Source organism: Apodemus sylvaticus, chromosome 1 (assembly GCF_947179515.1).
Source record: "Apodemus sylvaticus chromosome 1, mApoSyl1.1, whole genome shotgun sequence".
In the NCBI taxonomy this organism is placed as follows: domain Eukaryota; kingdom Metazoa; phylum Chordata; class Mammalia; order Rodentia; family Muridae; genus Apodemus; species Apodemus sylvaticus.
This window is the reverse complement of record NC_067472.1, coordinates 17,031,099-17,173,120: the sequence shown is the minus strand read 5'-3', so window position 1 is coordinate 17,173,120 and position 142,022 is coordinate 17,031,099. Positions and strand designations below refer to the sequence as shown.

General features: G+C 47.3%; 4 protein-coding genes across 5 annotated transcripts; 2 read left to right on the top strand and 2 right to left on the bottom strand.

The window, feature by feature from the left end:
- The first annotated feature begins 9,288 nt into the window (after positions 1–9,288).
- Wnt8b (Wnt family member 8B) lies at positions 9,289–27,736 on the top strand. The gene is made up of 6 exons (XM_052185180.1): positions 9,289–9,417; positions 24,122–24,155; positions 24,823–24,961; positions 25,858–25,983; positions 26,665–26,807; positions 26,973–27,736. The coding sequence occupies exons 1-6, from the start codon at positions 9,299–9,301 to the stop codon at positions 27,516–27,518; spliced, it is 1,107 nt and encodes a 368-aa protein (XP_052041140.1). The 5' UTR covers positions 9,289–9,298; the 3' UTR covers positions 27,519–27,736.
- Positions 27,737–31,256: 3,520 nt separating this feature from the next.
- Sec31b (SEC31 homolog B, COPII coat complex component) lies at positions 31,257–58,775 on the bottom strand. Of its 2 annotated transcripts, XM_052185160.1 has the most exons (26): positions 58,555–58,775; positions 56,565–56,688; positions 56,139–56,262; positions 50,352–50,547; positions 50,061–50,156; positions 48,969–49,112; positions 48,513–48,655; positions 46,981–47,080; positions 46,711–46,872; positions 46,072–46,161; positions 43,641–43,871; positions 42,041–42,115; positions 41,750–41,848; positions 41,380–41,479; positions 40,620–40,798; positions 40,286–40,412; positions 39,636–39,781; positions 38,844–39,017; positions 38,190–38,351; positions 35,420–35,594; positions 34,351–34,665; positions 34,061–34,113; positions 33,675–33,821; positions 33,302–33,418; positions 32,799–32,870; positions 31,257–32,624 (listed from the first exon to the last, which is right to left on the bottom strand). In XM_052185160.1, exons 2-26 carry the CDS (start codon positions 56,641–56,643, stop codon positions 32,445–32,447), a joined length of 3,486 nt encoding a protein of 1,161 aa, XP_052041120.1. In that variant the 5' UTR covers positions 56,644–56,688; positions 58,555–58,775; the 3' UTR covers positions 31,257–32,444. The 2 variants fall into 2 exon arrangements, with proteins under 2 accessions (XP_052041120.1, XP_052041129.1); XM_052185169.1 differs by lacking the exons at positions 56,139–56,262; positions 56,565–56,688; positions 58,555–58,775 and adding an exon at positions 52,228–52,305 and having other exon boundaries at positions 50,352–50,425.
- Positions 58,776–62,991: 4,216 nt separating this feature from the next.
- Positions 62,992–68,199, bottom strand: Ndufb8 (NADH:ubiquinone oxidoreductase subunit B8). Its single transcript, XM_052185149.1, has 5 exons — positions 68,080–68,199; positions 67,691–67,817; positions 66,201–66,300; positions 65,233–65,388; positions 62,992–63,181 (listed from the first exon to the last, which is right to left on the bottom strand). The coding sequence occupies exons 1-5, from the start codon at positions 68,162–68,164 to the stop codon at positions 63,089–63,091; spliced, it is 561 nt and encodes a 186-aa protein (XP_052041109.1). The 5' UTR covers positions 68,165–68,199; the 3' UTR covers positions 62,992–63,088.
- Positions 68,200–74,951: 6,752 nt separating this feature from the next.
- Hif1an (hypoxia inducible factor 1 subunit alpha inhibitor) lies at positions 74,952–89,072 on the top strand. The gene is made up of 8 exons (XM_052185138.1): positions 74,952–75,157; positions 75,385–75,635; positions 77,989–78,137; positions 80,640–80,785; positions 81,690–81,796; positions 82,182–82,245; positions 82,493–82,603; positions 83,919–89,072. Exons 1-8 carry the CDS (start codon positions 74,981–74,983, stop codon positions 83,961–83,963), a joined length of 1,050 nt encoding a protein of 349 aa, XP_052041098.1. The 5' UTR covers positions 74,952–74,980; the 3' UTR covers positions 83,964–89,072.
- The last annotated feature ends 52,950 nt before the right edge of the window (positions 89,073–142,022 follow it).

Sequence of the window (142,022 nt, the reverse complement as noted above, 5' to 3'; positions counted from 1 at the left end):
GCTGTGTGTAAGCTTTTATATTTCATGCACATGTATCTGTCAGTGTTGCTATTATTTTCTGTGAACACCAAACCCCTTTCAAAAAGCCCTTGCATATGTCTCGGGAAGCCTGTATTTCCCTCTAGCAGTTTCTGAGATACAGGTTTTTGATCCATTTTGAACTGATTTTTGTGCAGGGTGAAAGGTAAGAGTTCAGTTTTATTCTTTTTCACATGCCTACCCAGTCTTCCCAGTATCATTTGATAAAGAGAGACTGTATTGTCTCACATGTGTAATGTTGATACCTTTGTCGAGGGGTCAGTCACAGCTATGTGGGCTTGATTCTGGGTCCTTTGTCCTAGTCCATTGATCTGCCTGCCTGGCTTTTGTCTTTTTAGTTGTTTGCTTTGGGTTCTGGTTTTTTTTGTTGGTTAGTTTTTGTTTGTTTGTTTGTCAGTATCATGCCTTTGATGCTGTTGAATAATTTGAGGCCAGGTATTGTGACACATCGAGATTTGTTCTTTCAGGTTAGGATTGCTTTGGCTGTTCTAGTCTTTGATGCTACCATATGGGTCTTAGGATTGTTTTTGCTGCTTATGTGGAAAATGTCATTGAAATAAAATGTTCGTGGGGACTGTGTTGAATCTATAGATCAGTTTCTTCTGTGATGTAGTCGGTTTTACAATATTAATTCTGCCAATCCATGGCCATGGGAGACTTTCCCTGTACAGTGTCTTTCTCCATCTCTCTTTTTTTTTTCAGTGTATAAATTTGGAGATCTTTTCACAGGCACACAGTAGACATTCAGAACACCCAAACACAAAGGCAGCAGGTGGGGATGAGGGAGAGCTAGCACATAGAATGATAGAGTCTTAAAAATTTAGAGAGTTAAGGACTGGTAAGATGGTCCAGTGGGTAGAGACCCTTGAGCACAGGCCTTGATGATGTAAATTGTTTTTAATTCCAGTTAACACTTGTTTTAACACTGGAAAGAGTCCAATATAATTCATTGATTTACATATTAGAGAGATAATATACTCCATGAGTAAACTGAATAAAAGAAAAAATTAATTCATTTTTTAAAAAAATTTAACTTTTTAAATCATTTTTTAAGATTTATTTATTTACTTTATGTATGTGAGTACACTGTAGCTGTACAGATGATTGGGAGCCACCATGTGGTTGCTGGGAATTGAACTCAGGACCTCTGTTTGCTCCAGCCCAAAGGTTTATTTTATTATTATATCTAAGTACCCTGTAGCACACCAGAATAGGGCATCAGATCTCATTATGGATGGTTGTGAGCCACCATGTGGTTGCTGGGATTTGAACTCAGGACCTTCAGAAGAGCAGTCAGTGCTCTTAACTGCTGAGTCATTTCTCCAGTCCCTTAAATCGTTTTATTTTATGTATATGGCTTTTTTTGCTTTTTATGCTTTTTCTGTGTGTAGGTCTGTTCCTCCAGGCTGCAAGAAATCCCCTGGATCTGGAGTTTCAGGTGCTTGTGACCCATCACCTTGGTGCTGGGAATTGAACCCAGGTCCTCTGCAAAAGCAAGTGCTTTCAATCACTGGACTATCTCTCCAGCCCCAATTCATTAAGAGATGTTTCTTGTAATGCTAGGCTTAGATGTGAACATCTTGACTCTGATCTGCAAACCTCCCTGTATTAATTATCCTCCGGTACATAACGAATTACGCTGAAACTTAATGGAGTAACTCAGTGATAAAGATCTGTGTTCTGCCCCAGTTTTTATGGCATGGGGTTAGGACAGCCTAGGGTGGCCTTAGCTCAGAGGTTCTCATGGAATCACAGTGATCAAAATGCCAGCCAATATTGCAGTCACCTGAAGGCATGGCTGAGGCTAGCCCCAAGGTGACTTCTGTTTGGTGCTAGCACATTGATGCTATTATAAGGCATTCTACCTTCCAGTCAAAGTCCCACGGCCCTCTCTCACGGTCCCCTCTCCCTTGAAGGGACGACTTCAGATTCAGTATACACTAAAGAAACATACAAATGAGTGCAGATAGGGAAGCAAGAATTTTCATACAACCCGGGAGAAAATAAACTACAATAATAAAATAAAAAAATAAATAAACTCTGGTAAAATATTCAGCTAAACCTGGTAAAGCTAAAGAGTACATTTTAGACAACGAATTCCATCTGCAAATATCTATTCTATAGAAACCCTGAAGCTTGAGCTCTGGAGACAAGATTATTTGAGTAAAAGAAAACCAAATAGTAGCCAAAGGATAATAGATTATACACAGTGCATTATACACATAAAAGAAATGCAACGAAGAAGTCTAAAAAAAAAAAAAAAATGGAGCTGGGGCTAGAGAGGGGGCTGAGCAGTTGAGAATATTTCCTGTTTTTTCAGAGTTCAGTTCCCAGAACCCACATCAGGCTGTTCAAAGTTCCACGTGATCTGACACCCTCTTCTGGCCTCTGTGGTTAACACACACACACACACACACACACACAGAGAGAGAGAGACAGACAGACAGACAGACAGACAGACAGTGACAGACAGAGACAGTGAAATACACAGAAGCACACACAGTCACACACAGAGACAGAGAAACACACACAGAAGCACAAACACATACAGACAAACACACACATACACACAGATTAAAATCAGAAAAATATTTAAATAAAAAAACTGGGATATAATGTGAGAAACTGAAGAAATGGGGTTAGACAGAAATATGACTATACACATTTCTGAAACAGACAGTGCCGTGCATTGGTCATTAGTACATACATAAACATGGACCATGCTTGGGAATTACAGGCATCAAGCTCAAGGTGGCAACACGTCTGGGGAACAGATGACAGGAAGAGAACAGAGAGGGGAAATGGCTGGGACTTCAGGTAAGCCTGGGATGTCTATTTAGTTTTTAGATAAGCAGAAAACATACAAGTGCTAGGATTTAATGGAGTGTATAAAAGTACAAGCATTTTTATGTCAAAGTTCTAAATGCATTATACTTTAAAATACTTAATACTGTGTAGAACATCTGGAAAGGCCGATAGAGAAGGACTGTCAAGGTAGTGAAAACTCTTCCCCTCCCAACAGTGGCACCTGACCCAGATAACTTCACGAGAGACATCTCCAAGCACAGGCGTAGAGGTCAGAGGACAGCTCTGTGGAGCTGGTTCTTCCAGTGTTTGAACTCAGGTCTCCAGGTCTACACAGCAAGCACCTTTATCCACCGAGCCATGTTGCTGGCCCGTCATAGTGGGTTTTAATAGCTCTTTGTAACTGACATTTCTTTTTAACACAATAGATTGAAAACGGTCCCATTTCTATTAGTCTTTGACTTGGTTTGTAAGAAGGGGTTTTTGAAGTCGGGTGGTGATGGCGCACGCCTTTAATCCCAGCACTTGGGAGGCAGAGGCAAGCAGGTTTCTGAGTTTGGGGCCAGTCTGGTCTACAGAGTGAGTTCCATGACAGTCAGGGCTACATAGAGAAACCCTGTCTCGGAAAAGAAAAGGGGGGGGGTGTTTCACGGAGAGTTTTAGGGTCTGATTAAATTTTATCTTTATTTTAATATTTTCTTGGAAAATTAAAAGAGGTAAACATACCATCGTGGTACAGCTCAGGTAATTCTATTGTTTTTTAATTGTTCCTTTGAGAGTTTCACATCATGCACTGCAATCCCAGTCATCTTCCTGTCCTTCTGTATCTGCCCTCTGCTCGTGAAACCTCCCCACAAAAAGGAAAAAACTAAAACTAAAACTAAAAAGCAATAAACATCTCATGATGGCTAAAGGCCTCTGGCATCCGCTACACCAGCAATACTGGATCGTCAATAGGACTCCGCTGGGACATGCTGTTGTGGTCCTGAGTTGTGGAAATCCTGTAGCTTTGGATCTGCAGGAGGAGCCCCTTCCTGTGCTCCAGCAGCTCGAGGTAGATGTTGGGGTCCAACTCAAAGGCCTGGATCTGGGCCTGCGTGGTAGCTGAGTTGGTCAGCTCTCTAGCTCTTCCACATCCACGCCACCAGGGTGCGCTCTCCAGCATCGCCCTGGCTAGAACACCCAATGCCACAGCAGCGAGGGGCGTGATCGGCTCTTCCACTCTCATGCCCTGGGCCAGCTCACCCGTGCCCACACCGCCGGAACCAGCTCTACTGTGGGGCCCACTCTCACGAGTGCTGCAGCCAGAGGGGCTGGACCAATTCTCCCAGGCTCACGCCCTCCGGGTCAGCTCACCCAGAGTCCCTGAAGCTAGGGCCAGCTCTCTGGTGCTGCCCGCGAGCTCTGCACAGCCCATGGACATCAACGTAGTCCCAGGCAGCAGCCCAGACAGGGATGTCCGCATGGTCTTTAGTGTAAGACATCGACACGGACCACTGCTGCTGCGTGGTGATGGCCCCAGGCGTGCTGGGATGTGGCCGGGCTGGCTTGTCACAACAGGCTGTTCCTCTCTACCTTCTAGCGTCCAGGTCCACCTCTCTTCATAAAGCTCAGACGGTTCTGCTTCTCTTTCTCTCCCATCTGTTCGCCACATACTTGCACGGAGTAGTGGCTCCCGCGGTCTCTTGGCAATGTTGCTGGCTGTCCTCTGGTGTCTACCGTGTGTGGCAGTGGGCTGGTGTCTTGGTCGCCTAGTTAAAATTTAAATGATGCTTTTACTAAAATGTCAAGTAGTCCCCAGGCTTAGCAGCCTTTGTTGTCTTAGTGAGTGACCTAAATGTGGGGCTTTCTGTTTACTATCACACTCCAGTCTTTTCCTACCTGGATCTCTGAAATTGGGCTAAATTGTCTCGGCCTCTGGCTCCACCCTGCCCTGTGTGTCTTTCATGGTTGCTGAAAGAGAAGCCACTTTCCCCAAAAATTGTATGTTGCTTAAAAACGTCAGTGGGAGCTGAGGAATGGTTCAGAGGCTAAGAACACTTCCTGCTCATCCACAGGTCCAGGCTGGTTTCCAGAAATTCCATGTCGTGGCTGATAACCACCTGTAATCCCAATTTGGGAGATCTGACTCCCTCTTCTGGTCTTGGCTAGCATGTGCAAAGACATCCTCATGCATACAAATAATATGAATAAATAATAAAATTAAAATTTGTGTGTGTGCATGCGCACACATGTGTGGGAGAGTGTTCATGTGCATGCATATGTGTGCATGTGTGTACATGTGTATATGTATTTCCCCTGATTTCTGGTTGTCTCAGTGATGAACTCCAAATGCAGCACAGGGTCCTTCTGCACTTGCACCCTACCTAATGTTCCAGCCTATTCCTACGCTACACAAATTTCAGTCACAGTGACTCATACAGCTGACCCAAAGAGCACTATTGTGTCACCAAGTTTATCCCCTTTTGCTTTGTCACTGTCATTGAGATCATATTCAATTTTTTTTTCTTTTAGACTCATTCAGACCTTTATATCTTCTAAGCAGACATTCTGCCCCGCCCCTCTGTTCCTCCCGGTAATCCTTCCTTTGGCTTTTTGCTTGTTTCTTTTTGTTTTTGAGAAGGACTCTGCACTGGCCAAGCTGACCTTGAATTTGAGCTTCCCTGCCTCAGCTCTGGGAATGCCCCATCAAAGCCGGCATGCCCCTGCCTCAGCACCCTGACTGCTCCTTGGTTAGGAGAGCTTGCTGAACAATCAGGAAGGCCAGAGTTTAGATCCCAGAAACCACATACAAGCCTGCAAATACCTGTAGCTCCAGCTCCAAGGGCATGTTATCCTCTTTGAGCGTGCGAGCGCGTGCGCGCAGACACACACACACACACAAGAATAAATAAAATAACTCTGAGCACAAAAGGAGAAGCAGGCATGAAGCATACCTTTAATCCTGGCGCTCAGGAGGCAGAGGGAGTTTGAAGGCACCCTGGTCTAGATAGTGAGTTCCAGGCCAGCCAAAACTACACAGCAAGACCCTGTCTAAAAAGGAGGAACCAGTGCTGGAGAGATGGCTCAGTGGTTAAAAGAGCACTGACTGCTCTTTCTGAGGTCCTGAGTTCAAATCCCAGCACCCACATGGTGGCTCACAACTATCAGTGTCTGAAGACAGCTACAATGTATTTACATATAATAAATAAATAAATCTTAAGAAAAACAGAAACTAAACAATGTAGCACAGTGTCAAATATTAGTAATTTAAAAGCATGATGTCACTAGATGAGGTTAGTATTTTGCTTTATGGTTGTCTACCTTAATTGTCATATGTTTAGGTCTAAATAATTTGAAGAAAATATCTAAGGAAAGTAAACTGAAATAGGCCAATATTGAGAAAGCTGGTTATGGAAAGGGCAGTGGGAGAGAATCTGGTACAGTGCCCATTATATGTGTATGTGAATGTCAAGACAAATCCCATTATAGACAACTAATCTACAGTAATCACAATACCTAAGTAAAAAATTGGATAGTAAAGTGTCTTAATGGATCAACTTCTGGTATATCCCAAGAAATTAAAGAACATCTATGTTCTGAGCCAGACTTGGGGAGTCAGAGGCAGGCAGATGCCCGTGAGTTTGAGGCCAGCTTGGTTGATAGAGTTCCAGGACAGTCAGGGCTATACAGAGAAACTCTATCAATACAATACAAATACAATACAAGAAACTCAGAACAATACAATACAAAACAAAACATAACCCAGAAACAACCAAAAAGCGAATATCTAATGTTAAAATTTCTATAATAGTGAAAACAACTAAATAAGATCTTTGCCTGTGAATTATATAAATGATCGCATGAGGTCTCTGATTTGAAGCAGCTGGAAGAAGCTCCAGCTCCAGGACCAGGACCAGGAATGAGGAGAGAAAATGTATGGGGTTATAAAGTTGGAACAAAAGTGCAGCGAGTCTCATACCTTTGTTGATAATCTATTATATCTGATAGATACAATATCATACCTTTGTTGATAATCTAGTGTATTCCTATCCACTGAGATAGGATTTTTTGCTTTTTTCGAGACAGGCTTTCTCTGTATAGCCTTGGCTGTCCTAGAACTCACTCGGTAGACCAGGCTGGCCTCGAACTCAGAAATCCGCCTGCCTCTGCCTCCCAGAGTGCTGGGATTACAGGCATGCGCCACCACCGCCCATCTCCACTGAGATAGGAATTCTATCTCAATAGATTGGTATCTATCTTGTATACGCCCATGCCAAACTGATTGAGGTAGCAACGCTTTAAACTGAAATGAATTTAAAAGTGTACCACGTCCTTTATGAAATGAAAACAAGCCAAAATATTCAGCAAAATTAGATTGCCTACACATGATGTTATCTGTGCATTCAACTGTCTCAGTCTTAAAACACAAACATATAGACACTGACCTCAAATACTCAGCAAAATAAGATTATTTGCCTGGTATGGTGGCTTGGAGCTGTATCCAGTGCAGAGGGGGCTGAGATAGGAGGGTTCTGTGAGTTCAAGGTATCCTGAGCTACAATGGGAGATACTAGAGACTATCTCAAAAAAAAGAAAGAAAGAAAGAAAGAAAGAAAGAAAGAAAGAAAGAAAAGAAAGAAAGCAAAGGAAGGAAGGAAGGAAGGAAAGAAAGAAAGAAAGAAAGAAAGAAAGAAAGAAAGAAAGAAAGAAAGAAAGAAAGAAAGAAAAAAACAACCTAGGATTACTTGTAAACTTAGCAAATTTATATTATCCCAGTATTAAAAAATAAGTCGAGGCTGGTGAGATGGCTCAGCAGTTAAGAGCACTGACTACTTCTCCAAAGGTCCTGAGTTCAAATCCCAGCAACCACATGGTGGCTCACAACCATCTGTAATGAGATCTGACAGCCCTCTTCTGGTGTGTCTGAAGACAACTATAATGTACTTACATATAATAATAAATAAATCTTAAAAAAATAGGTCAACACAAAAAAGAGACAGATATTAACCCCTAGTAAGTCTGTGGCTGCCTTCCTGGATGGGGACAGATGGACAGAGGCAAAGTTGTTAAGGTGCCTGCGCTCACTGTGATGTCAAGTGTAGACCTGGTCTGAAAGTTTGTAAGTGGTCAAGAAATGTATTAGAACACCTGGCCTGAGCAATAGAGAACAATTCAGCTCGGTAATTCTTTGGTTTGTGGGGATCAATGTGGTCAGAGAGCTCAGAGGCAAGAGGAACAGTAATAAAAGAGGAGCGGAGAGTCTGGGGGCCAGAGTGGCGGGATCACTCAGTGAACCCTCTGAGGAGCACCACACTAACACTGAGGTGACTCTTCCTCCCCAGGGGAACACTCAGAGCAGTGTGAGCCAGAGGACCCTCTTGATCCCAAGGGAGCACTCAGAGCAGTGTGAGCCAGAGGACCCTCCTGATCCCAAGGGAGCACTCAGAGCAGTGTGAGCCAGAGGACCCTCCTGATCCCAAGGGAGCACTCAGAGCAGTGTGAGCCAGAGGACCCTCCTGATCCCAAGGGAACACTCAGAGCAGTGTGAGCCAGCACCTGGGTTGAGAGGCTGGGAAAGCTGGGCTCACTTTCACTTACTTGTTGAAATCTCTTCTCTTATTTGAAACCTATATTTTATGTTCTTCAAAAAACTTTCCTGGGTGATTTACAAGCAGTCTGGCTGTGGCTTTCTTCACGCACACATAGCCTTTTATTATCGCAGTACTATGCATAAACATATTTTAGGTGGAAATCGTGTGTATGTTTGTGTGAGTGAGTGAGTGTGTGTGTGTATATGTGTGCATATGTAATTTTCAAGGTGTCCAGTACTAGGCTGAGAATGTGGCAGGTACTCAGTAAGTTATTTAACAGAAGAGCTATCCAAACACAGATGTTCCAAAGTTTCCAAATGTTCTTTCCAGCATACAAATATACACAGCCAGCAACCCCCAGATCAGAGGGCCCATGGCTCCCCAGGACAAGAGGAAAGCTATCCCAAATGCAAATCCAGTCTCAAAGTGCTACAAAGGCGAAATCAGGAAAGCACGACCCCCCTCTAAATCCCTCTTGGGGATCAGGCTCTCCCTGTGTGGATGTGTCTGTGTATACGTGTGCTCGGGAAGGGGGTTGGTTGTGAGCCGGTGGGCAGAGAAAAGCAAGAGAGAGAGGCCACTCCACGCAGAGATTCTGTGGAGGGGATTTGCTATGTCTCTTTCTCCCCCTCCCTCCTTTGTCCCCATTCTCCTGTCCCCTTCTGCGTTTGACCGTCCGGGAGGACCCTGGAGTGTTCTTTTGATCAGCTCAATCTTTCTCTGGCACTTGAGTTCTGATTGGCTGAAGGACTTAGAGGGAAAAACTTTAATTAAGTAGATAATCTCTTCTTTGGATCTGAGGTAGCTCCATTTCACCACCCCTTAACACTGTTTGGGATCGCTTACACACCAAGGTAGCCATCCCTTTGCCTCTGAGAAGAATGCTTCCCATCTCTCAGTGTTTGAGACGGTCTCCCTGCGTTTCTCAGAAGACTATGTTTCTCATGAAGCCCGTGTGCGTTCTTCTAGTCACTTGTGTCCTTCACCGCAGCCACGCCTGGTAAGTAACCTGCTTGGATGTGGGATGTGCTGGAGGGAGCGAGGAGGCCTGGAGATCCGTCTTAGGAAAAGCCATTCTGTGCAATAGAGCTGCCCCTAAGTGTACGCCTGGCTTCAGAGAATCTTTAGGATTCTGGCCAACAAAAGATTGGACCTAAAAGGGAGGGGCTTTGTATATTTTTATAAATGATCATACTACAAATTTTAAGTGATCTAGGGGAGAAACAGACAGTAGCCTGGAGCATTGGCTCCTGACCCTGCTGTGGCCAGAGCGGTGCTTTGGGGCTCCCTGAGCTCACGCTGCTGGAGACAGGATGGGCAGGACCTGGTTCTACACTTTCTGACTTTTCTTCAGAATTCTCTAAGAAACGACTCATATTAGCACGCACGCCCTGGACCTTGTAAGTGCACTGGAGCTCTTGGCATCGGGTTAAACGAACAGGTTTGAAAGCAAATCTTCTAGCTTTTGCTTCAAGTTGTTCAATGTACAGAAATTCCTCAATTTCTCTGAAAAACCAGATAACATGTAAAGGTGATTTGCAAACTCTCAGACAAATGCTAGGTGGTATTTTCCTTGTTCTTAGGAACTGTGGGAGCATCTGCACATGCAAGCGTTAATAAGCAAGAATATGAAACTATAGGGCCTGGCCCGAGGAACACACACTGATAGGAAATTTGGAGTTTCTCCTCAGTTCGGATGCTATCTCAATCAACACCCCAACAGCCCCCCTTAAGTTTTCACTTTGATTCTCTACGTAAGATACAAATCCACCTGCTTCACAACCTATCCAGGAAGCCAGAATAGAAAAGTCCTTGCAGGAGCCTGCTTTTTGTGCTAATTGAGACTCTTCTTGTCATGAGTGAGCCTGGCGGTCAGTACTAAAGTGTTGATTTCAAAGTTCACCAACTTAGCACAACTACTCGTAACTAAACGTAACGAGTTGCAACTTCCCCAATTATGAGCAAAACCGCCAAATAATTGGTCAGTTTTAATTGGCCTTTTAATTGAATATTTCAACATAAAAAGAGGAGAGGGGGGAAAAAGCCATCTCTGCCTCACTGAGAACAAAACGACAAAAGGCCCAGGAGACGATGGCAGGACATTTCTACTGGTATCCGTCCTGTTCATCAGCTGATTCAATATCAGCAAAAGAGAAACACGAGATGCCTCTCCCTAGTCACCAGGGCAGGGCGATGAATTGTCCTATTAGAAAATACCTTTACTGTGTGTCTCCCTCCCTGCTGAAGGGGGTCATGTGCACTTCATTCCGACACTGACACAGCCACACTGAAGGGTGGCTGGGTTGCTTGTCTGTCCAAATTCAAGTGTCTGGATTCAAAAAGAAAACAAGAGAAAAGAGATGTGAAAGTTCGTCCTAATTTAAACACGGGACTTAAGAACTCCTCCTTGCCTGGCCCGGCGTGAGTGGGAAATACCCAATGCTCCAGTGTAACGCACTCAGACTTTAATTGCTTCTCCTTAAAAGTCTTGATTTGAATTTTTTTAAAACGTATACTCTGCTAAGATTCTGCTTTTGGGTAATGTTTGAAAAGTGATCTTTAAAATTTAACATTAAATATGGATTATTGCCTCTGGTGAGACACTGAGGGTTTTGTATAAGGTTGTCACCCCCCATTGTCCCATGGAGAAATTTGACCAACCACAGCCTTTGACATGTTTCTCTTAATACTTCATTATCAACCTTTTATGTAAGACCTCAAAAGCGTTTAACAAACAGAGAAGCGCAATGTCTGCTTGGCTGTTCAGTTGTAGGGCCGCCTGAAATCACTGTCTAAGGGAGTCCAGCAACAAACATTCCTGGGCTTGAAAAGAGATAATAGTGACTTTCACCTACACGGGAGCTTTACTGGGACGAGGACACAGCAGAAGAGGAATTTTTTAAAAGAGGACTTGTCACTATCCCGCAGTGGTGGACCGTTTGGGGGTGGGTGGGTTATTCCTCAGTAACTTGAGAAGCGTTTTCTTTTGGTTTTTCCTAATCTTTATGGCTCCTTAAAAAGGAGAAGAGGGATTCGTGAAGTAGAGACAATGCCAAGGAGAGAGATAATGCCGGGCACGGTGGGACCTGATGAACTAACTGGTCCTGATACACCTTCTCATCAGGAGGAAATGGGCATAAGATGCTTTTCCTTAACTGTTCTTCCAATTGCACTCCAACTAATGTCCCATAACAGCAATGGGTGCTCACGTCCCCTGCCCCACACCTTAACCACATCTCCACATCCTTTACCTGCTCTCCCAGGGTCTGCATACACACACACACACACACACACACACACACACATGCAAAATTTATATGAAATTATTGAATTGTAAGACAAAGACAAACACATTACCCCTTGGGTCTCAGTATTTGGGTTTTTATAGTAATGTTTTTATGGATATTGAAATTGTATCTGATGCTAAGGTGCTAGAGCCCCTGACCAAGAAATGTCTCAATTTGGGCTTTTGCTTTTGGTGATACTAGAGATTAAATCCAGAGTCTCCTTGTGCTTGGTGGCGAGATTCCACCACTAAGGTAGGACAGTGCAAGAGTCAGCTATTGTCAGAGAATCTTTACATGGATAGTGTCAACAAACATTGTATGTATATGGCTAACATTATTTGTCTTTAACTGTCATCATTTTTATTTTGTTTGTTTGCTTGTTTTTTGTTTTTTGTTTTTTGGAGACAGGGTTTCCCTGTATAGCCCTGGCTATCCTGGAACTCACTCTGTAGATCAGGGTGGCCTCGAACTCAAAAATCCACCTGCCTCAGCCTCCCAGAGTGCTGGGATTACAGGCATGCGCCACCACCGCCCAGCTGTCATCATTTTTAAATGGATGCTGTAGAAAGTAAAATACAAATTTATTCTAGGTGTAATGGCCCATGCCTTTAATCCCAGCACTCAGGAGTCAGAAGCTAGTGGATCTGTGAGTCTGAGCCCAGCATGTTCTACATAGTAAGTTCTAGGACAGCCAGGGCAACATAAAGAGACCCAGTCTGAAGAAAAAAATAAGAACAAAAAAATTACAAGCTTATTTAAAGTTATTGAACTCTCGATGGTTTCTTTGTTGTGTTACGCATTTATCACGGTGAGTTTTCCCACTACCAGACGTGAAAAGAGGAAGTTCAGTCAAAGGCAGGTCCAGCGGGTCACGTCAGTGAGTTATGCCCTTTCTCGGAGAGCTTGAAGGTCTCTCAAATCACAGAAAGAAGCAGTGTGGGGAGCTGCTTTGGAATCTAGAAAATAGATTGCTAATGTGAAACATGCCCTCACTAGTAGCTCCCTAGCCTGTCAACAAGTATATGGTTTAAAACTGTCTGGGAAGCTGGAGTAACCAGGAGATAGTCTAGCTGAGTAGCTTCATGACAGGGAGCCTGGCTAGACACAGGACCAGCAAAGGTCAGCTTCCACTTACCCCTCGTTTCCTTCACACTGGGAGCCCCGTGGCTTCTTTTACAATCTTTATTTCTCCTATCATGAATGACAACAGTGATATTACTATTACAATAATTGCAACAAAACTCATGAGGTCCTGAGAAAAGACAGGACTATTATTTTCCTTGTATTGAGGAGGCTGCTCTGAGGTACATGGTGTGTGTGTGCACGTGTGTATGTGTGTGTATGTTTGTGTGTGTGTGTGTGTCTTTGTGTATAAAAAGGAGCAGAAACAAAGGCCTTTTCATCCAAGTCTGCTCTTCCATGGGAAAAGACTGTTGTTTCTTTCCTCTGGCTGGACAGCTGGTTCGATTCTGCTCTCTGTCTGTTGATGCTTTCTCTCTTAGGATGATTATTAATAAAGTTCCTTCTCTTAGGCTTTAATGACTCTTTCTTGTTTTCATCAGAAGACAGAGAGAGAATTCATATGGCCAAGAGAGTGAGGTCCAGGCAATAATTTTTAGGATAAAAATTTAGGATAAAATTTAGTAATTTTAGGATAAAAATTAGTAATAATTTTTCTTTTTCCTGAAAGCAGATTTTTCTTACTAAGCAAAACCCTAGGCTTGGTTAATAGTTTGGGGGGGTGGGTGCTTTGTGTTCAGTTTCCATTAATACAGTGCCTATTGCTCCCATCTGAAGTATGCCTAGACCCTGAAGTCTCTCAAAAGAAATGAGCATTCACTGTGGTCAGACTCAGAGCCTCGTTACGAGCCAAACTTTTATGTTTGTTTTTCCTTAATCTTTTCTGCGAGCCCCTGGTATTGATCTTGTCATCTCTTTCTATGCTTCTAGGTTAGAGTTTTCTCTCAGCCACAAAATCAATCAATCAGTCAGTCAATCAAACAATCAATCAATCAACCAACCAATCAGTCCATGAGGGGGCCTTTAAATTCACCACTATCTAACCTCTCCCAACTCATTGTTTTGACCAGTTTGTATGTCCACTGACCCCAGTAAGACTCCATAAAAAAAGGCAGATGTTAATCTTTCTGTCAGACTCTGGAATGACAGTCTTCTTTGGGCCGGACTTCAACTATTCCACAGAAGGAAGAATTTCCCTCCATTCAGTATCTTGATCACCTTCTGCTGTACTAAATCCCAGTCTTCTCCTTCTTCTTCCTCCTCCTCCTCTTCCTTCTCTTCCTCTTCTTTCTCCTTCCCTTCCTCCTTCTCTTTCTCCTCCTTATCCTCCTTATCCTCCTCTTCCTCCTCCTTCTGCTCTCCTTCCTCCTCCTCCTCTTCTTCCTCCTCCTCTCCTTCCTCTTCCTTCTCCTCCTCATCTTCCTTCTTCCCTTCCTCCTCTTCTTCATCCTCCTCTTCCTCCTCCCCCTCTTCCTCCTCTTCCCCTTCCTCTTCCCCTTCCTCTTCCTCCTCCTCTTCCTTCCTCTGCTCCTCCTTCTTCTTTTCCTCCTCCTCCTCCCCCTCCTCCTCCTTCTCTTCCTCCTCACACTCAGACTCCCTGGTTCCCTGTCAGACTCTGAGTTCCTTACCCTGCTAATTCATGCCAACAGCAAATCAACAGGCTGTTCTCACTGTGCTGTCGGGAGAATGAACTCAGCTTCATCAGGGTGTTTGCAGAGCTTAGACTCCATAGTTGTTATTTCAGGGGAGCTCTGCTTAATTGTAGGTTAATTACAGACTTTTCCTCCTCCTCATCTTCCTCCTTGGTAAAAGCAGAGTGAGCAGCTAGGAAGAAACCGCTATAATTCAGCTTCAGCCAAGGTCGACTCCAGGCCACGTTGTTCCGACTACACTTTCTATAGCATTTCCAGATACATATGTTTCTCGGACTCTGAATCTTCTAAAACAGTTCAAAACAGAAACGGGGGGGGGGGGACAGAAGGACTGCCCTATCTTACATCTGAGAGATCTAGAGCCAGCAGGTAGAATGAATTGTGGGGACAGCACACAATTATGGTTGCCGTTGGGAGAGAGCGATCCAGAGTACAGGTGTGTCATTCAGATACAGGCTTGTGTTGAGCAGCAAAGGCAACAAAATGAGTGCTTGGAGCAGACTAGACAGGGTGTGTGTGTGTGTGTGTGTGTGTGTGTGTTTCACTGTCCACTTGAATTTAGTTCCATTAGTTAGGGGTCTTAAGGTGCCTGTTGGTTCTGCTGTCTTGAGCCGCTCAGCTGCTGGTTTAGGGAGTGGGGAGTCATTCCTACGGTTACAGGAGACTTCTGAGGTAGGTTTGTGTCCATCTATGCAATGGCCAGGAATCATTTTAAGTCTACTTCACAGAGACCTAGGTGACTAAATCAGGAAACATAAGCCGCCTGAACAGCGACTGGGAAAGAAGCTGCTGCAGGTGCTAGGCTCCTGGACTCCCTCAGAGGCCCCAGGAGGAGGCAGCCGCTGGCTCCCTTCCCTCATTTAAATGCCAAGTGCTGAGGGCTTTCCTGCGGCATGGCTTTCTCTGTGGAGCTTGCTGTAATGCACAAAGAAGAGTGGAAATGGGGAGAGGACTGCCCTGGCTTTGTAAGCTCTCCTGGACTAACAATGCCTCCCTTGGCAGGGAAAAGACTTCCCTGCAAACTGGTGACTTCCTCCGGGGTGGGGTGGAGTGAGGGGTGGGAAGCTTGCTTAGCAGGGCTTCCTGGCTTGATGTTGTCCCAAAGCTGACCATTGGCCTCTGCCAATAATTATTTGGGAAGGGCTGGATTTGAACTGATGTGGCGTTTTTAGGAATATTTAATGTAAGGATGAGCACTAAAATGAACACAGCTACTTAACATTTTGTTTTAGTCAAGTGGTTTGTAAGACTAACTTTCCCATACAAATATGTTTCAGTATCATATAGAAGATTTACATATTCGTTAAAAATATTTTTTGACTTATTTGTTGGGGCAGATGTGTATTTTAAGAGCATTTTAAGCCATGAAGTAGTTACAAGAACATGACCTAAAGCTATGAGCTCCTGAGTTTCACCTTTAAACTCATCTTGAAAACAACAAAATTACAACCAACCCTTCTTCTAGTCACAATTCGGTCTCCTGTCTCTCATCTGTTCTGGTAAGTTACTGCTCCCTGGAGTCCACACTTGCTGCTCAGAATCCAGGCTCTTTACCCCTGAACACGATCTTGTGATCTTGTCGATCTTGTCGCTATAAACTCTCCCTTATCCCTGCATCCCCTGCCCAGTGAAGGGGCTGGAACCTAGGGCTTATACACTAGGCAAATTCTCCACCGTTGAGCTATAGCCCCAGCCTCTTAAGCTTTTTTTTTTTTTTTAATTTCTTCTTGCCACATTTGAAAATAGGAGGAAATTAAATCTTTGAAATCTACTTCCTTTCTTCCTTCTAAGAGTTCAGATGTTTGTGCCTTCTTTCTACTCCCTTCTCCGGACTATAATAGGGTCAGTTTCTGTGATTTATAAAGCTTAAGAATTAGTGCATAAGAATTAGTCACCCAATTGGTCTGTGAAAAGCTTTTACTTTTTCAGCTCCTCATGCAGTAGAAGGCTCCTGGGTTGAATATCCTCGGGGCATTGTCAGAGGGCAGTGAAAGAAACTTCTGGAACTCTTGGGTCCAGTTTCACAGTTATCAGTGAGACTGTTGCTGTGTAATTGTGTGAGCTTGTATTTGTGTGCTCACACGTGTTGTGGAACACAGAGAATCATTAGGAAAATCCGGAAAGGAATTGACTCAGCTCTCCCCAGCCCCCTCAGGCAAGAGATGAACTCCATTCAGAAAGTTGCAAATGAGGCCCTTCTGGCTGGAGCCCCAGGCGGCTTCCTGCTCTGAAGCCTCTTAGCGGTTTCTCTGAAACACCTCTGTGTGTCTGTAAGATCTGTGATTAACACTCACTGTCATGCCCCCTTCCCCTAGCCTGCTAACGCAGCTTTAATGTCAGAGTCAGAACCAAGAGAGACCAATGGGATGGGAGCCTCATGACCTCCAGACTTTTTCCGTGGCTGTTATGAGACACAATTGAAAGCCGGGCAGTGATGACGCATGCTTTTAATCCCAGCACTTGGGAGACAGAGGCAGGCAGATTTCTGAGTTTCGGGGTCAGTCTGGTCTACTGAGTGAGTTCCAGGACAGCCAGGACTACACAGAGAAACCCTGTCCCAAGAAAAAAAAGAAAAAAGAAGAAAAGAAAGAAACAAAGAAAGAAAGGCAGACGTAAAAGGAACCAGAAATGAGGGCGTCAAAAGCCTGCCAGGACAGTGGAGGAACAGGATCAAAGTGAGGCGGGCAGCATCAGTAGGACAGAGCAAAGGGGATCCGGTCTAAGCTGCTTCAACCATCAGGGACACACCTGTGTGGAGCTCACTGAATGAGCTGGAGTGGCCTCCTGGGTAGGTGCATAGGCAGGAAAGGCAGGCACCTGGAATTCGCTCAGTTACAAGGCCTTAGCCAGGCTAAGAGATGAATGCACACAGAGTCTGTGCTTGAACAGGTCTGGTCCAGATCTGTCAGTGCCACAGTGAGGCAGTGTTCAGACCATGGCTGAGAACCTGTCGACCACAACACGATGCTGTTATATGCAGTACCTTGTATACTCTGCCAAGTGTGAAGGAATCATCCTCGGACTGAGGCTGAGGGGGTAGTGGCCAGAAGCTCTGCCCAGAAGCTCTGATCAGCAGAGACAAGAGTTTGCAGTTACCTCGTAACTCTAGAGGTTAGAAAAATAATGCAAGCTTCTTCAAAAAGTGTCAGGTAGTGAAGGGCTTTCAGTGTGTGTGTGTGTGTGTGTGTGTGTGTGTGTGTGTGTGTGTGTGTGTAATAAATATTAGGGGAGGAAAGATATATTCTGAGGAAAAACAACTTGGAGACTTTCCAGGCACTGCCAGAGCAGCAGAGGTATTGACCTGCTCTGGAGCCCTTCCTTTCCTATTCTACCTCCTTGAGAAAAACTTCCCACTGGGAACAGGCTTACTGTGGACTAGAGGGTCCAGTGGGTGAACCAAGTTTCAAGTGTGGTGCTATAGATAAAAGCCTCAAGAACCGAGAGTAGACTTGACTACTGTCTAGTCTCTGAGGTTGCTCCAAGCGAGAAGGTCCCTGAGTGGAGAATCAGTGGAAAGGAAGGTAAACTCACCTGGGCTCTGCTGTGAAGGTCACCCACATGGCCTCAAGTGAGGCACTCAGCCAGGGCATGGAGCTGCATCCCAGATGGCCCTTAAATGACGGGAAAGATAGCACGAGGAGCACTGTGAAGATTTAGAGGAAAAAGCCCTCTTCCTCAGAGGCTGTGACAGGGGTGCCATAGCTGAAGGTGGTGAAGTCAAGAGCAAGGACCAAGCTAAGTCACAGGGCTTGGGAGCCTGAGCCAGCACAGTGAGTGCTGTTCTGTGAGAACTGTGGAGAACAGGGTAGGGAGAGCTGCTTGCTGCCCCTGATTCTAGCTGTAAATTAACTTGTAAGAACAAGGTGGCGGCAGACAAGCATATAAACAGTGAAAAAGCAAATGTCGGGTTAAAAGCTCACCCCAGGAAAGCTCACTGGAGTGCAGACAGAGTCTGAGGACATAACTGAAGAGCTGCTGTGTTTGCAGACATCCAGAAGCAGAGGCAGTGAGTGGAGACCAGAAGAGGGACACGCCTTGGCCAGACTTAGACTCCTTAGTGGCGTGGTCCACCTCTGCAGACATTTTGTTGTGCTTTGGGGAAGAAAGAGGGCCATGATATGAGGACGCCACTTGAGTGCTATGAGAGAGAGGAGCCAGGAACGGGAGCCAGGCTGGCGTCTAGTCCTCAGTCAGGCATGTCAGCCTCCCAGCAGCCTGTGGGAACTGGTGAAGAGCACTGTCTGCTCGCCCCTCCCACCCTGGGGTGCGGTGAAACCACATGGCTATCTGGGAAAGATGCTGTCATCAGAGCCAGCTCAGGCACCTTCCTGAGTGACAACAGAGCTAGAATCTCCTGAGGAATTATCATATTAATCTGAGAGGTATCCATGATGAACTTTGAAGTCAATGGATAAGCCAAGGCGATAACAAGCCAGAGTCTTCTCTGGTCAGGCAGTCTTGGGTGCTTCTCCAGTGTCTCTGCATCCTTAGAGGTGTAAAATTCACCCTTAGAGGAGTGAATCCACATACTGTGCAACCCTCTACACCATTCATTTCTGATTTTTATCAATCCTGAAAGAAACCCCCTCTCCTCTAGCAGTCATGGCCCAGTGTTCTCCCCTGTTCCCCTGACAACTGACAATCTAACTTCAGTTTCTATAGAATAGTCTTTTCTATGGGCTGGAGAGATGGCTCACAGTTAATAGTACTGGCTTCTCGTTCAGAGGACCCAGGTTCGAATCCAGTACCCACAACTGTCTGTAGCTCCAATCCCAGGGAACTTGGTACCCTCACCGACTTACATACCGGCAAAACACCAATGCACATAAAAAATTTAAATCTTAAAAAAAAAAGGGTCTTTTCTGGCGCTTCTTGTAAAATCAACAGCAAGAAGCTGTATAGTTCTTGGGCTTTTGTGTCTGGGTTCTTTCTCTTAGAGAGGGATACCCATCTGTGTTGGCGCGTGCTCAGTACTTCATTTACGTTTATGGTCAACTAGCATTCTACCATGGATAATGCTGCTAGACTTTGGACAGTTTTAGGTTTGGGGTATTCTAGTTAATACTGCTATGAATAGAGCATACATGTTTTATTGCATATATTTCTGCCCTGGCTGTGTCATATTTAACCTGTGGAGGAATTGCTAAACAATTTTCAAAAGTGCATGCACTTTTTTTTTTTTAACAATCTAACTGGCAACATATAAGGATTCTGGTTGCTTTGAGTTTTTAATCAGCATTTCATTCATTCATTCATTCATTCATTTTTGAGACAGAGTCACTTTCTGTAGTCCTGGCTGTCCCTGAACTCAGAGAGGTCCTCTGCATCTGCCTCCTGCGTGCTCTGGAGTGGGCTTCAGAGGTGTGGGCTACCACACCCAGTCTTCTTATTTCAGTCTAGCTACTGTGGTGGGCATGGATTCTTGTGATTCATGTTCTTTGACGACACAGAGCATCTTTCCATGAGCTCCTTGGTCGTTTGCACATCTCTAGCGGTGATTAGTTAAACTGCTTTGGCTCTCAGAGGGTATCATGAGCGCTGCACATACCCTATCTAGGAGCCCTTTGGATTTGTGAATGAAACACAACACACACACACACACACACATGCACGCGCATGCAACAGCTAATTTTGATATGTCTTGACTTGTTCAATGGTTGGTCATTTCTAAACTTCCCTGCGGCTAGTGCACATTTCCCTCCACATGTCCTGGCTTAACACCTGCTAAATCTATGTTTTATCTTTGCTGCCCTGTTACCTTCTGGGCAGCTCCCTGCACGCCCCCGCCCCCCGGCCCCGCTTTCCCTTTCCACCTACATGGCTGACTGATTTTTCTTGTGCGGTTCTTAAATCTCATCCCTCTCCCTCCAAGTCATGGAGGTTCTCCTCTTCCTCCCCTCCCCACCTCCCTGTCCCTTGCATGTGCAATCTAAAAGCCCCACCTGCATCTTTCTGCCTAGCCAGTGGCTGTACAGCAATTCTTTATTAACAATCAAAGCCAGCTGGGAACAGGGACAGCATCGGGAGCTGAATTAAGACGAAGCATTAGAACCAATTCCTAACACACGTCTTCTTCGGGAAAATGTATATTCAAGTCCTGTGCCTGGTTTTACACTGAGTCGTTTTGTTGTTGCTGAGCTTAAGGAAGTTTTCATACAAACTTAAAGTCAAAATCTTCCAGACTCACCCTCACCATTTCACCACACACCATATGGTGTATCTCACCATAGCCAAGTAATTAATGCACTTTCCCATTAATCCAGATGGGAGCTGGTGATGGTTTGAGCCAGAGTAAAATTAGGGTAGATGTTGAGAACTGGCTACATTATGAGCTGCATGCAGTCAGCAAGATTTGAGGACAGGTCGACTACAGGAGAAGAAGAGGAGTCAAAGGTGACTCTCAGGGACTTTTATCTGAGCAAGGAGGGACTTTCCTGCTCTGAGGTGGAGCGCCCACAGACAGAGTGGGTTGAGGTAGCAACAGAGAGAGAGTTCATTGTGAGGCAAGATAAGCTGGATGCCTTCCAGATCACAAATACAGTTGAATGCATGAGTCTGGAGATTGACCAAAAAGGTCTGAGGATAGTTGGGAAGATCCAGGAAGTGGTAGAAACCCTTTGACTAGTATTTAGTCTGGGTGGTGGCAGTGGCAACTATATATCCCTGTGGGAATGGGAGAATGTATATCTGAGTGTATATATACATCATGCCCCACCCATACAGAAGTGCTGTCTATTAAGCAGACATTGCATCTTCCATGTCTGTTAGCGTCTTCTCTTCAATCCTCTGGCTGTCCCTAGGTGGCACCCAGCCCACCCTAAAACACTTTCTGCATTCTCTCCATCTTCTGTCAGCCCTCCCTGTGTTATCCGCAGTCTTTATTTTCACTGGCTCAAAGGTCAGCACAACACTGTCTCATCAATCAGAACTAAGACTCTCCTAGTCGGGTGCTTGCCACAAGGACACAGTTGGATATTTTACATACACGTAAAGCAGTCACGTGGACCAAGGATAAGCTACAAGTAAGAACGTAATCATGGGAATGTCCGAATAAGACCCACAGTCTTGTCCCATGTCCCATGTTCAATTAAACCTGTCACTTTAATGCCGCATCTGACACACATGTCACACAAACCTTTCCATATTATAGGTTCTCCAGGAAGGGAACTCCTCTGTCCCTTACTCCCCCATTGTCCTACCTTAGACCCTTTCATAGAGAGAATCTTGACCCAGGCTCAGCCTTGGCTAAGTTTTGCTCACTGTCGTCATGCCCTGCTTCACTCTATCTTCTTTCCCAGTAACTTGTGCTCTGTAAAATGGTAACTCTTCCATCTGGTCTGGTACTGTGGAGCTCGCCGAGCTGGTCCGAATGGAAGGATTGCTCTGTTGTGTCAGAGTAAGCTCCTTCTTTTCTGTTATCTCTGGCACCAGGCTTTAGGATCAGAAACTTATCTCCGAACCTAACGTAGCATGACTTTGACAGTTGTGAACTCATTCAAATTGTCTTGAATTTCTTTGTGAGTTCTTCGGCAAAGCTCCCTCGGTAGAGCACAGGCCTGTTTTAGTTGACCTGGCTCTATCTGCCAAGATGCAACAGGTGGGCCTTCCTTTGGCTGGATTCTGTAGGTTCTGTGGGTTTTTTTTCTGCTTGTTTGTTCGTTTTCCTCTTTCAAAATCTCCATCTTCTCATATGGAAGTTCCCCAATCTGCTAATGCTGTTTCTCAAAACCACCCACATTTTGGATGTTTCATCTCAGGTGAAGAGTCCACCAAATCCTTTTGGCCACCAATAAGAGAGGGGCTTTTTTATCTGCTTTGTTTCCCACTCCTTTCCTGATGCTCAGCCCCTTCTCAGCCTTCAGAACGCAAGGGGCACCACAAGACGGTAAGCCCACAGGAGTTCCCATGCTACTTTCCTCTGCTGGAAAACTAATAGATAAAATATTTTGGTTAACATGTCTACTTTGAATTCTTTCTCCAAATCTCTAGGGCTGCAGATCATATATGTATTTAACTTTAAATTTCTATATAACTGTAGATCTGCAAAAGTTGCAAAAAAAAATATTCAGGAAGCTTCTGTGCCCTTTTCCCCAACATTCCACAATATTTCCATCTTAGAGTTTTTATATAGTGAACTTAAGAGCTTTTTCAGACACAGTTTACAGTAGCTAGAAACCAAATATCCATGCTTGTGTGTGTGTGTGTGTGTGTGTGCGCGCGAGAGAGAGAGAGAGAGAGAGAGAGAGAGAGAGAGAAAGAGAGAGAGAGAGAGGACTTGCCCTGCCTCTATCCCTGTGTAATCACCACCATACTTAGGACAGTTAACCCTACCATCACGAAGGATCGTGACTCTAACGACCACACCCATCTCCCATTCACATGATGACTGAGCCGTGACTGCAGTCTGAGATAGACTTTAACATCCTTGAGAGTGATCCAAGCACTTGTTTAGTTTTGCTGAGTGGTGGTCCATGACGGTGTGCATGTACTGGTTTGGTTTTTGTTTGTTTTTCCGTATTTGGTGATTTCTGTTATGGTGAGGATATTGTTGTTACAGTGTTAAGGCTTGAACTCGTGGCCTCATGTGTAGTAAGCAAAGCTACAGGGGTTTTGCTTGTGAGTTGTGGATAGGTCACACACGTTCAAATCCCTAAGTTAGAAAGTCGTCATTTCTCTGGGATAAAGATGGAAGAGTGACGCCATTGAACCATGGCAGCAGGTCTTAGCTTGTAAGAGGCAGAGACCAAGCTACTTTTCAGATTTGACTTTATTTGGGATTCAATTCCCGAAAACCCGGACAATGACCTCTTCCATTAGACAGGCATCTGCCTACACTCTGGAGACAGCTAAGCCTGGGTTCAGATCCTACTTCCTCAGTTATCAGCTGGGTAAGCCTCAACATGTAGTTAGCTGTCCCCTCTGCACTCCCATGGACAAAACAGATAATAATGTCTGGGGCAGAAATGATTTAAAAGAGCTGTGTGTGAAAAACTGAATAATGTCTGGTACCAAGAGTTAATGTTAGCTCTGTTCCCAGCCTGTGACAAAAACAATAATCAAATCAAACAACATTTCCATTTTTTATGGTATTGAAAGCTATAACTTTATATTTTTATGGTGTTGTAGATTATAACTGACTTTAAAATTCCAAAGAAATGGGGCCAGAGAGATGGTTTAGTGGTTAAGAGCACTGGTTGCTCATTCAGAAAGCATAGGTACAGTTCCCCGCATTCATATGGTAGCTTAGAACTCCATAACTCCAGTCCTAGTGTTCTGACTTCTCTTCAGGGCTTCTTAGGTAAGTGGTATGTCTCCCACAGACAGGCAAACACTTATACACTTAAAATAAAAATAGTTTTTTAATCTAAAGAAATATCCTCTTTTTGACTCACAGTATTTTTAAGTTAAATAGGTTATCTTTTAAATTTTTGATGCTTTTAATTTATTTCGGGTATGCACACGTGTTGGAGCACTGTGAGTGGGGCCCTTGCAGGGACTGGCTCTCATCTACTGTGTGGGTTCTGGGGATTGAATTTAAGTGGTCAGGCTCAGCATCAGGCACGATTACCCACTGAGCCATCTTGCTGGTCCTGAGCAGGTTGTCTTTATCAGCCTGGTGAGGAGTGTACTGTCTCTTATGAAAATGAATTGTTTTCCTTTGTGTATCATGGAAAGAATCTTTGTGGCTCTTGGGAGCAGAAACAAACTGGTGTCTCTCCAATGCGCTGCCTTTTCTTCCTTCTAGGTCAGTGAACAATTTTCTGATGACTGGTCCAAAGGTAAGGAAGAAGTCTTTGATTAATTTGGATGTCACCGGTCTTAACTTGTTGGCTGAAGATAATATATGTTGGTTTCATTACATCTACAAATTGCATTATGCTGTACTATACAGCACAGACAGGGACTTGCAAATGGGCGGAGCCCAGATGAGAACTTGGGTGTATTGTTACTGAATTTACATCTAGAATCTCCCAAGCCAGGAAAGACACCCGCTTTGACAGGTGCAGCTCCACACAGTGCAGTGTCCCCTCTAATATTCTGGAATTCCCAGAATACCAATCCTTAGCTAGCAGTGGGGTACAACAAGCACCTGACGTTTCAAGAATTACGTGATGGTGGCTCAATTTGGAGAGACGGTTCAGTATAACGATTGAAGTCAAGGTATAAAGTTTGACAGAAACCAAAGGCAACTCCTCCAATTTCTGGTCGCCATCTGCTGCTGCTGTGAGGCCCTGGGCAAAGCACTTCTCTCCATACCTCAGTGTCCTGACCTACACAGTGGTTCTATCTATAAGGACACGGGCGTTGTTAAGTGAGCCGGTGTCCGTGGACTGCTTTCTCAGTCAGTATTACAAGGCTGGCAGAGTGGGTGAGAGAGTTGCTTGGCCGGTGTGGGGCAAATGTCTCCTAAGCTGAGGCTAAATGTTTGAGCCCATATTCCTGTAGGCTTACCTGGTCTACTCCAGCAGTGTGGCAGCTGGTGCCCAGAGCGGTATTGAAGAATGTAAATACCAGTTTGCTTGGGACCGTTGGAATTGCCCCGAGAGAGCTTTACAGCTGTCCAGCCATGGAGGACTTCGGAGCGGTAAGGAAAGCCTTGGCCTCCTCAACTCCGGGATCCCTGGCCTTAGCTTGGGCTCCTCCTCTTCTGCACCCTCAACTTTCACCCAGTCTCTGCTCAGGACATCACTCTCTCCTGAGATCCCTTCTTCCTGTCCTTTTTTTTCCCCTGTCTATACTCTTTCTTTCTTTCTTTCCTTTTCTTTTCTTTCTTTCTTTCTTTCTTTCTTTCTTTCTTTCTTTCTTTTTTTTTTTTTTGATTTGGTTTTTTTCGAGACAGGGTTTCTCTGTATAGCCCTGGCTGTCCTGGAACTCACTCTGTAGACCAGGCTGGCCTCGAACTCAGAAATCTGCCTGCCTCTGCCTCCCTGAGTGCTGGGATTACAGGCCACCACCACCGGGCTTGTTCTTTCTCTCTCTCCCTCCCTCTCTGTCTCCCTCCCTCCCTTCCCCCCATTCCTCACTGTTTAAATTACTTTGCCCCATCTCCAGTGCTGTGCTGTCTTTGGCTGCCCAGTTGGCTAAAGGCTTTGTCAAGATCTAAGTAACAAGGAGATAGATGTAGGTTAGGGTCATAAATCTTTCCCCTGCTAACTTCCTTCCCACCCTCCAAACACACACCCAGGGCTTAGAGGGAGGCCTGAGCCAGGAGAAACTTGGAGACCAAGTTACCATAGAAAGGATAAATAATTGTGCTAAAGTCTGCCCCTTTGAGGAGCTTTTGAAGCTGAATGCTTTTAGACTTCAGTGTGTGACTTAAAAAGACTGGAGGGAAGGAAGTAGGGTTGAGAGCAGAGATGGCACAGATCCTGGAAGAGAGAAAGACACGGGAGGATCAGGTAGAGCCCGGAGGGGTGTGTGGTAGAGGGTTAGGGACTGTGACTTTTCTTCTAACCCGTGAGAGGCTTTGGCTTTCCCCAGCGAATCGGGAGACAGCATTTGTCCACGCCATCAGTTCTGCCGGGGTCATGTACACCCTGACTAGAAACTGCAGTCTTGGAGATTTTGACAACTGTGGCTGTGATGACTCCCGAAATGGACAACTGGGTGAGTAGAAACGGGGGCTCGGGATGGGGGTGGCACTGAGGGGCACAGGCAGCCTGGGAAGTTCGCTTACACTATGAGACGTGTGTAAGCATAGTGGAAACTTGGAGGAATAAAAAAAAATGTCTTCTAATTATGAGGGGAACAATGCTGAAGGAGAGTGAGCCAGTTCCGACCCACAGCCCTGCCCTATTCTCCCAGAGTGGCCTTCCTTAGCACAGAGATAGCATAACGGAATTGTGTGCAGTCTCAGTCAACTGTCCCTCCCAGGGGACTTCTTTTCTGCTTGTTTTATCCTCTGTCCTCTGTCACTCAATTTCTGACTTCTGGCGCTCCATATTACTTCATTTTGGTTCCTCTTCCTCTCTCAAAGGTCTCAAAGGGACTCCTGTCCCTTTCCAGACTTCAACCGCCCACCTGCCAGACACGTGCACTCTTCAAGGGGAGCACAAGGGGGAATCCACGTGACAGCTAGCTATGTCATGAAGGCCTGAGCAGGGGATTGGCTCAGACTGAATTACGGCACGCACACAAGGTGGCAAAAACAAGCCTGAAACCAATCCAGAAACAGAACACTCACCCAACTATAACTCTTCCCCATCCCTCCCCCCAGCTCACCCAATTAGAAACGTGAGCTCAGGAAGCTTTGGACTCAGTGTCTTTCCCTGCTCCCCGCCTTTTCAGGAGGCCAAGGCTGGCTCTGGGGAGGCTGCAGTGACAACGTAGGCTTCGGAGAGGCAATTTCCAAGCAGTTCGTGGATGCTCTAGAGACAGGACAGGATGCCCGGGCAGCCATGAATCTGCACAACAATGAGGCTGGCCGCAAGGTGAGTCCCCCGCAGCCCTTCGCACTAGGCAGCTGCCTCCATCCACTACCAGCGCCAACGTTTGGGTTCTTTCCTGGGTTTTACCCAATCTGGCCACTCACTAGCTAGGCGCTTCACAACTGCTCCAGCCCGGGCGCTTAGGTGCTGCTTTCTTCCCCACCCTAGGCTGTCAAGGGCACCATGAAGCGCACGTGTAAGTGCCACGGCGTGTCGGGCAGCTGCACCACGCAGACCTGCTGGTTGCAGCTGCCAGAATTCCGGGAGGTAGGCGCGCACTTGAAGGAGAAATACCACGCAGCGCTCAAAGTGGATCTGCTGCAGGGAGCGGGCAACAGCGCGGCAGGCCGAGGCGCCATCGCTGACACCTTCCGCTCCATCTCCACACGCGAGCTGGTGCATCTGGAGGACTCCCCGGACTACTGCCTGGAGAACAAGACCCTGGGGCTGCTGGGCACCGAGGGCCGAGAGTGTCTGCGGCGCGGGCGCGCCCTGGGCCGCTGGGAGCGTCGCAGTTGCCGCCGGCTGTGCGGGGACTGCGGGCTAGCGGTGGAGGAGCGCCGCGCCGAGACCGTGTCCAGCTGCAACTGCAAGTTTCACTGGTGCTGCGCGGTCCGCTGCGAGCAGTGCCGCCGGCGGGTCACCAAGTACTTCTGCAGCCGCGCAGAGCGGCCGCCGAGAGGCGCGTCGCACAAACCTGGGACGAAGCCCTAAGGGTATCAGCCCTCCTGCCTCCATCCCTATTCGTCCTTGGCTTCCTTTAGAGACCCCGGAAATAGAGGAACCCAGAATGGGGAACCTCGCACTCCCTAGCCCAGAGATCCTGACAGGGGGGAGGCCCGCAGTCTCTACTGAGTGACACTTCCCGGATTCATCCGCATGGTCTTTGTAGCTCACTCATAGGTCTCAAAACTGTTATAAAATTCTGTAAGTTGTTCCTGAGAAAAGGACGAAAACAGGCGAGTCTCCTCACCCCACCCTACCGTACTTCGAACCCCAATGCTCGACCTAGCTTGTCAGGCCTAGGAATGGCCCCTCTCAGATGTGCAGGGCACGAGTTGGTCCTTCTCTTGCTTGCCACAGCTCACCTCCCTCCTGAGAGCCAGAGCCTCTAGGCCTAGACTCCCAGTGGTGACTATTCAAGAATCTAAATCGTTGACTTCTCATTTTACTACTATTGGGGGGGGGGGGGTGTGAGGAGGGTGTAGGAACCAAACCAAACCAACAACCAAACAAAAACAGAAAGAAAAAAAGGAAGCAGTAAGCCTTTGAATATGGGGTAAGGGGGAACCCCAGAGCCCAAACGTGCACACCAAATGTTACTCATCTTGTGACTTCATGTCACTGACAGACTTCAGCTGAGTAGTGACCCTCCTAAACACCAAAGATACTCCAGACACACCCTTAGGGGTCTCGGAATGGTAGAGGTCCTCAGTGGGCAGGTTAGCGACCATTTTCTGCTCATAGCAGCATCTAACATTGTCTCCTTCTCTTTGATCTTCTGAGCCAAGACAGGCAAATCAAGATTTTGGAATCTGTGCCTTCTCATAGGAAGGAGAAACCAGGCCCTAACACCTGGTTCTCAACTAGGCAGTATTCAGAACATTGGATACCTTCCTAGATAAGTAAACCTCTGCCTACCCCACCCCACACTCTGAAACTGTTGCTAATAGGATGCTCAGAACCTTAACCTTTTTTATTTATTGCAGTTTGAAATATGTCCCGTCTCCCAGGTCCTGAACTCGCTGGTGCTGCAGGAAAGCACAGCAGAGACTTAACCTCTAAGCTCTCTCCTCCCTCCCGCTCTGGCAGGATACCATCTCCCTGTGGCCTTCCTTGATGGCCTAAGTAGCTAGCTTGATTTGACTGAGGTTAATCTGCCAAGGATTAGTAAATCACCCACATAAACCTTCCGCTAATGCATTCACTTGGAAGCCCAGAGCCCGCTGCTGCTTTCCGGGTCTGAGGTTTCTTTCTTGGAGACAGGCAGTCCAGCGGGGGCTTGTTTACGAAATGGGTATTGGGGGAACTGAAGGGCAAGTTCAGCCCAGACCTTCCGCATAGCTGCTCCTTGCCCTAGGTTAGACTTGGGTGTGGGTATCCACAGCATTTCTGAAGCAGAGCCTTTCCAATTCTGTACTTTATTCCTCTTCTGCTGAGGCAGAGCTGAGCTCACAATGCCAAAGCCCCAGGGGCTACCCCTAAAGAGTGGAATGCCCCCTGACATTCGGCAGGATGGTGGTCTAGCCAGACCTCTGTGCATCTTCTCTGTGGGAGGCACTTTTCCTCGCCTTAGCTGGGGCGTACTTCCCTTCCCTTTGGGGTTTCTTGCCACGTCACTCTTTTCTCTTGCCCTCAGTTCTTACCTGAGCCTCCTGGCTCTCCTTTCCCAATCTTGCAGCAGTGCATGTTAATCCCAGATCTTACTGGACAGTTGATTGATAGCTTACAGAAGAAAACCTGGCAATGCTCCTGAGAACCATAAAAGTTCCGCGCTGGGACGTGAGGCTGCATTTTCCAGGGCTCTCAGCACAAAACGTGGAAGCACTATAACTCCATGTTCAGAACTTTAAAGTCAGACTCCAACTGCCTCCAGCTGTCCGGTGACTTTGTATCACTGAATGGGTATGAGTGACTCCCAGTTCACTCCAGTTCTATAGAGAATCCCCTCCCCATGCACTATGCCTTCATGCCTTTGTTCAAGCAATCCACGCTGGAGTGGAGACAGCTAACAACACACAAGCATCCCTCAGTTCACGGCTTCATGTCCTACACTAAATCACTGAGGCTGTGCAGACAACTCTAGAGCTGCTGACTGCTGACTGGGAAGACTAGACACCTCTGAGGTCAGCCTGTCAAACTTACACACACACACACACACACACACACACACACCCCTAAATTGATGTTGAGAAAAAACGGTGGCCCAGCAACCCAGACCCCTTCCTTCCTCTTGTGTGCCCTTGAGGAGCCCATCTGTCTCAGTCTGAGGACAGAAGGAGAGGTGCTGAGGACTCTGGGTAGGGTGAGCAAAACTGTCTCTTCCTGCCCCCGGCTGGAGAGCCTACGCATAAGCGGTGCTTTCTTTTCTTTAAAAGAATCCCACCCTCACTTGGCCTTAGGAGCAGGTCAGTGCAAAGAGAGGAAGGCTCGTCCTTGGCATGCTGGTCGCGCTGGTGGTGCTGGGAGGGAGGGCAGGCCAGGGCACTCGCCTATTGTAGGTCTGGATTGGATGCTTCCACTCATTCGTTTCCTTTTAATTAACCCACATTCCTGGAGGAGAAATATTTATGTTGGCTCCCATAGAGGCAACCCTCAGACTGGAAAGAAGAGGGAAGAAAGCCTGTCTTAGCAAAACAATATCTCTAAAGAGCTCAAGAAGAGAAAATAGGGGAACAAAATGCCATTAAAACAGCCTTCTACCCCCGCTGGAGTCAATGAAAACTTCATTTCACATGTTAATCCGCCACTCCGCCCCTTCTCTCCTCACAACACCTTTTCGGAAAGTGTTTGGGAAAAGTCTCAGCAGTCAGTACACAGCTCCCTGCAGCTCAGACTTCTCCTTGTGTTAGTTCAGGGCCCCGAGGGGGCTCTTGCTCTAGCAGAGGCTTTCCCCCTCCCCCTCCTTTAATTTAAACAAAGACTTCAGAGTTCATCAACCTCCCACTGAAATTCACAGCTGCTGAACAAACTAATCCCCTCTCCCCGCCTTTCTTCCCTTCAATGGGCTCTTGGCTTCAAAGACACTTTGGGAAAGGACTTTGCTGGGGCTCACACTGCTGCATCAATAGAAGTTAGCACAAGTATTATCCGAAGAGCAAGTGGCTTTACAAACAAATACTGCCTAACAATCCTCCCTCCCAAACACACACATCTAGCCTGCAGACATGATGGATGGACAACAGGATTAGGCCTGCTACCCCCTGGCTTCACACCCAGGCCCTTTGTGCAGCTGAACTCAGCCCTGAAGTGGTGTGGGGGAAACCCTGCGGCTCACTGTCAGGCACAGATGGAGACAGACAGACAGACAGACACAGACAGATAGGCAGGCAGGCAGACACACACACACACACACACACACACACACACACACACGGTGTGGCTATAGATGTTGCAAGGAGAGGCCTATAACATGAATCCATTTATGGGACTACACTTTAAAAAGTTATTTTCTTGGGCCATAGAGATGGCTGCTCTTCCAAAGGATGCTGGGTCAATTCTCAGCACTCACAGGTGTCCTCTTCTGGCCTCTGTAGGCACCAGGTACTATGCATAGTACATAGACACACACGCAGACTGAACACTCATATACACATTTTCTTTTACGTTCTTTAGTTTTGGAGATCTTATCTCTCCCCCAGCCCTCTCCTGTATTCCTCTACAGTACAGGAGGCAAGACTGCTCTGTTCTTGAAAGAGAGGCCTTAGCAAGGTAGGATGCAGAGGAGATGGATTGGGAAACAGATCATTACACTTTATTGCATGGTTAAGAGGTCAGCACGTAACCATGGCCAGAGGCAGCAGCTCAGACACGAGATAGCTGAGGGGAAGAAGGGCCCTGGACCCTTGAGAAGCTAAGCTAGGTTCTGATTCCTAAAAATAATCACAGATAGTTTAAGGCCTTGGGCCAGGCTCCAGCCCAGGTGGTGTCCAGGGTCATTCTCTAGAGCAGGTTCCTGATGCTGCAGCCCTTTAATACATACCAGCTCATGTTGTGGTGACCCCAACCATAAAATCATTTTCTTCGCTACTTCATGCTATTGTCATGAATATCTGAGTTTTCCAATCATCCTGGGTGACCCCTGTGAACCAGTCATTGACTCCCAAGGGGGTCAGGACCCACATGTGAGTAAGAACTGTGATTTCAGAGTCTGAACAAAGGCGCGTCACCCTCCACTCTCCACCTAACAGCCCACCCCGAGAGACACTAATACATGACAAGTTCCCTTTTTGTTTTTTGAGGCAGGGTTTCTTTGTGTAGCCCTTGCTGTCCTGGAACTCACAGAGATCAGCCTGCCTCTGCCTCCCAAGTGCTGGAACTAAAGGCCTGTGCCACCACCACTGGTAAAAAGTTCCATTTTTTTAAAGGTTCAGTTTTCTCTCTTGATTTTGTTCAATACCTTATGTCCATGACTTGTTCAAAAAGTGAACATCAACCAATTCTCCCCAAATCCCTGGGGCCACAATAGAATATGGACCTTAAAATAGGAAGACAGAGGTAGAGAGAAAGTACAGTCAGACTCAAACTCCAGAAGAGAGAAAACAGAAGGCCTATAAGATGTCATGGCAGAGGTAGACTGACTAATAATGCTGTTCATTCTCTCGGAAGCCATCTGAACAGAATATCCTGTGTCAGACATTCTGGTGCACACCCTGCTGGACTGCTACATCAGAGAAAGTAAGATCGAACTCTGAGCATCACCTCTCAGGTGAAAACACTCAGGGCGAGTCCCAGGTGGCCAGGCATAGAGGAATAAGATGGAGACACTCAGCTGAGGTGGGACCAAGCCCCAGCATCACATACCTGGCAGCAAGGGAAGAGACTGGGGAAATACACACTCTGTTGAATACCTCCCCCGTCCCTTTCTGCCACACATTAAATAATAGCAGGGGTGGCCTCCTGGGAGAAGAGACTCCTGACTTAGCCCTGCAGCTTGTGTGCGATGGTGAGGAGAGCCTTCAGGACAGGCATGAAGCTGGATACCTCGCTGAAGCTGCTGCAGCTCGCCACCTGGGCATGCACCGCCAGGCCCTGCTCAAAGCTTCCTGCATCCACACATCGGGCAACTTCGTGGAGCCCAGCCAGGACGTGGGGTGAGAGCTGTGGAGGGATGGACCCTTAGATTAGATGAGCCCCAACTCTGCCAGCAGGGGCAGCCCCAGACTCAGTCCAGGAAGACATCGCTGAGACTGCAGGGAAGAAAGGACCCTGGGCTTCCTTTGACTGGGCAGTAGTCGAGAGGCACCAGGCAGAGGGACTAAGTTGGGTACTTACCGCCCCCTCGCAAAGCTTCTCATACAGACATTCTAGACGGTGGGCTACCTCATCCAGCTTCCTTTTGGTTTTCTGTGGGGAGAAAAATGGCTCCTGACCCTACCCCAAAAGCTCAAAATGTACAGCACCATGAACAGTCATGATACAACAATCAGAACGGCTCACTGCTAGTTCCTTCATTTCAAAGACCAAGGGGAGGCCCAAAGCTGGTGAGAGGTTTGGTGAGGTGACACAGCCAGTGAGTGACTGACCGGTGGCTCTCTCCGGCCAGCGCCACCCTCTCTAACGTGCCCTGCTCTTGTAAATCCCCATGATCTTTGCTCCTGCTCCTGAGAAACGGCACTTAGGGCAGACTCCAGGCCCTCCCCGACTTCTTCTGGACAGCAAAAACCTCGAAGATGAGGTCAACATGCCAGGGACAGCAAGGGAGTTGGCCTGCATCTGAGACATCTAGGAGCCTGCTGAGGCTGTGAGGAGGCAGGGTCAGGAAGGCTCAGACTTACTAGGTCAGTGGCGGTCAGGGAACAGCGCTGAAGGAGTGCCTCAAAGCTGTCCTTCACACACCGATGCTCTGGAGGCAGCTCCTTCTTCATCTTCTCGGGAGAGAGTGGCTGGAGTTGCTAATGAGGGGACAGTGAGGCAGAACTGGAGGTGAGCTGTCCTCATGGCTTCCCTAAGGCCTAGTCCCCGGTGACTCAAGGTCATACTTGCCACTAAGGCAGAGCTGAGAGCCACCCCTCCCCTCTACTGGAGGACGTCTTCAGGCTCTAGGACTACTTTTCCCTTGAGCAAAAAAAATCCAGTTTCTATGATCCCACTTTTCTTGCCCAAGTAGGGTGAGAAAGCATCAGGGGAGGGGCCCACTGTTCTTGTCACCTGCAGGCTGCATTCTCTTGGGGCTCCAGGAGGAGGCAGGCTCTCACTGGAGACCAGGGGCTGTGGCAGCAGGGCCTGTTGTGGCTCAGGGCCAAGGCTCCTAAGTGGAGCTGTAATTGGGGCTGGAGGCAGAAATGTCTCAGGCAACTACCGAGATAAAGAGAAGCATGTGAGTGAACCCAGAGATGCCACAGGCTGATCTTGTACAAGGAAAGAGGATGGGGAGCGGGGAGCAGGGAACTGGAACACAGAACGGTGTGTGAGAGGAAAAGAGGGAGGTGCTGAGGGGTGCAGATCAACTTGGAGAAGAGCATATATGGGAAAGGGAGGAGCTGAGCTCTTAAAGCGCTAGAAAGTGGGTCACTGGGGAGGGAAAGATGCAGGACCTTTTTCTTTTGGAGGTTTCCCTGAGAGGCAATGTTCCAGGCATCCTGGGATCCTAAAGAACAAAAGGTGGGGGATTTTAGGGACATGGTCAAGAACCTTGATGATGTTTAACCTAGAAGCTGGAGAAACTAATTTAGAGTCTGCCATACCTCCATCTAAAGGTCAGTCATACTCTTAACTGACCAAGGGCCTTAGTTCAGTGGCTTGAGGAAAGACTCCCAAAGTAGCAGTGGGAGGGGAGGAGAGGTGGAGATGACCCCCAAGAAGCAGCTATGGAAAGAGGACTGACCTGGATGAGTGGCCAAGATGGCAGGACTCGGGAGGGCACCAGTGCACGGTGCTCCTGGGCCCCCAGCAGGGTGAGCCATAGAGAAAGTGACAGGAGAGGCTGAGGGCTGGGAGCTCAGAGGGCGGGGACCTGGAGGTCCCACAGGGGGCAGAGGGAGGAGTCTGGGAGTTTCAGGCAGGTGGGTAGAGCCAGGCTGCATGATGTCTGGGGACGCCATGACTGGAGCAGGGCCAGGAAGAGGCCACGCTCCCCAGAATCCAGCTGGGTTTACGGCTGGAACACTTGGTCCTCTGGACGGCTGGGGCCCAGATGAAGCTGAAGGAGAGTAGAGATATTTATCATCAACCTCAGAGAACGTCATGCAGGAACAAATAACAGAAAACCAGGAAAACAGGTGTGGTGGCACCTGCAGGGACACCTGGGAGGCTGGGACAAGGTCTCTTGAGTCCAAGAATTGGAAGCCAAGCAAGAGTCCATTTCAAAAAAAAAATTATAAACCTACAACTAATAATAACAATGAAGGATTAGTCTATGTACAGCAAAATCTACAATTTTCAAAGTACTTTTTAACTTTATTCCTTATTTGACCCTCAAAACATTATAGTAAATTGAAATGACAGACATAACTATTTTGGTATGTTGCCAAAAATACAAAGCCTTTAATCAGAGAGAGAGAGGGAGATGGAGACAGAGACACAGACAGACAGACAGACAGACAGACAGACAGACAGACAACATATGAGGAGGGATTCAATGAAGGACACTATTAGGAATTGAAACTTCAATCTCAAAGCAATTTTCTCAAAAATAGAATTTAATAAAATGTGTTTAAAAGACAAAACGAGCTGGGCACACTCCTGTGACTGCAGCACTGGGGGCAGAGGCAGACAGACCAGTTTAAGGTAATTTTTGGCCACACAGCAAGTTGGAGGCTAGTCTGAGTTACACAAGATGATGTCCCATATAAAACAATTACCTCTCTGGGCAACATCAGAATGGGCTGGGGAGACAGTATGTCTGTCTCTTCTGAGCCCTCAAGCACCACCAGAAGAGATCTTCCCTTACTCACCAGGCCTTACTCCAGGGACAAGATGCACAGGCAGGGTTGCCTGGGGCCCAGGGACCCGGCAGTCACCTGATGACTGTGTCCATGAGCCCTGAGAAGGGCTGGGATGGGGGGAGATGAAGGGCATCACCAGTGACGGCTGAGCTGTGGCCCTCAGCCTCACAGATGGAGCTGGGACCTGTGAAGAGAGAGGAGAGCCAGGGAGCTGGTGTGCTGTGGCCATTCCTCACATGCCTAGCAACACCAGAGTCAAGCTGAAGTTCTTTAGTGTAAACCACCAGATTCTTCCCACGAGTCATTCCTTTAACCCTGTCCCAGGACCACCGAAGTTTTGTTGGTCCCATTGAAGTTTTGTCGGGTGTTATGAGAAGGCTGCTGTTTCTTCTTGGTTCAATGTGCTTGCACATCTGTCCTCTGTGTCTGAGGTAGATGTAATGTCCCCATTCCTGTGTCTAAGTAACTTAATCTTTAACATCCAATGAAGAGCTGGAGAGACAGCTTGATCTACGTGGTAGAAGGAGAGACCTAGTTCCCACAGCTTGTCCTCTGACTTCTACACATGGACCATGGCACACAGGTACACACACATATACACATGTATACACACATGCACACACACATGCAATATATTGAAAAAAATCTCTTTTTCAAGTTTGGTATGGTGGTTCAGGCCTTTAATCCCAGCACTCAGTAGGCAGAAGCTCCATGAGTTTAAGACCGGGCTGGTCTGCATAATGAGTTCTAGATCCACCTGGACTACACGGTGGAGACTCTGTCATACACACACACAAAAGAACAACCTTTTAAAAGGGGAGTGAGGGAGTAAGATCAGGTTGGGGGAGAAGAAGAGAGGGGGAGACAGAAGGAGAGAATACTGAAGAGACAACTTGGGGGTGCGGTGCAGATCTCTGGAATGAGCTAGAAATCTAGTGCAATGCAGACTTCCAGGAATCTATGAAGGTGATCTAGCTAAGACTCCTAGCAATGGGAGAGACGGAGCCTAAACCAGCCATCTTCTGTAACCAGGCAGGCCTCCCAGTGGAGGGACTGGGACACCAACCCAGCCACAAAACCTTGACCTACACTTTGTCCGGCCTACAGGATGGGAGAGGTGGCACAGAACTTGTGGGAGTGGCCAACCAATGCTGGGTCCATGATGCCCTGGGGGGGGGGGGGCCCACCCCGACACTGCCTGAAGGGCCAGGAACCAGAGGCTGGATGACCCAGACACCTAAGACAGAACCAAACACAAACTGAAAAACGTCCCTGACATGACTCCTCGTGGTTTTACGCTGTACTCATAGGTTGGTGTCTAGCCCAGCTGTCATCGCACAGGCTTCGCCAGGCACTGATGGAAACAGATGAGAGGCCCTCAGCCGACATTAGGCAGAGCTTGGGGAATCATGTGGGAGAAGGAGAGGAAGGATTGCAGGAGCCAGAGGAGTCAAGGACACCACAAGAAAACCCACAGCATCAACTAACCTGGGTCCACAGGAGCTCACAGAGACTGGCCCACCAACCAGGGAGCCGGAAGGGGACTGACCTAGGCCCTCCACACATACGTTACAGCAGCGTAGCTTGATCTTCTTGTGGGACTCCTAACGCAGGGTCTGTGCCTGACTCTGCTGCCGGCCTTCGGGAGCCTTACCCCCGACCTGACTGCCTCATCTTAATAAAAGAGGAGGTGCCTAGTCTTACTGAAGCTTGCTAGGCCGTGGCTGAGTGATACCCATGGGAGGCCTGCCCTTTTCCAAAGAGAACTGGAGGAGGCATAGATGGGGTGGGGAGGGGTGAGAAAGTGGGAGGGAGGGCCTGGGGCGAGAGGTGGGAGGGGAAACTTCAGTCAGCATGTAAAATAAATAAATACAAATTTTAAAAGGCGATGTGATAACTGGAGAGATAGCTCAGTGGTCTCTTCACCCACTGGTGTTTGTTTGTTTGTTTATTCTTCTCTCATATGTTACATCTTGACCACAGCTCCCCCGTCCTCCTCTCTTTCCAGTCTCCACACATACACACCTCTGCTCTCGCCCAGGTCCACTCTCCTCCGATTCCCTTCAGAAAAGGGCAGGCCTCCCCGGGATCGCAACCAAACATGGCATATCAAGTTGCTATAAGACCAGGCAACTCTGCCTGTTTTAAGGCTGGGCTAGGCAACCCAGTGGGAGGAAAAGGGTCCCGAGAGCTGTCAGAGACACTCCCGCTTCCACTGTTAAGAGTCTCACAAGAAGAGCAAGCTACACAACAATAACATATACACAGAGGGCCTAGGTCAGACCACGCACCCATGCCTGCTTGTCAGTCTTCATCCACTCTTAACTCTTCAGGTCCCGGCACACTTATCAGGTGACTTACAGTCACCTATAACTCCAGGGCTAGAAAGTCTGACACCATCTTTAACCTCTGTAGGTATTAGCACACACATGGTACACACATGCTCACTCACACACACACACAGGAAATTTCTTCTCCTCCTATATGATTCCCATAGCACCCTGCCATACCAGTCATGGCTATTATAAATTCTACATTTTTTGAATACACTATCCTTCTACTAGATGAACTACTAGAGGGCAAATATTATAATTTGTGTCCTTTATGTTCTAAGATCCTAATGTTTGTTCAATAAATTAGAAAAAAAATAGCTGAATCTCGAATGGTTCTGTGAAGCCAGGAATTTTCATCTGGTTTTGGACACTAAAATATTCCAAGTGTCTATGACCATAAATACTTTTGAGTGGACAAATAAACTAGTTAACAAATAATGTCCTACCTGTCCAGGAGGCTGGGATCCCATCCTGTATGAGGATGTCTCTTTTGAGGGGAGGGCAGCTCCTACAGCAACTCGGGGGAACGGGAAGGCTGGAGCCTGTTGGCCCAGGACGGTAGAACCTTGGGCATGGAAGAGACGGTCTCTCAGCTGCTGAACTGCTGGCTAAAGTTGTAACAAGGAAGAACTGTGTTAGGAAATGAAAACAAGCAAACATCTTCTCTTACACGCCTGGCCTCTTTCATCAGACTTTGGATTGCTGTTTCAATGTTCTTTAGTAACCCAAAGAGGCCCACAGTCCCCTGATCCCTGTCAAACCCGTGTATGCCTCCCTCCTGGTTGGCCTCTCAGCCGGGAGTGCACACCTGGACTTCTCTTGGAAGATTAGTCCAGCTGTTTTAACCACTGGAAAGCCTTCCTTCACTTCTCCAGGGAAGACACTTCTTCCCTGCAGTCCCACAGTGCTCAGTGCAACCTTCGGTTAGGACACCATAAGTTACTAATAGGTGATCTCTCCCAGCAGACTGTGGGCTGCTAAAGGAGAAAGATCTTACCTCTCCCAGGCGCTATAGCACTGGTGTAGGATGTAAACCATGGATGTGTGTGCTGTTGGACAAATGAATAAGATAATTTGTTCTTTATCTTGGCCACTCTCACCTGGATACAGTCACTGGGTAGGAAGCCCATGGCAATGGCCAGGCTGCCCTGGGCCGCCAGGAGACTGGCATACTGGGTGAGCCTGTGTGTTGTGGCAGGACCTGGGCTCATCTTGTTAGAACCCTGAAGGAGCTCCAGGCTCCCCCTGAGGACCATCACCTGCTCCATTAGCTCCTGCAGGGACAAGGATAAAGGTGATCATCTTTTCCATCCACGCCTTGCTCTGTCCCGGAGGCGGCGGCGGCTCATTGAGGAACATCATACCATGGCAAAGACAACAGACAATCACATGGAAGAGTCATGACGGAGGAGGCCTCACTCCTTAAGCTATTAAGACTGGGATCAAAGGACTGCATCCAGGCCTTGGATTTCTACGCATCTGACTCTTCTTCGTACCTCTTTATGCCTTCCTGTGTGTATGTCATCAACCAGACTCTGAATTGTTTCATTTGAGACTCTGTTCTCCCCACAAGCCTATGACTTCACCTTCTCTGATTATTCACAGAACCCCTGATACAGTTTAGGTCCATAGAATGTTTCATAGAAACTATCAAATTTTGGATTGACTTATATGGTGAGTCCTTGAATGGGAACACTTTCTGAAGGATCATACCAACCTCGGCATCCTAAGGGAATGAGGTTATTATTCCTGACATTAGGTGCTGAGGGCTCTCTGCTCTTCCCTAGCTGGCTCTAGCTTACTCGGATACCCCACCTTTCTGATATGAGCAACCCTACCACTAGTCTCTCCTAAGAGCCTGGAGTGGCCAGCACTCTGTAGAGAAGAGGTACCTGCAGAGCCGTGGGGCTTGAGGCTTGCTGGAATTTGGCCCAGTTCTCTACCAGCCGCTCCACACTCCCTGAGCACACATAGCAGAGTCTGGCTTCAGAGGTGAGGGCCCTGCCTCCCTCCTGCTCCATGTGAGTTCCCAGCATGTCTGTGGAGAGATGCAAACACGTTTACCAGCACAGCTTCCCCATGCTACTCTTCCTGCATATCTGGAAACAAGTGGAAGACTGTACGCTCTCAGACAAGAGCCTTCACTGGCTTTAAGACAACTCAGGGGAGAGGGATGGTTCCATGACCGAGAGCTCATACTGCTCTTACCGAGGACCTGGGTTCGATTCCCAGAGCCCACTCAGCAGCTCACACCTAACTACGTCAGTTCCAGGGAATCTGCCTACTTCCTCCTTTGATGGGAAGCAGGCATACACATGGTACATTCACTTATCTATATGCAAGAAAAATACTCATAATACACAAATAAAAATAAAAGATAAATCCTTTAAGCTAACCTTGCTTGATAGAGACGTGATTCCTCTGGGAAACAAGAGGCTACCATCCCTCTCCTGGCTGAGTCCTTCCTTCCAGAGCCCAGGCTGACTGACCCTCTGCCTCCTCTTTGCATAAATCTGTTGACACGTGCTGGAGTCACACCTACCACAGAGTTCAGGGAACTTCTCTGGCCCTGAATATGTCAGCAGCAAGGCCAACACCTCTCTCCAGTTCTTCAGGCTACAGGCATATACCAGGTCCTTCCAGTTCTTCTTTACAACACAGGCTAGAAGCTGTACTGGGCGGAAAGGGGGAGACCCTCAGCCTTGCACCCACTAGCCAGCACGGATGTTCCAATAGAGCCTCTCCTGTGAGAATGCTCAGCATGGCTAGCAATGGAGGAGAGGCCATCAGAGCAGAGAGACAGGCAGGTTTCACACACCAGTCTACCTGTCCGGGTCCAAGCCATGCCCTCCCTTCTCCTGAGCGCTGGGCAGTACCGAGGAGGTTCTGGTTCTCCTCTTGGCCAGGTAGCGTTCTTGTGTCCACTTGAGCAGCTCTGCATCTCCGGCCTGAGCCAGGAGGATGGCATCAGCAAAGCGTTCCTCCTTCAAACACAGCTCCACAGCACACCGCAGTTCCCCGAGCAGCAGGGCCTGGCTCAGGAGTCCATCAGTGTCTGCAGACAGCACATCACCTCCTCACTCACTGGCCCTCACATACTCACTTCCTGTCCAAGACCTGCAGTACTTCCCCCTCTGGTTCCAGCTCTTCAAAGATGGCTAAGATGTGAGGGCTTCCTCTGTGGTGTTGGAGGCACGTCTGCAAACTGTCTCTAACTTAGGCAGCCTGGTTCCACAAAACCCCCAACTTTCACTTCTGGGCAACAAAATGTAGTGTCCCAGGGATGCCCTGGTCCAACTGTAACTTTCTAAAACAGGACTGAAATCAGGGAGGGCCTTGTGTGTGGGATCACAAGCAGGATTTGTGTTTGCTTAGCATGGGCAAGGTAACAGATTTGTTTTGTTTTTTAACAAGAAAACTAAGGAATAGAAAAAAAGCCCTTAGTAGACGGCCGTCCAGAGGAGGGCCATCGATAGACTCTGACTAGAGAGAGCACAGCCCTCACCAGCTGGAAGATACCCACCAGAATTTGAGATTTTAGGTGGAGGCAGGGGAGAATAAGCGACTCTTAAAACCCAAACCTCTGGCTCATCCCACAGGCTCATGCAGCGAGCCCCTCCCCCAGGGCCAGGGTACCTTCTGTGGTGGGGATCTCCCAGGGAGTCATGCTCTGAGGTATCAGCTCATCGAAGAAGGCTGAGGATGCAGAGGCTTCCTTGGCAGTGTGTTTGGAGGCCTGTACACAGAGGGACAGGTGTGACTGTGTAGGAGCTGAAGCCAGAACACAGCAAGCGTGCTCTAAGCAAGAGCCCTATCTAGTAGATAAAACTAAAGGAGTGCACAGGTGCGTTTGGGAAGCGCCCGTGGATTCTGTGCTCTACTCTGGCTCCAAGGGAGCAAAGACTTCTCCGGAGGCTTACTGAGAGCAAGTGAAAGGAGTGGCCCGGAGAATGTCCCTAGAAGGCCGCCTGGGCCTCCGAGTCAGCTCCCAGGCCTCCAGCCATACCTGGGTGCAAGGGCTGTGCGCTCTGTCACTTTTGAGGTCAACTGCCTCAAGCTGAGGGCTTTCCTGTGATTTTGAGTCACTCTTCAGGCATGTGTCCACCTGTGTGGAGATGCTTATGAATGCCAGCCAGGCTCCCACAGGTCTGATGTCCCCATTCACCCATCCCAAACTCCCCAAGATCCTTCACCCACTTTTCCACAGAAAGGCTTAATTCCAGGAGGTAAACTACACATCCGTGATGATGACGGTGGGGAGTCCTGGGGCAGAGTCCCCTAGCAGGATGATGCCTACCTTCTTCTGAAGCTCATCTCTGCTGTAACCTAACAGCTTGAGGAATTTCGGCCTGGAATCGTGCTCTAAGGTCACCTAAGGAACCACAAATATAGAAACATTTCCATCCTCCTCTACCCCGATGGATGGATACCTGTGCCAGTGTACCCTCACATACAGCCCTGTGGACCATCAAAATACCCTCAAAACAGCGATACCTCCTCTTACCTTTCTTCCTCACTGGTTTTTGCTCAGCTGTGGACAGGAGTGTCACAACCCTTTGCCACACTGACCTGAGAACTGTGCCTTCTTCAGTTGACTTCCTAATTTACTTTACCTTACTAACCCAGCGAGAGTAAAATGCTGGCTGTTTAGAGGTGCTATGGCTTGTAACTGATTGGTCATTGCACCTGGCCTGGGACTGGGCAAATCACAAATAACCTATATGAACACCATGTCACGATCTCTGGCTACACAGATTCTAGGTACTGGATGTATCCCTATGGGGACTCTGAAACTGACACTTGGCTTTTCTATCTGAGCAACTTATATGTCTGTGTCCACCTGGGTCATCTCTTTGCATCTGAGCTGTCTGGGGAGCTGAAGGGAACTCTGAATCATTGCATGAAATACTGAAAAACACACCACAGGAGAGTGCCTCTGACACGGCCCTGGGCTCCAAACCCTGAGGAGACTGATGAGGAGCATAACCTGCAGTGCTCCTGAGATCTAAATGCCGGGTTGAGAAGACACTGGCAGAGGATGCACAGGAACAGTGCCCACAGTCAGCTTCCCACCAAATTGCTGACACCAAGAGCCAAGAAGCAGGGCCGGCCTACCCCACTCTCTGTTTCTCCCATTCTGAACCATAGATTCTGATTATAATCTTTCTTACATCTCTTGCTTTCCTCCTTCTGTGCCCGTCCTTAGAAATGGCCCCCTCCAAAGCACTGGGTATTTAAATTTATATTTATTTACTTATTTTTTGTGTGTGTATGTGTGTAGGCACATGTAAGTATGTATACATGTGCTTTCATGTGTGTTTGTATGTGAGTGTGTCTGCGAATGCATGTGTGTATGAGAGCAAGCGAGAGGGAGAGAGACAGAGACAGAGACAGAGAGACAGAGAGACAGAGAGACAGAGAGTAGTACCAAGCCTTGTGCATGCTAGGCAAGTACTCTGTCACAGGCTACCCCTCACATCTCTGACAAGTACATGCTCCTCCATGTTGTAACTCAACACAACAAAGACTAGACCTGCATCCCCGATGCTCAAGTGGAGTGTTCTAACAGGGACCTGCCCTGGGTTACTTCAAACAAATCCGAAACTTGCTTATGTTCATGTATCTCTCCAGTGAACCCTTCCTTTGGTGTGATTCTATGAAAGCATCTGCCTTGGCTAGCAAAGTATCCAGGACACCACCAGCAGCAGCAACACCCCAGCACCCCAGCCTTTACAGTGAGCTCTGAGTGTCTAGAAAAGTGTAAAGACTCTGTGTCCAGGGGACATAAAAAATACCAAGTTAAGGGAAAGAGTCATAGTGTGCTTATTATACAAGCAGTGACAGGGTGCCGGAGTTCTGAATCTCAGGAAAGAACAGCCAGCCTTCGAGCCTCCTACCTTCAGAAACTGCCAGAGCATCTTCTCGCATGACAGGGAAGCTTTCTGAATCTTGCTCTGACAATAATTATGGAGATTTCCGGATGCCAAGGCCTCCTGTAGCACAGCTGACCGAGTCAGGAATTCTGACTCTGTGATGACTTGACTGATGAAGACAGGGCGGGGACAAGGCTGTGCCCCTGGCTGGACAGGGATGCTGGGAAGGCCAAAAGTAACTAACTTTCCCCCAAACTGGAAAGGAAATGTAAGAAAGAAAAAGGTTATAGTTTTAAGCCAATAGCTAACAAGATTTCAGAGCAGGCTATCTGTTGAGCAAGCCTTGGCGACTATGGCGGTTTGAATGAGAATAGCCCCACCCCATAGGCTCATAGGTTTGAGTGCTCAGTCATCAAGGAGTGGTACCACTTGGGAAGGATTGGGGGTGTGGCCTTGTTGGAGTAGGTGTGGTCTTGTTGGAGGAAATGTGTCACCATGGGTTTGTTTTGACGTTTCTAGGGCCCAAGCCACACCCAATGGCATTCTCTCTTCCTGCTCTACAGATCCAGAGAGAGAGCTCTCAGCTATCATGTCTGCCTGTATGCTGTCATACTCCTCCACCGTAATGATAATGAACTAAACCTCTGAAACTGCAAGCAAGCCCCTAATTAAATGTTATCTTTTATAACATTTGGTCATGGTGTCTCTTCACAGCAACAGAATAATGACAAAGACATTGGAAAACAACAGAAAGTTGCTAGGATGAAACAGGATCAAGAATTGAGTGCCAAATGGGCATTATAGCAATCTTACTATCATCAGCTTAAATGTCACCACATGGTGCTCTCTCCTTTTTCCCAGTTCAGTTCCACCATCTCTCGGCATGTGGCCTGAACAAGTGGCACTGTCACAGACCATGTCACTAGAGTGCTTGCTAGCCTTTGTCTCCTTTCGGTCTTCCAAACCAAGGTTTAGAGCCCTCCCTGCTGCTCACAGCACCCTGCTGCTACCCAAGGCTGTATAATGGTTTGGCAGACCACAGGAGAACACTTACACTCCTCTGGCATGCATGAAAACCCCCAAAGTTAGGGCCAAACATGGCTGCCCCGCATCTATCTTCCCAATCCTTTATATGAGTGTCTCACATTCCTGAATTTTCCAGCTCCCCCTCCTTCTGTGCCTTTACCTACCATTGCACTCCATTCGAGGCATCCAGACAAATCTGACACTTTACATCAAGCATGTGGCACAAAATCAGAGGTTTAGCAATTCTTTCTCTGACCATTTGCAATCCTGGCCACACAGCTCAAGTTCTAGAAAGCTCTCCAGGCACCAGGCCACACCCCAGACAATAATGCCAGAAGCTGGGGGAAAGTAGCATCAGTCATTTTGAGACCCTCAAGTTAGTCCAATGTGTTACTAGGCTTGGGACCTGCTCCAGTCCCTAACTACTCTTTATTTCCCTTCTGAAACCCCACCCATTCCCTTAGTGAATTTTCCAGTCAGAATCATATCACCTACAGAACAACGTTAGACTGCAGCTTTGTGCTCCACAAACCACTTAAATTATTAATCAACATTTGACAGTGTTAAAGCGTGCTGTGCTGGCCCTCCTACTTCTGTCTTACAAATAAGATACTGAAGTTCTGAAGGGATAAATGACTTCTTCAGAGTCACATAAAGTGGCCTTTATTCACACTAGAGTTTGAAAAGCTCTCCTCTGGGGGCATAAAAATCAACAAAGGCAGAACCTAGCCCTACAGAATCTATTACTATGGTCTCCAGACACATATGATACATTGTATATGGTATATGTCATATAATATATAATACAGAATTACGGGAATACAAATCTCAAAAGAATGGAGCTAAGGTTAGTTGGGATTAAGGACAGGAACCAAGGAGGAGGTGGTATTCAAGGAGGAGGTCCTCGAAGCCCACCACAGGATTCAGTGGAAATGGGAGAAGCCGACAGATAAGATACAAGACAGGTGAGGAGTTGTTTGTGGGGCAGAAATGAACTGAGTCACATGTAGCTGGAATACGAGGGACTTCTGAGAATGAGAGGGTAAAGTCCCGGGAAGGTAGGTGGAGCCCAAGTGTGTTTAGCCGCAGTCTCCAAGGCAAGGGAAGCTCAAAACCTTTGAGCAGACAGATGGTAGGATGAAACCTATGTGCTTTTCTTTCCTTCCTGTATCCCTTGCCACCAGTCCAGACATCTAAGAGTTATAGAAACCTCAGGAAGGACCTCAGGCCCTTTATCATAAGCAGGAGGTCTAAAGCGGGCTGCGGAATGGTGACAGGGTAAAGGGGGGAGCTACATTACACATGTGCTTGAGCTGAGGAGCGGAACCTGGTCTGAGCAGGCACTGGGAATGCAGTCCCCGAGTGCAGCTCCTTGCCGGGCACAGGAGAGGCACTGCGCACTAACACAGCACACCCTGCCAACACTTACAGCAAATGAACCGCCTGCCGGCCTTCTCATCCACTTGGGAGGCTTCTTCAAGGGAGGGATTAGCGATGCTTGGGCCACCTGCTCAGGCACCTGCAGTGGTGGGAGAGGCTGGCCTTTGCTAACGGAAGAGGAAATCTAGAGGCCACCTGTGTCACCAGTATTCAGAGACATGTCAGTGAGAAACTCTTCCTACAAACTCAGCTTTGAGATGAATCCTTCTGATGCCCAATTTGACCTAGCTGGGGCAGACTCCCACAGTCTAGGAGATGGGGCTGAGACTGAAAGTGGGTAGGACACTCAGGTGTCTGAGTCTCTTGGACAGCAATATTTAAAGTCTGCATTGGAGTGTGACACAAGGCAGATACCCAGCAGAGAGGGCGCTATCTCAGCCCATGCTACGAGCTAGCAGACCCAAAGTACAGGTTCAGCGTGAATAACAAGAGGCAAGATGCTTCCTTTGAGGAAGTCAGGAACCTAATAAAAGATATGGCCCTCTAAAGCCCACAGCCTGCTTCCCTCTCTTCAAGAGCTCCCATCTCTTCCCAAGCTATGTGCCTGTGTCTCATCCCCCTGCTCCCCCCCTCCTGCCCCAACACAGAAAGCTCCTCCCTCCAGCACTCTCTACCAAGCCCTTCAAACCTTGTCAGCCTGCCTCATATGCTGGGCTTCCCAGCTCCTACCCATCACAGAGTACAAACTAATCCAGCCATCGAAGGAGGCAGCAGAGAACACGGGAGGGCTCTGAGGACACCACTGAACGTCAAAGCACCAGCTGCTCCGTGTGGGGAGCTTGTAGACCACCTGCCATGAGAGAGCATGGTAACATAGCAGCTGACGTGGGAACATGGAGCCGGGAGTCCCCTGCAATCACATCTCCGTTACAGCATGCCCACAGCAGGATCAGCCTACCTTACTGCTTGACAGGTTCCAGCAAAAAATTTGGTTGTCTTTGGCAGTGCTAAGCAGCAGTTCAGCATCAGCCTGGTTCCAGGACATGGACAAGATGCCCCTGGAAATGAAAACAAAGAGGAAGCAGTGTTTGGAACGGCAGCCCTGAGTGGGCACCTTGTGTCCTTGTATGGCTTCGCTATGGCTCTAACAGATGATCTAACTTAACTTGTCAAAGAAGAAAACAGAGCTTTGAAAAGTGAATATCTAGCCAGGTGGTGGTGGCGCACGCCTGTAATCCCAGCACTCCGGGAGGCAGAGGCAGGCGGATTTCTGAGTTCGAGGCCAGCCTGGTCTGAAGCATGAGCTCCAGGACAGCCAGGGCTACACAGAGAAACCCTGTCTCGAAAAAAAACCAAATCCAAAAAAAAAAAAAAAAAGAAAAAGAAAGAAAGAAAAGTAAGTATCTGTTAGACAGTGGCCTAGCCAAAGTCTGCAACACAGCCTGAGCGCTGTGCACTGCACCACCCTGCTGACATTCAGCAATGAGAGGAGAATTGTGAATTAGCAGGAATCACACAAACATCCATTTCTAGGGTGCTTTTAGACCCCCAGTAAAGACCTATCTCTCAAATGTCCTGAAAGAGGGAGACACTTCAGTTGGTAAAGTGCTTTCCACCCAGGCGTGAGGACTTGGGATGGAGCCCTAGCCCCCAGGGAACACGCTCAGCAAGTACATACAACCCTGGAGTCAGAAGCACCCGCATCTCGGGTTGAGTGGCTAGGCAACCATCCCTAGTCGGAGCCCCTAAGACTCAGTGATGAGACTGTCTCAATAAAATGTAGACATCACCTAAGGAACAACACACACACACACACACACAGAGAGAGAGAGAGAGAGAGAGAGAGAGAGAGAAAGAGAGAGAGAGCGCTAAAGATAACATGGCCCCCTGGATAAAATACACTGTGAATCTGCTTCCTCTGCTACGGGCCCGAGAATTACAGCTTTGGGGACAGGTCTAGCAGGAGACTTCCCACTCAGAGAAATGAACACTGTCCTCAGAGCAGAACCTAGGACCCTCCCAGTAACAGGACAGGTGCAGCAGTGAGAGGTCTTAGGTCTCTGAAAGAAGGCTCTGAAGGAGATGCTGGGACCTGACCTCTGTCTACTTCTCTTCTGCCCCCTGGCTATGCGGTGAGTGACTTTTCTCCCTACATACTCCTGCCATAATTTGCTGCCACATCAAAGTCCCCAGAGTAAGCACGCTAATCGACCATGAGCAGAGAACAAAGCTTTTTCTTTATAAGTTAATTACCTCAGGTAGTTATTATAGTGATAGAAACTAACCCAAGGGTCAACTGGTTCAAATTTTTCTCATGAGCCATCCCTGGGAGTTACATGGAATCCTAGCCCTTACCCACAAGCCCGGGCTCCCAAGGACCTCCTCTGTGTTAGAGATACAGCTGAGTTCTCTGCAATGTCTTTGAAGCCATGGAAGATGTTAGTGGCTAACACCACGCCGCCCAGATGTGAACAGGGTTGGAGAGGCTACCTGCTGTGGCTCTCCAGCGCCTTCAGGGGTGAGGAGGCAAAGCGCAGGTCCCACAGCTGAATCACTGGGAGCCTGTCATCTTCCGAGCACAGCACTAACTGGGTGGCTATGTCTGGGTTCCAGGCCAGGCCTGAGCAGTTCATCTGTGAACAAAGAGGATCCCAGTGGTAATGCAACCTAAGCTCTCAGATCATGAACCTGTTCTGTCCAGTTGGAATGAGACTACTCTGAGGGTACCCTGTGTCTCCTCAGCAGTAAGTGAGGGTCGTGAACAGACAAGGAACGTGACAAGAATCAGGTCGGCTGCTTAGCTTCCCAAGCCTTCACTGTTAATAAGGACTCTGCTGTGGGGCTGAATCCACACTTGAGAACGGAGCCGGTCCTGAGCAAGAGCGGCTCCCACTGTTTGGCGTGAGGGAAGCCAGGGTGCGGGCCCACGTTCTGGCCCCCACTCACCCTGCTGCTGTGGTCGCTGACTCTGATGATGGGCTCGTTCTTCCTGAGATCCCACACAACTGCCTTGCCGCTGGGGTGAGCGGAAGACAGAATGTGCTGGACTTGGCGGTTCCAAGACAGCGCTTTAATGTCCTCTGGGGGGCTCTGAGGCAAGATGGTGAAAGAGACAACCTGCCATCGCTTGAATTAAGTGACATGTACCGTCTTGCTTCTCCCAACAGCCCACAGGAAGCTGAAAGGAGGCAAGAGGTTCCGCCCACTAATGCCCCAGGAACTGGGACTACATTTTCCAAGAAAGATGCTTCAGGTATGGATGCGGAAGTGGGAGGGAACAGCTGGCACACCTGGCTTTAGCTCCAAGCCAAAGTTCTCTTAAAAGTATGGAGTCAAGGTTGAAAAGTAGCCCCCCCACCCCCAGGCCCCAGGACAGAGCAGGAAAGGAGGAGAAATCTGAGAGAGGAAACAGATACACAGAACCCTGAGAAAATGAGGCGGGAAGCACAGCGTGACTTTCAGGGTATCAAGTGCCAGCCAACCCACATTTACTTCATGATAAAGTACAAGACAGAGAAAAGCAAAAAGATAATCCAAGCTACACACTGACAAAGGCGGCACACCCAGAGGCACAGCAGACCCGAGAGCCACACACAGCGACGGGGCTGCCCCTTCCCACTACAAAATGATGGTGGTGTGTCCTGGGTCATTCTCTGTCCTCTCTGCGGAGGGCAGGGCCTAGCCAGTCCTCCCCCACAGCTAGGGTACATATCACTCCAGGGCCTAGCCAGCCCTCCCCCACAGCTAGGGTACATATCACTCCGTGCCCGTCTTGGTATCTTCTGATCCCCCTCTCCTCACTTCCTTCCAGGAATTCTTTGAACAGCAAACGACCACTATGAACCAACTGCTCTTCACGCCCTCTCTTGACTGGTGGCTGGTAGCATGTCTGTCTGTGGAGTTTTATTGCCCTCCAGTGGTAAAGCTTGAAATCTCTCTCACTCTGCTGGCTCCAGAATTCAAAACTTTACCTGGGAAAACTTGGCTGTACACCCTAAGAGGCAGCCCCGGGTCAGAGGGAGGAGGGAGCCCCCTCACCTGTGACTTGGATCCAGGTGTCATTGGAACAGTCAGGTGGTTCAAATCCCAAATGAAGATTTCAGAATCGCTGGCTCCTGAGGCCAGGAGATTGCTCTGTGTGGATAAAAGATTTCTAAAGACCTCCCCACTCCCATATCAGAAAGAGAGAAGGAGGAGACCCACATTTGGGAGACCCAGAGCCTCTCCTATTACAGTTCAGAGCTACAGCCTGGAGGCCACGAGAGAACGCTCCCATTCAGACGTGTGTCGTCACGCCCTGACCAGGTCTGATCAGCTAAGGCGCAGTACCTGGAAGGGATTGAAGTCCAAGGCTCTAACAGCTCCCGTGTGCTTCTGCTTCTGGGCAATCAAGGGCTCCTTCCCTGAAGAAAGGATGTGGGTCACATTGTATAGGGTAAGCACGCCGCTGTCTCCTCCACCAGCAATAACCCCAGAGTTTTCCGGAAGCCCACTGCCAAGGCCTCCCCAGACTAGCTTGTGAAACCTACAAAGGAAAAGAGTCTGTGTCAGCACCAACGGAGGCACGTGTCAATATGCAGAGGACAGACATCTTTGCCAGCCTCTCCTTTCACACAGGCTTCCCCAGCTCAAGCCTGCATCTGCTTGCCTGATTTCTTCTCTCTCCAGACCCAGAAAGGAAGTCTCCCCTGCCCAGTCTTGCCCTTTCTTTAGAAAAAAAAATACTTCATTTATGTTAAACTAAGATCTAGAAAGCTACTGTCTGGGTTATATGGGAGTATTGTTTTTTTTTATTTTGTTTTAAAGTTAAAATTGAGCCACATAGAGACTTTGATAACTACTGCAAATAGACTACAGCAGGTATTCCTCACTGCTCAAATAGTCAAGCAATACAACCTGGCTGGCATGGCAGCTCCCAGTAATTGGGAATTGAAGGCAGGAGGATCAGGAATTCAGGATCATGTAATTAAGCAAGTTCAAGGTCAGCCTGGGCTACATGAAACCTAGTCTCAAAAAAAAAAAGTCAGCCTCATTTATTGACAGCTTGTCACATAATAGACACGACTTTAAGTGCTTTATAAGTGTTTGATAGTTTCATATTTGGCAGTTCTATAAAGAAGTTCTATTATATCCAACTTCAAGTAGGGAAAGTGATCTTGGAGAAGTTATGAAGTTCTGTTCACAGAGCTACTGTATCAGTTCATGTTCACAAAACTCATCAAGTCAAGGTTTGGAGCCCATCCCATCGCGTGCCAGAGCCTCTCTTGTTTGGGTCAGAATCAGCTCCCAAGAACAACTGTTGTCCCATCTCAAGCTCAAAGTGAGAAAGTCTTAGCCCCTCCCTTCGCCCTGCCTTTCCTGTGTGCTGGCCCACTGGGATGGATATGCAATTGCAATGGATCAGCTTTGAGAAACAGAGGCACAAAATACTAAATACCCAAACAGGGAAACGCGCTCCTGGCCTTCTGGGGATGTTTCTAAACAAACAAACAACAATGCCAGTGTTTTGCACAAAAGAAAGAGACACCTAAATCTCCTACAAAAAGGCCTGGATCTCATGCAGAGCTCCACAGGGAAACATCTGAAATCCGGAAGGCCTGAGGGTGTTGGGGGATGGGGTCCCTCTGGCTTTCACTGTGGCTAACGATGAAGGAAGGCTTCACATCAAATGTCACAAGATCCCTAGGTGCAATAAACATTTCCACACCCTGACGAGCAAGGGAGCCGCGTGAACAGGAATTGCCAGAGCAAGAATTTGTTTACCAGGCATTTGAGCAGAGCCAGCCTGGCAGGCGCGAGAAGGCAAGCAGTGGCCCAGGTGGGCCCCACATCTGCAGAACCGGAAGCTGACACAACGGAAGCACCTCTGGAACTATCACCAGACGGTGAGCAGCTTTCTAAAGTGGCACCATCTCCATGGGGCAGAAGAAAAAGTCCAAACAGACTCTCAAGAGTGAGAGTGGTGCCCTGTCATCCAGGAACTAGGGCTCTGTGGGTAAACTACTACAGGAGGAGGGGAAGACATGGGTCACACAGGAACCAGAGACCGGAGGTGGCAGAGGCTTCAGAGAAGTGAGAGGACAGGATGTGTAGATAAGAGTAAAGGGAGCTGAACCTTCAGGAAGAGATCCCCCTATGGTAGAAGAGGGGAATTACCTCAGAGAGGCAGAATACAGAGCGGGACAAAGTGGTCCTTTACACTCACAGCAAATTATGGTTCTGTTGTTCACTACCTTGTCATCGAGGTGAAGCCAACTCCTGGGGAGGCTGTGCTATCGAACACCTGAGAGACAGGAACACACATGTGGCCAGTTAATCACGGAAGGAGAACCTTACACCATGGCCTCAAGTGAAGGTTATGTGACTACTCGTTATAGCTGCCATATCTTCCTGTAAGTTGGAATTTTGGAAAATGAAGCTAAGGGCTGGAGAGATGGCTCAGTGGTTAAGAGCACACACTACTTTTGCAAGAGACCTGAATTCAGTTCCCCTGTCTGTAACACAGCCAAGGGATTCAAAACCTCTGGCCTCCTTTAGATACCACCAAGCACTCATGTGTAAACACAAACACAGAGATGCATAACTAAAATGAAATATTTTTTAAAGGGAAATACAGTTAAAAGTAAAAAATGATGGCATTTACCCTGAAAACAGGAAGTGGAAGGTTAAAGAAGAGAAAACATGTTTATGTAGGGAACTGTGACTGTGATACGAGAATACAGGGCGTCCTCTGATAAAACTGCTCCTGGGATTGTGATGGGCTACATCTAAAGAACGCACGGGCTCACTATTCCTACAAGGGGCCAGGAATCAGGAGCTCCAGAGAAGAGACACACCCCCACATCTACATGGTAGCAGATACTCTGAAGTGACTCAAAGCAGCAGGCCGGACTGAGAACCAGCGTACAGATAGATCAGCTCAGAAGAGGACACCAAAGTTCCTAGGTAGAAGCGGTCAGTCCTGGCGGCCAGCTCGTGGATGTTGCTGACTAAATGAAAGGGCTGTGGATAACAACAAACTGAAGCCTAGTGGTCGTGAGGCTGGACCACCTGTGCTTATCTGAGACCAGCACATCGTGATGCATAAACATCCGCTGCGTAACGCCCCCAACCCCCATCTTACTCACTTCTTCATTCTAGATTTTGCTTTCATTTCATTGAGTTCCTTTTGAAAAAATCCCAACCTCATCACAGTTAACTGAGTTTTTTCCAAATCCAGGGCAAAAAAAAAACAGGGAAGGCCTGGTCTCCTTAAGAAGCAGAGTGGAGAGAGCAGGCCCAGCTGGAGAATGGCAGTGGGTGGGCAGGCCATCAGAGAGCATCGCACTCCTCTGAGTGGGTGCCTGGCACGCACAGGCGGCACGCACTCCTCTGAGTGCCTGGCGTGCACAGGCAGCACTCTGCTTCTGCTTATATCCTGAACTAATAGTAGAAACCAGAGTCGGAAACGTTGGATTCTATGCCCAAGAAGACTGTAAATAGCAGAGCTGAGGTTTGAACCTGGGCTTATGGAAGAATGAAGACCACATTCTCTGCTACGTGATCTTGATTCAGCTCTGAGGAAGGCAGATCTTGAGGACAGACCCGCGAAGAGAAGCACATAGAATTAGCTTTCTTTTCAGCTTGGTGTTTATTGCCCTTTAGCACTCAAAGAGAGGCCAACTGTGTTCTCGTACGCCCAGAGCAGATAAACCACCCACTTTCTCCTAGGCTGTTGCAGAATGGGGAGATTCTACAGATAGTCAGAGACCTGGAGTCTCCGTAAGCAGAACGAAGAGAGCAGCGGGTCACCCACTGACCTCCGACCTCATTCTGCTATAGTCTCTACCCACCAGGGAATGGCATACGAAGATTCTCTCCAGACTCCTTCTTCCACAGTGAAATTTGTCTAACAAGCCACATATGGCTTCTTCAATGCACACGTTTCAGTACGTGGCCCGTGACATCTCTTCAATCTATCCATAGCTTAAGCTGTCCCTTACTGTTACCCTCGTGGGAACTTTAGAACACTGCTTTCCAGCAGGTGTTTCTAGATTAGGAGTCTTTCTGAGAAGCATCGTAGACTGAAAGAAATAAGATTGGGCAGCTTCAGGGCCCAAATCTGACTGAGGGTGTGAAGAAAAGAGTAGGCAGGCGGGGAGAGATTGTGTTGACAGGAAAAGGCACAAGAGCAGGGTTTTAGGGGAGGGTGTTAGGGTTTCTGATGCTGTGAAGAGACACCATAACCAGAGACACTCTTATAAAGGTCAAGATTTAACTGGGGCTGGCTTACAGCTCAGTCCGTCCCCATTATGGCAGAAGCAAGGCGGCATGCAGTCAGACAAGGCGCTGGACAGGTAGCTAAGAGGTCTACATCTGGATTGGCAAGCACAGGAAGAGAGAGTGACCCTGGGCCTGGCTTGAGCATGTGAAACCATAAAGCCCACCCCCGTGACACGCTTCCTCCAAAAAGGCCACACCTACTCCAACAAGGCCACACCTCCTCATAGCGCCACTCTGTAGGAGCCTAGGGGAGCCATTTTCATTCAAACCCCTAGAGGGGCTGAGAGTTTAAAATGTTTCATTATTAATACTGTGGTTTTGCATGGTGTGCGCAGCACCCTTGTGGGGGTCAGAGGGCAACATTATGCACTTGGTTCTCGCCTTCCACCTTTACCTAGGTTCCGGGGATTGAGTTCCAGGTGCTGGGCTTTTGCAGCAACACCTTTTCCTCATAAGTCACCTTGACAACTGCCCAAGAAGTTTTAAGGAGAAAAAAGGAAAGGGATCTCCCCCAGAGAGAGTGGGGAGAGACTGAATGTAAGATCTGGATACATGCCTCAGCAGTTCTTAGAAATGATCTTGTATGATCTTCTCTTCTTCAAAAGTAGGTGAGAAAAATACAAGGCCACCAATGTAACTTACTCCAAAGCACGCAGCTTAACTAGCATCACAGGGAGGCTACAACCCAACGACTGTGCTTTCCATGACAACACACATAAGATGACTGGCAGAAGGGAAGAAGGAACAGGGCCCACCATCATCAGATGGAAGGCTGCCGTAGAGACCAGAAACCTCTAAGTTAGAGCAGGCAAAAAAAAAAAAAATGTCCTGGGCTATAAGAAAAATACTACATATTTTATCAGTTATCTTTTATCTACATAAAATCAGTAGTATGGTAATATGTATACTACTTATTAAATATGAAGTGGACTATAATGAATATTTACACTTTTTTCTGACAGTACAGAAACCTACTGACTATTGTATCAGACTGCAAATGTCATCCTCACAAAGCCCTTAAAAAGGAATAGAGCCAGGTCTAGTGAGACACATCTGCACCAGCTATTCAGGAGGATGAGTTGGAAGAACTGTGAGTACAAAGCCAGCTTTTTCAAGACCTGTCTAAAGACAAAAGCTGTGACAAAATAATAAGAGTAGACTTTTTGCCCTCAGATAGGAGCACACTTCCATTCCAGGTCTAGCTTCTTAGGGTTTCCATCACCCATGTAAAATGGAAATAGTGGAATTTATAATTTATAATTTAATTCAGAGGACTGAGCAAAATCCAAAGGGTCCCAGTGACAGTGCCCTCCTACCAAGCTCCTCAAGAACTTCTTGTAGACATGTCTGCCAGGAAGGGAGAGGATAAACGGTCCTCTTTTCACTGCGGTTACACAATATAGCCAAGAACCCTAGGAGCACCCAGCTTGCCCCAGCCATGAAACCCGTGACACCCAATCAGCATCTACGAGCCATGAGGAGAGATCATTCGTCGTCCTCCTTGTTGGCAGAAGAGTTCGATGTTGTGTAAGGTTGCTATCTTAACAAAAGCCAAGGGAGGAAGGAGTCAAACTCCGTGGGTTCAAAGAGAGACCTGGTACACAGAGTCCTGGCTTGTACAAGGCAGCTTTACTCTATCAACTGCACGGTGCCTGACTCTGCTGCCGCCGCCTAGTAAGGTGAAAGTGGTTAATTTTCAAATCCCTTTGACCAGAATGATCACCTCTTACACATAACTCCTGCTCCCCATACTTATCACCCCATGATCCCTGAATTGTACACATCACCCCCAGGACCCTCTGTGTATTCATCAGGGTCTGACCTGAATACCCACTCACAGACCCAGCCTAGTACCTGCTGGAGACAGAAAGAATTCCTTTGCGTTTCAAGTCCAGAGAAGGATCCCTGAAGTCAACCTCAAATATTTCCAGGGTGGCATTTGTGCTAAAGGAGGCATCTAGTTGCTGAGCAGATGTTCCTAGTCACAAGGAAAGGAAGAAGCAGTAGATAAGCAACAATGTATGCATGGATTTGGGGTGTTAATCGGCTAGGGAGTGGGGAGGAAACAGAATGGAAGACAGCTAGGAGCATCCTTTCTCCACAGGTAACTGCAAAGAAAGCATGAGGTGCCACCCTTAGGCCCTAGTTCAAGGCTGTTACCAGGTACTCAACCTGATATAATCCTACAGCTGTCTCTCATGGTCATGAAGGAGTTCTAGATACTGAGTTTTCCTTTGACATATGACTTCCAGTAGCTCCTAGTCTGTAGTGCCATCCTACCTGTGGCCAGATACACAGGGTACTGCCTGGCTGAGCTCCATGCTTGGACAGCTGGCTTCTCAAGTTCCTTCAACTTCATGGTCTGCCTTGTAGGTTGCAAAAAACATATGTGACCTCTGGCCCACTAAAAATAGAAATAAAAAAAAATCTTAAGGCCAGTGATCCAGGGAGCATCTGTGGACACAGAAATTGTCTCTCTTCTCCAGCAAAATACAGAATGAGAAAAACAAGCTCATCTTGACAGTTCACTTACCCAATCGCTAAAATTGATTATCTAAACTCCCAAGGTATTTAATCACATTGGTTACTACAAGTCTAATGATAATAACCATGAAACTAGATAATTTCTCAGTGACTTTGCCTGATTTCCTTGGTTTTAAATATTGTATATGTGCCAGTGAGCCCTGTATTTATGTCATTGACACACATCTGTCCTCTGAGCACCAATTCCCAAGTGAAATTGATAATTAAATATTTCTACTTGTAATGTACATCTATGATCCAAACATTCAGGAGGCTGAAGCATTAGGATCATAAGTCCAGGCAAGCCTGGTGTGGACTACATACAAAGTAAGACCTTATCTTATTTTTTTCTCTTTTTCATTTTTTATTTTTTAATCTATTTTTATAAGACCTTATCTTAATATATTTATATTTATAATATTTACTCATACGTGTGTGTGTGTGTGTGTGTGTGTGTGTGTGTGTGTATGTGTTGCCTGCATGCATGTCTGTGTACCACACGGGTACCTAATGCCTTCAGGGGCCAGAAGAGAGTGTTGGAGCCTCTGGAATTTGAGCTACAGTGAGCTTACACTGTGAGTGCTGGGAACCCAGCAGTGCTTGTACCAGCAGAGACATCTTTTCAGACTCTTTCCTGTTGGAGGGGGGAACATGGTCTCACATAGCCCAGGCTGGCCTCAAACTTGCTATGTAACTGAGAATGATACTCCTGTCTCTACTTTGCAAGTGCTGGGATTACAGGTGTGAGCCTCCACACGACATTCATTTTAACTCTGTGATTTCCACTTTGAATGTATACTCAAGGTCTCATCCACACAGGCTAGCGAAAAGGGCAGAAAGGTAAAGGATTTAAAACTTAGTGTGACCTGCTTGAGCAAGACAGTCAGATCCGTCTCACCTACAAAAGCAGGAGAGAATATGACTTAATCTCTACTGTACTTTCCAGTTTGAAGAAAGCTTGGAGCTGTCTGTTAAGCTTTTTCTGGGAGCTTCTAAACTCCTGAAGCTCAGCATTATCTTGTGACCAGCGAACTACACTATTTCGTCACCAGTGCCACCTGCTGGTCAGAACCGTCCTGTACCGAAGCGTCCGACCAGCAACAGCGCATTTGACAGGCACAACTCCTAAGTTTCCATACATTGTTACTCCGTTTTACATAGCAAACAGCCGACAAAGCCGCAATGTAAACCCCGTGCTTTTAACCATTATATTAATTTAAGCAAAACTTTCATGACGTGCTTAAACCATTGCTGGAAGGAACGGGGAAATGCACTTTTCATCCACTTTGCTCTGAGGCATCAGTTTTTAAGAAAAACCCTCTTTAGGATCAGAACAGCCAGGGCAGTGGAGGGCTGATGGGGTCGGGGGACCGCGATCGGGGAGGAACTACTCTTGGCAGTCTAGCCCTTAGGGAGAAGGTCAACACAGCTTCTCGCTCGCTGACTGCCATACGAGGCACCTGAAGATCAGTTACGAATGGCCAGGGCGCGGCGACCCGGTGCAGGCTCAGGGATGGGTCAAGTCAGGGCCTGAGGGGGAGGCGGAGGCGCGTGCAGCGCCCCTGGACCTCGGTGGAGCTGACGACACAGTGTGGCAGGGGCAGCGGGACCGGGTCCACCGGGGGGATTCCTACGGGTGCTCGCTCCAGAGGCGTGGCGGCCCGGGTGTGGAATCGGCGAGCTCCCCCGGCGCCTTCCCGCGGGAGGAGCGGTGCTCCGGGACCCCAGACCCGCGGGGGGAACCCACCTGTTCCGAGCGCCCCGGTCAGGGGTCACCTGGGACAGGGCTGAGCCAGTCCTGTCCCAGCCAAGGGCGCGCCGCACTGAGGACGGCGGCTGCCGAGGGTCAAAAGTCAATTTGCTCTGGCCACAGCTGGAGACCCGCTGCATCAGCAACATTAATCCTCACCGAGGGCACAAAGGTTTCCCAGCAGGTCCTGCCTCAGTTGCCCTGTGATTGCTCCACGAATAGCCTGTGTATGGAAAGGGAAAACACTAATTCAATTTATTATGTAGTTATTAAAGCGAGTGAAGTCCCGATCCTTAGCCTGTGAGCCCTCGGTATGCTCTATTTAGCTGGAAAGCAATCGAGGCTGTAAATAGTAGTGGTGCACACTGGAGCCCACTAGTAGAGGGTGTCCATAAACTGATTAAGGGCTGTGTGTGGCAAAAGAGACGATTGTGGACCAGGGACTTCATGGAAGATTTCAGACACATGACACGGGCATTACTCCTTGGAGCTGAAAGACCACTAGGTTATATTTCAGCAAAAGGGGAGCCGACACGGCTAATGGGCATGCTAGTATCTCCCACACAGTAAATCAAAGGACTGAGCAAAGAACGAGTCCTGATAAATTGTGGAATACCAATTAATTCTGCAGTTAATGGGGAATTACTGAAAAGTTTGGGTCAGAGGCACTAGTGGCATTTGTATTTTGTCTGGCAGTATGGTTCCCTTTGGAGAGATGGGCGAAAGGCAGGGATCCAATTACAAGAGGAATAGATCAGCCCAGGGACCAGTGAAGAAAGCCTGGATTAATACTGGCGACTGAAGGAGAGCTGCCCTGGCTCTCCAGACTGAGAAAGGAAAGGATTCAAGACTATGCCGGCTCAAGAGCCAGGGAGACCCGGTAGATGTCGCTGATAACAGAGCTAAAATCCTGAGGCAGAGGAAAGAAAACGTGAAGCTATCGCAGATGCTTTTCAGGTTGAGGGAACTGTGGCAGGTGAAGGTATCCAAGGTGACTCTAAAGTTCCACCTGATGCATGAACAGTATGGTGACTTGGACCTAGGCCACCTCTGAAACTGGGGTGTCTATTATCTGATGGGCAGTTTTGAAGTCAGAAAGAAACCCAGGTCTCTTTGCTCTCCACTCTCTCACATACTCTCACCTCTCTGCCCCTTGGGCTCTCCCCCACCCCTCTCCATGTGGTCATGGCTGGTCTCCACTCCACTTCTCTACTCTCTCTTTCTCTCTCTCTCTCTCCCCCCCCCCACTAACTCTCTGAATAAACTCTATTCTATACCAAAAAAAGAAAGAAAGAAAGAAAGAAAGAAAGAAAGAAAGAAAGAAAGAAAGAAAGAAAGAAACCCATGTGTGGCACCATCTGTGCCAGGACCGTTGTTGCTACAACTAAACATTCAACTTTTTTTTTAATGTCCTATCACAGGAACAGGTGAGGTGGTGGGGGTGGAGTAGGGAGTGAACAAGATCAGTGGCTGACTGAGCTGTAGGGGCTGGAGGTGTGGACTGACTGAGAGAGTGCTTGTCCTAAGGCTTGAAAGCCTGGATTTATTTCCCAGCACTACAAAAAACAGGTGGTGGCTACCTTGTAATCCCAGTACTCAGAAGATGGAGACACAAGGATCAAAAGTTCAAGGTCATCTTCAGCTACCTAACAAGTTCAAGGCCACACTGGACTACAGGTGATCCTGTCACACACACACACACACACACACACACAGCTGAACCTTGGCCAGTACCCCCCAAATTAGGGAATAAAGCAGAAGTACCAACCACACTGAGGGAGCACCACAAAAGAAATCTGTAATAAGTCCTAAGGTTCTGTTCCCAGCACCCACATTGCAGTTTCCAGCTTCCTAACTCCAATCCCAGAGCATCCAACATCATTTCCTGGTGACACACAGTCATATGCATTCACATAAATAAAAATTTAAAACTGAAATGATTAAAGAATACATCTCTGAGCTGGGCAATGGTGGCACACGCCTGTAATCCCAGCACTCTGGGGGGCAGAGGCAGGTGGATTTCTGAGTTCAAGGCCAGTTTGGTCTACAGAGTGAGTTCCAGGACAGCCGGGGCTACACAGAGAAACCCTGTCTTGAAAAAAATCAAATCCAAAAAAAAAAAAAAAGAGAGAGAATACATCTCTGTAAAAGGAACTTCTTAAAATGACATTCTGTGTGCATGTGTGGATGCACACATATCATCTACAGCACATATTTGAACTCTTGGAAAGGACTAGAAGTATTAGAAGGTAAGGAAGCATGTTCTTGTTGGAGGACATATGTCAATAGGGGTGAGTTTTGAGGTTTCAAAAGCTCGTGGCAGCCCCGTCAGACTCTCACCCGCCTGCCTCACACACACATGCACACATGCACACTCCCAGATCAGGATGTAGCTCTCAACCATGTCTCCATCGTCATGCCTACTATGCTCCCCACCATGCTCCCCACCATGCTGATAATGGACCAAGCTTTTGAAACTGTAAGTACACCCTCAATCAACTGTCCTTGAGTTGTTATGGTCATGGTCTTTCTTTCCTGCAATAAAGCAGTGACTAAATCTGATGGCTTATTTGTACTGATTGCAGGAGAAACAGCTTTTTTTATGGGTCAGAATTCCAAATGAAATAGGGTTAAGAAAATGTTCTACTTTTAATCTCAGCCAAAGCTACATAGTAAGACTGTCAAAAAGCAACCCCCTAAACAGTGTCCGTTGACTAGAGACTACAGATGCACTGACACCGGGGGTCCCTGGTCACAGGAAACTCCTTGACAAGCACTGTACTTAGATCCTCCTCTTTGGATATTTCTAACATACAATTTTACAAAATCCAGAAATGATACTTACACCATTTCTTTTATTTGCCTGAGTTTCAGGCATGAGCCACCACGTTTCCTTCCACCGAGTCTTACCCTCTTTGAAGGTTAACAGATCGGCTTGGATTGCCTTGAAGCCAACTCAGCCAGGTCTTTTTACTGGTTGCTCTGGTCACTTCTACTCAACAAGCTTTACGGCTTAGACTACAAATGTAGCTACTTTGTCCATTATTCCACAACCACCCTGGTGACTGGGATTGCTTTAAGTTTTAATCTGATCGCTATACTCTTTAATCCTTTTGAGTTTTTGTTGTTTTTGAGACAGGGTCTTCCTACCTTGGTCAGCCTGAAACTAAGAGATCCACCTGCCTCTACCCCACCCACCATGTACCACGAATTAAAAGCATGTACCACCACAACCAACATTTTAAAAAATTTTTATTTTATGACTGTTTGCCTGAATGTCTGAGCACCATAATGCAGTGTCCCTGGAGGCCAGAAGATGGTGTCAGATCCCGGAGGACTGAGTTACACATGGTGTGAACCATCATGTGTGTGATGGGAAAGCATCCAATGTCCTTAAGCCATAGTTCCCCAGTGCAGCAAACTTCATGAGACAGCATCTCACTAGCTGGTTTAGAGCTCAGAGATCTGCCTGCTTCTCCCTCCTAATGCTGGGATTAAAGCCATCTGACCAAACACTATAAATCTGAGAACTTTAGACTGTCATCTCCAAAGGTGATAACTAAAGGTCAGGGTGGTTTAGTTCTCAGTGACACATGTACCCTTTTGGCAAGTGGCCTTGATGTCCTTGCATATTCTTCATTGATATCTGTATATACTCTTTACCTGTGGTTAACAACATATGCTTTAGACAACAGAAATGCATTATGATAGCTTTCTTCTAAGGTTGCCACAAGGGCTTGGATGAGCCCTTAATAGGGTTCATAAATAGGGACAACACTAACTTAATAAGCGGCTGTTTTAAAAAACTTGCTTTGAAAGGAGGGATGAAGGAATGCCACAGCTGCTGGCCAGGCGCCTCCTACTGTTCCATCACTCAAAATGCCTTACTTTCTTTTAAAACATGCCTCAAACCACTAGACTAGTCCTGAACTCATGGAGATCCTCCTGCCTCAGCCTCCCAAGTGCTGGGATTAGAGGCATGCACCACATGTCTTTAAACTTAACAACTATTACTTAAAAGTTGGATTGCCTTGATAGCCTTACTATGTAGCCCAGACTAGCATCAAACTTGCAATCCTCCTGCCTCAGCTTCCTGTATGCTAAGATTATAGATGTGCCCCACAAAAATGTTTTTTTAAGGAAAATGAATCTTGTTCCAAATTGGGAAGTGAGCGTACACCTTCTTCAGCCCTATAAACAGGAAAGGACCGATCCTTTACTATCTGCTGTGCAACTGCAGCTGGAAGCCACTTTCCCAGCCCCGGGAAGATGGCCTATAATCTCCTTATGCTATTTCCTAACCTTCCTTCCCATCCCTCCAATTTCAGAGCAGGAAAACAGGAAAACAGGAATGCAGGCAGGCAACATGCAGAGGGAAGGACCAGGACCCGGCTCCTCACAGTAGTGACTGTTCCTGGGGAAAGGAGACACAGATACCACAGCACTGAGCTTTATTAGGGATCTCATTAAGGTTAAACCTCTAGGAACGAGGGAGTCCTATTTAGAGGGCACGAAAGCCCATCAAGCCTCCTCAGATATCATAGTGAACCACAGGCTCGGGCTCTTTGGTAGGATCACCGCCTCGCTCCAGGTACAGATTATTGTAAGGGTACTGCTTCGGACCCTAAGGAAGAAGACAAAAAACAGAAAGCACAAGGGTCAGCAAGAACACCAGCCAGCCAGCGGATACCTGACTCTTCCCTACCTAACAGTCCCACAGAGCAAATGGGCGGACAGTAGCCTCGGGTCAGACTCGGCTGAGCTAAAGTGGCAGAGGCCCTGCTCTTCCCCTGCTCAACCCACAGCAGAGAGCGCCTAAGCTGTGAGAGAAGTGGTGTGTGCCCTGCAAGTGTGCAGTGGAGGGGAGGTCCAAGCCAAAGCTTTCTAAATGAGATGGCGCATCCATCCACCCCGCTCCCGCTCCCTCTCCCTCTCCCTCTCCTGGGGTCGAGACAGACTCAATCTCCTCTAAGTCACTCAGCCTCTAATGGCTCCACCACTAAAGTGGCCTGGCAAATGAGGCGTGCAGGAGCAGCGGTGGGAGCGAGCAGAGGAGACGCGCCTGGGACGCGCTTTCAGGGCTGCTGGCTTTACCAACAAACAGCTGTCAGAGAACACAGCTCGGAGGGAGGAGAAAAGGGTGATGTGCTTACAGAACTGAAAAATGGAAGAGCCACACTGCTCCTTGCTCTCCTGAAGTGAAGTCAGTGCTCACCACAGCCCCACATGCTCTCCAGCAAAAGTCCCCAGGGCTTAGCAAGGCCCGTGTCAGTGAACACACTCTGCCAGCCCCCTTCAGGACGTCATCTCTGCAGAGGCAGCACTGGGCAGCCGACTGCAAACACTGCAGCCCCTGCCTTCAGTTCTCTTCTCTCGAAACACCCTGGAGACACTCCTAGACTAATCTTCCTTAGAGCCAGGCCCACATCATGCCAGGCTTCTACATGTCTCCCTGGTACTAGAGGCAGCCCAAAAAATACCTGCATCCCTCCCCATGGCACAGTCTGCATCTGGTCCATGCAGAGGTTATATAAATATCTGTTTGATTAATACCCCACTCTGCCGTCAAGCTCAAATCCTCAGCTATGCAATAAAAGCTGCCCAACAGAGCTACTCAGTTCACCTCCTAATCTAGTGATCTTCAATTCTAAACGCATTTTATAATTACCTAGAAATTGCTGAGAAAACTGATTCTCGAACCCTACTGTAGAGCACAGAATTAGGACTTCCAAGAACCAGGCCTGAGGAATATGAGTGTATGGAAGTTCTCTAGGAAACGTACTTTTTTAAAGGCTGATTTAAATTTTTGGATATTTTTATTACATTTACTTATTTAATATCTAGGTGTGTGGGCACACTACTACTTTGGCACTCACTGGAAGTCAGAGGGCAACTCACGGGAGTCAGTTCTCTCCTCTTACCACGGGGGTCCCAGGGACTGACCTCCGGTCAACAGGCTGGGCAGCAAGGGCCTTTACCCACTGAGCCACTTCACTGGTCCTAGTTTCTATCTCACCTAACTCACCATCCGCCCCCTCCTACTGCTCTTTCTTGTCCCTCATGGTTTCCCTGACCTCCTCGTGACCCAGACCCTTTCTAGCCCCTCATTTGAGTCCTGCTCCCTCCCACAGGTCACCCCACTCTGTGCATTCGCTGTCGGTGGGCACGCACAAGCCGTGCCAGGCTTGTACACGCATGCTCATGACATGGCGCTCACTGTGTCTTCTATCTAAAGCGTCCTAATCCCTCCCTCCAGCTGGGAAGTGCACCTTCTCTGTCCTTTGAATGCTCTGGTCACAACTGTCTATGTTTATCAAGGACAACTGTTTCCAGTGCCCTGTGGAAAGTGCCCTTCGTGTGCTCAGTACAGGGTAAGTTTGCAGCTCTAGCGTCTTTGGTGACCACTAAAACATAAGTGGAACTACTGTCCTCAAATGGAAACCCCACATTCTCACCCACTAGTTAGTGCTCAAGCCTGTCTCCTCAGTTATCTGGTCCATGCAGCGGTGCAGAGCAGTGCTCTGATGTCTGTGTGGGCCGGAGGGTAAAGTCCTTCATCTTCATCTTTTCTAAAACTCTAGGAAGCCAAACTTGGCACTGGCTAGTTTCCTACCCTGCAACTTCACTCTCGGGAGAGGAGGCAAATGTGCTTTGGAGAGCACGTAAGATACTCACCACAGGTTGGTAGGAATGGAACGTGTCCCCTACCCAGAACATGAAAAGCATGAAAGCCACGAAGCCGAAGAGATGTTTACACATGACATCCCAGGAAACAGGTGTAGGAGATGTGTCCACACGATTCCTGATGTACATGTCTAGGTCCCAGTGTATCTGTGGCAGAAAGGCACATAGCTGTCACAAACTCTTCTTGCAAAAGACAGGTGTTTTGGCTAGTCTTGGGTCAACTTCACACAACCTACAGTTATCTGAAAGAAGGAAACCTCAATTGAGAAAAATGTCTCTATAAGATCCAGCTGTAAGGCATTTTCTCAATTAGTGATCAAGGACGGAGAGTCCACTGTGGGTGGTGCCATCCCTGGGCTGGTGGGTTCTACAAGAACGTAGGCTGGGCAAGCTACAGGGCACAAGCCAGTAAGCAGCATCCTTCCATGGCCTCTGCATCAGCTCCTGCCTCCAGCTTCCTGCCCTGTGTGAGGTCCTGTCCTGACTTCCTTAAATGATGAACAGCGATATGAAAGTGTAAGCCAAATAAATAATTTCCTTCCGACTTGCTTTTTTGGTCATGGTGTTTCATCATAGCAACAGAAATTCTAACTAAGACAACAGGCAATCTGGAATGGCCACAGCCTGATACAGACTTCCAAGAAGCACTACCCTTCTTAGGGCAATATTCTGAGCCAGGTCCAAGACACACAGGGCCAGCCTTAAAGATGAATGCTGCCGGCACAATTGAGAACATTACTCAAGCATGACCTGCACAATGTTCACAGGACGCAGGCCTTGGGGATTCCTCTAAGTTCCATCCCATGTAACCGCATGCAGAACTTCGGGTCTCAGGTCACTGGGCCTTGCTTCCTTGAGCAGAAAAGCTTAGCAAGAAAAGTGCCATTTGCAGTAAGGAAAGAGTGCCAGGAGAACACAAGGAAGCTGGGAGGAAGTGCAGTGGGTAATGGCTTGCTCACCGGCTCACCCCAGTTCAGCCTGAGGTCTGGGTGGTCCCAGTCATACCACGGGTCCCTCTCTTGCTGGGAGCGGTTGGGAAGCATGGGGTAGTCGCCATACCTGAGAGAGACAGCAAGGACTTCTGGAAAGGGCTATAGTAGTCCCTGACAAGTCAAAGCCCTCATCCCAAACATCAGAAACAAATCGACATATATAACTACATCGCTTAGGATAGAAGAACTTACCCCAAAATTGAGATGTCTTAGTACTAAGCACAGAACCAAAAAAGTCCAGATTATAGTTAGAGGTTATGTCAAACCCTGAAACAGCATGCATGGACTTATCTTTATTTACAAAGAAAAGTCACACAACTCAGAACTAAAAGGGAATTTATCAACCAGTCACATCCACATTTGTTGGATAAAATAAAATAGGTACACATTAGAAAAGGCTTTTCTTCTCCATAGCTACTATGTTTCTTAACCACAAGCTGATATATACCCTCATGCCTCAAACACCTCCTTGGAAATCTTGCTTAACTGGGTTCTCCCCCTAAAGATCTAAGTTCACCTTATACAGACTAGTACTCAGGCTGTTCCAGGCCACAATAAAATAAAAAACAGACAATGATAACTGAACACGTGTCAAAGAAAATGGCCGGAATAAAAAGAAAAGAAAAATGCTGGGGGCTGGAGAGGTTGGCTCAGCAGTTAAGAGCACCGACTGCTCTTCCTGAGGTCCTAAGTTCAAATCCCAGCAACCACATGGTGGCTCACAACCATCTGTAACAAGATCTGATGCCCTCTTCTGGTGTGTCTGAAGACATCGACAGTGTAATCCTACATAAATAAATAAATAATTTTTTAAAAAAGAAAAAAAAGAAGAAAAAAAAAGAAAAATGCTAACACAGGAAGTGAAGATGATGTTTAATCACTATTCATAATTAACTGTTACATGGATAGAGGTCCGGAAAGGACCAACACCAACTGAAGAACGAAGGTGGATGTGTAATCCTGTAATTTGTTTAACTGTCAATGGCATTTTCATATCCCTAATGGCAAAAACAAAACAAAACAAAAAACATACACAAATACAGAGTATCCCATCCTCGGCAAGGTTCTCATGACAGGATTCCAGCTCCAGCCTGGTCACCTAGATGGTCTAGATGACAGCACCTGAGCCCAGCAGATGTTCAATCTAAATGAAACCCAGTGCTCTGGATGGAGCCAAGGAAGAATTTCGCTATTCTGCAGTCCTCGGGGGAGCTATTATAACCTCGGCTTCCTCATTTGAGGAAACAGCCTGAGCCAAGGAAAAAAAAATTGAAGTTCTCTCGGCTGCAGCTGCTCACCCACCCACTCCCATCTCCTGCAACCAAGAAAAGCACCCACACTAGTGACTCCGAGGGGTCACTAGAAGGATCCGGGAGAAAACATCAGAGTCGCATCACCTAATCCAACCGTCTTCACCCACCACTATCCCTGATGAGAGTAGACCTCCTCTACCTCACCCCATGCCATCATCTGGGTACGGCTGGTAGTCTTCCACACGCATATTATACTTCTTGGCGGCCGCGGCGCGTTCTTCTGGGGTCCTAGGATATGACCCCGGCATCATGTCCTTGGTCATGTGGAAGGCTGGACGCAGAAGGATACAGGTCAGATGGACACGGTTCTTTAGGCACCCACCCAGAAAAGACTAAGCGGCAGTGACTGCTGAGGTCGGAGTGCCGCACCTTGCGGGACCGCAGCTACCCTGTATCCCTTCTTTGGACACACTAATTCACCTGTCCCCCTACCCCCACCTCCAACGCCTGTCTGACACCTCCGCCACCGTTCCAAGCAAGCCTCCCTCCCGAAACTGCAAACTTCAGGCACCCGCTTCCCACACCGCGCAGACCTCTCCGTGCCTCCAGTGGCACCACGCCGCGGGTTGTCCTTTGCAGCCATCGGACTCCCAGGGCCGCAGCCCGGGCCGCCGCCATCTTCACCTTCTCCGACGTTCACCCTGCACATGCGCAAAGGCGGGTCACGGTGGCTGAGCAGGGCCAAACGCGATCGCTAAAGCCCAAGTTCCCGTGTCAGGCTGGGCGGGCTTTAAATAACGCTGTAGAGCCTGGGCAGTGGGCAACTGGTGAGGTGCCGGACAGACAGCAAGGAGAAAAAACAAAGCCTTCAGCTGACTGAGGCTCTTTCAGGGCTGCTCCCGCCGAATATCTCAGACAGCTGAGCAAAATAAAATCAGCCTTCAGTCCTCACACGCAGTCCTTTTCACATTTAGCTCATGATTTTGTTTGATCCTTTCTCCCAGTGGGTTCACCTCTTTCCTTATATGCTCAAAGTTGGCTTCTTAGTCTCTGTTCATCTAAATGTTTCAGTCACCTCAACCCAACGAATACAAAACCAAGCCTATTATTGGAGGTGGCTCTCCTGACACAGCCCCAAACCTCCTATTTGTCAGGAAAGACAGATTTCAAACAGAAAGAACATAATTAACAAACCCTTAACACAGTAGACTGGGAGACAGGATTGCATACTATTAAGTTTTCATTTTATTTACACAAGTAGGGTTTGGATATATTGCATCTTATGAGTATTCACGTATTTCCACCAAACCTTTAGACACGATACTATTAAAGAATCTGTTCTCAAATGTATATCAGAATGACAAACACAGACATGTAGTATTCAACGTGTAGATTGGGGGAGGGGGCTACTGCAGTGCATTTTGTCCTCTTGTAGAATTGTTAGACGTCATCAGAATTAATTTGACATCTGCATTTAACTAACAGCAAGCCCTAATCTCATGTGGCTCAAGAAACAAAATTGGTCTAAATTATTTGTTTTTTTATAAAATTTATATAGAATACAATTTATTTTTTAAAGAACATTATATGTATGAGTGTTTTGCCCATGTGTGTGTTTGCACTCCACATGCATGTGGTGCTGGAGGAGGCCAAAGGGCATCAATCAGATCCCCCTGGAACTGGAGTTTCAAAGAATCCACGGTTACAGTGGGATTGTTAGCCTTCATCCAGGTGCTAGGAATTGAACACTGGTCCTGAATCCTCGGTCCTCTGGAAGAACAGCTAGTACTCTTAACTCTGAGAGATCTCTCCAGCCCCACAATGAACTTTTTTTTTTTTTTTTTTTTTTTGAGACAGGGTGTACTGGCTGGTTTTGTGTGTCAACTTGACACAGGCTGGAGTCATCACAGAGAAAGTAGTTTCAGTTGGGGAAGTGCCTCCATGAGATCCAGCTGTGGGGCATTTTCTCAGTTAGTGATCAAGTGGGGAGGGCCCCTTGTGGGTGGTGCCATCCCTGGGCTGGTGTTCTTGGGTTCTATAAGAGAGCAGGCTGAGCAAGCCAGGAGAAGCAAGCCAGTAAGAAACATCCCTCTATGGCCTCTGCATCAGCTCCTGCTTCCTGACCTGCTTGAGTTCCAGTCCTGACTTCCTTTAGTGTTGAACTGCAACGTAGAAGTGTAAGCTCAATAAACCCTTTCCTCCCCAACTTGCTTCTTGGTCATGATGTTTGTGCAGGAATAAAAACCCTGACTAAGACAAATTGGTACCAGTGTAGTGGGGTATTCCGGTGACAACCTGACCATGTTTTGGGGAGGACTGTGGAAGGACTTTGGAACTTTGAGCTAGATGATCCATTCAGTGTTAAGAGCTCTGTGGAATGTTCTGTAGGAGCTTGGAAGATAATGTTGAGAACATTGCAGAAAATGGAGGCCTGGCTTGTGAAATTTCAGGGGGAAGATTAAAAGACTCTTAAAGGGGCCATGTTTTGATTGTGAAGATTCTGTGGTTTTGGTTAGCTGGGGCTGAAGAATCAGCTGTGAGTAACAAGATACCAGAACCACTAAAGCAAACCTTTGTGTTACTGGGACTATTGATGCTGGTTAGCTGGAGCTAAGAAATTAGCGGTGATTAAGAAGAGACCAGCATCACTGAGGTGAAATCTTCTGGGAAGTGTTTTCTGAGAGCACAGAGAGTGTGTTCCAGAGATAGCCACAGTTGCATTTTGTGCTGTGGCTGGACTGTGTAAGAGTCACCCAGATGGTACTGGTTTTGAAGGCATGAAGGGGTCATGAAGAGCAGCTGAGGCTCTTGGCACAGTGAGAGGCCACAGAAGGCCATTGGTGAAGGTGCAGCCTCAGTTGCAATTGATGGCCCAGGGCTTGAAGGGGTCATGCATAGGAGCAGAGGCTTGTCACCCTGATGAGAGGCTATTGGTGAAGCCTAATTACAGTGGAAGATAGCAGCCTTTTGGAGACAGTACCATTTGATGACCACCAAGAACAGCAGCAGCAGTGGAGTACAGGCAGCTGGAGCCTAGAAGACAAGCTATGTGCTACAAAGGGCAGAGCTGGAGAAGTGACCCAGGCCCTTGGAGGAGCCCAGAAGATCATGAGTTGGATCCCAGACATTGAATCATTGGAGTTTGAGTTTTGCTTTTGGTTGTGACTGTGTCCTGATATGTTTCCCTCTTGAAGGAAGAAAGTATTTTAGTGGAGCCCACAGTTAAGAGACTTTGAATTTTTAAAAGACTTTGAATTTTAAAGATATTGGACATTTTAAGGTGATTGAACTTTTAATATGTAAAGACTGTGGGACTTTTAAAGTAATTTAGATCTTGGGGATGAATAAGAAAGCAAGGGTTGAGGCTTAATAGTGATGTGTTTGTGTGTCAAGTTGACAAGGGGTCAATTGTACTGGCTAGTTTTGTGTGTCAACTTGACACAGGCTGGAGTTATCACAGAGAAAGGAGCTTCAGTTGGGGAAGTACCTCCATGAGATCCAGCTGTGGGGCATTTTCTCAATTAGTGATCAAGTGGGGAGGGCCCCTTGTGGGTGGTGCCATCCCTGGGCTGGTGTTCTTGGGTTCTATAAGAGAGCAGGCTGAGCAAGCCAGGAGAAGCAAGCCAGTAAGAAACATCCCTCCATGGCCTCTGCATCAGCTCCTGCTTCCTGACCTGCTTGAGTTCCAGTCCTGACTTCCTTTAGTGATGAACTGCAATGTGGAAGTGTAAGCTCAATAAACCCTTTCCTCCCTAACTTGCTTCTTGGTCATGATGTTTGTGCAGGAATAGAAACCCTGACTAAGACACAGGGTTTCTCTATATAGCACTGGCTGTCCTGGAACTCACTCCATAGACCAGGCTGGCTTTGAACTCAGAAATCTGCCTGCCTCTGCCTCCCAAGTGCTGATATTAAAGGCATGCACCACTACTGCCTGACCCCACAATGTACTCTTCTGTGATGGTGTATGCCTCTTGCAATGTCAGCACTTGAAGTGAAGACAAAAAAAAAAAAAATCAGGTGTTAAGGCCAGCTTGAGCTACATAATGAGTTCAAGGCATATCTGGAATATGTGTGACCGTTGGGGTGGGGAACTGTATAATGATATTTTTAAATGTACATTAAAGGTGTGTGATCATCACATCTATCTAGTTCTAAAACATTTCATCACTGCCCCAGTGAAATCTCATACCAATTAGCATATTTCCTCTACTTCCACATATTGGCAAACACTAATCTACTTTCTGTTTCTATGTTTTTGCCTAAGCGGTATGCGTTATCAGGTTTTGGGGTTTTTTTTCCCCAGCCTTTGATATAGGAGGGAAGGAAGGATTCCTCCTCCTCCTCCTCTTCATCATCATCATAATCTTCTTTAAAGATTTATTTTATTTATAAATGATTAAACTGTAGCTGTCAGGCACACCAGAAGAGGGCATCAGATCCCATTACAGATGGTTGTGAGCCACCATGTGGGTGCTGGGATTTGAACTCAGGACCTCCCGGAAGAGCAGCCAGTGCTCTTACTCTCTAAGCCATCTCTCCAGCCTCTGGCTAAGCCTCTGAAGTGCTTGAGAGTATTGGCCTGGGCCACCACCTGAGGCTGGGAATCCCCCTTCTGCTCTCCACCAAGACTTGGCTTTCCTTTATAAGCACCTCGTTAAACACACTGCGTTTGCACAGCCTTTGTTTCCTAAGTACAGAAGTCCTGTGTCCCTTCAGATAGTTCCTTCTGTAACAAATTGTCCTCTTCTCCCTTGAGTAGCTTTTCTTGTGAGTTTTGGCCATGATAGATCTTCTCTGGAGACATGCCTGTTCAAGTCTTTTGTTCATTTTTAACTGAGTTATATTCTTTATTGTTGAGTTCTGAGAGTTCTTTATGGAACTCTAGGTGCAGTTTCCTTATTAGATAGATGTTCTGTAAAAATTTCCCCTAAGCACACTCTCCTCCCTCCCTCCCTCCCTTCCTTCCTCTCTTCTCCCTCTCTTCCTCCCTTCCTCCCCTTTGTTCTCCCTTCCTTCCTCTTGTTGAGACAGAGTCTCCTGTTGAGCAGGATGCCCTTGGACTTGTATATAGCTGAGGCTGGTCTTGAACCTCCCTCTTCCTGAGTCTCCCTCCCAAGTGCTGGTGTTTTAGCCATTCACTACTGTGGCTGGTTTGTATGGTGCTTGGCAGCAAACCCAGGACTTTATGCATGGAAGCAAGCACTCTACCAACCGAGATATATCACCATTCCTGTCTTTTTACTGTCTCCTTGATGTCCTTTGGCAATTTAATTTTATCGTGAAAAGTATCGTGTTAAATCCTGTCAAGATTCCACTCTAAAGCAAGGCAGTGGTGGCTCATGCTTTTAATCACAACACTCAGGAGGCAGAAGTGGGAGGTACTCTGTCCGTCCAAGGACAGCTTGGTCTACAGAGCAAATTCCAGGACAGCCCAGGCTGTAGGCTTTCCAAAAATAAATCCCAATTAGTTATAGTTTGTAAACCTTTTTGTATGGTGCTAGATTTGTTTCGCTAGGGACTTTTGTATGTCTATTCATAAGGGTTATTGATCTGAGTTCTCTGTCGTTTTCTCATCTTGATATCTGGATAATGCTGGCCTCATAGGATGAATTTGGAAGTCTTCCATTCTCCTTTGTTTCTGAAGGATTGTTAGCAATTCTGTTGTGTTTGGTAGGGTTCATCAATGAATCTGTATTGTTTTAGACTTTTCTTTATGGGATTAAAAAATTCCTAATGTAGTTTTGATATGGGTCCATTTAGATTTTTCTATTTTTTTCCTTGAATCAGTTATTATAGTTGGCGTTTTGACAGGAATTCCTCGATTTCATCTAGAGTCTCTACTTGTAACATTCACTTGTTTGTAGTATTTTACATAATACCTTTTTATGTTTGTAAAGTCAGTGTTATGTTCCTGAATTCATTCCTGATTTTAGTAATATAAATTTCTAAGTCTGTTTTTTTTTTTTTTTTAATTTTCAGGGCTTTACAGTTAAAAAAAAAATTCAAAAAATCTTGACTGCTGCCAGACCCCTTCATGGAGACAACCCTATCATTAGTTTGTTATATCATAGTTACTAGGTAGCACAGGTATATAACTAAGACAGAGTATTAATTTCTATTGCTGCATATTCAGTTAAAATTTTAATGTTCTTTAAAGAAGTCATAAAATTGGCAGCCCAAACAACACCGACTTATTATCTCACATTTGTCATGAGTATAGGTTCTAGTTAGTCAGGTCTGTGGCTCAGGCTCTCACCAGTGTGAAACCAAGACCCTTGCCATCTGAGGTTCTGTATCCTTTTATAAGCATCACAGTTATTAGTCAAATTCAATTACTTGAATTTATAGGACAGCGTTTCCCATGTTGTTGTTGGCTATTAGCCAATAGTCTTTCTCAGGTTGTAAAGAATTCACTTGTCATTCTCTGAAAAAAAAAATTATGTATACACACAGACACACACACACACACACACACACACACACCTTCAAGCCAAACCAGACAGCATGTATTATGGATTCAAATCACCAAGACTTTTGTCTCTGACTAATGTTTCCAGATTTAAAGGGCTAGAGAGATAATGTCAGCCCAAGATAAGTCTCCATCTTGATGATCTCAAATTTGACTGGTTAGGGACTTTCACTATATCTTTGCCCATATAATGTAACCTAATTACAGGGACACTACCCTGTCATAGTTGCAGTTCCTGCTGTCATTTTAAGGGGAGACATGTACAGCAAGGGATGACAATCTTGGCTTCCTGTGGGTATCCATTAGAATGGATAGAATGGTCCAGTAAGCAAACAAAGTAATATCATCTCTTATAACCAGTATATATATTGTTGGAAGATGTGCATATCTGTGGTTGAGTATCATTGCAGCATATCAAATAATACTAAACAAAAAGGATCTTTTTCTGGATTTTATTTTATTTTATTTTATTTTTTTATTTTTTTTTTTTTTTAAGGGATGGTGGCTTGCTGTGTTATCCAGACTGGCTCTGGACTCGAATTCCAGTGGTCTTCCTGCATCAGCCTCTGGAGTAGTGGGAACTATAAGCCCTTGGTCCTCTCTAGATTCTGAATGAATTCAGTTTGCCATTTGTCATCTGTCTAAGCCTTCAGGACAGTTTTACCCAAGATCTATGTGCTAACTGATTTTTCTATTGATTCCTTAAGTGGATCTAAGCGTTGGCTTCTCTCCCCACCCGTGAGAGTAAAGTTTAAAGCTTAATTACACTTTCCTCCGTCTTTGCAGCAGTATTTTGTGGGCCTGTTTGTTCCCTTTTCTAAGGCACCAAGCAGGTCGGCCTTATGGAGCCTAGACTGTAGTGCTGCAGGTCACCGTTAGGTAGCGCTCCTTCAACCTAGGCTCCCACCTACTTAATAGGTCGGGACCGGTTTCTCTTGCAGTTCATCTCTATGGTGTTCGTTGTGGTCGCTTCCGGAAAGGGCGGAGCTTCTACTTCCGGCGGGGCCGTCCCTAGAGTAGAGATGGCGGCGACTGCAGCCGAGGTTGCGGCCTCTGGCTCTGGAGAGGCCCGGGAAGAAGCTGAAGCTCCGGGTCCGGCCTGGGATGAGTCCCAGCTACGAAGTTACAGCTTTCCGACCAGGCCCATCCCACGTCTGAGCCAGAGTGACCCTCGGGCGGAAGAGCTCATCGAAAATGAGGTGGGGGGCGGGGCTGCTGCCAAAGGGGTGGAGGAAGGGACCCAGTAAGGGGAGAGGTGGGAAACTGGATTGTGGACGGAGACTTGAGAGGCGGGAAAGAGAGATGGCAGGTCGGGAGTGCTTGATGGGAGAAACTGTTGTGACAAGTATAGATATCGTCAAAAAGAACATATTATATAGCTCCTTGGAATTACTTGATTGAGTTTTTTTTTGATGTTTTTGCTTAGGAGCCTGTGGTACTGACCGACACAAATCTTGTGTATCCTGCTCTGAAGTGGGACCTCGAATACCTGCAAGAGAATATTGGCAACGGAGATTTCTCTGTGTATAGCGCCAGCACCCATAAGTTCTTATACTATGATGAGAAGAAGATGGCCAATTTCCAGAACTTTAAGCCAAGGTCCAACAGGGAGGAAATTAAATTTCATGAGTTCGTTGAGAAACTACAAGCTATACAGCAGCGTGGGGGAGAAGAGCGGTAAGTTGCCCAGTCAGTAGAACTAGGGCATCCGCTTTCCCAAACTTGTTTGAAGGTGTGGTAGAATTGGGTAAGAAGAGACTGGCATCTCCAGCCTCTAGGTTCCACGAGTGAATATTCTGCTCTGTGCTTTGCGTCCTTGATGGTTCTTTTTAGCTTAGTGGATTGAGAATAGAATTCGCCTTGAACTGTGAATCGAATTTCCTGTCTTAGGTAGGTAGAGTGATGGTTGCCTTGCAGGGTTAGTTGGATGAAAGAAAGACTTGACGATGCCTATGTAGGACTTACAATAATATGCCGAAGGCATATGTCCTGTTCAAAGTTAGAAGTCATTGTGCATTTCTGTTTGGGAAGGCTGTCCCAGGGTTCTAAAATTTCAAGCTCAAATAATTTCAAGATTATTACTTAAAATCTTTTGACTTCTTGAAGAAAAAAAAAACTTGTGTTTTATGCATGCAGGTGTTTGTTTTTTGTTGCTATTGTTTTGTTTTGGGTTTTTTTTTTTTTTTTTTTGGGAGGGGGGTAGGAACTCACTCTGGAGCTCTACTGGCCGGGGACTTACCATATAGATTAGGCTGGCCTCAAACTCACTGAGATCCTCTTGCTTCTGCCTTGAGTGCTGAGATTAAAGGCGGGCATGGGTGTTTACCTGTATGTCTTGCACAGCATGTGTATTTAATGCCTGTAGAGGGCAGAAGGCATTCCATCTTCTGCAAAGGAGTTACAGATAGTTGTTAACTGCCATGCGGGTCCTGGGAACTGAACCCCATCTCCTACTGCAGCTCTTCCCTGATGAGCCATCTCTGTAGCCCTTTTGACGTTTGAAACACACCCATACACACAGATGCACACGCATACGCACACAGAGTAAGACAATAATTACTTGTTATATTTAGCCCTGATATTGACAGTTTGCAATCTTGATACTCAGATACTGTCCTGGCTGGGGACAGTTCGTGCTGAAAAGTTCAGTAGTCCTTTATGATTTGGGTTAAGGGATATCAGGATCCTCTAGCTTTGGGAAGATCAGAACACATCGCTTGATAGACTGTTTTGTTCCATTGGTCAAAATCATTTGGAAAAGTGATTCATTCTTTGTTTTTATTTCCATTTCTGAGGATAGCCCAGTTAATATAGGCTCCAGGCAGCAGTCAGTCCCACATTATAAAATTGTCCCTCGAGAACTGCTTTCGCTGAGTACTTAATCGTGAATGATTGTCCCACATTTGGTGGCCATATCTGGAGAACTCTGTAGTCTCCTATCTTGATTTTCTTTCTGGCTTCCTATCATCAGAATGTAACTAAGTGAATAGAGTTTAAATGTCTGGGCCAGTGATATGGTTCATTGGGTAAATGTGCTAAGAGCCAAGACCACCATGGTGGAAAATAGAACCAGCTTTTCAAAAGTTGTCCCATGACCTCCACATGTATACTGAGAGATATTTTGAGCTTTTATAACTCAATTGTAATACCAATATGGTTTAGATTTGTGGCTTACCTTTTTTTTTGTTCTTGTTTTTGGGTTTCTTTTTTTGTTTTTTTTTTTGGAAGGGTGGTACATGTGTGTAATCGTGGCACTCAGGAGGTTGAAGCAGAAGAATCAGGAATTCAGGGCTAGCCTCTCTTATGAGAGAGCCTAGGAGGTTCCTTGTAGCTAGTTTTTTCCAACTTACTGAGATTTTTAATTAATGTTGCCATAACTGTTAGGATTTAAGGCACTGAAGTCCCTTGTTTTCTCTCATACATGCTTGTCCTGGGTCACATCATCTTGTTGATTCCCTGACACAATTGTCCCAGTAGTTACAGTCTGGAATTTTGCAATTAGATGTAGCAAAGGGAAAAACAGGATAGTCTGGACTATTTCCTAAAATCATACTTGGAAGCAATGCAAGTCCCTTTGTGACATTGTATCGGTCAAACCAAGTTCTCCCACAAAGAAGAGCAGCTGGTGAGCAGTATTCAGTCAGCCACAGTGGTCTCAAGGGCCAGAGGTAGAGCAGCCTTGAGAGTCTGAGAGAAGTCAGACTCATTATAGACTTTGTAGACAGGCTTCCAGGGAACTAAATTGTGTGAAATTTCCATGTGCTTGGACCTTTTCATAGGGAACCTGAATTCTTGGGTAGTCTGTATTGTGATCCTGAGGGTGAAGAATCACGTCTTTGAAGAGCTTGTTGTGGAGCAGAGCTCAGACATGGAGAAAGAATTCAGCTCTGTGACTACTGTTCAACTACTTGCATGGCTACAGCTGTTCTGTTGGAGATGCTAGTTACAGCCTTGAGTTTCCAGACAGAGAGAGGTATTTACCAGGGACCGCTCACATATACTGATGGAACTTTTTTCTTGGGGAATGTAGGTTGTATCTGCAGCAAACACTCAATGACACCGTGGGTAGAAAGATTGTCATGGACTTCTTGGGTTTTAACTGGAACTGGATTAATAAACAACAGGGGAAGCGTGGCTGGGGGCAGCTGACCTCCAACCTGCTGCTCATCGGCATGGAAGGTAAGAAGTACTTCCAGAAGTGTGGCTTTGCATCCTGCAGACCTGATTTCTAACCCAGTCTCCACCACTTCTTAGCCCCGTGACTGGGCACCAGTCACTGAATGTTTTAAGGCCTCAGCATCCTCATCTGCAGAAGGAACAAGATAGCATTTCGTAAGGAGCTGCCACAATTGAATGAGATAATGTATAATTTAAGTCATGTGGCTAATGCTGTGTATTTTCCTCTCACAGTTGCTGTGAGCACAGAGGCCAAGTCCATCACATGCAGGATGTTGAGGGGTCTGTTCCTGTACAAATGGAAACTTTTTAAAAGACAGGTTCTCACTATGTAGCTCTGGCCAGCGTGAAACTGAGTATATAGACCAGAGTGGCCTTGAATCCACAGAGATCAGCCCGAGTGCTGGGATAAAAGAAAGGCATGTACCGCTGTGCCTGGCAGAGACTATTTTCTAATATGGTGAAACCTTATCTCTTAACTACATATTTATGGAGCTCAAAACTGAAGGATATAAATAGGCATCAGCCTCCAGTCTCCTCCCCTTGCTCAGCATCTCGGCTTTCCTCTCCAGACACTTCATGGCTTACTTGTGTGTGTTTCTTGCTGGGAGTTTTTATATATATACAAGTTTTTAATCTTATGTGTATGAATGGTTTGTGTACATGTATGTATATGCGTATGTATATGCACCTTCTGTGTACCTGGTACAGGTGGATATAAGGAGGCAATGGCGGCTGGAGAGATAGCTCAGAGGTTAAGAGCACTGACTGCTCTTCTGAAGGTCCTGAGTTCAACTCCCAGCAACCACATGGTGGCTCACAAACATCTGTAATGAGATCTGACTGAAGACAGATCTGAAGATAGTGTATTCATATAAATAATAAATCTTTTTTTTAAAAAAAGGGAGGCAATGGAGTCCCTGGAACTGGAGTTAGGGTGGTTGTGAGCCGTCATGTGGATGCTAGGAATCAAACCCTGGTCCTTTGCAAAAGCAACAAGTGCTCTAAACTGCTGAGCCACCTCTCTAGCCCTTTGTTTATTTTTTTGTTTTTGGTTTTTTGTTTTGAGTAGAAAGAAGCGTTTAAGTGCTGTTCTGGAGAAGGAACACTGTTTGCAGGGTGGGGTTATTATCTTTCCTTGTTTAGCACCAGCTCAGCACTGTGCTAACCATCAGCTGCTGTGCAGTGATTGCTGAGTAAACTTGGTGAACAAAGAAACAGAATAATGCCATTGACCTGATTGGGCCCCGAGGTCCCTTCTCCTTTAACTGGTATTTCCTCAGATTTGGACATTTGATAGCACTATTAAAGAGGTTTGAACAGTACAGCCTGGGAATTGACACTCACCTGCCTGTTTAAAACCAACTTTGACTTTTTAGAAAAAATAGTTCTGCTTTCCCTGGCTCTGGGTTAATCTTTCCTTTGCTGTGGCCAGGTGCCTCTGGTGGAAATGCAAGGGCTACTTTGAGGATGCATTTAGCCTGTCCACAGTAGGAAGGCAGCTGTCTGGGCACACTAGGTGTTTAGTTTGTGACAGGGTTTCACTGTATATCCCTGGTTGGCTAGAAACATGCTACATAGCTGGGGGTAGCCTGGCACTCAGCAGTGCTCCTGCCCGGCCTCCCTAGTGCTAGGACTATAGCTGTGCACCACTAAGTTCTCTAGGCTCAGATTGTATAGAAGGTACAGTTGTGACTTTAGTTATACAGGATAGATGAAATGTGCATTAGCACAGAACTAATTCAAGGTAGCAATATATGTATGTGTATATGTATTTACACTTGTGATCCTGGTATTGTCATAGGTCCTTGCATGTGGGCAAGTGCTGTGCCATTAGGCTGTTTTGAAAACATTTATATGTTAAATCAGGGTCTCGATAAGTTGTCCATGCTGGCCTTGAAATTATGGTCCTCCTGCTCCAGACTCTTTAGTAGCTGGAATCACAGGCCTGCATTATAAGGCCTGACCTAGGTGACATTCTAAGCAATGTCTCTTAAATTCTGCAGCCCTCTCCAGTAATTCAGTAATCTTTCTCTCCCTGAGAATCAGCAGCCCAGTGTAGCTCTCAGCAACGCTGTATCCCACAGGTGTGGCGAGGCGAGAACAGCAGTTGAGAGTTTCTGGGCTCCAGAAGAACTCCTCAGAGGCAAGTGTGTGCGACATCAGTGCCAGTCCTGTCAGTCTGTCCTCATTGTTGCGCTGCTCTTGGATTCTTGCCATAGTCAGGAAGAGTGTAAGCTTGTTGCCTGTCAGACTTATTTAATGAACTCTTGCTGCCAGTAGGACATCAGCCAGCATTGAGGGTAATTTCCTAGCTGCCGGTGGACCTTGCCCAGTCATGGCGGTTCGAGTTTACTACGCATAAAATGGAACACTTGACTGACTCACTACGAGTTAACAATTAGCTAGAAGGACAGCTAGCAGCACTAGGCTGTATCTGCATTTCACTTGTGCAGTGGGAGCCACTACCTCAACTAAGAAAATGTCCTTTTTGGTTTTTTGCAGGAAATGTGACACCTGCTCACTATGATGAGCAGCAGAACTTTTTTGCCCAGATAAAAGGCCATAAGAGATGCATCTTATTTCCTCCGGATCAGTTCGAGTGCCTCTATCCATACCCTGTCCATCACCCCTGTGACAGGCAGAGCCAGGTGAGCTTATGGTTGAAGAGGGTATAGAACTCTGGGCTCTAGGAATGTCTTTGAGATGAGAGGCTGGAATACCTTTGCCTTCCTTTTGGGGGTGCGTCAGGTCTGCTTTACTGCTGGTCTTGTCTACAAACAAGCCCAGAGAAGAATTTCACAGTGTAGCCTACATGTTCTAGGTTCCTGTGATGATCTCAGATATTTGTAAGTATAAACAGAGCTAATTGGGGGGGGGGGTGTCAGACCCCATCATTAATGTTGGAAGACTTGGATTTCTTAGTTTGTTTTTGTTTTGTTTGTTTTTGCTTTGGTTTCATCAATTATGAATACCTCCACCGACTTTAACAACTGTTCTCTTTTATTGTGTATGCTTCTTTTTGATAGGGAGATAGGTAAACAAAATATTTCTGTGTCTGAGTATTTTGCCTGCGTATATGTATGTGCACCATGTGCATGCCTGGCTCCTGTAGAGGCCACAAGAAGAGGTTGGGTCTCCTGGAGCTGGAGCTACGGAGGGTTGTGAGGCCACCATTGGTGTGGGATTCACACCTGGGTCCTCCAGGAGAGCAGCCAGTGCTCCTAACTGCAGAGCCACCTCTCCAGCTTCTGATGTCCTCTTGAGGAGAAAGAGGCCTTGCTACTTCATGTAGCAGTCTTCCAGTTAGAATTTGTTTGCGGGAAACATTTGGAAAGGTTTGGGTAATGGATGAATCCGCACTGAAGTCTAGAATTCTTTATAGTGTAACGAGAACATGGACTTCCTTAAGTTGTTCTCCAAGAGGGCCAGTTAATATACATTGTATCCTCTCCATGCAAACTGTGAAATCATTTTTTAAGTCTTTTTTTTTTTCCTTTTTTAGCTGCCATAGCAGTCACTGGACTGACCTTTTTTCTCTTTCTTGACCCTTAGGTGGACTTTGACAATCCTGACTACGAGAGTTTCCCCAATTTCCGAAATGTGGTTGGTTATGAAACAGTGGTTGGCCCTGGTGATGTTCTTTACATCCCAATGTACTGGTGAGGAGGCTAGGGATGGGGCCTCTTGATATACTTCCTTTCCTGTTTCCAGAAAGCTTTATCTGAGTCCCTTCTCAATTGTGGCAGTATTATCTACCTGCAGGAAGATTAGCATGTCCAGACTGAGCACACTGAGCGTAGAGGACAGCTCTCGCTTAAGAAAGGAAGACAATTTCCTCAAATCCAAAGAGCTCTGCCTTCCCTGTACAGCCCCCTCATTTCTGGAGACCGATTGCCACAGCCCCTGCCCACTGTATGTTTCACAGGATGAGCATAAAGCACCTGTCTTCACTCTTTCCCTCTGCTGGACTAGACGAGTTTTTCCGTCCTTGTCTCTGGAAAGTAATCTGGAGCCCCTCCCCCCCTTTTTTCTCTTTCTTAATAGGTGGCACCACATAGAGTCATTACTAAATGGGGGAATTACCATCACTGTGAACTTCTGGTATAAGGTGAATATTAGAGGGGTTTTGTTGTTGTTATTGGTATACACACACACACATAAATTTTGTGTGTGTGTGTCCATGTGGAACTGGGGCTGGGCTGGGCTGGGGCTGTTGATTATCCCTGGAAGAGATTTGCAGGGAAATGGAGAAGAATAAAATTGAACTGTTCATTTTTAGAAGGGAGGCTGGGACTAGAGAAAGAATGCTGCAAGCCTGGTTAGAGGGAGTTCCTGAGCTCTTCCTTCCTTTTTAGGGGGCTCCCACCCCTAAGAGAATCGAATATCCTCTCAAAGCTCATCAGAAAGTAGCCATCATGAGAAACATTGAGAAGATGCTTGGAGAGGCCTTGGGGAACCCACAAGAGGTGAGGGCTCCTCTGTCTCAGTAGCTGCTGTCTTTCCATAGAGTTGATTTGTATATTTAGGAAATCTTGTTTTCTGTGAGAGTGGGGCATGACTGGCGGATCCATTATAATCTGTTCCATGCTACTAGTAATGTCTGCCTTGGGGCATGTGTGCCATCTGGGGACCCCTGAGCGGATTCTTACAGAATGGGAAGTGTGTAATAAGGCATCTCCTTGTGCTCTCCCAGCTGGGCCAGGGCTGCTGTAGGTAGTGCTGAGTCCCGCTTCTCACCCAGGTATATTACTGGTCCATTGGCTAAAAGAGGAGGAGTGTATTTTACTTGCCTTACTTCCTTCCTGTGGTTAGTCTCCAGATCAGAGGTGCCTGTGGGGTTGAGAGCACCAGTCCTCACTGCAGGTGGCTTTTTGTTGAGGGCGGAGTGAAGGGGCTTAAAAGGGGAGAGTATAGGGGGTTAGGTGAGTGTGGCTAGGCGACGTAGGGGAAGGTGTCCAGGCGGGCCCTTGCCTGGGCACCTCTGCCCCTGAGGGACCACACACACACAGACATAGTATAGAATAGAGTTTATTCAGAGTAGGGGATGGGAGTTAGAGGTAGAGAGAGAGAGAGAGAGAGAGAGAGAGAGAGAGAGAGAGAGAGAGAAGAGAGAGAGAGAGAAGAGAGAGAGAAGAGAGAGAGAGAGAAGAGAGAGAAGAGAGAGAGAGAGAGAGAGAGAGAGAGAAAGAGAAGAGAGAGAAAGAGAAGAGAGAGAAGAGAGAGAAGAGAGAGAAGAGAGAATAGAGTGGAGACCGGCCATGACCACGTGGAGGGGGGAAGAGCCCCAGAGGCAGAGAGGTGAGAGAGTGTGGGAGAGCGGAGAGCAAAGAGGGAGAGGAGGGGCAAGTAGCCCCTCTTATAGTGGACCAGATCTCTGGGGCGGGGCATACTTGGCTATTGCCAGGTAGGTGTGGGGTGGAGCTTAGACAAAACCCCAACACGGAGAAGCATTTAAAATTCTCAGGCACATTGGAGACACCTGCAGACAGACTTTCAGGTGTTTGCGGGTTATTGGCTCTTCAGAGCATTTTCTGTCTGATGGGTGCTGCTTGCAGATACACAGGGTGTTATAAAAGGGAAGGAAAATAAGCTGCACCTCCAAAGGGTTATTGCCCTAGAATACTAAGTTGACAGTCAGGAAAGTTGATTAGAAAACTTACAAGATCTGAAAATCTTTTGTCCCTGCCTGTAGCTGAATATTGCATGTCTCCAGGCACACCCAGTTCTACTCCAGGGTCTGGAGATAGATGGTTCTGACTGGCTTCTCATATCTCTTTACAGGTGGGGCCTTTGTTGAACACCATGATTAAAGGCCGTTACAACTAACCTGCCAGAGGTCAAGGCCTTGTGCCAGGTGACTGCTCTCCTGTCCACATGCTTCGTCGATGAGGACAGGACACTCCAAGCACTAGCATTGCACGCTGCACTTAATGGACTGGACTCTTGCCATGGCCCTGGAGGCAGGTGTCTGAGGCGAGGCAGGGTAGCCAACTCCACTCCCGTTTGGAAAGGTTTCTCACCCTTGCCTCTTGAGTCCCAGAACCTTCCCCCCTTTGCCCCCCTGAAGTCCTGCATTTAGTGTGTGGAGTCCCAGCTTCTGGTTGTAATCATGTCTGTGTTAGTCTGTTAACCTCAGGGTGTGTGTGTGTGTACATGTGTGCATATGCATGTGTATCATACACATGCATGTATCTGTTCCTGTCCCCTCTTCCTGGGTCAGGATGTCACTTCTGGCTCTCAGCTCCTGTCTCCTGAGGCCTCAGTGCCTCAGCCTGGGAGGAGAGATGCTCCTGTATCCCTACAACATCTGGGCTGTGGTGCCAGAATGAATCTGCACATCAGTCTGCCTTCTGCCAGTTTTTGCAGCATAGTCAGGCTACAAACCAGGTGGCAATAATTGCTGGGACCCTAATGGGAACATTGAGAAGGAGGCTTATCTTTGGGAGCCTAGGTAGCCTTCTAGTGGAAGAGGATTAGATAGGATTCCAGTTGAGAACTACACCCTCAAGCCATATATAGAAGGAAGACTTGGGGACCTAAAAACAGAGGATTGTGCATATGTCCAAATACAGGCAGATGCAGCTGTTCTTTCAGTACCAGCTCTTGTCCCTGTGCTACATTGAGGAGATTCTAGCTCTGACTTCTTTGGGCTCCAGGGGTATGAACCTCTGCATCTGTGTGTACACATCTGCACACGTGTATGTATGTGTTCACACTTGCCATCCTTCTTGCTTACTAAGGTTCTCTACTGCTTACATTGTCCAGAGTGACAGAACAGTGTGAACCCCAGATACTGCCTGACTTAGCCTATAGCTTTTAAACTCGGATTTTAGCCATCCTATCTTGGTCAGATCTTACTGTAGCCAACCTAAAGCTGACTGGCTCAAGCCTCCAGGTCCTGTGTCTTTCCCTGTCCAGGCCACATCCCCTGCTCCTGCTGAGCTTCCTGGCTGAGTAGATGAAATGGGGTCAAACTTAGGCAGCTAACTCAATACCTTTCATCCACCTCAGGGCAAGGGAAAAAGCTTTCTCTTGCCTCTTAGAGCCAGCGCCTCTGCCAGACCCAGCAAAGCGTCGCATGACAGCTGGAGCAGAACTAGTAGAGCTCTTAGATAGAATTTACTTTTTTGTTGGTAGCTATTTATGGGAACCCTCCTCAGGGCTGCAGCGTATAGCTGAGCAGCTCAATGTTACACAACACCGTCATTCACATCTGTTAAGAGGGAATGGGGCCCCTGCAGCTTGGCAGAGAGGTGGCCTTGTGTCCACTTACCTCAAGTCCCTTCTCCATCATCCTTTTCTCTAAAATCTGAGTTGGAAGTCTGATTTTATTATTTTCCTTGTCACCTTTTAATCCCCTTCCCTGTAGATTTGACCTTAAGCTGTGGGTCTTAGCCCTGAAGCTCGGCTTACAGCGCCGCATGGACTGAAAAGATGCATGTGTGTGCTTATGCATCCCTGTGTGCATTAGGGGAGGGATCTTTAGTACCCCTGGGGCTCTGATGCAGTGTGGGTGTGTGCTACCGACTTGAGTATAGCTCTAAATACAGCCAGTGCTGGACAGTGTGAGTAAACTCATGCCTCCATCTCTCTTGGGCAAAAGGAACGCAGCAAAAGAGCAAGGCAGAACAGTATCAGTTTGGCCAGCATGGTAGATTTTTTGTTCTCAGCATATCTATGGTCCTGGCTCTGCCCTCAAAAGTGTCAGGGCTGTGTAGCAAGGAATCTGGCTCTGCTTGGTTGATCTTCAGTATATTGCCCCCACAGGTCTGACCTAGGGTGGCTGGGAGCAAAGAGAGAAAAGGTGAGCTTTGGGACCATCACAGGGTTGGCCCTGATGCTGGTGTGATGTCTTAGCTGGTCCTGATTTTAGACACCTGATGTGTACCAGTATTTTTAGCTCTGTCCCTCACAATGCTGCACGGTAGCTTTTACTTGACAGATAAAGAAACCACTCAGAGTAGGTGAAGAGTGGTAGTCCAGATCAAACCTAATGCTCCTTTGGCTTTAAACCCGCGCCTCCCCTGCTCCTCCATTTCTTCCAGATGCTGTTGGTTCTCTACCTCACCTCAAGCCTTGTTCCCTTGCCAGTGTAGGCAGGCTCAGGCAAGAGGGTGTGGGAGGGTGAAAGGCTTTGGGGGTTCCAGCTAGAGACATGGAAAAGCTGCCTGCAAAGCCATCTTAACAAGCCAAGGGTTCTGGGAAGAACCCTTCCCCTGCTGGGGAAGGGGGTGCTGTGTGCTCTTGAATGTAGCTGCGGCAGCTCCTCTCAGCACACCTGCATGCTGAGAGGTAGCTCTAGGTCACTCAATTCATGTTCTGCTGGGCCACTTCCTCCTGGGGATGACGTGCAGGATCTCACCTAGGTGAGGGCTGCCGGAGGCTCTAGTCTACTTGGAGCAGAGCAAGTGTTGCTACAGTGTATCCACTCTAGCCAGCAGCATGGGGTCAGACGGGTCAGACGGGCCAAGGAAGGTGGAGCCTCGGGCTTGTCCAGGGGGCAGCCATGCTGCAAGTCTCATGTTTACACCAGCAGTACAGTGAGAACTACTGTTTTGGGAAGTCAAATATTTGCTGGGGGGGTTAGAGTGATAGGGTGGAGGAGGGGCTGTTCTGGGCATCAGTTGAGCAGATGCCCGGGATGCCTGGGGGAGACCAGCTTCCCCTACAAATCAGAGCTCTAAATTACAAGGTTTTTACCAACGCGAACAGTTGGGGGAAGTCGTCTGCTCTCATTTGCGTAATGGTTTCTGTCACTGGTGATTAGACACAGGATGAAGGAAAAGAAATTTGACAATTAGGAATGAGCCATCATTAATCTGAATCTGTTAGGAGACAGAGAGGGGAAGGATCCTTACTAGTGGGCCAACCTAGTATGGGGAGACACTCCCTGTCTCTGACCCCAGAATCTTCTGGGCCAAGTACCCTTTAGTGTGGGTAGAGCTTGCATGCCTCCTAGACTAGGAGTCCAGCCCTAGCTGGAGGTGGGTTTGCAAACAGACGTGAGCCAGCCAAGTTGAAGGTAGATGAGTGACGGAGGCGAGTTACCATGTGCGCTTAGGTACAGGGGTGTTCCTGTAGTCGTCAGCACCGTCGGGCTCCACCTGTGACAAGGATCTGTCACTTCCCAGCACTGGAGCGTGTGCGAGAAACCTGCTCTTTATCAAGCCCCAGCCACTGTGGAAGCTGGAAAGGAAACCACATGAAGAGTAGCAGAGCCCAGGTCTGTGCAAGGAGGGGGTGTTGTGAGGAAGAGCTGGGCACAGCCAGGCTGTCTGAGGAGGGGACTCCACCTCACCTCCCAGCAACATTGACTGACCCTGGATCAGCGAGCCATTGCTGTGGGCAACAGTGAGGTTCCTGGCTCAGTGACCCAGTGATGTGGCTATTAAAAAGTTTGGAGAGTCCAGGTTAGATCTTCCAGTGTTTGAGATTTACCTCACCATTCACCCCCATCCCTTCAAACGCCTAAGAATATTAGTCTGTACCAAGTAGTAGTCCTCACCATTAGTGTGTTCCTTAGACCCCAGGCGCCCTCAAGACTCGTGGGGGAGGGGGCTCCTCTGTCTCCTTTCATAATGTGAACTTCTCAAGGAGGGTGCTATCTCAGTCCTTGGCAAGTTCCCTACCTCTGTTGTCTTTCATCCTTCAAAACTTGGTGCAGAATTTAGCAAGGGCTACCAGCAGTGACCCTCTGACCAGTTTTACCTAGATGGGCAGGCGTGGGATGGGGATAGCTCAGGGTTCTAGAGGCCCAGGCCTTTCTAGTTCCTGTTTTTCTTGGTGTCCTCTTAACCCATCTTTTAGTGGATCTTTGAGCTTTCTCCTACCCAAGCTCTCAGTGACCTCTTCAACAAGGCTCTTTTCCTCAAAGAAGCTCTCTGGCTCCAAGTGCTGGACTGCTTGGCTGGAGGATCCCCCTCCACTGGGGTTCCCTGCCCCCGCTTCCCTTCTGACCTCAGGTAGCTCTGTTGCTGTGTCCGTCTGCTCTGTCCGCTTGCCATTCCTTGGTCTTCCCATGTGGGTTCGTTGACACTCTGGTGGGCCTTTCTACTTAGTCTTCAGCCAGCTCTGTTTAATTATAGACCCAGAGGGTCCTCTGACTGGAGCCCTGTTGAGCACTTTGGGGACATTTCTGGAGGCTCAGAGGCTCAGAAATTGGTGTCCTTAAGGCCCATGGGCCTGTGATTAGCGATGCCTTGGAGAGGCATTTGAGGAGGAACTTGGAGAAGTGAAGGACTTGGTGAGGAGACTTCAAGAAAGAGGCCAGGCTTGGCAGGAGCGGGCTTTGTGTTTCCATCTGAGTGTGTCCTCGTGCCTTAGGGGGCCCAGCAGTTCAGGGATGAGGGGCATTTTCTGAATGTCTCCTAATTTCTCTCAGGTCTTTGGCTCAGTGTCACCAAGTTTTGACAGACCCTTTCGTTCCTGAGCTTGCTAGAAGGGAAGCAGCATGTTGAGTAGTCTGGTGTCAGGAGTGGAGGCCTCCTGTGAGAAAGACTGGGATGGTAGGGGGGAGAGAGAGAGAGAGCCCAGTGGTCAGCTTCTCACCGATGGCTCTCCGGTCCTCCAAGGGAGTAAGGACAGTTGATTCAAGAAGTCACTTTAAAACTGCCTGCCCTCTTCACCTAACATCTGTTCTCATTTGGGGAAGGAATGTGTGTCCATATTTTCAAGGGAAGACAGTCTGGTGTTTAAAAGCATGTGTCTGGGGTCTGGTCCCTTCGGTACATTTCTAGCTTGCTACTTACCAGCCGGGTTTGACCTTGGTTGATTGATTTAACCTGAGTCTCAGTTTCCTTTACTATAATGACTTGTGGGTGTGGGGGTTTGAAAATATCTACCTCAGGGTTGCTGGATTAACTGAAATAATGTCTGTAAAGCTTTAGCCTGGTGCCTGGCAAGCACTTAATAAACGGCTGTGGTGGTGGTGGTTTACAGTATGTGACTTATTTTAAACACTTGGCTTCAGCGATGAATGAGATTTCCAGCCACTCATCTCTAAACCCATGCCTGCTCAGCCAGACTCCAGCTCGTTGCCGCCTGGTGGTCTGCACCCCTCACTGGCACACCGTGGGGGCTCAGTTGCTCCTCATTCCACCTGTAGGAGCTATTGCCTCTCACAGAGGGAGGCACTGGCATAGGTGTGAGCACCTGTCCCTGCTCATACTGGTCTCCCAGCTGTGGCAAGGACCTGTCTCTACTCCCTTCTAAGTTCCTCTGGAAGAGAATATGGCAGCTGAGGCCCTTGTGGTCCACTTTTTATGATATTCAGTGTGTTTAATTGACAAATGTGTCAGGATTACTCAAGGGCATAGGGAATTCAAATTGAAGAAAATGGTGGGTGCTTCTGTGCTTCTGTTCAGGCACTGTGCTAGTCCCCTTGCACTGAGTGCTCTCGCCTCAGTAGGGGAGATAAGGATGCACTGGACAAGCACCTCACTTGGTTTGGATATCCACAGTAGGATAGGCCTTCTATGGAATGCTACAGCCCCCACTGATAACTGGAATATACGGAGCACTCAGGTTGCAGAAAAAGTAGAAGGCATGTTTCTGCCCAGCTTTCTTTTACACCTAGTCAAAAGAGTTTGCCAGAGAAAGGACTATATATAGTAACAGGAAAAGAATAAAACCCTTTGGTTAGTCACAGAAATCTGGCAATCTGTTTGGTTGTGGGCCGCATTTATTGTGAAGGGCAGATAGATTGGATTGCGCCATTTAAAGTGCCCTGTTGTCCTCGCATACAGCCTAGCCGCTACCCAGGTTACTCAGGCTTCAGTCTGAACTTCTGTGGGGGCATGGGATTCCCAGCACTGCAGTGGGATCCCGCTGGTCTAGAGGCTGCACCGCCCCTGCCGACCTCCTCCTGTCTTATGGTGCCACACTTTGATGGTTCCCTCTACAGCTGTGCAGGCTCTCCAGGCTCTGGCACTAGCCTCATCAGGAAAGATGCCTTTTGCCAAGCCATCCCCCTGGGCAGCAGGGCATTTAGAGTCACCTGCAGTCACCTCTTTTATGCAACTCTGGTCTCAGGCCTTGGCTGTCTTCCCCATTGCTTATTCTTTTTGCTTAAGACCTGTTCACTTGGTCATTAGGGTCAATCCTGTCTTTAGGGAAGCTCTGTACGTTAACCTAAAATCGGTGTGTGTGTGGGTGTGTGTGTGTGTGTGTGTGTACCAGGATTTTATTCTGTTTGAGTATATAGTGTGTAGTGCAGTGTAGGGGACAGGTTGAGAAGACACTGGGTCTGCCATTCTGCATGACTTTGGAGAAATGACAAGTTGCCTGGACTTAACTTCTTCATAACTGCATACTTTGTGATGGTTACACGAAACAAGGTAGGTGAAAGAAGGCTTAGCAGATGGATGGTGGTGGCTCAGTCATCCTCCTCAGCCGCCAGGGCTTCAGGCTTCCATCCTTCCTAGAGTGGATCTCTCTCTATCCCGCTTCCCAACTAGGTCCTATGGCCAGTCTTAAGGTGTGCCTAGTTGTCAGCGCCTGAGCAGGGCCAAGGGTGAGCATCGACTCCGGCTCAAGGCTCCCTTCCCCTCGTCAGTGCCTTCCAGCTCTATCAAGGCCCTTAGCACCATTGCCATCTCTAGGCAGTGATTTCACAGAATTCATTGTCAACACTATACAAATACAGAACTGTGAAGTCAATACATTAGACCTAGTTTCCTCTCTTCAGGAATAAAGATAATTGCTTGAAGCTTTGTACTAGCTAGTGTCAGTCAGGAGATAGGAGACACTGATGTGTGCAGGGTGTCACAGTAGAGCCACAGTGACGCAAACAACGTTGTTGCAGGCTGTTGTGCTAGTCTGCAGGTAGATCAGCCCAGGCTAGGAGATGCTGCTTCTGCACATCTTTGCAATTCCACTTCTGCTTAGCTGTCAGTCTCCCAAGGACTTGCATGGTGCACCACTGTGGACACCACACAGGAGTCTGAATCCCCATCTAACCACTTCCTAACGCTAACCTTAGTTAAGCTCTCTGGGCCCCAGCTTCCTGGTTTGGTCTGTGAAATAACAGGTAGCTTGCAACATTGAGGGTTTGTGAGGCAAGCTTCAGACCCAGCTCAGGGAGGGCACTTGGGAAATGTGTTTTATTATGAAAACTGTAGTGTTTTATGGGTGCAGGAATCTGCTGATAGCAGAACTTTCCTTACTCTACCCTGATTCTTCAGGTACAGTTCTCAAAGACTTCACACAGAAGAGGTGTTCTTGAAGTGAAGAAAGAAAAATGGAGACCATAGTTGGGTAGAGGGGACTGGAAATCTGTAAGACAGAGCTGGGGTCAAAGATGGTTCTGCCAGGAAAGAATCTCAGAGCAGGGATGGAGACCCAGAGCTGTTGAAGGGGTGAGAGGGTCAAGAGGGTTTGTATGCAGGGCACAGATGCTGGGTGGGCAGAACTTAAATGTCAGGGCTGGTGACTAAAGCAGAGGGCGGGTGGCTATTATAGTCCTGCTAGGCCTCAGCCCTCATCTTTAAAGTCATTACTTCCACTGCCCTTCAGAGCCACCAGACCAGGTATGTGAAGGTGTTACATGACATGCGCACTGCAAAGGCTCCTTCCTGAGTTGTTACTGAGAGTGAGAGTGTGGGGGGCTTGTCTAGAGAGGTGGGCTGCAGAAGTTCAGAGGTTTTCAGATTACAGTTTGTCATGGCCTTAGCTGGAAATCAGCTAGGCAGCATTTCCGTCAAAATCCTGCCATCCTGCCACATTTGACTGGCTTGAATTCTCTTCAAGAACTAAAAGCAGTGTATGCAAGAGAGCCTTTTGAAGTTGTGTAGACTAGGTTTGAATTTTGGTTTCACCTTTGCCTTGACTGTTAAATCACTATCTCTGAGCGTGAATACATTAACAGGTGCCCTCATAGGCTAGTAGAAATTAATGAAGTGAGGTTGTGAACTCTGCCTGGTGCCCACTAAGTGCTCAGGATACGTTAGCTTCCTTTGCACTTTCGGAGGCAGGTTGTTTGTCCAACAGAGGAGGAAAGATTTGGTTGTTTGTATCTTAGCTTCAACAGTGCCGAAATATCCTTTCTCTTTTGGGGAGATGTGTGGTCTCAAGGGAGTATGAATAGAGTCACAGGAGGGGAGTGTAGAACCCTACAGTATTGAACGTGGGATGGGGTGTCTTTGATCATCTAGTCCTCATTGGCATAGGGTGCATACAGTGGACTGGAGGAGGGGGAAGAGGGTACCACTGTGTGCTCTAAACAGAAGCCAGCTAAAGACAGAGCCCAGCTAAGGGTGAGGAGACGAGAACTCTGAGCAGAACTGTAGAAACTGACCACAGGCAATGGCTGCAAGAGATCCTAGGGCCAACCAGGCTGCATCTGCAAACCTCCAGGAGTTGTGGCCCACCAAGGAAGGAAACAATAGAAAGCAGACATTATTAAAGTGGAAAGATGTTTTAATTCTTTTTAGAGCCAAGAAATTGCAGCACATAGTCAAGGTGCACGACCTAAGCTGGGTTCTAGACTTTGTTGAGCAAGCACAGCTGGGTGCAGGAGAGCATCAGCCAGCGTGTGAGCTCACAGCGATTCTGATTGATTCTGGGAAGCCTGTGGCTGTGCTTTCTATAGCCCCAAGTAGGAGTTTCTAGGTTCCTTAACAATCCTGTTGCTGCCTCACCAAGGTTTCTAGCCATTTTGCAATCTTGTGCATCTGAAACAGCATCCCAAATACATGGGGTGGTTTCATTTTGTTCTTGCTAGACAAAACCTTGTCTAGCGAGGGTGGAGGCCTCAGAAGGGGGTGTGTTTAATTGCATCAAACCCATGTACTACTGTTTGCTTCAAACAATCTGTAGGTGTGGGGGGCTTTGTTTTGGTTTTGATTTGTGTGTTTCCTTGAGATGCCCTCATATGTAACCCAGACATACTTTGAACTCTGTCCTGCTGCCTCACCCTTTAAGTGCTAGCCTAAGTGTGCATATTCATGCATGCTCTCTTAAGTGCTAGCTTAAGTGTGTGTGTGTGCGCGCGCGCGAATGCTCTCTTTGTTAAGCCCTTGACATACAGAAGAGAGTTTGTTAGGATAAGCAGGTTTGCTGTGTAATGCCAACATTTTAAAAGTACTAAATGCTTAAATTGATTTTTTAAAAGTTGAAGTCTCATTTCTTTCTGTGTAGTTTGGAGACATTTAAAATGACTAAGGCCTGCCTTAAATCCTTACAAAAGTTAGTTTGGATCAGATGAATGAAGTACTTAAGAAATCAAAGATGGTTGTGCTTGTCTGTGCCACCTAAAATCCTGGCATTTGGGAGGCTTTGCTGAAAGCTGTAGCAAGACCTGTCTCAAACAAAACAGAGTAAATACATCAAATAATATTTGCCATTTTCATACTTAGGGGTTTAAATGTAATCGGGATACCCTGTTTTATAAGCAAATAAATTCAGAGACTTGTAAGCTAAATTTAACCGCTTCACAAAGAACTGGAGCTTGAATTAACTCTGAGTCGCTGTTTCTGTGGAACAGAAAGTCATCCCCATGGCCTGAGAGCTCTCAGGACTGGAGTCCAGCCCTGCCAGTCCACCTCCCAAAGACACACAGCTGGCAGCCAAGGGGTGGGGTGCCGCTGTTGGAGCATAGAGTAGCCAAGAGGGGGCACCACTGTTAGAGCACTGGGGTTGGCCAATAACTACTTTAAATGTCCTCAGAATTGATAGCATTTAAATTAGAAATCCCCATCTAAAGTGATTTCTGACTTCTATGCAAAATCAGCCAATCTAACAACGATAACATCAGGTTCCCTTCATGACTGATTGGCTGGAGTTGAGCAGCAGTTGTCTAGACTCCCATTTGTGTTCATATCAAGCGTCTGCCTCCCTCCTCCTCCTCCTTCTTCCTCCTCCTTCTTCTTCCTCCTCCTCCTTCTTCCTCCTCCTCCTCCTCCTTCCTCCTCCTCCTTCCTCCTCCTCCTCCTCCTCCTTCTTCCTCCTCCTTCCTCCTCCTCCTTCCTCCTCCTCTTCCTCCTCCTCCTCCTTCTTATTCTTCTTCTTTTTGATTTGTTTTTTGGGGGTTTTTTTTTTTGGTTTTTTTTTTTCTTTTCCTTTTCAAGACAGGGTTTCTCTGTATAGCCCTGGCTGTCCTGGAACTCACTCTGTAGACCAGGCTGGCCTCGAACTCAGAAATCCGCCTGCCTCTGCCTCCCAGAGTGCTGGGTTTACAGGTGTGCGCCACCACCGCCCGGCTTCTGCCTCCATTCTTTATTATTGGACCTTAACACCTGGTTTGTCTTGTGTGACCTTTGTGCCCCATATAGACACCAGTGAGTGGGTGACCCCCAAATTTAAGCTCTCTGGGGTTCCTAATGGCTGATACTGTCTAGCCAAGGCTAAGGGCCCAGGAAGAGTACAATCCCCTGCACATCTCTGCTCTCGTTACGTCCAACTGGGCTGTCTTCCCATCTCATCTGGGTCTAAGGGCTGCTCCTGACTTGTGTAGGAAGTGTGAGAGGATCCCTGCTTAGGCTAAGCTATTCCAGCCTATACCAGACAGCCCAGTGGACTTCTGCCACCTGCCTAGACTGATGCAGCCTGACTGGTCTGAGAGTAACAGGCTCTCCTGTCTGCCTGGTCTTCCTGGGCTCTTGGTCATTACCTAGTGTAGAAGGCAGACCTCGGCAGCTTAGGAGACAGAAAGTGAATGTGGAAGTGTTTGATAGACTCCAGTGACCATTTAAGGGGCAGCTAGTAGAGCGCTTTTTAGTTTGTAGGCAAGGGAGGCCCCTGCACAACTGTAAGCAGCTCTCCAGAGGTATGGAGCAGGTAATATGACATAGCAAAGAGACCCTGAAGCTCAGAAGGGTATAAAATAGCAGAGGCACTGCCAGGGAGATCCTGATCTCAGAGTCACAAAGGAGGGGCACCACAGGAAGTCTACAATCCCCTGAGGTTATGACTGAACAAATGCTTTGGGGTACATAAGGAGGGCAGGTGTGACCCCAGGGCAAGAGAAGTCTGTAAGGCAACTGACAGGTTCCTCATGATGTCTGTGGATGTGGCAGATAACATCTGAACCAAATGGCCAAGAAGTTTCCATGAAGAGCTGTGAGAAATGATTAATGGACCCACATCAGTCTGAATGTGAAGGAAGTCTCCAGAAGTATACCTTAGGGCTCAGTCTAGGCCTGCGTCCTGTCTGACATGTTTATTGACAGCTGACTGAGGCAGCAGGCTCATCAAATTTGCAGGTGATAGAGCTAGGAGGTAGGAGGGGCAGCTAGTACTTTGCATGAAAAAGTCAGGATTCAAAACGATTTCAACAGGCTGGAACACTGGGCTGGAACCAACAAGATTAAATTTAACAGGGATAAATGTAGAGTCCTGCACTTAGGTTAAAACAAAATCAATGGCATAAGTACTGGAGAAGGGGCGGGCCCAGCTTGACAGCGGTTCACGGAGAAAAGACCTGGGGGGTTAGTTGACTGAAAGCTCAATACGAGTCAATTGTGTGATGTGATTACTAAAACCCTGATATAGTCATGTGCAGCATTAACCAACACAACAGTGGGACATTCCTTCCTCGGTCCCGCTGTCGTGAGTCGCTGTTTGCTGGGAAGGTCAAGTCACCTCCGAAATGCAGGGTCCAATTCTATGACCATTATATTTTGTTTCGTTTTCTAAGGGTGGGTGCAAACGAAGGAATTCAGTTGATGGGCAGCCTGCAGGGAGGGCCAAGGGCATGGATACTGTCAGAAGCTTGCCAGAGGCTCTGGGGTGCTGAGGTTTTTGGAATGGACAAGAGTCTATTCTGATCCCCACAAAGGTGCTGTAACTGAAGCACTTTTCCGAGATGGAGAAGAGAGGATGTGATTCTGCGTTCCCTTACTCCCGACGGATGGACACACCGGCCTTCCCAAAGTCAGGATGAGGAACAGAAGGGAGTCTAGGAGGCAGTAAGGTGGGAGGGAATCTGCACATTCAGACCTCAAGTACCCCCCCCCCCCCCCCCCCCGGCCCCGTGTCACCAGTGTGCTCCCCCGGGGCGCGCCGCCCCTACTGCGGCCACAGCGTGGCGCACTTGCTCCATGCAGGGATCCGGAGCCACCCTGGGTGTTGCAGTGGGCAGCAAGGATGGTGCTGTGCTACCCACACTGCCCACGTGGGGGAGCCTGAGAGCCCGCTCTGCACAGGCCAGCTAGGCCTGAGATTTCTGTGTGACAAAAAGACAAAAGTCTGAAGATGAATCCACAGCCCAGACCCTGGCCCCTCGCTGTGGCACCTACTGGTGCCATGCTTCCCAGTTTGAGCTACATTTCACATGGCCCACCATGCCAGGGGTCACCCTTCTGACAGAGTCTAGAGATCAGGGGCACCACAGCTGTGGGGTCATGGAAGGGACTAAATGTCAGTGACAGGTCATGTGACTGGCACTAGCTCACTTCTGCTGTCTCGGAATCTTTAATCGTGGTTGTTCAATAACACTGCTAAGAAGTTCACGGTCTTACAAGTGATCATTTAGGGCAAGGCCTGCAGGCACAGGGGTCTCCAGAGGAAGGCCTGGGAAATGCGGATTTCTACATCTGAGGAATCACTTTCAAGTTCTGGTGAGAGCCTGAATCCTAGCCAGTTTCCCAGTTGATTCTAATGTGTTCTGACTACATCGACTTGGAGCCCAGCTGGGCACAATGAGGCCATCATGGGTCTGGGCTGGCAAAAAAGAACAGAAGCTTGCTTTCCAGGTAAGCAGGTAAGTCTGGGCGTGGGGACAGTCTCCCAAAGCTTGAGCCCTGGCCGAATAGAGGAACTTGGATGTAGGCACCCAGAGAGGGGACACTTGATAGCTGGGCAATGGTCCCAGTGTTTGCTGAGTGTAATGCGTTGTTGAAAGAAATGTGCGCTCAGAATGTATTAGGTGAGGAATGGAAGCATAACCAGAAGGAATCGAGGAGAACATGGGAGGACTGAGGAAGGTTTGCCACAGCCCGATGGTGCCAGGGACTGGGGGGATGCCACGTCCACTGAAGCCCCGGGGACAGCCATTCACTGTGGTTTGAGCTCCAGGTACTGACTGTTCCGCGTTCTGGATTAAGAGGGGACAAGGACGCCCCTTAAGAGTATCTAGGAGAACTTACCTGGTCACCACAGGAGGAGTGAGGCTGAAGCATGTGTGTTCTGGAAGAATGGCTCACATGAGAAGTTTTCCAGAAGCCGCCTCCGGATTTGTCGATGGCCTCCAGGCAAGGGGAGCCGCTCCGTCTCCTTTGCCCACCATTACCATTTTACTCTCCTAGTTTCTTGTAGGGCTCAGCTCTCTGAAAGGTGAGCGCTCCTTCAGCAGTTCACAAACTCATGGCCATCTGCTGACTGATGATATTGCCAAGAAGCTCATGGATGCCCATGCAAACCCACAACACTGTATACCTCTGAGGATCACAGCCTGATGTGTGACATGAGACATTCTCCACAGAAAAGGGAGGCATGATAGCCAAGCAGAGAAGTCCTGAGAGGCTGTGGGAAAGGCGTGAACAGCAAGCCCTACGAAGGAAGGCTGGGGCTGCCAGACACTCGGCACTTAAGAGCATGGGCTGCTCTTCCAGAGGAGCTGAGTTTTGTCTCCACACCCACGTCTGGTGGTTCACAGCCACCTTTGATACCATTTTCTGTATCACCCTCACACATACGTCAGGCACACGCACACTCACATAAGTCAATCTTGTGGGGTGGAGGGAACGTCTAGGCAGCTGCGCTTACAACGGGTAGGGTTTATTGGAGGAGGTGTTCTGTGTGGGAGCTAACTAAGGGGAAGGAAGGAAGCACAACAGATAAAGGCCAGTAGGATGGCCTACTAGAGCAAAACAACCGAAGTGAGGATGAACCTGAGGCCCTGGAGGACAGGGAGCAGAGAGGGAGAGTCAGGGAAGAGGGCCCAGAGGGAGGGCTGGCACAGATGCTGTATGGCTCATACCAAAGGAAACTCAGGGCTGTAAGAGGTTGTGGGACCAGGAGAGTGGAGGACCTCATGGCCTGGTCTATGGCTCAGTGCAATGCACTTGCCCTGCATACCCAAGGCCCTAGGTTCAATCCCCACCACTACTTAAAAAGAGTAGAGGTCACCAAGATGGGAGGAAGGGAGCAGGAGGTCTGTACACCAAGATCAACTCAGTTTACTTATTGAGATGGGTCTCACTATGTAGACCAGACTAGTCTAGAACTCCTAGAGACCTGCCTGCATCTGTCTCCCGACTGTTGAGACTGAAGATGTGCCTAACCACGCCCAGTGCAAGGTCAACTCTGAGGAGCAGTTTGGGTCAGCAAAGTACCCTGGAGTTGGTGATTGAGAAGTCAGCTGGAAGGAAGGCAACTGGGAGAGAAGGAGGAGAGGAAGAGAGGCTACAGGTAGAGGTGGCTGCAGGCTGACCTTCCAGAGTTACAGAGGACAGGAGGCAGGTTGGTATTTTGAGAAGGATTAGGCAGAGGGAAGGAGCCGCTGGAGAGGGCAAAGGTCTGTACCTGAAGGATCTGAATCCAAGAAGGGGGCTGAGAAAACAGGATGGGGCCTGGAAGACATTAAAGGCTGGGAATGCTGGGAAGAAAGGGGTGGAGCCCTTAGGTTCAAGTTGGACCCAGGCTTCCATCCCCAAAACCAGTCAAGATGGAGGTCAGCCCTTTCCAATTAGACAACCCAGGCTGCAGCCAGGGGGTGACAGGAAGGGACAGGAAGGAGCTGGGAGTCAGGGAAGTCTGGCATGTTAGGGGGAGATGGGACAGGAGGGTAACAGTCGGGCAAGCAAGCGTGGTTCAAACAAGCGTGGTCCGATGTGATGCCTCACCGATGGGCAGAGGTGGGGTTGGTGTGTGAAGGAGCAGCTCGGAGCACAGAGAGTTACGGGGTGGGGGGGGGCGCAGAGAGGGACCCCTGCCTTGTGCTGAGTACCCCTGCCTTGTGCTGAGTACCCCTGCCTTGTGCTGAGTGATGCTCTGTATTACTAACTCTCAAACCCGTGAGCCAGGTGGCACCTTATCCTGGCCGGTTTACAAATCAGGCAGGTGAAGTTCAGCGAGGAAGGTGGCTTGGCTAAGATCACACAGAATTGATATGGGAAAGATTTCTCTCAACACATGAGACTATAGGTGACCCTGGGCAGGTTGCTTAATTCCTCCATCTCATCTGAAAGTAAAGATGGTAGCAGTAGTATCTCCTATTTTAGGGAATGTCACAGTTATGACCTTACTTTTGGCCAAATCTAAGAATGTGGAGGCAGGTGGAAGTCCCTGGTAATTAAGAGAGGGTCACAGGGGGAGGTACAGAGGGTCATCCACTGGTGTTCTCCTCCAAGGACATTTTTGTTGTCACAGTTTCCAGAAGGAGCTTTTGAAGGACAGGAACCAGGAGTGTTAGTGATCAGTTCTGCCTCAGTCGAGATGCTCGTGAGGAACAGCCAGAAGCTGTTGGAATTTAGCTCCCTGGAATCGCAGTTCCTGGGGCTCCTGGGTAAACAGCCACATTGACATGAACTTGGGATCTAAGAAGAATGGTACCCAGTGGAGACAGAACAAGACAGAGGGCAAGCCAGATCTAAGAAGGCTGGGCTCTAATCTCTGAGCAGAAGTGGTTTTCCAGGGTTCTAGGTGAGGACTCTTGGGCAGCCAGGGAAGAAGGCAGGTTAGAGGGGGTGAATCTAGCACCCATTCATAGAGTAGACAAACCTGTCTACAATGGCACGTGAGCTGGTCTTGGGGTTCCGATAAGAGTGTTCAGCGAAGCAACAGTATGAGCATGAGGAAATGAGTGGTCTGGACGAATCTATCAGGCACATGGTGGAAAGGTGGGTGTGGCTCTGAGAGATGGGCGTTTGGAACTTAGGATGATTACAGTGAATTTAAAGTATGAAAGATCCTCTTGGGGGAGATGCCCCGTGGGGACCTGAAGCCCCTGACTGGGAGCCAGGACTGAAATGCTACTGGGGAGTCAGTCCACATTCATCAAGTACCCCATGTTTAACTCTCTGTTGGGGTGGGGCCCTTTGAGGCCGGAGGGCCGTTCCTATCATGAAGATGCTAGCTGAGTTTGAAGTCCTGCTTGTAGATAGCGGTGGGAGAGGTGTGGAGGGGAAACGCTGAAAACCTTCAGACAGAGCCTAGGCGGCTACACACAGAGGCCCAGGAGAGCTCCTGAGGCAGCTCCCTGTTGCCAGCCCAGTTGCTGCAGGAAAAGGGCAGAGGATTGAGTGCCACCAGAGCCTGTGACTTGAGAGAGTGGAAGTGTCATGGCTGCAAACTGAGGAGATGAGCCAATGAGGGGAGCAAGAGGCGGGAGAGGATGGACGGAGGCTGGGGGACAGAGAGGCTGGGCAAGCAGGACAGAGCCGTAGCCCAGGAGGCAGGTGTTTGGGTGGCAGTCGCTGAGGCTGGAGGGGACAAAAGCGAGAGTCTTCCACCCCAAGCGCACTTAAGACCCAGCTTGACTTGACTTCCTTTGCTGGAGACTCAAGAAACCCAGGGAAAAGCAGCCAGCATCCTGTAGCCATCTTCATTTACCTGGCTTTCCTGGTATTTCCCTGCCGTTCAGCTCCCTTAGGTGCATGATATTAAGAGCGTGTCCTGTTTGTCATCTTCAGTGAGCGTGGGGGCTTTGACTTTTTAAATAGTTCACAGCTCCCACCCCCATCTTCCCCGGCATCCACAGCTCCAATTCAGGTCCTCACCCGCTTGCTTCTTTTTTTTTTTTTTTTCCAAGCTGTTGTTGCTTTGATCACTGTCCTTTCTGGGAAGTGGTGCCCTGCCTCCCAGGGCCCATTAGGGTGCTAGTCTCTGAGTCTGTCATCAGAGTTAGGAATCTGCATGGGATGATGGCAACGCCTCTCCTAGGAATCCCCCTAGCCTGGCCTCATGCACTGCATATTGCTTCTTTCCTCTGCAGAGTCTGCAGATGTCGGTCAACCAAAAGAACCTTGCAGAGAAAAGGCGGCATGGGTTCTGGTCCATATTTGAACATCTTTTGTTTCCATTGCATTGCAACATCCGGGAGGGGAAACTAGAGATCGCCTAGTCTATAAGCTGCAAAGCTACTATTAACTGTAAACCTTCTGTTTAGTCCTGAATGTATCAACGTAGGGACCTGGAATGGTGGAAGGGCTGGGCTTGGTGGAGCATTGCCTGGAATCCCAGTGCTAGAGGGGCGGAGGCAGAAGGATCAAGAGTTCAAGGTCATCTTCAGCGAGTTCAAAGTCAACCTGGTCTACATGAGACTGCAGCAATAACAGAAGTACTAGGGCTGAGGTGTGCTTGTATGTATAGCTCTGGGGTGAAAACCTCCATAGCACTGCAGAGCCCTCTGCAAAGCCAAGTGCTTCGCAGCTAGGCAAGGCAGCGGAAGCCTGCACTAGTGACAGGATTCGCTCAAGGTTGCACCAGGAGCAAATACGGGCTTTCACTAAGCTACTTCCGGTTCTTGCATTCTAGGACTTAGACTGTGGCCAAGCGCGCTCTCTGCTGTTCTCTTATGTGCATTGTGATTGTCAGTCATGCACCTAGCAGACTCCGTTGAGGACCTACTGTGTTCCAAGTAGTCTTAGGACTACTAAGTGCCGATCCTGACAACTAGTGGGAAGCACAGGGAGGGTGAGTGTGCATTAGGGAAGCCTGGTGGTTGTGGGTCTCTCCTGGCTAGGATGTGACCCACAGCTAAGGGCAAACCATACACCTGGTCCCCATGGCTGGAGCCCTGGAGCCATGGCAGACACAGGGATTTATTTTAATATTAAATTTGTATTTCAAAAGTTGTTGGCATGGGCTGGAGAGATGGCTCAGTGGTTAAGAACACTAGCTGCTCTTCTGAAGGTCCCGAGTTCAAATCCCGACAACCCCATGGTGTCTCACAAACATCCATAATGAGATCTGATGCCCTCTTCTGGGGTGTCTGAAGACAGCTACAGTGTACTCACATATAGTAAATAAATAAATCTTAAAGAAAAAAGTTGTTGACAAAGGTAACTAAATATCCTATCCCAACTTGGCCCAGTTTTGGCTTCTTTTGGGAGGTCAGAGATTGAGACAGGGTCTCTCTATGTACCCCTGGCTGTTCTCTGTAGACCAGGCTGGCCTCAAACTCAGAGATCCACCTGCCTCTGTCCAGTGGAGCTGTGCTGGAATTAAGGGCGCCACCACCACCCGAGTTGGTACTTTATTTCTATTTCTATTCTCTGTTTTTCTGACCTGCTTGGAGTGTTTTTAGCTGGGCCTGTCTTGATCTTTGTGGGATATGTATTTTAGTTTTAGGATAAATGTGATTTATAAGTGTATTGTTTCTATACTGTAAAGGTCATCACACTTGCCTACCATAATGTGTGTATCATCAGGTGCAAATGTGTGGCCACCCTTACTCATTAATTATTAAGTCATCAACAGTCACTATGACATAAGCATTATATTACATTATGATATGGTCAGCCAGCGTCACTGGTCGTTGTGTTCCTGGGTGGTGTTTGTGTATCATGTCATTGTGTGTAAATATGTTGCTGTAGTGACAGCCTCTGCTTTTACCATAATGTACGGCCATCACCGAGAATGTTGTGTGTAACTTTATGTGATATCTATAGTGGCTCAGGGAATAGGTATGTGCATAGCTGTGAAGCCCTGTCTGTGAGCTGTGTGTGTCTCAGAGCGAGGTTTGAAGTTTGGCTGGTATCATGTGTCTTTGTGACTATAGTGTGGAAAGTCCTGACTCCTGCTGTTAATGCAGAGGAGTGTGAACTTCCTGGGACTGGTGCAGGGTTTCCCTCCATGGCACCTGTGGTGACTGAGAAGCCCCTACCTGTCAGCTCTGAGATGTTGGGGAGAGGGAGCTTCCCCTGTGGGCACTGGGGGCAGAGAGAAGATGGGGTGAAGGGGGTGGGCCTGGCTGGTCAGATGGGACAGATTAATAAGAAGGGACCTGGAGGAGGGAGGCAGGGCAGACGGCTGTGGCTGCGGCAGGCAGGAGTCCCCTAAGATGAAAGTAACCTGGCTGGCGGAGACAGGTGGCCTCTCTCTGCCCTGTCAGCACTTCTTAATGTCCCCTTAGTTAGGGTGTGTGGGAGGGCTGAGGCAGAGGAGCTGGGGCTCACCTTTCCCAGGCCCCAGGAGGTGTGGTTTTGGTGGGGTAGGAGACTTGCTCTCTGAAGGTAGAAGAGCTCTGTGCAGGCCCTGCTCCCTCCCCTGGAGCCTTTGCTCTTGCTAGTCCATCCATCCGGAGGAGGCAGGGGAGCAACGCAGCTGGAGGGAAAAAAAGCAGCAGAATGCCAGGGGGTTCTGTGGAGGGGTGCAGGGACACTCTGGAGGGGTGCAGGGACACTCTGGAGGGGTGCAGGGACACTCTTGCAGGTTCCCATCTACAGATGAGTTTGAACCCGAGTAAATAACACCCGCCAGGTTTAGTTCATGAGGATGCCCAAGCAAGGCCATAATACGTGTCTGTCTGTCGGAATTTGAATTTTAAAACCACTCAGGGTTTTGGCTTGGCCTGCTGCCCACGGATGGCCCTGGGCAGGTTGTTTAACCCACTGAGTTCTGCGGTCTCATCTCTAAAGACTGGTTCACAGGAGGCTTGTGGGGCTTAAATAGCCAGAAATGTCCAACAGACATCACTGCAAACGTGCGGTTCTTGCAGGCTTGGCAGGTACGCCCCCACTGGATCCCACCCCTGGGCCCGGCCTCATCATTAATAATTGCATGTAGAATGTATTGGTGGCCAGGAGTGGTGAGCTTGGAGGTCTTGGGGGTCTGAGTCTTTGTGGACCAGTCATGGTGGCATCTGGCCAAGAGAATAGGAGGTATGGGGCTCTGGGTTCTTTGGGGTGACTGAAGGTGTGACTGGGGTGACAAGTGTGTCCCTATTGTGGCTGTTCTGGGATATATGAGCATATTCATGGAGATCCCAGGGTGGTGAGTGTGTGTGACTAGAAAGAAGGGTGTGTCACTTGTCACTGAGTGTGAGCTGGTGCTCATGAGATTCCTTTGTGCCTCTGGGGGTGGGGTGGGGGGTCCATCTGATTACCCTGGAGCCTTGGGTGGACATGCGTACCTCTCAGGGTGTGTACCGCCCATGCGGGGCCTGTGTGGGACAGTGTGTCTTTGTGTCCCAGTGTGAGTCTGGCAGAATGTGCCTTTGTCTCAGCCACATGAGTGCGATGGCTGGGCATGGGGCTTGGTGTGGCTGTGTGTGTCTGTGTGTGTGACAGTGTGTGTGTATGTGTGTGTGTGCGTGTGCGAGCTTGAGTGTGTTTGGTGAACGGCTCTGCTGCCTTAAGCACCTTTCGAATACATTGGCCACAGCTCATTGAATCCTTTAACAATCTGACTCTGCTCTTCCTTCCCGTTTTTTCTAATTCAGTTCCTCTTATTACAAAAATAAAAAATAAAGCGCTGCCCCTTTCCAGTGGCTGGCCCCGCGGAGCCCCTGCCTCGGGACCTGCTTCGCCTCACTCCATTTCGGAGAAAACGGGAAGTCGGTAATTTTAAAAAATATTTTCTACTTTATTTGGGATTTAATGTTCTCACAGAATCCTGCTGCCTCCCTCTGTCCCCCACCCCATCCTCAGCCCCGCATGCAAGAGGTGTAATGGCCCGTTCAGCATATTAGGGGAGCCAGGCATGTGCGTGCCTGTATGTGTGAACGTGTGTGTGCGCGTGTGCACTTGGATAAAGCCACACAGGGTTCCACAGCAGATAGACATACAAATACACAACAGTTCAAATGTCCACACAGACATGACCCCAAGCATTCCACCCTAATACTAAAACACCCCACATGGACAGAGAGCCAATCCTAGATCCAAAGATTCAACAAAACTCAGAGCAGTCACAGGGGACCTTCTGGGGACATGTGGAGTCAGGCAGCCAGAGACAGGGGGAAGGAGAAAGACACGCTCACAGTGAGAGACAGATGGGAAGTAACTCCTGTGTGAGACAGGAACGCGAGGAGAGTAGAGAGAGGGATGTCTGACGGTCTCGACTCCACGGGTTGCCCTGGTTATAGCTATGTGGTCAGGATGGCTATTCAAGGTCACATGGAGTCACATGGGGAAAGAACACGGTGGGTACATTCTGTGCCATTCGGTGGCCCCGTGGCAGTAAGTATCCTCACACATTCTGTCTCTGTGTCTGTCTCCCTGACCTGTGTGTGTATGTGTGTGTGTTGTGTGTATGGTATATATATGTGCGTGTGTGTAGTGCGTGTACGTGTGTGTATGGTATATATCTGTGATATCTGTGTGTATATGTGTATGTATGGTATATGTATGTGTGTGTTTATGTGTGTGTGGTCTGTGTGTGTGTGTATGGTATATATCTGTGTGTATATGTGTATGTATGGTATATGTGTGTGTGTGTTTATATGTGTGTATGTGGTATATGTGCCTGTGTGTGTGGTCTGTGTATGTGTGTATGGTATATGTCTCTGTGTGTATGAGTATGTATGGTATATGTATGTGTGTGTTTGTGCGTGTGTACATGGTATGTGTGCATGTATGTGTGGTGTATGTGTGTATATGTGTATGGTATGTGTGTGTATGTATGTGTGTGCATGTGTGTGGTGTGTGTATGTGTGTATGATGTGTGTGTATGTATGTGTGGTGTGTGTGGTGTGTGTGTGTGTGTATAGATACACTGCTTTGGAACAGCCCTGAAATGCCATCCATATATGAGGCTCAGTGTTGGCAGAGGTTCACACAGACTGACTGTGGCTGTGCATGTGTGAGTGTATATCTGAAAAACTGGTATCTAAAGCTGGGTAAGAGCCAAGTATAGAGACCCGTGCTTCTAGTCATAGCCCGCGGAGGTCAGCACTTCAAGCCCAGCCTTGGCTATTAGGAAGTTCTGGACTACATAGCCAGGCCCTGCCTCAAAGCAAGGAGTCATAATCTGTGCGCGGAGTATAAGGCTCATGGAAATACAAGTGTGCCTCTTTGGTTCACGTCTGAGTCTCCTCACCTAACAGAGGGCCTGGCACAGCAGAGGCCCCCACTAAATATTTATTTAAGAATAAATGACTGTCGACAGGCAGTAGTGGTACACGCCTTTAATCCTAGCACTTGGGAGGCAAAGGCAGGTGGATTTCTGAGTTCAAGGCCAGCCTAGTCTACAGAATGAGTTTAGCCAGGGCTACACAGAGAAACCCTGTCTTGAAAAAGCCAAAAACAAAAAAGAAAAGAAAAGAAAAAGAAAAAAAAAAGAATAAATGAGTGTCATGATGAAACCCACTATTTGGGGAAAAAGTAACTAAAATGAATAAATAAATAATTCCAGCTCCCCACCCCACCCCCCCAAAAAAAGAATGAAGGAGCTCTTCAGGACCTCCATCCTGTGAAGACCTGACCAGAGCAGAGAAGCTCAGCTTTTGGACAAGGCAGAAGGGGGCCGTGGGCTGTCAGGTAAGGAGATAGCCATGGGGCCTGGCCCTGCTGCCCTCCTTCCTGCTTGGGCCCATGGCCTGTGGTCCGACTAGGGTAATGAGTTATTTTAGAGTGTTCCATGGGAAAAAAAAGAAACAAAAGAGTTGTCTACTTGTTAAATGTGGAGCAGGCAAAAGAGGGAAGGACAACAGTGGCCAGAGACACAAGACAGATAGGTGGGCATGCTGACTAAACACACAATTGATGAGTGGACTTATTTCTAGATAGACCAAAAGACAAATAGAGACACAAAGAGGTGTGCAGATAGACAGATAGACTGACACGGGTAGGCAGGCAGGGAGACAATCCTGCAGACTGATTGACAGATGGGACAACCGACAGGCAGACTAATCAATCGACAGATGGATAGATGGGCAGCTGACTTTTCAGAGAATGGATCTACTGCTTGGTGTACAGATTGGAGCAGGCTGAATGAGCAGCTGGCCCACCAGTGCGGCTTGATTCTCTGACTTCACGCCAATGGGACCCGCTGGGGTTTGGAATCCAAATGCTTTGAGGAAGAGTGAATGCTTCCCTTGCCCTAAGCATGAATCCCTACTGCTCACTGGAGTATCCTTATAAGTCCATGTCTTTTGCTGGAGACTAAGAATAGATTAATAAACCTGGTGTGGTGGAGCACACCTTTAATCCCAGCACAGAACAGCAGAGTCAGGAAGATCTCTGTGAGTTCAAGTCAAGCCTGTTCTACTCTGTGAGTTCCTGGTTAACCAGGGCTATATAGCATGCCCTTTTCCCAAAGAGCAAACAAAAATACATAAATAAAAAAAATGGAATAATAAGTTCTGGAGAGATAGTGGTTAAGATGCTTGGCATTCTTACAGGACCTGGGCTCAACTCCCAGCGCCCACGCGGTGGCTCACAACATCTGTAACTGCAGTTCCAGGGCACCCTATGCCCCTCTTCTGACCTCCTCTGGCACCAGGCACACATGTGGTGCACAAGCAAAACCCTGACACACACATAAAATAAAATAAACAAAACTTTAAAAAAAAAGAAACAATAAACTTCTGACTACTGGCATAGGGGAGGTTGTCGGTGTGGGAGTCCTTTGAGAAGCTTGACCTCAGTCTTAGAAATGGCCGCTGGGCTTAGGGCTGGGGAAGTGAGTAAGTGGGCAAGGTGCTTTGTATAAGCAGGGAGCCCTGAGTCTGGGGTCCTAGGACGCATAGAAACTGATAGTGTTTATTAGTAATTCCAACATTTAAGAGAAGAGCCAGAGGGCGGGAGAGGCGGCTCCGTGGTTAAGAGCACTGGCTGCTCGTCCAGAGGTCCTGAGTTCAGTCCCCAGCACTGGCATGGTGCTCACAACTGTCTATAAAGGGATCTGATGCTCTCTTCTGGCATGCAGGTGTACATGCAGCAGAGCGCTCATATATGTAAACAAATTAATATAATAATAATAATAATAATAATAGACAAGGGGCAGAGATTGGAACATGCCAGCTAGCCTGGCACACACTGGTAAATGGTGTGGAAGATGAAGAGCCGTGGTCAAGGCTGCCCTCTGACCGCTCCATGTGCACTGTGGGTTATGTCCTTCCATGTGCACTGTGGGGTATGTCCTCATGTTTGCACCGACAGTTACGCACACAAAGACCATTAAAAAAAAGTCACAAGGGAGACATGAGTTTTTTTTTTCTGTTTGGAGACTTTGTACTTTGCTCTTTGAAGACACAATGTGTGGAGCTGCTGCAGCCTTTTTGACATCCTGAGGCCAAAACTCAGATCTGGCTTGAGTTCAAAAGCTAGTGGGCAAAGAATGGCAGAGGAGAGATATGAAAAGGATCCGGGTGCTGGTGATACCTCTCGCTCCATTAATGAATCAGAGTCCCCAGATATCTTGCTATATTAGAGAGCAATCTCCTGACTAAAGTTTAAGCTCCTTTTGGAAGTTCTATTTGCTTTTTGTAGCCAAGAACATCCTAACACTGCACAGAACAACCAACAATTTGATAAAGACCAAAGAAATGGAGAGAAGGGTGACTCTAGGGAAGATGTATGGTAGGAAGATGGTCAGTATAGACTAGAAGGAGACTGCCAACAACACACAGACTGAAGCAGGCTCTTTACCTGACAGACAGGCCTACAGCAAAAAGATGGATTCTAGACAGAGTGGCCATAGTGGGTGAATAGTAACACAGATTGGAACATGGAAGCTGTTTTAGGGTTTTTGGTTTTTTTGTTTTGTTTTGTTTTTCTTTTAAAGATATTTATTTATTTATCATATGTAAGTACACTGTAGCTGTCTTCAGACACCAGAAAAGGACATCAGATCTCTTTACGGATGGTTGTGAGCCACCATGTGGTTGCTGGAATTTGAACTCATGACCTTTGGAAGAGCAGTCGGTGCTCTTACCTGCTGAGCCATCTCTCCAGCCCCGTCTTAGGGTTTTACTGCTGTGAACAGACACCATAACCAAGGCAAGTCTTCTAAAGGAGAGCATTTAATTGGGACTGGCGTACAGGTTCAGAGGTTCAGTCCATTATCATCAAGGTGGGAACATGGCAACATCCAGGCTGGTAGAGCTGAGAGTTCTACATCTTCATCTGAAGGTATTGTGGATAGGCCTGGCTTGTAATTTGATGCTGATTCCACTTCTGGGAGAGGCTACCACAAGGAGTTACCTTGTGAACCTTCTCCCCACCTTAACTTTTCAAATAAAGGCTTGAGCCAATGATTGGGCAGGAGGAAGGGGGAGGAGCTGAGGGTTTGTGGGAGGAGGAAAGGATGAATGGAAAGGGGGAGGGGAAAAGGGAAGGGGAAGGAGTTATGGGGATAGATAGAGAGGCTGGAGAGAAGTTCATGACCTGGAGAAACCTCAAGCTATATGGGATCATAGAGTAGTGAGTGTAGTGCCCAATCTAGGCTTATAGCTTGTATTGTTACTGATTGAGTTGAGATTTCTTTTATCGGGTAATTGGGTTAGAAACAAAGTAGCAACAGAAGGCTGCTAGCATAATACTGATTTCCAGGCAACTAGGACAAGGGTCTTAAAGCCCACCCCCACAATGACACACCTATTCCAACAAGGCCACACCTACCCCAACAAGGCCACACCTCCAAATAGTGCCACTCCCTGGGCGAATCATATACAAACCATCACAGAGGCAAAAATAGAAGGACTGACAGACAGAGTCATAAGTAGACATCCAGGCACTTGCCACTGTCTTCAGGAAACCTTCAGTCTGAGGAAGACCCTCCTCTGTGTGCCTGTGCACAACCCCATGCCAGTCCACAATCACTGTCATTCGCTTTCATGCTATGTCCCAGGTCACAGATTTCCTCGAGGATGGAAATCACATCTGATCTGATGATCTACCTTTAGTGTCTCCCTTTAGACCAGTGAAGAGCTGAGAACGCAGTAAGTGCTCACTGCTTGGTTTAGGAATGAATGGTTATTAGATGGCCGGAAGTAGGGGCAGAAGGAAAGGAAGGAGGGGAGGCCCAAGCAACTGGAAGGTAGACAGAATGCTGTAGAGAACAGTGGATGGACAGATACTTCGGCAAGGAAGTTGACAGGCCATCAGGGAGGGAGATTGATAGCTGACTCGTGTATGTACCAACGTGTCAATTTCAGTTGGGCAGGCAAAGAGAGAAACAGGCTGATCAGCACACAGATAAATCAAGGACGGGAAGGGGAGGACGGATAGAGACACGTAGTCCGCTAACGGGCAGGCAGATGTATTATGGATGGGTGAATGGATGGCCAGCCAGATGGTTAAACAGATCTGAGAACAGGTAGGGGAAATCAGTGGGCAGGTAGACAAAGGCGGGCTCGTGGTCAAACTAACCACTGTAGATGTGTGGCGAGTTAGACCAAATAAAAAGCAAAAGGAAAGAAATGGACACCTGACTGCATGGACTCACATGTGGGCAGAGAGATTCAACCAAGGAGCGGAGGGTTAGCAGGCTAGCCAGAACCCACCGATCCTGGTGGCCGTGTTTATTGCCTGTTAAATATATTTCTATTAATTATGCCATTTTCTTGTTTGGAAAAATATCGCTCTAGCTCCTTCTGTTTACCTCTAATTTCTCTTCTGTCCCCCTCTCTCTCCTCTGGGCCTTCTCTTTCCCCTTTCCGGTTTTTATTTGTCTCTCTGTGTCTCCACAGTGATGGGTCACACCCCGCCTCCCACAACATGCTCACACTCTGAGTGACCAGTGTCCCTGCTGAGCAGGGCCTGGGGGTGGGAAAGTGAGTGCGGCAGTGGGGTCCGCTGTCTTCCTCTGACCCTTCTAGGTACCTTCTGGGTACTTCAGGTAGTCCTCTGCATCTGGAGACTGAGTCTCAGCCTGGGGTCTCCTGATTATCTCTCCTGCTTTCTTCCGGCCAAGAGTCCAGGAATCTGAGGTTAGATCCCTGGAGTAAGTTGCCTTCAGATCTGCTCAGCTACAGATCGGAGAGCAATGCTGGGTGGTGCATGCTCAGTTCCGATGTTTTTAATCACAGGAACTTGGTTGCAACAAGCAGCAAGGAGGGGGTCCCACCCAGGGTCCCACCCCCCACCCTGACCTAAGCGGCTGCCTCCATGTTTGTACCTACCTCAGATACTGAGCACTTTGTGAATGTACTCTAAGTCTCTAAAGCAGTAATGAACTATTTGAGCCTCTGTGTGTACCAGAGAGCAAGCACCCCAGGCTCTGGGAACAATGAGAAAGATGGTTGAGCCCCGCTTCTGGGTTTCCCCTTTCTCTTCTCTCCATGGATCCCGCGTGGGGGGGGGGCGTCTCTGTGTTTCAAGGAATGTTAATGCAGTCAGTCTCTCTATCCTCTCCAGCTCTGCCTGCCGCCCCTCCCCGCCCTCCCTCTTACAGCTTCCAGCCCACTATGGAACTAAAGTAGGTCACTTCTAAGGGCCATCCCAAGATGAGGCTCCGCCCCCCCGTCCCCCCCCATCCCCCCCCAGTCTTTCCACGGGGATAATGGTCTGTCAGGGACTAGTAAGTGGCAAAGGAGACTTGACAAGGATGCAGGCAGAGGCCATCCCCATTTTTTTTTTCAAGACAGGGTTTCTCTTTGTAGCCCTGGCTGTCCTGGAGCTCACTCTGTAGACCAGGCTGGCCTCGAACTCAGAAATCCGCCTGCCTCTGCCTCCCAGAGTGCTAGGATTACAGGCGTGCGCCACCACCGCCCGGCTGAAAGGCTTCCTCTTAAGGCAGATCAGTATGGTGTCTGAAGCTCTCTCTGCCCACAGCATGGTCCCCCCTCTGCCATGTCTAATCCCACAGCTGTTGGGGCTAACTACCTTCCCTAAGAGGGGAAAAGTCCCACGAACAGGTTTTGGACTTTGCAGACTCTCAGGCACAGTTGGACTCTTTGCTTCACTTCTTGCCAGCTGTGTGAACACAAGTAAATTAATTAACCTCTCTGTGCCCCATTTCCTTACTGCAAGATGAGGTTATCAACAGGACTACCTTACAGAATTGTTGGGAAGATTGAAGCAGTCTGATAGTAGGGTGCTAGAAGTCTTTACGGCACGCAGTCTTATACAGAAGCCATTCTTCTGCTGTTCTTCTCTGTGTATACAGACTCTCTCAAGTTTGGAGTGGGGGTGGGGGTGGGGTGGGGTGGGGGTTGGGAGGAGGTGGGGGTGGGTAGCCATCGGTACTGAGTGGCCCCTGTGTGCGAAGGAGCCTACTGCAGTATCATTGAAAACACACCCTGGGGAGAGAGGGCTTCTGGCAGCTGAGGGGACAGGCGGAAGCCCTCAGAGCCAGTGGGTAGAAGATGCCGGTTGACCTCTAGCTCCTGTGATTCGGGCCCCAGCAAAGCCCTTCTGGCTGCAGCTCTAGGGCCTGGTGTTGGAGACTGTAACTCAGACACGAAGTTACTTTGGCTAAAGGCCACTTGAGCATGAGTGACTTGTTCTCAGAGTGGTCACGGCCTTTGACAGACAGGGTGCTGAAGTCTCACTGCCGGGTGCCCTGCCTCCCACCCGCTGAAATCAATCCCCTGGCCTCACAGTGTGGTTTGGGGGCTCCAGGGAGGAGGGGGTCAGTTGAGTCCAGGAGAACAACAACAGTCACCAAATTAATGACTCACCTGGGGTCAGGAAGTCCAGGACCACCTGGAGATGAATTATCTGGTTAAGAAGCCATGACCGGGTGGATCAATGGAGGCCGGCTTTGTGGTTTATTGCCACGCTGTGCCCCTGGGGCTGGAGCTCTCAGGAATCCTGCCTTAGAGCCGTGAGGACTGCTGCCTTTCTTAGGGGTGCCCAGGCCTGGTTCTCTGACTATTTGGGGATCTCAGAGCCTGTCTGGAGAGACCTAAGTCCTGATGCTCCCCAACCCCGCCCCAACCCCCAGGATCAGATGCTGAAATGAAGATTAATGTGTAGGGACCCCTTGGGGTGAAAAATGGTGGGAGAGGAAGCAATCAGAGCTGGGCCCAGGCACAGCGAACCAGAGCAGCCTCTCAGCTCTCCCCCAGCTGGGGCCCGACAGCTCAATGTTGGTACCTCACACAGAAGCATCATGGGGTGTGGTGGCCACAAGAAGCAGGTGGCATCTTGGTCAAGGACACTCTCTTTAGCTGAAGCTATTCTCCTATGGAAGCACCTTTGGGTGGTACTCCCAACCCCTGAGGTTAAGGGTCACTCATGAAACACACATGGGTGAGGTCATGGAGCACCCCCCACCCCCACAGGCTTCCAGAGCTCAGGCGAACAGGGCAGACCCAGGAGATTTCCATCTGAGGCATTGCCCACGCTGGTTTTAGAGGAAGGTGGGAGGGTTACGCAGGCAATCGAACAGGAGCAGGGCATACAGGGAACAGAACTTTCCAACAAAAGTATAGCGGGTACTAAAACCCAGCAGCCAGGGTGCCACAGAAGGGTGTGTGTGTGTGTGTGTGTGGTCTGTGTGTCTCTGTGTGTGTGTGTGTGTGTGTGTGTGTATGGCTGCTTGTGAAGGTCTGCTGCTCTGCTCTGCTAAAGAGCTTGAGTTTTTAATTAAGGGGATTTCAAAGACATACGGCACTGTAATTGCAAGTTGGGCATTAGGATACTTTCTTGAGCTCTTTCCCAGGTTATTCAACCACTCTCTACCTCAATTCCCTAATCTGTAAAATGGAGGTAATAGCAGTGTTTATGAAGCTGCAAGGCTTCATAGTAGAAGGATAAGGCAAGCAAGAAACAAAGAAGGAGGGACAGGGTACACCCTAAGGCCCGGCCCCTGCGGGACCCCCTCCCCCAACTCGGCCCTCCCTCCTACTTTCTGCCAGCTCCCAGCAGCGTTATCTAAGTCTGAGTCTGCTGATGGAGTAGGTCATAGTGCGGCCACCGCCTTAAAGCTCTGCGTCTGAGCGCTTATGTTGGGGGTAAAGCCTTCAACTCACGAGACTTTGAGGGGAGACACTTCATATGCTGACTGGACTGATAGGAGACAGCTTGCGGTAACAGGTGCTGAAGATGTGGTAAGTCTGAAGTGCCAGAAAGGGTCAGTTTAAAAACTTTTTGGGAGGGGGTTCTGTGTAGTCCTGGCTGTCCTGGAACTCACTCTGTAGACCAGGCTGGCCTCGAACTCAGAAATCCGCCTGCCTCTGCCTCCCAAGGGCTGGGATTATTTTTTTTTCATATAAATAGGATAAAAATTTTATGAATGTGCCTTTCTTTTTTTTTTAATTTTCTATATTCTTTGTTTACATTCCAAATGATCTCCCTTTCCCAGTTTCCCCCTCTGCGGTTTAAAAACTTTTAAGGGCACAACTCACAAGTGTTGGTGATTGTTTGGATGGAGGACACAGAGGAAAAGATGGCTGACCATTACAGTGACTGCCGAGCTCGCACCTCGGATGGCTGACTCCGGGCAGCTTATGGGTGGGTGGGGTTCACCTAAGCTGACTGTTTTGGGGGAGGGGCTTCATGAGGCAATGTTGTTTCCTTGTTCACTTCTGAGCTGAAAGAAGGAGGCAAATGTGTTTGTATCCAGGCACACGGGCAGCCATGGGCCGGAGTGTGATCACCAGGAAGTATGGGAAGGAAGGAATTGGGGCCAATGGAGAAGGCTGAGGAAACTGAGGAGACACAGGGGAGAGGAGGAAACAGAGCTGCTGTTAACACAAACACCAGAGGGAGAAGGAGACTCAAAGAGGTACCAGGCAGCACCGCCTAGATGGCAAGAAAGATGGCGGAGGAGGGTGTATAAGATAAAATAAAAAGAGTCTACTCTAGTCGTGAGTAAATTTGTCCTCGGTTTGAAAACAGGGGATGAAGACTGTTGGAGAAACTTGCCTTAATGTAATGAGGCATAAGTAGAGGCAAGATTCCATCAATAGCCTGGCTCATCTGCAGGCTGTGTGCTACCTACCAGGAATAACATGTCTACATGGCCGCCCTGCCGTGCTTAGTTAGTGTGTGGGAAGCAGAGAAAGGCCCAAGTAACTGTGTAAGGGAGGAGAAAGTCCCAACTGAGTGCTTAGTTCTGGCATGAGCACAGTTATGTCAAGATCCCCAGGGCTTTAGAACCAAGGAAATGACAAAGCTTTGGCCGGCCTGCGCGTGGATGGTGATGGCAGGAGCACAAAGTATGACCTCAGCTAACCCCTCCTCCTTGCGCTGTGGACTAAATGCCCCGGAGTCTCCAGGTTGCATAGCGCATGCGCACACGCCCTCCACCAGAATGCGCACAACCCACCCGACCCCAGCTTTTCCGCATGTGCGTCTTAATTTTCCTGCATCACCCTAGTGAGGTTTCCAGGACCACACTGTCAGGATGTGGCACCACTGGGCGTGAAAACGGTTGAGACTGGGAAACACCCGCGTGAATGGCAGTGCGTTATCAACCACCTGGACCGCTTGGACGCCTTCCCTTGACATCTGTTACAGTTCTTTCCCCTGACATCAAGCTGCAGCCTCCGTGTGTTCGTCTTGCTCTTCCTTTTCTGAATCTCGCCACAACGTCAGCATCTTACAACCTTAACACATGATGTCCACACAAGCAACAAGGGCCTTTTACCTCGAGCATCCGCTGCAGTTTAAACCCAAACCTGGTTCTCCAGACCTCGCTGTGCATCAGAAACACCAGCGCATGCTCGCAGTGAAGATTCCTGGGTCCCACTCCCGGAGTCTCTGACTTAGGCTGAGTCCCAAGGAGTGGTCAAAGAGCACACTTCTGGGGCATCTTAAGATATAACTGGTGTGCCACAAACAGTGTGAATTCCAAGTTAGCAGTTCCGTGCTTTGAGGTGTGAACACACCCGTGAAAACAACGCCACAATCAAGACGATGTGTGTTCTCACCCCATACCCACTCGTGTTTCTTTCACCATCCTTTCTCCCTCAATATCCAGCCTCACCCCTCAGAAGTCATGAACCCGTTTCTTTTCTTTTTCAAGACTTGATCTCTTTTTTTATTACATCCACTTATTCATTCATTCATTCACTCATTCATTCTGGGATCAGTACAGTGTGCCACTACACACCTATGGAGGTCAGAGGACAATTTAAGGTTTTCTCCTACCATGTGGATCCCAGGGATGGGGCTCAGGCCGCTCTTGGCTGCACGTGCCTTTACCAGCTGTGCCATCTCTCTTGCTCAAGACTTTTTTTTTTTTAAAGACTGGTGTGTGTGAGACAGTGTGACACAACATGTATGTAGAGACCAACTTTCAGGAGTCACTTTTTCTCCTTCCACCAGTGCAGGCACATAAGTGCAGTACCCACAGAGGCCAGCAGAGGGTGCCTGCTCCCTGGAGCTGGAGTTGTGAGCCACCCAACCCTGGAGCTGGGAACTGAGCTCTGGTCCTCGGTAAGGGCAGTACAGAAACTTAACCTCTCCAGCCTGTGGACCCGTTTCTGTCACTGTGGATTTGTTTGTAGTTTCTTAGATATTATGAGAATAGAATGATAAGATATGTACTTTTGACTCTTTCCTGGTTATCTCATGCATTCATAGTTACACTGAAATTCTCCTGTGGGATGGAGCATATAAATGTCTCTCTTCTTTCTATTACTGAAGAGGGGTCCAATCATATGAACATATAACAAGGTATCTCTCCATTCATCTGTTGATTTAGGGTGTTTCCCATTCACCTGTTGATTTAGGGTGTTTCCGGCCTGAGCTATTAACCAAGGAAGCTGCAGAAGTATGTGTGCTTTTCTCTCTTCTGAAGGTCATACTAAGTGTACGGCACACTCAGTGGCATTTGTCAGATTGTTTTCCAGATTGGTTGTACCATGTGACACAATCAACGACTGTCTATAAGGTTCTAACTGCTTGTTAGAAGCAAGGCTGACCTTTCAAGTCAGTCTTGGCAACATCCTGGTGAGTTTTTAGTCCATATCTTTGTACCTATTTAGTTTTGGCTGGGGTAATATCTTGGTGGGTATAGTGCTGGCCTCTGGCTGCAAAGCACCTAGTTTGATCCCAGGCCCAGAGCTGGTGCCCCAGGCCTGAGATCCCTGAAGAGCCAGGAGTTTAAGGTCACCCTGGCTTTAGCTAGCTCCAGGCTCACCTAGGCTACATGAAAGAAATCCTATCTCACATCCAACAGCACACCAGAAAAGTTAAGTATCTCTGCGGGAGAGATAGCTTTGTGGGCAGAAATGCTTCCCATACAAACTTGGTGACCTAAGTTCGATTCCCAGACAGAACTAACTCCTAAAACTTGTCCTCACACCTCCATACATGCCGTTGCATGCTTGCACCTGCATGCACACAGACACATCATCTACACACAATAATAATAATAATAACAATAACAATAGCAAATATGAATTTTAAAATATTTGAAATCATAGTACATTGTATACATTGCAGGGGAGCAGGGGGTGGGTGGTAACTAGAAAACTCCCTGCCTGTAACTAATTCTGTCAACATTTTCAGGTGAATGAATAAATAAATTAATGGAAAGAACTGTTTTGCTATCTGTTTATCAGGTGTATTAGCTATCTGTTTCTCTTCTTAGAGTTATGTATTCAAATCTGTGCTTTTAAAAAGCAGGCTGGGGTGTGGCTCACTTAGTTGAGTGCCAGCCTTGGAGGCACTCAGCCCTAGGTTTGATTCCCAGGGCAGCATAAGGAACCGGCCTACGGCAGACGTTAGCAGTCAGATGTTCTGAGCTGTGAGCATACCCCTGAGACCCAGGCCACACCCAGCTCTCCCTGCTCCCCTTCATAATCTCTTCTTTGACTACACAGAAAGTTTGAGGCCAGTCTTGAACCCATCAACTCCTTCTTCAATATAATAATTAAAATGAGTCGTCTTTTTCTGTGTTCTCTCTTTAATGCCTATGTGCATCTGTATGTGTGTGCGTGTGTGCCCATCTTCATTGTGTATGTGAGGCATATGTGCACACTGATGGGGTGTGTGAGTGTGCTCACATAGTGGTGCACAGGAGGCCTTAGGTAACAGTGTGGGCCTTTCTAGATTGTTCTCCACCTTATTTTTTTTTTAAAGATTTATTTATTTATTTATGAAGATATTTATTATTATATGTGAGTACACTGTAGCTGTCTTCAGACACACCAGAAGAGGGAATTAGATCTCATTACAGATGGTTGTAAGCCACCATGTGGTTACTGGGATTTGAACTCAGGACCTCCAGAAGGGCAGTCAGTGCTCTTAACCACTGAGACATCTCTCCAGCCCCCTCTACCTTATTTTTTGAGGCAGGGCTTCTCAGCAAACCAGGAGACAACTGATTCAGCTAATGAGCTGAGGTACGCAGCCGCCCCTGCCCCCCCACCCCCACCCCCGACTAGGGTTAGATACCATAATGCACGGAGATCTTCGTATAGTTGTGGAGGTCTGACTCAGGTCCCCGTGCTTGCATAGCAGGGATTTTTTTGACTAAGATATCTTCCCAGCCTTTCACTGTGTTCTTAGGTTAACCAGTGTTTTGCTGCGTGTGTATTGGCAAATAATTTTTCCCTTATATGATTCACACCTTCAGTATTTATTTTGTTTGTTTGCTTGTGACAGGGTCTGACTCTACAGTGCAGGCTGGCCACTAAGTCTTGATCTTCCCGCTTGTACCTCCCAAGTGCTGAGATTCTAGGTAAGCACCACAACGCCTGACTTATCTTCTTAAAAAGCAGTGTCTTTTGAAGAATGAATGTTTTTAATTTGATTAAATTCAATTTATTGATTTTTAAAAATAGTTTTTTTTTTTTTTTGGTCGTAATGAGAAAATCTTTACCGAACTTGAGCTCTAAGTTTTTTTTTCATCTTCTTATGGAAGGTTTCTTGTTGTTTTTACTCTTGTTTGCGCTTTTCTTTTGGATAAAGTCTCAAGTATCCCAGTCGGGTCCCAAACTGCGGTAGGGAGGGTGACTTTGAACTTCTGATCCCCAGGATTGATTCCTCTTCCTGAGTTCTGAGGTTCTAGGCATGTGCTACTACATGACCTGGAGTGTGTGCACCAGGAGGCAGAGCTGGAGCTGCACACGCGCTGGATAAACGCTGTCCTGCTGTCTGAGAGTCACCTCCAGCTCACAACCGACACGTCTTGCTGGTTGTTGCCAGTGGCCATCGATTGTCCCAGCATCATTTGTTGACAATGTTACCTTTCTCCCATTGAACAGGTCCCTGACTTTACCAACAGTCAGCTGACCATTTGTGCAGTTCCCATCTCAAATCTTTTCTTCCCCATTGGATTATTATCTTTGTCAATATCAGACTGCATGACTTGAAATCAGGTAGAGAAGGCCTTTCAGCTTTATTCTGTCTCTGAGTTGGTTGTCTTGCTTTCTGAGGGCTTCATCAATTCCCATATGTATTTTAGAATCCATGTATCAATTTCTAAAAATAAAAAGTCTGCTGAGACTTTGAGATGGAACTGGTTGCATACATCCATTTGTAGATTACGATAATTTTAACAAGAATGAGTCGTGCAGTGAGTAGACATTCTAATTTTCTCAGGTTATTTGGGTCTTCTTTCAACAATGTTTTATATTATTGGAATTGTTTCTCAAGTGTGTGTTGGGGGGGTACACATGTGTGCATGTGGCGTGTGTTGGGAGGGAGGTGTGTATGTGTGTGTGTGTGTGTGTGTGTGTGTGTGAAGGCCACAGGTCAACCTCAGAAGTTCCCCAGGAGCTGTCCATTTTGCTTATTAAGACTAAGTTTCTCACTTGAACCGGTGGCTCACCAGTTATGGCCCCTCCTACCTCTGCTTCCCCAGTTTGCAAGAGCGCAATACCGGCTTTTATGTGCGTGCTGGGGATTGAACTCAGGTCTTCAAGATTGCACACCAAGCACTTTACCAACTGAGCTGTCTCCTCGGCCCCAGAAATGTTCTGTTCTGTTCTGTTCTGTTCTGTTCTGTTTTGTTTTGTTTTGTTTTGTTTTCCCTGTACTGAGAATTAAGCCCAGGAACTAGTCCATGCTAGACAAGGGCTAGACTGTTGAGTTATATCCCTGGCTAGTTGGTGGGTTTGGGCGAATAGGTCTTTCATGCTTTTGATCTAATTAGCCGCTCATATTTAATATTACTGTATGTTTTCTGGGTTCCTGCTCCAGTTTTTTAAATTCAGTACAGCCTGTGGGCTAAGGCTTTGCAGTTCCCGAAATTTCCCTGGAGGCCTATTCTGTTATGTGGGGAGCTCCCTTGGTGAGCCACTTGTTCTCTGTTTTCATTCTCTGAACCTCTTGTTCCAAGCCAAGGTGCCTGGCTCCAAATGAGTCCTTTCTCTGGTCCCTCCCATCCTAGCAATAGCATGCAGCTCCCCTGCTTGTCAGCCACCGCCCATGTGATGCAGTCCTGAAATGCACCTGCTCTATGCCCTCTGCTTCTCACTTCCTCTTGCATGGCTACCTCTGTTCATAACCATCTGTTAGCTGACATCTCGGGGTCTACAGGGGTGACATCTCTTCTCCCACGGTAAAGCCTACTTCACAGTCCACAATGCCGACTGGAGTTCCTGCATCCTAGACTTCAAGGAAAGACAGGGAATCCACCCAGTTCTCTGCACAGCGAGAACAGAGTCTGTCTCATGGCAAAGAATCCACCACAAGGCTCTCACTTCCTTCTGAATGGAATCTATACTCCTCATTCTGATGCTGTATGAACTTTTAGCTGTCTACCCAGTATCCATTAGATATCAGGTCTTTGGCAACAGAACTTAAACCCACAGGATAAAATGATCCAGAATTGGAAAACTCAGTATACCTTGAAGATAAACCACTATGCTGTTAAATTATAAGCCAATGCAAGGTTCACAGAAAGGCAGAGACCTGGGTTGACTGCCTGCCTTCTCTTTGTTTTCCCCCATGTCTGGTACACTGAAGTTCTGAGAGGCGTGTTGGACAATGAGGCGACCTTAAAGTTGCAAGCACTTGCTGAGGACATTCAGAGACAGTGCTCCTAGTGACATAGAAAAATCCCACAGTGGGCTCCAAACTCAGGTCATCAGGTTTGTGCAACAAGGGCTTTACCTGGTGATCAGTCTTATAGTCCTACCTTGTTTTTCCATCACATTATTTGTTTGTTTGTTTGTTTGGTTGGTTGGTTGGTTTTTGTTCTTTTGGTTTTTTTGTTTTGTTTTGTTTTATTTTTTGAGATAGCCTTTCTCTGTGTAGCCCTGGCTGTCCTGGAACTCACTCTGTAGACCAGACTGGCCTCGAACTCAGAAATCCATCTGCCTCTGCCTCCTGAACACTAGGTCGCCATCACCCCCTCACTCTATTTATTTATATGTGTATGTTCGAGTGTTCTGTTACATGTATGAATGTGTACCAAATGCATGTCTGCTCTTCAGAGGCCAGAAGTGGGTGACAGATTTCCTGGAACTGAAGTGACACACTGTTAGGAGCTGTCCTGTGCCTGCTGGGAACAAAAGCTGGGTCCTCTGCAAAAGCTCTTACTACTGATCCGAAACTGAAGCTCCAGCCATCTTGCTTCTGGGGTCTGCTTGCCTCTGCCTCTCAGTACTGGGGTTTATAAGCAAGTACCAGGCACCAGGCACAGCTTTTTTATATGGGTACTGGGGGTCAAATTAAGGTCTTCGTGCACTGCAACCACCAAGGGCACCATCTCCCCAATATCTTTCTGTTTTCTGAGGGCAAGTGATGCCTTTCTGTTTCTTCCCTTCCTTCTGATTGGAGTCAGACTCAGATGCCCTTTCTACCATTAACCCTCTGCTGACTCTGCAAACTGAACGTGATTTCTTCCTGTCGTGAACATGGGGGTGTTTCGACTGCTTCCTTAGCACTGAGTCCCAGAGCTCAGATATTTGTCCCCACCAGACTCAAAGTGCCAAGCTCAGGGTTAGTGTTCAACAAGGATTTGCTGAAGTGATGCATGGACAGATGAGGGAATAAAAACAAACAGAACCTCTGTCACCCCTCATCCCATGCATTTGTCTGTCTCAACCCTTCCAAGGAGACTTACAGGTTACAAAGGTTTCCATAACCGATGATGGAGGGGAGAGGAGCATAGGCACAAAGGCAGGAGACTGCCTCTGTCTAGAAAGGACAAGGCTAAGGGAGAATTATTGCACTTGGCACAGGCTGCCTTGTACGGACAACAACAACAAATATTTACTAAGCAGTTGCTACATGCTGACACCATGCAAAGTGATTTGTGTGCACAATTTCATCAAATCTTCTAGCCGCCTATGAGGTTGGTAGTAATTGCCCTCCTGTTTTTAAAAATGAGATGGTTTCAGAGAGGTTAACTAACTTACCCAAGGTCACAGAACTTGGAAGAGACAGAGCTAGAACTGCGAATCCATCCTGACTGATTCTGAGTCACGTCCTTAGCCATGCATTAGGCTGTATGAGGCATGGCTGTCTATCCTGCAAAATGGTGTGCACCTGCCGTCCAGGAGCCATGGTTGGTTTATTCCTGCTCATTCGCAGGACATTCACACTGTGTCCAGAAGTCTCCACTGTGTCTGCAAGTCTCCACAGAATGTTTAGCATCAGATTGATCAAAAGGACTCTTTCCCTCCTGGGAAGATGAACACACTTTAGTTTCTCCACAAACTACTACTAAACTACTACTAACAACTTGCTGGTGAATTTTCTTTTTTGTCTTACATCAATAGCCCAAGCTCAAAAAACCAGCACTGTGCAGAATAAATATACCAATAATGGCTGTCCATTCTTTTCTCTCTAGTCAAAGGATTATGAAATGAATAACCAAAGGAGATGCCTTTTAGACAATAATAGCTCTGCTTCAGCAAACACCACAGGAAACACTAGCTTGTCCTACCCAAACCAACAAAGGGTGGAGACAGGAGCCTGCACTTTAATCCTGGCAACTGAGAAGATGGGATATTCATCTCACTGGTGGTAACAAATACTAGAGGTATGTGGGGGACCAACAGCAGTGGGGCACCCCTCCTTCCCGCTCTACACTGGGGAGATATCAGAGGAGACTTGGCTGACAAGCTTCCTTGCCAGGGTGATGTCGTTCCTAAAATGGGCTTGGACTCCCACTCTCCCCCAGCAGTCACTGGAGGGGGTCAGATGGGAAACGGATGTCTCCCTCACTTTCCAGTTACAAGATGATGGTCCTATCCCTTAACTGCGCAGCTGAGTTTAAGGGAAAGTTTAAATAAGATCAAGAGTCATATAATACCCCAAATGTCTGAGTTTCAAATGAAAATCACTCTTCATACTAAGAAGCAGGAAGATATCAAACTGAATTTAAAAAGACAATCAACAGATGTCAACGGTAAAATGGGAAAAAATGTGAAGATTATCTGACAAAGACTTTAAAGCAGCCATCAGACACACACAAAATGTTTCAGAGATGCTGGGGAGGTAACTCAGGGCAGAGCCCTGGGTGGATCTCCAGGGCTGGGAAGGATGTAGCTCAGTGAGGATGCTCTCGACTAATGCCTAATGGGGGGGGGGGAAAGGGGGGAGGCTCTGGGTTCAATTGGCAACATCAGAAGGAAGGAAGGGAGGAAGGGGGAGAGAGAGGAAGGAAGGCAAGAAGGGGGAAGGGAAAGAAGGGAAGGAGGAAGGGAGGAGGGAGGGAGGGTGTAATGGCTATTCCCAGGTGTCTAGAATGAACTACAATCCGGAAGTGGAGGGGCACACCTGTGATCCAGACGGTGAGACTGGACGGCATAGGCTTCTGATATGGATCCTGACATGAAATGACTAGATTCTGACTCCAAAGATTAGGAAGCAATAGAGAAAGACACTTGGCATTGACCTCTGACCTTCTCAGTCACTTGCATATATGTGTACAAAAGAGTTTCCTTTTCCTCTAAACATTCCAAATTACTTTTAACTATTAACTAAAAGTTATAATACTCTCTGATGTATGTAGAAGCATACTTAAGACGATTATGATCTAATGTAGGGAAATAATGAAATTAAAGGGAAAGAGTTTCTACTTTTATTGGTGCTGATAATTTTATGATGACTTATGCCTGTGATTATATGTATACATACGCACACATATATGGTGAAATACTGGAAAAAAAAGAGTATACAAAGATATTATAGCCAAAAACACTATAGAAAAATAAAGGTGAAACTGTAAAAAGTACTCAAGTTACCCACAGTAAAAGAAACACATGAAAGCAAAAAGTAAAACGGGCTGGAGAGGGACAGAACTCAGCAAGTAGCAGTGCTGGCTGTGCAGGCCGAGGACCTGAGTTCAAGTCTCCGGTACATGCGTGGCCACACATGCCCATAACCTTACCATTGAGGGTAGGAAGGCAGGCGGATCCCAAGAGCTCACAAACCAGTTAGCTTAGCCAAAGTGGTAACTTGGTTCAGTGAGAGAGCTTAACGGTGGACAGCAGTGGAGGAAGAACCTGACTCTGTCTGGCCTTACATGTGCATATTCCACACGTGTCCATATAGACTCCACACACAAGCATGTACACACACACATGCATACCCCTCACACAAGCATGCATGTACTCCACTGAAAAGTATGCACATGTGCATGTACCTCACACACAAGCACGTACGCACAAATGTACATATATACCCCTGTATTAGTCAGGATTCTCTAGAGTCACAAAACTTATCCAATGAATCTCTCTCTCTCTCTCTCTCTCTCTCTCCATATATATGTGCATGTGTATATGTATATTATATGAATTTATTGGAATGACTCAGACGCTTCAGGTCAACTAATCCAACAATGGCCGGCTGTGGATGGAAGCCCGAGAAGCTAGTCATTCTCAGCCCCCAAGGCTAGGCATTTCAGCTGGTATATCGATCTCCACCTCATGCTTTTGAGATAAGCTCTCCTACCCTCAATAATAGGATTATAGGCATGTGTGAATGACCATGCATGGATTTCTACAAATGAATAAATAAGCCAGGCGGTGGTGGCACATACCTTTAATCCCAGCACTTGGGAGGCAGAGGCAAGTGGATTTCTGAGTTCGAGGCCAGCCTGGTCTACAGAGTGAGTTCCAGGACAGCCAGGGTTATGCAGAGAAACCCTGTCTCAAAAAAACAAAACAAAAACAAACAAAAAACCCCCAAAGAACAAAAAAAACCCAAATGAATAAATAATGACCCTCAGATATCAACAATTGCCTTAAGTATAAATAATTTATAAGGACAGAGGTTGGCACAACTGATTAAAAATTGTGATTAAAAGCAAAAGTGAAGCATCATATCACGTACCTTTAATCCCAGCTCTTGGGAGGTAGAGGCAGGCAGATCTCTATGAGTTCAAGGCCAGCTTGGTCTACATATGGAGTTCCAGGCCAGCCAGAGCTACACAGTGAGATTCTCAAACTCATGAGTAAAACATGCGTTTAATATGTACAAGGCCTGGATTCAAACAGCAACAAAAAGATAAAGTAAAAACCCAACTATAGGCTGTGTGTGAGAAACTCACTTCAAGTTTAACTACACAGCAAGGCAGGCTGTAAGCAAAAAGATGGACAAAGATAAGTCATATACATACGTCATATACATACACATTCATCAGAGGCAGGGTGGCTAGGCTAACACCGGGCAAAGTGGGCTTTCAAACAAAGGAAGTTATCAGAGACAGAGAAGATATTGTGTAATCTGAGTGTCTGAGTGTCTACCCAGCAGGGAGACCTAGGTGTCCTTAGTGTGTGTGTGTGTGTGTGTGTGTGTGTGTGTGTGTGTGTGCCAAGCTGCAGAACCATGAGATGCGGAAGCACAGCCTGATAGAACCGGAAGAGGCAGGAAAGCACCACTGTCCCTGAAGACTTCAGCAGCTCCTCTCGGGACCACTAGAAGACCTGGACAGAAAACCAGAGCTCAGCAATGCCTTCAGCCAGCAGGACCCATCCACAGCCTGCACGCCACGCAGCCAGAGCTAACATGCATCCTTCCCGTTCCCTGCAGGCCTGGCAGGCTGGCTCAGCAGGTGAGGGTGCTTTCTGTGCACCTGAGGAACTGAGTTCGATCCCAGAGCCCTCACAGGGTGGAAGAGGAGAGCTGACTTCACAAAGCTGTCTTCTGATCTCCACGTGTGAGTTGTGACACACGTACCTACTTACCCGAAACCCACATACAATGTTTCTTTTTTTCTCTAGGACTTACACCCAGCTGGACCATGTCCTGGACCAATAAGCAGACTGAACTTTCCTTTCTTCAACACTGAGGGTTGAACGGAGGGTCTCATGCGTGCTAGGCAAGCACTGTACCAGTGAGCTGTATCCCAAACCCTTTAAAATTCTTTGAGACAGCATCTCACTAAATTCTCCTTCCTAGCCAACATTGAATTTGTAATCCTGCTGCCTCAGCCTTCCAAATAGCTGGGAAGATGTCCACATTACAACTCTTCAACAAGTTTTAAATGAATCAAAATCCATATAAAGTGTGTTGTTCAACTACAAATGGAATTTTAAAATATTTATTATTAGCCATGTACGGGTCTGTAACCCAGCACTCCAGAACAGAGGCAGGAGGAGCTCTATGAGTTTGAGACCAATCTAGTCTACACAGCAAGTTCCAAGCTACTCAAGGTGACATAGTGAGACCCTGTCACAAAAACAAAAACAAAAGTTATTTTTAGAGATGGATGACAGAGGACCCCAAAAACATCTTTAAACACTTGGCAACAAAGTTTTTGCAAATACTCCAGGGACCAAAGAGAAAGTCATGAAGGAAATTTAAAATACACTTAATTGGGGCCTGGGAAGATGGCTTAGTCAGTAAAGTGCTTGCTGCACTAAACACAGAGGTCTCAGTTTGTTCCCCAGCACTGGGTGAAAAGGCTGGTCTGAGTAGAGTCTATGGCTGCAGCTCTGGAGAGCTGGAGAGAAGAGTCCAAGGGTTGGCCAGCCAGTGCAGCTAAGGTTCAGCGAGAGATCTTGTCTCAACAAAACAAAAAGTGGAGGGGCTAGAGGGGTGGTCCCTATTGTTCTGCAGAGGACCTGGGTATATTTCCCAGCACCCACGGGATGCTGGCAACCATCGGTAACCCTGGTTCCAGGGCATCCAATGCCTTCTTCTGGCATCTGGGGCACTTGGATATGCATGTGGTGCACATACATACATGCAGGCAAAACACTTGTAATATAAAAATGAAATAAGAGATCTTTAAATTAAAAAAATAATAAACTGGAGGGCTGGAGAGATGGCTCAGTGGTTAAGAGCGCTGACCACTCTTCTGAAGGTCCTGAGTTCAAATCCCCGCAACCATATGGTGGCTCACAGCCATCTGTAATGGGATCCGATGCCCTCTTCTAGTGTGTCTGAAGTCAGCTACAGTGTATTTACATCTAATAATAAATAAACAAATCTTTAAAAAAATAAAGTGGAAAGTGATTGAGGAAGGTGAAGTGGAAATTTTAAGGGTTCTTTGGAAAGTTGGTTGGATGCTATTTTGCTGGGACAAACACATTTCATTAAAGAGGACACAGGTATGAAAGGCTGAGGCAGACATTTCACTGAAGGAACATTTCACTGAAGCAGACACAGGAGAGAGGATGCTCTGCTAAAACAAGGATGTGAAAGGACATGTGATGAAAGATTCTTTGCTAACGACACACATGTATTGGTTCGCCTTACAAGGAAGTCACATAATGTCAGTCTCTAGCCTCCACATGTGTAGACACCCATACATATGTACACACACAGTTAATGGAATTAAATAAAAGTGATAATACAACGTATCAAAACTTGGGGGCCACAAACTTCAACGGCGGTGACCCCTAAACTTCAACGGAGTTTATACCCCTAAACTCACATATTGGAGAACAAAAAACATTCAAATCAACAATCTAAGCTCTTACTAAGAATTGGGGTGTGTATGTGTGTGTGTGTGCGCGCGCGCGCACAGAATAATTCCAAAGCAAGCAGAAGAAAGAAGTAATACAGACAAGAGCAGAAAAGCAACTGAAATTGGAAACAAAGACAGGAGAGAAAACCAGTGAAAAAGAACAGAGTCACACAGAAGGAAAAAAATCAACAAAATTGACAATCCTCTCACAAAACTGATAAAGGAAGACACAAGCTGCCGACATTAGGAATATCACTGTGGCCTTCATGTCCATCAAATGGGTAAGGCAACAAGATGGCTCTGCTTAAGATGGGGCCTGCCACCAAACCTAAGGACTTGAGTGGAATCCCCTGAGACCCACACAGGACAGGGCTGACTCCAGCAAACCGTCCTCTGATCAGCACACTCACACCTTAGCCAGTCCTTGGATGTGTGCAGTGTCTGCCATGGGCACCCGTTTATGCTGGAGGAAAACTGGAAAGGAATTGAGAGCCGGAAGTGAGGGAAGGCAGAGCCAGCTCAGGCCCCGCCCACCCTGTTAACTTCCAGGATAGCCCACAGTGTTGGGCAACTTGTCTGCCTCCCTGTGTTCCTAAAGCCTGGGGTCGCTTTCTAGTTTGCCTTCGCATTCCACTAATACTTTATTTTAGCTTAAAACAAATGACGAGTTCTCACTGTTCAGACTTTGGGCTAAGGCCTTTCTTTGTACACGTCTATACTGAATGCACTGCGCCGTCATCTTTCTCTCGTGGCGTATACCCACAATGCCTTGGTTAATATAGTCAGCTTATTAAAACAGCTTTGTATTTGCTGATCTCACATAAGAAACACAAATATGTTATGCTATCTTTAATATATATATATATATATATATATATATATATATATATATATATATATATATATATATATTTAATTTTAAAGGCCTCTCTGCTTTATTATCCTGTCTTGGCTTTGAATTCTTCACAGGGACTGAAAACTGGACCGAGTTAAAGAAGCAAAAAGTCCTTGGTTTTCTCTGACTCTCCTCTTATTTCCGTCTTCCCACCAGTGTGTAATTTGATACAAGCTTTAAGCAACCTACTGTTATGAAATCTTTGCAAACAGCAACGTTGGTTTTTCACGCATATTTTATCGGCTTCTGTAACATTTAGTTAAATTATCTAAGAATAATATGTGCAGCTGGCATAAACAGGCTGAGTTCAAAACAAATGACTCTTGGTGAGGTTGCGATTCAGCCAAACGGGAGGAGCACGGTGCACGGCTTCCTGGCTGCGCGCGTCTGATGAGCCGTGAGCGCAGGCCGCGTGTTTTACAAAAGGATGGATGGTGTCACTTAAGCCAGTGAGCCAGGTAAGTACAGGGTGTTCTAAAAGTTGTCTCGATATCAGTAATAACGTCAGGTGAAAACTTACTGACGGCTCACACTTGTCCAGACACCATGCTAGACGCTCCTATAGGTGGCTCAGTTAATGGTTACCTGCAGAACCTCACACTGGCCCCATTTTATGGATAAGAAAAGGGAGACTCAGCCGAGTCTTAGCCCCTTGCACATCTCAGGATTTCTGTTAGATTTCACACCTGCACTTTTTGCACACGGCATTGTAGATGTACTTAGATGGCCAGGAAAGATCTGGAAGCTGGGGGGACATTTTCCCATAGTGGGGAAAGTGTCTCTGAAAGGCCAGCTGGCTGGCTGATTCTGGGTGATTTTCTGAGGTTTAAGAAGTGGAAAGGAGGGCTGGAAAGATGATTTGGCGGTTAAGAGCACCGACTGCTCTTCCAGAGGTCCTGAGTTCAAATCCCAGAAACCACATGGCGGCTCACAACCATCCGTAATGAGACCTGACGCCCTCTTCTGGTGAGTCTGACATATAATAAATAAATAAACAAATAAACAAATAAATAAATAGTGGGAAGGAGAGGGTTTGATGTCCCTGGAGGCTCGGGAAGTCCTGTAGCACATGCTGGAGGAGGCCTACGCCTGGGGCGGGGACATGTCAATCTGCTTCCTACGTCCATCGGAGGCTGACTCTTAGCCATCAGCGGTCTCCTATAGCTCGTCCTGTCTGCTTCTGTTTCAACTGTGAAATTGCAGTTTGTGGATTTTTTGTTACATTTATTTATTTTATTGAGTGTGTGTGGTCCATGCCCTGTTGACATGTGGAGGTCAGAGGACAAGCGGTTGGTTTGTCTTTCCTGGCAGCAGGTGCCTTCACACACCAAGCCAACTTACCAGCCCTGGTTAGAACTTTCTCTTATCATACTTATAGGATAAAGGGGAAAACAACGTTATACTTTCAATGTTCCCCACATAGTAACAGCCCAGCCGTAGACCAGCTGGGCAGCATGGACCAAGTATCGTAAATTTAGCCTGTGCGAGGAAGCCTCCATTGGAAGCCTCCTTTTGGGCTGCCCTTGCTGAATGTCCATCCTATACATCCCTGACCTCAGAGCTGTTCATGCCCTGGCCCTAGACTCCCAGGAAGACAGCAGGACCCGGCTTCTCCTCCATGTGTGTCTTCTCTGTGCTCCTCACCAGGCCTCATGCTCGCTCACAGCCCAGGAGAACCTAAGCTCTCGCCTAGGCCCTGGTAAGCCTTGTTACCCAGAGTACTACTGGCCTCCCTGGTTTCCGTGAGGACTGAGCTTTCTCACACAGATCGAGGCTGAGACCTGGGGTAGTTCTGTCTGCCATGGTATTGGCTCACGAAGCTAACTCCTCGCTCTACACTGCCTGCCTCTGGGCTCCAGGGTGAAAGCCTGTCTGTTCGTACTGTGTCCTCGGCACCTTAAGCTGGTTGCTGTGCAAGCAAATATCTATTTTCTCTGTTTTTCAGAACTGTATTTGACTGGACCGCTTCTGGCTTGGAGAATCTAAGTTATTAGCCATAGCATCCATCCACTGTATACAGATAGTTCTTTCCCACATTGTGTGCAGAGCACATTGACACTTCTCTTACGACTCTTGTGAATGAACAAGTCATGTCACCCTGCCCTTATTTCCTTAGCTGTCCCAATGGGTGCATTCTTCAAGGTTCCCAGAGATCTCTTGGCATCTTGTATCCATAGATTTCCTACTGTAAAAGTGTTCTTCGTCAGCAATGCCCACATCAGAACAGAACTGCTTTCTAAATATTTATGCTTATGTCTAGAGACTAGTACTACTACCAACTTGGTCCTAGAAGCACTTTTTTAAAAAAAATGGTCAGTGGTTAATGCAGAAACATAAAGCTGGTCGAACATACAACTGGTCAAAGATCGGTCGCTAAGTGACTGCGTGCTCAGCTCTGAATGGGACATGGATATCAACTCCCTGCAAGGCTTAGAGGACATTGAATTAGGGGCGGCAGACAGAATAGCGCTGTGAAAGTGTCTGTTAGACATAGCACGGCTGCTGCACCCATGAACTCAGCGGCAATGGTCATTTGCACAAGACCTGCGCAAGATGGAGCCAGTCAACCTTCCAGCACAGCTGGAGAGGGGCCACACCTAGCTGTCCTCAGCTGTAGTGGTGAGCCCCTGGGAAAACAAGAGTCAATTTCCTTTCTGGGTATGGCTGCCCGGTAAGCTGCCTATGCCTCAGAGGATGGCCCTGCCCCCGTGCATTCTTTACAAACAAAGAGAAATGTATGGCTCACAGTTCCGGAGGCCACGAGTCTGAGGTCAGGATGCGGGCAGCTTCCTTGTCTGAGGAGGGTCTGCTGCTCTCTGTGCTTAACAGTAGTGCCTTGAGCTAGGCACGGTGGCACCTGCCTGAATCCTGGCACACAGAAGGTAGGGTCGGGAAGATCAGGAGTTCAAGGCTGGCCAGAGCTACAGGAGACCCTGTCTCAAATAATAATAACCACAAAAACAACAACAAAAACAGACACGGTGCTTGGTGCTGAGGCCTCATGCAGCAGAAGGGCAGACAGCAGTCTCTCCTTTCAACTATTCTAAGGGCACTAACCAGATTAGCCAAGGCAGATCTCTCCAAGGGCCCAACTTCTGGACATGTGCAGGAGGGATTATTTCAACACAGGAATGAAAACTAAATAGTAAAGCTACACCAAAATTAACTTTCCTTGCACATTCAATGCAATTGAATGCATTGTAATGTATATAGGGTAAGAAATACACAGTGTCTGTAATAGAGGATACAAAAGGAATGAAACAGTCTCTGCTTGTATTTACTGGCTTCTTAAATCGTGTTCAGCAAACACCTTGCTTTACCCCCAGTTTTCTGCCAGCTGTCGGAGGCAAGGCACCTCTTGGAACCATAGCAACCACTCCCGTGAAGTACAGAAAGAAACTGTGTTCTTAAGTACTGTGGAAGAGACGCAGCCCATGCTACTGGAGTGTGAAATACGGTGGAAACCCATTTCAGTGACTAACTGCTACTCACCGAATGAGCAAATTAGTCTTAGTGGGGATGGAGAGTGTGGGGGCGGCGCTGTAGCTACAGATGACAATACCCCAGGAGCAGGAAGCAGTACTTGGGTCAGGGCAAAGACTCTGACACAAGAACAACGAACAAGGAATGAACGTCGAACAAGGAACGACACCAATGGGGTCAGAACCCTATGAGGACCCAGGAATGAACATAAAGCCCATATCATGCTAGCTTCAAAGGTCAAGCCAACCTGTTGAGTTTTATCCTTGGGGCAGAGGGAATTGCTAACTGACAGAATGGAGCCGCAGAGAGCTGGTCAGCTCCACAGCTGCTTACTCTAAACTGTTGTTATGTGGCACTTGGTGTTTTATAAAGTGATCTCCCCAGTGTAACCTACGGTTTCTCCTGCAGCAGCCTTCTGGTGACAAGGTCCTGACCTGATGCAGATGGGTAATCTGAGGCTCAGAGAGGTAAATGACTTGTCTAAGGATGCACAGTGAGTCAGCCAGGGGAAACCTCTACATCCTGAGCATCCTTCCAGTCATGCGGAAGAAGCACTGGCTCTTTGTGGCTTAGGCCCAGAGTCTGGGTCCTTGCTGCCAGTGAAGTCCTTTAGCAGAGGATTGTGTACAGGACACCGGTTAACTGCTCTGGCTAAATCGCAGCCTGGTAAATCCTGACCAGCCAGGGAGCTCCAACCACACTAGCTTAACCTCTTCGATGCTCTCAAGCCTTAGCTGTAAAATGGACTGATCACACTAACTCAAGGGTTACCGTGACAGTCAACGGGACAGTGGATGTTAATGTCCCTGGCACACAGTAGGAGCTCAACACATATCAGCCCATTTCCATTTTTAAAGAGAGGAGATAGGCTTCCCTGTGTTTGGGCAGTGTGGGATACACAGAACGCAGAGTTAAATGAAGCTCAGATGCCTTCATAACAGGGTCCATTGTATGTGCAATGGGTCGCATCCCTGTGCAGTGTGTGGAGGTGCTGAGGAGGGTGAGGATGGGGATTGTTCTTGGTGAGGAGGCTCCTGTTCAACCTGAAGCACTTCCGGCTGATGTTTCTTTCTTTGAGTCTGTGTAGGGAGTTCTTTCTGCAGATAGCAACTGCCCAGAAGCTAGTGCAAGTGAGTGACTTCCGCTGTGGCCCCAACAGTGTTTTTATACAGTGGCCGTGAGATCTGTCTAAGAGAATGAGAGCCCCGGGAAACAGCATTTAAAGGTCCCAGAGGCCTGTTACACATCCATGGAACAGTTCTGCTGTGGGCTGGGGTGTAGCTTAGTCGGGAGAGTGCTTGCTGAGCTATGTGACACCCTGGGTTTGATGTTCAGTATTAGAGAAAGCGTACATGGTGCCCCACACCTGGAATCCCGGCATTGGGGACTTGGCACAGGAGATCGGATGTTTAAGATCATTCTCATAGATAGTTCAAGGCCAGCTGGGATATGTAAGACCTTGGTTTGGGGGTTTTGGTTGTTTTTTGTTTTGTTTTTTTTTCCTTAAAAAAATTTAAAGGCCCATCAAGGAAACTTACAAAGGAATAATAAATGAAGTTTGGAAGTCCAGCATCGGGGAGCATACGTGAACCGTGGGTCTGAGGATAGCGGGTCATGTGTGATCTTTCTAATCTAGGCCAGTGCAGACCTTCATGGGAAGCCTTCACCCACCTTGGGGTGTGAACAGAGTCTAAGAAATCAGCATACATCCCTGCTGGCTTTGTGTATGTCTTTGATCTTAAAGAGACGAGCCTGCTAGAGATGGTTGATGGTTTGAATGAGGGCCTCAGAGAAAGGCAGACAATTGGATGCTCAGGAATTCCTGCCTCCACCCTGACTTACAACCTAAAATACATGTTGCTTGGTGACTGAGCAAACCACACACACACACACACACACACACACACACACAGCCAAAAGTTTCATTAATCGGTACCTTACTACATATATGATGCACTCTGGTATTTGATTTTTCTATTTTATTCTCTTTCATTAAATTGATTTCATGGCTGCTAACGGATTGCAACCTGTACTTTAAGAAGCGTTGGTCTAATGGATGATTTGTCCTTGAAGGTGATTGAGGAAGATGCTGTCCGTGAATAATGAAACTCGAGTGAGTAATACCAAAGGCTGAGCTGTCTGGCTGTGTACTTTAAATGCTTATAGCAGACCCACGATCAGACTTTCTGTCACCGCTGAACATTAGGGTTTGAAATAATAAAAACAATACCAATGTGAGGAACAGCAACAATATTTACTGCTGGGGCTAGGCATTTGAATGGGATATGAGTCTCAATAGCCCCATAGGAATTCATAACCCAGGCGGGGAAATGCATTGGGCTGAGGTCTGAAGGGACATCAGGTAACTAACTCAGCAGATGGAGCTGATGTAGGATGACATCTTGCTTTTGAAATAGAAACCCTATGGAATAATAATTGAACATAGGGCAGCTTTAAACATATTCAGTATATCAATGAAAAAATGTACAACCACACTCTAAAGCAATACACAGAAGTCCCGGTATACAGAGATAAGAAGAGAATGCAAATTCACAGTGCTTAAGGGGCTATGACTTAAGGGAGGTTCATGGACTCAGGAGCCAACAGCACGTCACACAAGTTAGCTTAATCGTACAGGCAGCAGAGGAATGAGCCAGATCTCTGTGTGTAAGGAACCTAGGGCAGGGCTCCCTTTCTGAGGTCAGGAGCCACCAACTGCTACCAGCTCTGAGGAGGGCCAGAGGCTTTCCTCCCCGATGGACACGGAGCGTGAGGAGGAAGCTTTGTGTTGGGACTTAAAGGTGGGAATGAATCACCCTTGAGTTTCCTGAGCCTATGTCCCAAACACAAGAGGGAGGCCAGATGCTCCTATTCAAAAGAGGTGGGAACTCAGTTGGAGAAAAATAATAAACTTGCCTATAAATGCAGAACTCACAGGGTTCAGCACAGTGCTTCTGTATGGCCAATGCCACGCAAGCCTCTAGAGTAAGAGACATCCTGTTAGAGATGGGGTCACAATAAAACCTGCAAACTCCAGGAGGACATGAGCCACTGTGGGAGAGTGGAGAAGGGACTTCCATGGGGAAAATTATATACGCTTTATCGCTATTGATAGGATGAGCATACATATTTGTGGTAGAATGTGGTGTGTTAATATATGTATACATTTTATAGTGATTGAAGCAGGGTAACTACAATAACGATACATTGGTACACTGTTTATTTCCTTTGGAGATATATCTGACAGAAGGATTTCCAGATCTAATTAAACATATTGAGTGACCCCAACAGGATAGACTAAGCCTTAAAGACTAGACTAAGATAAGACAGCAGCAGGGTGATAGTTTAACCCCAGTTCCAGGACAGTTAGGGCCTACACAGAGAACCCCCCAGTCTCAAAAAGAAAAAGAAAAAACTTTAAAATAAAAAATTAGAATGTCCAAAACAGAACAATGTTTTAAGTAAAAAGAATTCAGTATAAGGGCTAAACATCTAACAATATCACTGAAAAGAAAGCTGGAGAACTGGAAGATTGTATTGGAAAGTACCTAGAACACAACTCACAGAGTTAAAGTCATTTACAAAAGAGAAACTAAAAGATGTGATCAAAGAAGCCTAACAGATATCAGAGTCCAGAAGGGAGCAGAGAGCTATGAAAACAGAGCAGGGAAGAGTTTTCTAGTATGGAATGTAGGGATGAAATCTTGGTTAATAATGAGAGAGAGAGAGAGAGAGAGAGAGAGAGAGAGAGAGAGAGAGAGAGAGAGAAAGGAAGGAAAGAAAGAAAGAAAGAAAAGAAAAAAAGAAAGAAAAGAAAGAAAGAAAGAAAGAAAAAAGAAAGAAAGGAAGAAAAGGAAGAAAAGGAAGGAAGGAAGAAATTGGATTTCTAAGCTAAAAAATAAAAACAGGCGAACACCTAGATACATTATAGCCAGACTACAGAACACAGAAGGCAACAGACTTACAGCTACTAACAGTGTAGCAAACAGATCAGCCCCAAGAGTCATAGAGACCAGAAAATAGATGGTTACAGCTTCAAAATCCTGGAGGAAAGTAACAGTCAATTTAAACTCCCAAACCCAGACAATCATCTGTTGATGGAATTTATGGTCCTAATAAGCCTGTATAAAAGACACACAGTCCAGATATTTTCTTTATAAGCCACATGCCTAGGCTGTGCAGATGGAGGGCTGTTTTAACTGACTTTCCGGCTATAAGGCCCTAGTTACGTGCTGTCACTCCTGGCCGCATGGTTCTGGTACATGGAAGCTTCCTTGGTCTCCCTCTTCCATCTTCCCCTTCTCTCCTCCTCCTTCTCCTCCTCTTCCTCCTCCTTCCTCCCCCTTTCTCTCCACCCCTAATCACAGGCTTTAGTCTTTTCTTGACCAGTAAATTGGTGAGAAGGTTCACAGGACATCCCTGGAGTACTTGGGCATCTGCTTGTCAAACCACACCTTGAGGAACCAGTTTTAGCATTAGAATACAAGCAGCACCCGGCCAATCCACTACAATCAACAAACAGTAGAAAGATAAAGATGACTGCTCTACAAGATAGGAATCGGTCTCAAAACCAACAAACAAATAAGCAAACATAACAAGGGCTGGGAACAAGGGTCAAAGTTCAATTCCCAGCTGCCCTTGCTGCACGCATGCTCTCCACAACTGGAAAAAATAAAATAAAAACAATTTTAGTTTCTGATGAAAGAGAGCTTCCTGTCCACAGATCTTTGTTAAAAGAATTTGTGGGGCTTACAGGATGGCTGGGCAGGTAGTGTTCATCACTCAAGCCCGATCAGCTGAGAGCAAGCCTCGATCTCGTGCAAAGGAGGGGAGAGGCTCAACCTCACAGAATCATACACACACACACACACACACACACACACACAAGTGAATACATTCTCAAAGAAAACACAATAGAGTAGTCACAATAGAGTAGTAATATTTAACACACGTGCTCCAGCGAGAAAGATACTGAGCCTAAAAAGATGATCTGGGCTATTTGAAACAATAATAAGTAAATCATGTGGTAACTATGTACGTAAACTTGGACAATAATGATAATTTTGGAAGAGTTTGAAAATATGACGAAATTAAAATCCTAATCAATGAACACACAAAAATGGGAAGCCTTGCTGTTGCCTTCTAAGTCCTCCTGCTAGAAATCAAATCGACTTTAGTTTCTGTAAAGTAAACTACAATGTTTTTAAAAAGCTAAAGGTAAGATTGGGGGACAGGGATAATTCAGTCATCAGAGAGCGTGTTTTGCAAGCTTGAGGATTTGAGTTCAGTCCTGTAATCTGTGTGTGTGTGGGGGGGAAAGCCATGCGTAGTGGGTTCCAGAGCTGGAGAGGCAGAGACAGGCGGACCCCTGGGGCTCTCTGGCCAGCAGCCTAGACTAAAGACGAACCCCAAGCAATGAGACCCAGTCTCTAAAACCAAGGCCACACACACACATTCAAAAGGTAAGGGTATCTCATTTCTCTAAAAATATAATTTCCAAATGATGAGGCAAGAACTTTTTTTTTATATTATTTTTTTAAGAGCAGGGAAAAGATTGGCAAGAAAGAGGAAAGAACAAGAAAGATAAAGAAGACAAGGTTGAATGGAAAAAATAAAAAATAAGAACGAGATGGTAGAAGTCTGTCTAGTCACAAGAAAGGAGGGATATAGCATGTGTCCATGAAGGGGACTTATCCAGGTCTACTACAGAGAATGGAGCCAGGCAAAAGCCTGCAGAGATGGGGAGATGACCCCCGGGCCCATTCCTAACTAAGGTACTGTTAGCCCTCAGTAGCTGTGGGGAGGGAGAAGCGCTCTTCTTTTGGGGTGTGACCACTGGTGGGTTTCCCATGATCCCATGGACAGTCCCACATCTGTATACACATAGACTGCACTAACTGGACTTAGTAGGATCTTTTAAAAAAAAAGACATGAAGTTAGGAGGGAGAGGAAGTGTTGGGGAGGTTACAGGGGGAACTGGAGGGGGAGATAGAGAGTGTGATATTTTATTGTATACATGTATTAGCAGTAAATTTTTAAATTCAGTAATAAAATAATGATCCAGGTCTACTCTGTTCACAAAAGTTTCATGAAACTTGGAATGAACTATATAATAGTGAAGTACTTTTTTTAGAGTTGAGGGGAAAAAACATTAATTAACAGAAAGAAGACAAGTTGTCAAGCAAGATGTGTAATGAAGAGATAGCGGTGAACACCTTCTGTTCCTGGAGGCAGAGGCAGCGGAAGAGGCAGAGGCAGAGGCAGAGGCAGAAATAGAGGATGAGTTCAAGGCCAGCCTGAACTGCAAAACCAGCGTTTGCCTCAAACAAGTTAAACAAAAACTGTGTTATGCAACAACTAACCAAAGGGAGGTTGGGCTAACAATATTGATATTAAACAAGAATTTAAGAGAGAAACACTAACAAGGAAACACTAGAGCATTAGTTATTGATAAAGAGAGCGTGTCAGTAAGGTACTTGCTAGTCAGGAGACTGGGACACACAGCCGTGGCCACTTGAGTCTAGCCAGGTCAAGCCCCTCCGCCATGGGCATGGGCTGAAGGATGCGGCCGGTCCTGACTGCGTTCACACTGGCTTGTCCCTGCCAGGGCAGAGGTGCCCAGGCGACGTTTGAGCACCAAGCCTGTGGAGCCGAATGTGCTGTTTTCCTCCATTATCAATCACGATCATCTGGTTTAGATGAGTGCTTATTGCAAACATTCCAAGTGTATATCTTGCAGAGTCAGGAGCAAGAAGAAACAGTAGCCAGAGTTCCCCAGCGGTGAGCAAGGGGAACAAGGCGGGTTGGAGAAGAACCAGCGCCTTTGTCGGGGCTCAAAAGCATCCAGCACCATTGACAGCTTCTGGAAGCTTGCTTCTGGCTAGGCTCAGGAAATATTACTTTGCAGTGAAGCTCCAGTCACCCTCTGTTCTTCACAGGTCTGTTCACGTGGCTTAGTTAAGGAAGGGATCCCTCACCCTTCTCTAGAAGTGTCTTCTAGAGATTCCTTTAACTCCCATTTCAGAATCTCTGGTTCATTGTGACTCAGGGGCTCCAATACAGTAGCAGGTCATCCCTGCTCAGAGCAGGCATGCGTCTGCCTTTCATTCACATGGTAGGGCTGCCGTGATCACTCCAGGGGCAGTGGCCAGAGGCTCTGACCCCAGCCTTTCCATGTCCAGTAGGCGGCTTGGACTCCTAGGCCAGAAGTGTGAGTTGCTCAAGGTGTATGTTGTTCCAGGACATTAAATATGTTAATTACTGAGAGGCTGGAGAGGGCCTGGGGGTTAAGAGCACTGGCTGCTTTTGCAGAAGACCAGGATTCAATTCCTAGCACCCACATGGTGGCTCACAACCATCTGTAACTCTAGTTCAGAGGATCCAGTCCCCTCCTCTGGCCTTTGTAGGCACCAGGTATGCCTGTAGTACAACCATATATGCACGCTAACACCCATATATAAAAAATAAAAATAAACCTTTTTAAAAAAAAATAACTGAGGAACCGTGCAAGACCTGTGGTGAGCATCTGTGCTTTGTGGAGCTGGACCCAGAGGCAGGGCAGTGTGAGGACAGCGGCTGGCCCAGACCCGTGGACCATCTTCCTGTGGACTTGGATGTGTTCAATCCTGCATTCTACCTCACACACACACACACACACTCATACACACTCATTCATACACACACACTCATACATACACACACACTCATATACACACTCATTCACACACACATACATACACAGACACAGACATACTCACATACACACACATATACTCATATACACACACACTCATATACACACACATTCACATACACATTCATTCATACACACACATTCACATCACATACACACACATTCACACTTGCATACACAGACACACTCATATACACACACTCATACACACACACTCATATACACGCACATTCACATACACACACATTCACACACACATTCACATACACACATTCACACACATGCATACACAGACACAGACATACTCACATACACACACACTCATACACACACATTCACATACATACACATTCACACACACATTCACACACATGCATATACAGACACAGACATACTCACATACACACATGCTCATTCATACACACACATTCACATACACACACATTCATACACACATGCATACACAGACACAGATACACTCACACACACACACACACACACACGGTGACTCTCAGAAACCCTCTGCATATCCAGGCCTATAGGTTGGCTGTGGTCCAGAAAAACAGAAGTTACTGGGTTTATGGAATGAGGGCCCCTATAGGACACTTGACCTTGGGGTGAAGTGTCCCTGAGGAGTCGCAGACAAGCTAGGGCACTAGTTGGTGGCTTCCATTGGGTGCCTCTAAGGTCCATAGTCATGCCTAAGACCCGTGGACCTTATTTTCTGCCATGAAAACAGCCCCCTTATTAAAAATAATCACCATTTGAGAGGAGTACCAACTAATAAAAGTAGAATCAATGTTAGAATTATAGAATTCATCATATTAGGACCCTTGGGATCCTAACTGATGATTGGTGGATGCTAAAACCACTAGGTGACAGGGTAGAGAGATGGCTCAGTGGTTAAGAGCATTGACTATTCTTCCAGAGGGCCCAGGTTCAATTCCCAACACCAACATTACAGCTCATAACCATCTATAACTCCAGTTCCAGGGAATCCAATGCCCTCTGAGGGCACCAGATACTCATGTATGGCACAGACATACCTGCAGACAAAACAGCCATACAAATCAAACAACAAATTAACAAACAAACAAACAAACAAACAGGCAAAACCTACCACTGGATGAAAGGAAATAGGACATTCTCACAATGTCAAAAATCTACCTATAGAAAATACACTACATAAAGGCAGAAAATCCCACCACGTTAGGGAAATCTAGATGCTTGAGATGATGCTATGTTACACTGATCAGACCATTCTTGCCTATAGCAGCAGAATTGGCATGTGCTCCAATGTTCTAAGAAGCACATATTAAACGTCCTGTCCAGACGCTTAGCTTATATTTATTTATGGGAAAGCATCAGACAGGTCCATCCCAGGGACTTTCTAAAACTGTCAAATTCATGGAAGGAAGGACGGGAAGAAAGATGAAGGGAAGGAAGGAGTTAAGAAGCTATTTCCAAATAAAGAGGCAAATGATTACCTGCAATATGGGATCTTGGAACAGGTTAAGCTAACTATAAAGAATGTTACTGGGACAATCAAAAAAATTCAATGCAAACTTTGTATTAAGTAAATGTTAAATTTCAGAAAATGAATGAGACTGGAGAGGTGGCTCAGTGGTTAAGAGCACTGGCTGCTGCTCTTCCAGAGGACCCGGGTTCAATTCCCAGCACCTACATGGCAGCTCGCAATGGTCTGTGATTCCAAGATCCAACACCCTCAGACGTACATGCAGGCAAAACACCAATGCACATAAAATAAAAGTAAATAAATGTTAAAAAGATAAACAAACAAATAAATGTTAAATTTCCTGAAAGTGGTGTGGCTCTCTGGGTAAAACTTGCAACCAAACATGATGACCTGAGTTCAGAGCCCATACAGTACAAGAAGATAACGGATTCCTACAAGTTGCCCTCTGACCTCTATGTGAATACGTATGACACATGCTCACACCGTAACAAAATGAACGCAATCTTTTAATCCCCTAAAAGTGATCATGGCACTGTGCAGTGATGGTAGAATGTCCTTGTCTTTCAAGATAAAGATAAATGTTGATGGACGTAGAGGTGAAATGTCACCTCTGCATCAGCGATTGGCACAGGTGTCTTGGGGAATTGGGAGAGCAGCACAGCAAATTCGGGGGTTACACATTTGTGAATTGTGGCCAGGGATGCGGGCGTACGTCAAAACAATGAACTGTTCTTTAGGTTTTTAACTTTTCAAAATGAAGAGTTGGAAAAAAATAAACAGCTTTAAAAGAAGTCCAACAACCCT

Bases quoted from the DNA above. Each gene is read 5' to 3' on its own strand.
- Wnt8b (XM_052185180.1), top strand. From the start codon at position 9,299: ATGCTTCCCATCTCTCAGTGTTTGAGACGGTCTCCCTGCGTTTCTCAG. The intron at 25,984-26,664 runs GTGAGTAGAAAC...CCGCCTTTTCAG, and splicing joins CTCCCGAAATGGACAACTGG to GAGGCCAAGGCTGGCTCTGG. The intron at 26,808-26,972 runs GTGAGTCCCCCG...TCCCCACCCTAG, and splicing joins ACAATGAGGCTGGCCGCAAG to GCTGTCAAGGGCACCATGAA.
- Sec31b (XM_052185160.1), bottom strand. From the start codon at position 56,643: ATGAAGTTGAAGGAACTTGAGAAGCCAGCTGTCCAAGCATGGAGCTCA. The intron at 43,872-46,071 runs GTAAGTGTTGGC...TTTCCTTTCCAG, and splicing joins CGGCAGGCGGTTCATTTGCT to TTTGGGGGAAAGTTAGTTAC. The intron at 41,849-42,040 runs GTAGGCATCATC...ATCTCCACACAG, and splicing joins GAGATGAGCTTCAGAAGAAG to GTGGACACATGCCTGAAGAG.
- Ndufb8 (XM_052185149.1), bottom strand. From the start codon at position 68,164: ATGGCGGCGGCCCGGGCTGCGGCCCTGGGAGTCCGATGGCTGCAAAGG. The intron at 65,389-66,200 runs GTGAGCAAGCCA...TTTCTGCCACAG, and splicing joins GGCTGAACTGGGGTGAGCCG to ATACACTGGGACCTAGACAT. The intron at 63,182-65,232 runs GTGAGTATCTTA...CTTCTTCCTTAG, and splicing joins TCCATTCCTACCAACCTGTG to GGTCCGAAGCAGTACCCTTA.
- Hif1an (XM_052185138.1), top strand. From the start codon at position 74,981: ATGGCGGCGACTGCAGCCGAGGTTGCGGCCTCTGGCTCTGGAGAGGCC. The intron at 75,158-75,384 runs GTGGGGGGCGGG...GTTTTTGCTTAG, and splicing joins AAGAGCTCATCGAAAATGAG to GAGCCTGTGGTACTGACCGA. The intron at 80,786-81,689 runs GTGAGCTTATGG...CTTGACCCTTAG, and splicing joins CCTGTGACAGGCAGAGCCAG to GTGGACTTTGACAATCCTGA.